General features: G+C 37.9%; 2 protein-coding genes across 5 annotated transcripts; one reads left to right on the forward strand and one right to left on the reverse strand.

Moving 5' to 3' along the window:
- Positions 1–264: 264 nt before the first annotated feature.
- On the forward strand, positions 265–10449 carry GALNT3 (polypeptide N-acetylgalactosaminyltransferase 3). 2 transcript variants are annotated; one of them, XM_010221177.2, is made up of 10 exons: positions 265–850; positions 1519–1691; positions 2874–3023; positions 3261–3495; positions 4273–4390; positions 4751–4951; positions 6052–6183; positions 6890–6991; positions 9632–9784; positions 10315–10449. In XM_010221177.2, the coding sequence occupies exons 1-10, from the start codon at positions 339–341 to the stop codon at positions 10435–10437; spliced, it is 1899 nt and encodes a 632-aa protein (XP_010219479.1). In that variant the 5' UTR covers positions 265–338; the 3' UTR covers positions 10438–10449. The 2 variants fall into 2 exon arrangements, with proteins under 2 accessions (XP_010219479.1, XP_088375582.1); XM_088519456.1 differs by lacking the exons at positions 9632–9784; positions 10315–10449 and adding an exon at positions 7691–7855.
- Positions 10450–26277: 15828 nt separating this feature from the next.
- CSRNP3 (cysteine and serine rich nuclear protein 3) lies at positions 26278–91213 on the reverse strand. Of its 3 annotated transcripts, none has more exons than XM_010221174.2 (6): positions 90900–91213; positions 79430–79600; positions 46151–46321; positions 33627–33886; positions 28361–28657; positions 26278–27344 (listed from the first exon to the last, which is right to left on the reverse strand). In XM_010221174.2, the coding sequence occupies exons 2-6, from the start codon at positions 79575–79577 to the stop codon at positions 26307–26309; spliced, it is 1914 nt and encodes a 637-aa protein (XP_010219476.1). In that variant the 5' UTR covers positions 79578–79600; positions 90900–91213; the 3' UTR covers positions 26278–26306. The 3 variants fall into 3 exon arrangements, with proteins under 3 accessions (XP_010219476.1, XP_088375605.1, XP_010219477.1); XM_088519479.1 differs by having other exon boundaries at positions 79430–79594; positions 90893–91213; XM_010221175.2 differs by lacking the exons at positions 79430–79600; positions 90900–91213 and adding an exon at positions 68250–68328.
- Positions 91214–108731: the final 17518 nt, after the last annotated feature.

Raw genomic sequence — 108731 nt, forward strand, 5'->3', positions numbered from 1 at the left:
AGTTTTTTAAATTTATTCCTGTCAGTATTCTTGCTTTCTATTATTTTCTATTTGAAGTGTTTTTTAAAAAATAGGGGATGTGTCCACATGTCTTGAATATCAGTTTGACCTAGATTTAAGTGATGAAGACATGATATTTGACCATTGGGACTTGCAAATCAATTCCTACACATTCACTTCTCTGGTTTTACATGGTTATATATGTATTAGATATCTAAATTAAAATTTCTTTATTTCAATTTACAGGTGTTAAAATTTCAAGAAATTCTGTGACCTAGTCAGTATTAAAGAACATCATTCACAGAAACTTCTTCCTGTGGTAAACTTCTAAAACTAGCATGGCTTTGAAAAAGATACGTAAACTCTTCAAGAAATTGTTTTTTCACTGGAAAATTTGGAAATTTAGCATTATTATTCTTGTCTTTATGATATTTTTGCTTTTATTACAAAGAGAAGTTGGCATTGAGGATTCTAAAGATGAAACAGGAGTTGAGCTGGTTGTGGGAAAGAAAAGTCACGTATTAGGTCTGATGTTAAATGCAATGAACAACATCAAGGGTGCAAAACCGAAAATGCAGATAAAAGCACCTGTAAGGCAAACTAAGGTTCCTGGAGAGAGGCGCTGCTTGCCAGGACATTATACAGCAGTGGAACTAAAACCCTTTCTGGATCGACCCCTTCAGGATCCTAATGCTCCTGGAGCTTCTGGTAAAGCATTTAAAACTGTCAATTTAAGTTCAGAAGAGCAGAAAGAAAAAGAGCGTGGAGAAGAAAAACACTGTTTTAATGCATTTGCGAGTGACAGAATTTCTCTGCACCGAGATCTTGGACCAGACACTCGACCTCCAGAGTATGTTGAAATCTGTATGTGCCAAGAGTTGAAAAATTTGTCCGAAATGCGAAGTGTGCAAAGTGATTGGATTCAGCATTAGGTGATAGTTGGAAAGGAGTCTTTTAACTATACATCATGATTGACTGATCCACAGTGCCAACGCCCAGAACATTTTAAAAGGCTTGCTTATTTCAAGGTTGTTGAATTCAAAGCTGCGATTTTTAAATAGCTTTTTTTGGCTTTACTTGTAAGCTAAATTTTCTCAGTGACTTTCTGAGTTTTAATTAAGTTTTAATTAAAATGAAAAATCTGATATTTTACATTTAAAAGATGATTTTTCCCTCTTTTAGTATTACATTCTAATAATTGTAATAAAAAATACTTGCATAATTTAATAACCAGGAGTTGTAAATTGGTGAGCAAATCAATGAAACATCTCTGCAGTGTTGTATATGGATACATTTGATATGAAATCTCTAGGACTTGGTGGGTGGGATTGTTTTTGTTTTTGAACAATCTCTATTAGCTTCAGAGCATTAGCTGTAAAGTTTGGCTAGAAATTGTAGAGGCTGAAACCACTTAATCTCCATTATTTAAACTTTGCATCAGAAAGAGAAGATTTTTGTAAGAACTTGAGTCAAAACTTTGTGTACGTTTTGTAACATCTGATACTTTTTAATCTGTAGATGTATTGAACAAAAGTTTAAGCGTTGCCCACCATTGCCAACTACAAGTATTATAATAGTTTTTCATAATGAAGCATGGTCCACTCTGCTCAGAACTGTTCACAGTGTGATGTATACAGCTCCTGCCATACTGCTGAAGGAGATTATTTTGGTGGATGATGCCAGTGTTGATGGTAAGGAAGAGTCTTTCTGTTTTGCTGTGGAACGTGGTGGGTTGTTGCTTAATGCATATTAAGTTTGTATACAGAACTCATTAAGCAAGAGTATCTTTTTTGTATCACTGAGATGTGTAATAGTATTAAAAGTGCTTTTTTTTTTTTCTTTTTCTATAAAATAAAAAATGCTCAGCCCCTCATCTGGTCTTTATAAGGTTGGTCAAATATGAAATTCTTAGTGCTTAACAGGGTTTTAACTCCCATTTCTGCTGATTTCAACTATAACCTTTTTTTTCTAAGTTTTATAGTGACACTTAAACTGCATAGCTGGTCGTGTGACAAGCAACACTCTTAGTGTGTGTTTAAAACTCATAGCAGTTTATGGAACCAAGTATCCAAGGGTAAATCCATCAGTGCCTGAAACAGTTTTTTAGGATTTTATCACAGTGATTACTTTTATGCAAAGAAATTTTCTTAATATGAAGGGAAACATATCTTTCCTAGAATGTGAAATTATTTAATATAAAAAATATCTTTAATACTCAACCTGATGGCCAAAAAATAATTGAATGGACACTGAGAGTGATCACAAATGAGAGTTCAGAAAACTTTATGAGCTTAACATCATCAGATTGGTACTGTACTCAACACTTATTTTAAAATCTGTTTTTAGTATATTGACACACAAATGTGATGTATGTTCAGTAGTATAATTAAAAACTAGGGGGCAGAAGGATGTAGAAGGATGTTTGGAGTGTTTGAATTCTGGAAATCTTAAAAAAAATGTGTGGTTTCTGAAACAAGTGAATATTACAGCCTTTGAAAACTATTCAGAATTTGTTGTCATTAAGAAAAAACAGTAGCAGGTGCTGCAGATAATTTGAGTAAGTAGATACACAATCTATTTGCCATGAACATGGGTTCTGAGTATTTTACTGTTGATGCTGCAAAACAGATGTACAAGCAAATGACCTTTGATTGAATATTTTTAGTACTCTGTCTCCCCCCAAATGAACAATAATCAGCCCCTAAAATAACATTTGGCTGTCAGGAATTGTTTATTGCTTTGATGTAGAGGTATTACCTTGTATTATTTAGAGTGAACTACTTTTTTTGCGCTATTGGTTTACTAAAGTGAAAGTGAAGGTTTAGGCAGTGGCATATATGTACTGAATATCCTAAAATTGATTTTCTTTTTAGAATACTTGCATGATAAACTAGAGGAATACATAAAACAATTTCAAATAGTTAAAATAGTCCGTCAGAAGGAGAGAAAAGGTCTAATCACTGCACGGTTGCTGGGAGCTTCAGTAGCAACAGCAGAGACCCTGACGTTTCTGGACGCTCACTGTAAGCCTAACTGTACCATGCTTGATTTATAATATTGTGGCTTTGATTTAATATTGCTAATATTTATGAATATTCATGTTGTGTAATCTTGCTGTTTTATATTATTTAACATATATTGGTATTGCTTTTTAAAGATATTGCATAGTTGCTTCCTGTGAACTTGTTAAACTAGTCTGTATGCTACTATACAGTGAAGTCAATGTTTAGTGTTTGTTGCAATTTTTTCTTTCTCCACAGGTGAATGCTTTTATGGATGGCTAGAGCCATTGTTGGCAAGAATAGCTGAGAATCCTGTTGCTGTTGTAAGCCCTGACATTGCTTCTATAGATCTCAATACATTTGAATTCAGTAAACCGTCTCCTTATGGATATAGCCATAACAGAGGAAATTTTGATTGGAGTTTGTCATTTGGATGGGAGTCTCTTCCTAAACATGAAAATAAGAAAAGAAAAGATGAAACTTATCCAATTAGGTAACAATTTGAAGACTAATTTAAATGCTTCAGGTTTTATGTCTTTGGTTATAAACAGCAATTTTTAAATGAAATAAGTATGATCAGAAGGCTTAATGTCTGAGGTTGTGTGTTTTTTTATTTGTTTGTGTTTGGTATAATATTTCCTTAAATAGTAGATAGTAAATTTTAATGTTTTCATTAAAATATACATAGCCTACTTAAGGCTATGCAATATTTCTTTTTGTATATACAGTAGAAAATGCATACATGTATGTATATACAGTAGAAAATATGAGAAATGAGCCTACAAAATAAGTTAATTTTGTTTGTTTTGTTTTTTCCTTGAGGAGGAGTGGATTGTAACTTGTTCTTTTGAAAGATGGTACCACAAATTCTGGTATTCCATCCATCATTCCTAAAATGATGACCATAAAAGTTCAGAACCCTGAAATACAGGACAGTTATGGTGGTGCATTCAGTGATGTTTGTATGCACTTTGGCCTTAGAGTGGTTATTGGTCTAGAAGATGCCGTTTCTCCTGATGCTGTCTATTTTCCAGCAGATTTGTCTAAATCTGTTTTTAATAAATTATGATAAAACTGTCAAGTGAGACTTGATATGGGCAGATTTAATTGTTTGAGATATTAAATGTACTAGGAAAATACATCAGTGCTGTAAAACACTATCAAGTTCATTGAAAGCTCCTAGACTAGTTACACCAGAGATTTTAAATCTATAGTTAGCATGCCTTAAGTGAAGTTTGAATCCTGAATTTTTTTTTCTTTTTCTTGGCAGAACACCTACTTTTGCTGGAGGTCTCTTTTCAATATCAAAAGACTATTTTGAACAGATTGGAAGCTATGATGAAGAAATGGAAATATGGGGAGGTGAAAATATAGAAATGTCTTTCAGAGTAAGTTTAGATACTTAATTAATTCACTGTGCTTCACTGTATAAGATATTTGAGGACAGATTATTAGACCTTGATTTCTCTGCTGAATCATCTATCTAGAATGTAGAAAATGGGAAATACATCACTAATCATCTATGAAGTAAACTCAATATTTCTTAGTGAAGTGATATTTCTATTTAGGTTTGATAGCGAAAATATGTAGGAAATTCACTTATGGCTTTCCTAATATATACGTGCTATTTATTTATTTATTTATTTATTTATTTATTTATTTATTTTGGTAAACAGTAACATTGCTGATTTCTTTCCATCTCTTTAATTCTAACTGCAGCACACTTATACAAAACATATTATTATTAGGTATGGCAATGTGGTGGACAGTTGGAGATCATGCCTTGCTCTGTTGTTGGCCATGTCTTTCGCAGCAAGAGTCCCCATACTTTCCCCAAAGGTACTCAAGTGATCACACGTAACCAAGTCCGCCTTGCAGAAGTCTGGATGGATGAATATAAAGAAATATTTTACCGAAGAAATACAGAGGCTGCAAAAATTGTGAAACAAGTAGGTGGTGGTGGTGGTATTAGAAATCAGGCTTGCTGCGTTCAAAGTTTTGGTGAGCAAAAGTTATTTATTGGCAAAGTATGTAAGAATTGTAGATATTTGAATGGAAAGGCAGGTAGAGTTCCTTTTGCTTTATGCTGTAGCCCCAAAGCACTTAAGTGATAGTCACCATGTCTTTGTTTTTTTATTGAGTTCTTCATACATTCTCTAAAAACTCAGATTCTTTATACTGAATGGATATTGGACCTATTAGAAGAATACTGAACATAGAAAAAGCAAATTTTTTTTTTTTTAGTAGGAAATGTACTGTCTTGTTTTTCTCAGTTTGCTTAGTATTTTTGTCTTAAAAGCAGCTTTCGTTGTTCTTCAACTGGAAAATTAAGCTTGGTCAGTGATATCAGTGCTACTTCTAGCTGATTAAAACCTTAAGCTAAATTCAGATTTAGGGGCAAGAGTTGGTTCGTTTGTTTATTTCTGTGTGTTCTGGAATGTAGGTGTTCTGCCAGCTGGAACCTCTACTTCAGCTTTTGGAGAAGCCAGTTTTTCTCCCTTCACGTGTTAAAGTTTTGAAAAAGTGGTATTGCTAACAGAATTAGCTTTCTCAAGAATGCTTAATAGCTAAAGATAACTGCATTTTGTTTGGGAGATTCTGCATTATGCTGGCTATTACGCGGGTTATTTTATTAATCCAATTCATTAATTCAGCCCATTGTTTTTAGTGAGATGATGTGCATTCATCTAGCTTTATAGTTCTGGTCAATATGATCTTCACTTGTATGTAGTTTCCACCTCTAACAGTGCTGTGTTAAATTCCTTTTGGGTCTGAGGATGCTTGTATTGCTTCCATGTGTCAAAGTACATTTCCTGCATATGCTTTGAAATGCTGCTTGCAGGAGGTTAGTGATGTTATGCTACAGAAAAGCAGCATTAATGGTAGTAGTTTAGTGTTAAAAAAAATCAACAAATGAAGCTTAAAATCTATTTTAAAATATTATGCAGAATATCAGAACAGAATGTTATAGATTTATTCCTACAACACTGGTATTAGTAATCTGAACACAGCCCTCTTACATCTATCTTTCCTGTCTTACCTTCATCAGAAGACATTTGGAGATATCTCAAAAAGACTTGATTTAAGGCAGCGTCTGCAATGTAAAAATTTTACATGGTATCTAAATAATGTTTATCCAGAAGCATATGTGCCAGACCTGAATCCTTTGCTCTTTGGATTTGTAAGTTGTTGTTTTTTTTTTTTTTTCCCTCATTCTACATATTTTCTATAGCATTTCAAAATTCTGAAAGTTTGCTAATCTTTTGTTCTACTTAGCCATCATTAGCATTGTTATAGTGTGCTCTGGACAAAGGATCTCTTCTGCATACCTTATGATTTAAATATTTTAACACTCTGTCAATTCTGATATGAATTTTAGCAAGCATGTGTCCTAACTAACAGCAACAACTCAGCCTGCTCAGATGAGCAATGTTCTGCCCATCACTAACAGTTAAATAACTAAACCGGCTGTGAGAGACTTTCTGAATCATCAGAGTAAATATATTTTTAAATAGTAAAAAGTTTGAGGAAATTTTTGCTCATGTTAATGAGGAAACCTGTGCTTTGACAGCTGTTTGCTACTCAGAACTAGATTCGTGGTGAGGAAAATTTGTGTTTGAAAAAATAAACTGTGTGCAGCTGTGTATACCATTGTATTTTCTCCCCAAATAACTTCTTGGTATTGCAGTCTTAAAAATAACAAAATATTAAATAACTATTTCTTAATTTCAGGTAAATGTGAATGTTTAGCGTAACTAAGAAAAAATGATTTAACAATTGCAATTATTTTCAAGCAAAAGTATTGTTTTATATATGTGAGACAATTTAAATCTCCTTGTGCATCTTGAGTTTTTATTTTCATTTTTGCTGATACTGTGTTTTCTCAGTTAAAAAATATAGGTAGTCATACCTGTCTGGATGTTGGTGAAAACAACCATGGTGGCAAACCCCTGATTATGTATTCTTGTCATGGGCTTGGAGGAAATCAGGTAAAAGATACCTGATTTTTATGATCTGTTCAGCTATAACCTAACTATGTTAAACCTTTACATTTATTTTAGAGAAACAGACTCATTTTTCTAGTGTATTTAACTTTTTTTTTTGTTAGAAGTTAATTCCTATGTATATTTTTTCAAGGAATCCTCTAGCATTATAAGTTAAACATACAAATTCACATTTTATACTTCTGCTGGTGGGATATTAGAAGCACAATGGGATAGCTGTATGGTAATAGCATGCAAGTGTATGTGTTTCCTAGAGGTTTTAAAAATTATTTTAAGTAATTTATGTCTTGAAATCTATATTCTTTCAAAAGTATGCTATAGGCACCTTTGGTATCCCTGCCTACACTATGTTATATTACGCCAGGAAACAACTAGTAATACTTAAGCTATGGAATTGCCAATCCAGACTTTTGAGAGCATAGTTTTATAGTTAAGCCTTAATTTTGGACTTGGATCAACAGAATATGATTACTCTGAGAGTAGCATATAGAACCAGTTGGACAAAAACTCTGCATGACAAAATATACAAAATCCTCTATGATGCAATTGCAGTTCTTCACTTGATCTCCCATTTCTGCTATGCATAACCTTCTCAACCTGCCCTTACTACTTTCTTGTAAGTGCTGTGTTCTTAATCCTTCTTTTCCTCATACTTCCTCCTATTGCTTCTTTCTCTGCCACCAGGACTCGCTTTGTCAAGGAAGATGTTGATGAGAATCCTGTCAGTGGGAGACCAAAAGGCCAGCCAGGCCTGAGCCACCTTCCCTATCACGATTGCAGCCTTGTAGTGTGAGGTCCAAATGGTCTACCCTGTACAAATGCAAATGGGCAGTATGAGTGAATTTGTCCAAGAAGAGCTCTCTGATGCATAGGTCTTGAAGGCAGCAAGTTAGAAAATGGTTGTAGAAGATACCGCTTTATGTAAAAATATTGTTCCTACAGGTCATCCAGTTAATGGTGTTCCGAAAAGTCGGATAAATTCTCCTGAAGTCAGTTGACGCTTTCCTAATTAATTTCTGGGGGAGCAGGAAAACGCTATGATTTAAAAAGCTACCCTGTTACATTGGTTTTTCTTAGTCTAGCATTTTTCTTTGGATTTTGTGGATGGAAATTATGTAAGGCTTTTCAGATTGTCACAGCTCCTGATGCAGGAGCACTGTCCTGAGATACTGTACTAATGTGTCTGTTCAATTCTTCTACTGCCATCTATTTCTAAGTTATCTTCCGATGTACTAAGACTGTTTTCAAATTTACTTTGGTTATTGCTATACAATAACAGTGTGAATGATTTTAAATGCCAGCCTTCAGAGAATTTCAATACAGGTTGTGCTGCCGGTGTACCAGACTGATTACTTAACTCTTTGCATAGTAATGTCTTGTTTTTAGATGTTTAATTTTCTTCAGCAGTATAGGCTGACATTTTCCCTCCTCCTTGTCTTCCCAGGCCATATTTGAGTTGGGAACCTAGACTTGAACCTTATACAGCACTCATCATTCTCCCCATTCATTCTTTGGAATGATATTCTAGAGCTGGAATTATATCCATCTCAGTGTCATCTTGATATCCAAACTAAGGTTCATTAAGCTAACTTGTAACTCTGTGTTTTCAGGGCTAATAGAGTTTTTGGAGATAAATAACTGCAGATTAAGTATTTAGAGTAAATTATTAGGACTAAGAACTAGGTGACTAAGCAGGTTGCTCCTTTCAGTAGCTGTTTCAGATAGTGATGCTGGGCACAGGAACTGAGAGTAAGATAACCTGTTCCTCAGTGCTAGCTGCGTTCATGCCGTGGCAAGGAGGAGAGGGACAGGTAGATGAAACCTGCTAGGAGCTACTTGAACCTGGATTAAAAGTCAAAGGAAGGATTTGGTGAAGAAAAGTGAGGTATGGACCCAGTGCATGGTATGACAGGAACTTGCTATTTAAAGGAGAAAAGGAAGAGACCAGGCTAGAGAATGGTAGGATGAGAGAGACAGAAGGACAGCTCTGTCTCTAACTGCTAGAATGCCTTTTTTTAGACCTCAGTTACAGCTTAGAATTCCTGAGTTTCCTGCTTTCAGGAAATAACAGTAGGACTCACTGGCAAAGCAGGTGCTTACGTTATACTTTTCTAATGCCCAAGTCGCACGGAGCGTGATGGCATCCTATTGTGAGCCTTAGTGTTTAGTTCAAGCAGTGAAAGTTGGCAAATGGGAATCAGTTTCGCCCCATTTGATAGATTTGGTTTCAGTTACTCTATTAAAAATCAAAATCCCTCAACAAAATTAAATAAGACTCTTAAAAAATTATACATGAATCCCCCGTACATACCTCCGCTCTTCCTTTTTGTATCATTTGTGTCATGATTCCTGGAGAAGCAAGGAACAATATCTTCCCTCAGAGTGCCTTTGCACCAAGAATTTTTACCTGTTTTACTTTAAAGTACTACTAGGCGAATATTGAAAAAATGCCTTTTTTTTTTTAAATAGTGTGCATGCCAAATATTAGAGAAATGATTCTTTGTTTTCAAATTGTTAAATAATAGGAGAAATCTATTTCTCTATGTATTGGAATTTCAAGGGATTAATTTAGTTTGATATTCTTGTTTGTATTTATTTACTAATCTTTTAAAAATATTTAAATAGTATTTTGAATATTCGGCACAACAAGAGATTCGCCATAACATTCAGAAGGAGCTCTGTCTGCATGCTGCCAGAGGCCCGGTGCAGCTCCGCGAATGTAGCTACAAAGGCCGGAATACCTTTGCTCTCAGAGAGGAGCAGTGGGAGCATCGAAAGGTAATTAGATGGTGCGAGGAATGGGCATCTTTGTTGGCAGTATTTTATATCGGTTGACTCTGGTTTCCAGTTAAAAAAAAAAAAAAAAAAAGCCAAAAAGGAAGTTCAGTTCTGGGAGGAGATGCAGGTACTTTCAATTTTTAAGGTTGCAAGGTTAAAACTTGATGTCACTATTGTAAATGTAACTGCAGTGATGGCCTTATTGTACTAATGTAGTCACTTGCAAAAAGCGATTGATATCCTGTAGTGGCTATCCGTGCAGTGTGTCTGGAAGTTGGACCAAATTTTTTATATCTTTTGAAGTATTTAATGTTTTTTCTTCCTATCAACACAGGTTCACACTTGTGTATGACTAGATTTCTTTTGCCAGCCCTCTTTTGCTCTATCTGTATGACGGAAATCTTCTTAATGATAGTAAGCTTGGAAAAACAAAAGGAAAAAAGAAGGGAAGGTAAATAGCATGCTCATTGGATGCTCTTTTTATTTTTGGGTGCTTATTTGCTGTTTTCTTCCTTTCTCACCCACTTTAGGATCAGTCGCTGTACAGTGCAGCACTACGCATGTGCCTTACAGGAAATGGACAGCATCCGAGTCTGACATCATGTAACCCATCAGACCCCTTCCAGAAGTGGATCTTTGGCCAAAACAATTAAAATTTGCTATTCATAGACTAGGAGGCATATTTTAAGATAACAGATGCATTCTAAGCTGTGACCATATATATATACTGCATTTTTAAGTGATGCAAAGTTTAAATGTAAAATGTTTAAATCATTTTTTATTCCCTTTATTTGAAGTTGGATATAAAATTTGTCATCAGAGATCCCTTCGTAGACTGTTATACCAAAGAATGTTTTGAGGCCTCAAGAATAAGAAAAATGTTTACAGCCTTTCTGTAATTCTGTGTTAACCACTGGTTTGTGGATGTCATAGTCCCCTCTGCGGGACCAAATATATATTGTTTTTCCACATTTGGTAGGGACTTGTGAGGAAGGCTAGCTTTTTTATGTAGTATTAGAAGAAATTCTTGTACACTGTCTGAAAACTAAGATATATATTTTATATATATATAAAAATGCTCAATTGCTTGCTTTGTTTTTTTTTTCAACATTTATTTTCATGGGTGAACCTTTTTCTCTTTTAAACTTCTCTCACTTGAAAATAAAAGAAGTATTTGACTTAACTGCTGAAACCAAATGGGCCACACAGTGCTCAGTTTCTATCAAGTCAGTACTTTTGCTGTGGAAGAGTTCCTTTTCCCTGAAATATATTATTTATGTGTAATTCTTTTAATAGATAATCTGCTTATCCTGATCTCTCCTTCTATTCAGCAAAAACTTCTTGTGTAGCTTTTCTTATAATTTCATGTATTTTGAATTTGATGACAAAGATAAATTGTAACAGATTTCCTGAACTGCTTAACATTAACCTATTTTTCAAGTATTTTGCTCATTGTTACTTTTAGCTTGCACATATCATACTAGCACCACTTTTCTTTTATGGTCTGTAGTGATTTGTGCAATGTTTACCTAAGGGGTTTCAAACTTTATTTGTACATAATTTTTCATGAAAACACTTACATCTTTTTCACTGTTGTTTTTCCTTTTCCAAAGGGCAGCTTTATCAGTCAAAGTGAAAGCCTTGACCTCCTAACTGTTCTTCTGGCTCTTTTATTGAAATATCTTACTCTTGCAGGTATTCAGAAGTATACTTTAACAGAGCATGTTATAAATACCCTTCCTTTGGTTACGGACTTTAAAAATATGTTTGTCTTCGGGTATTTTACTATGTACAGTTGTCAAATATCCTTCACCTGGTCTTTTATCACAACTGCTTAATGCGCCCATATCCTGACCTTTAATAACATCTCTCTTCAGCATAAGAAATGTCCTCATAAGGAACAGAGGTGCAGTGCTATTTAAAAATATCTGCTTCAGGGTATGTATGTGAGAGTAGACACATACAGTTATGTATGTGAGAGTAGACACATACAGTTTTAAGGTTAGTATGCTACTCTTAAAGCATATAAGAGCACACAAAAACTGCACTTTAATAAGGTAAGCTCCATTTCGTAATAAAATTCTATAGTTCGATTGGAGAAGAGATCTTCAAGACCTGCCTGGATGTGGCCCTGTGCCCCGTGCTCTGGGTGTCCCTGCCGGAGCAGGGGCTTGGACTAGATGATCTCTAGAGGTCCCTTCCAACCTCAACCGCTCTGAGTCTGTAAGACTTAACTGGGTGCTGTGAATTACAGAGATATAAATAAACCTCAAAGTTGCCTAGTTTGTGATATGGGGGGAATGTGACTGTGAAGACTGTGTGGCTAAAAGCTTAACACAAAGTAAGTGTAGTGTTGTTAGGGAGTCAGGGAGACATGTCAAAGGTAAAGGGCTCCTTGATTTGGCAACCTGTCAAAGGAATTGCATTGAGTATCTGTAGGATCTATTTAAATTACGCATTTTTCAAAATAGTAGTTTGTGAATGCCAGGAGTAAAGGCAAAGGGTTAGCTATATCCATTGTTAGTAATCAAACCTTCTGTTTCAGGTTTTATCACCTTTTAGTATTAGTATTTAGCACCAGTTAGTATTTTGTGCATGAATACATATGGGCTATTTTAGTTTATCAGCTATTCAGTATTGTAAACTTTATTTTTTAAATCTCTTTGTATTTAACTGGCTTTAAAAATCTCTCAACTGCATGCAACTTCTTTTTTTTTCCCTTGGCTTCTGAGTTGTAGTTAAAAGCACTATTACCAATGTAAATGTTTTATCAGCAAAAGCTCGGGTTTAACTAGATCTCTTTCAAGGTAAGATGTTTTTATATAGGATTAAGGGAATGATTCTCTAATATGTAAATTTAATCAAATATTCTTCATATGGAATAAATGTGACTTTAGTATTTCTGTGTTGAAAAATTTTAAACTGAAGGACAGGAAAATCTGCCTGAATTTGAGGAAAACCTGTGGGGGTAACAGAGCTCCTCCTTCTCTGGAGTTACTCAGACTCTGCCTGGACACAGTCCTGGGCAGGGTGCTGCAGGTGACCCTACTTGTGCAGGGAGGGGTTGGACTAGGTGATCTCCAGGGAGAGATGCCTTCTGACCCCAACTGTTCTGTGATTCTGTGAAATAGGAGACAACTAGGACATCTAAGAGCAGCCAGTCTTGCTTAATAATAAACTCTTTAACCATCTATATCTCAAGAAAAGTGTGTGTAAGTGCAGATCAAGCCTAGTTAGATCCAGCTAGTAGGGAAAATAGTATTTTCTTTAAGTACTGTACTTTAAGAGAAGGAAGATAAAGGAAGAAGTCTTTTTAAGGTGAAGGCAGAATGGTCTGTATAATCAAATATAAAGTTAGGACTTAAAATTAGGTGTTAAGGGCTAATTTCAAATTTGATTTGTAACCTGATGAACTATAGTCTCTGGTTTGTAGTAACTATCTCATTAAAGATCAATGGTAATTTACCTTTAGGATTTGTTTGATGGATTCATAATAGTTTAAAAGCAAAATATGGGCAGGAGCCTGTCTTTGGCTAACTTCACCGTACCTGACTAGTGGCAAGGTTGGCTCCTGAAAAAAAGCAAGGCCAAATCCTTTCAGTAGGTGTAAGGTGACAAGGTAGCAAGAGCATAAGCAAGCACCAGCAAACATTTGCTAGGATTATTAATTTAAGCCAAATCTGTTTTCTGACTTGACAATCATGTTTTTGATTAGAAAAAGTTAAATCCTATCTTGGCTCTGTTAAGCTGGGGAGAATATCCCAGGAAGTAAAAGCAATAGGGCTTCAAGTAAGCTGTTACAAGGTGGACTGAGGTTGCTGGATAAAGTTATTTAATGACATCTGTGAAACTCAAATTCTGTATTGGGGGGACTCAAGCAAGATCCTGTGCCCTAAGATCTTTCAGTTAATAGCTGCAATATGGGATACAAAGTGTTCTTATTGCTTTTGCAGATCAGTATGGGAAGGGCAGCAAATGCTCTTGGCAAACCAGAGATGCACTTGAGGAAAAATGCATGTCGATGGGAAAATCGTTGAGCAAGCACGAACAGAGGATGAATACATAGATAGCAGCTGTGCTGTGTTGGTCCCCAGTTATGAGATGAAAACCAAGAGTGTTCAAGAACCAGTTCTAGAAGACAAGGTATTTAAAATAAGCGTGTAAAAAAAATTCAGTGAACATAGGTCATGTTATACAGCAAATGCATTGCATTATTTTTAATACTGTTGAAGTATATTTTCATGCACTATGTTTTTCTTAAAAATTTGACAGACTGGAGGTTATATATCTGAACAACATATATAATGCTCATTAGCCTTTCTTCTTTTTCGAGATAACATTCAAAACTTGGATAGAATTTAAATTCCAAGGTGACAAGGGTTCTGTTGCACTTGGAGATAGGAATTGCGCCATGAACTGGAGTTCAGTGCTGTGGAGAACCGTTTCTCTCTCTCTTTTTTTTAATCTATCTAAGTGTTATTCTAGGACCATATTGCGCAGGTGCAGCAAGTGCTTGTGCTTGTCCTCCTGTTGCCTAGTTTTAATATTCTGTTGTGAGTTCAAGTTGTGGGAGGGGAAAGTTTATTCTGTAATCTCTAAATGCCTTTAAGATTTTCCTTTTTTTTCCTTTCTGACATAAGACTGGTCAATAGGCCAAAACTTACAAAATGCTTTTTTGATTACTCTGAAACACTCTAATCTTTCCTTTATTTCCTATCTGTTCCTTAAGATATGAACAGATATTTCAGTCTGCCTTTCTGCAGCACTTACTTCAACAGCAGTCAAGTCTGTTACTTAGACTTCTGCTACCTGCCAGAGGTTTACAGCACAAAAGAGCTGGGGATTATTGTTCAGCTGAAAAATATTAACAATACCATGCTCTTGGGCAAAATAAAAGAAGGAAACACATGTAAAAACAGTGAAAGATATTAAGTAACTTGCTCTGTTCTGTGCAAAGATCTCAAAGTTCTTTGCCTATTTGGGGTATCGCTTCCAATTAAAAACTTTATATATATAGGACAGTATTCGATAATCAAGATGAGAACAGAGAAAATGATTGGAGGTTTAGAAAAGATGAATTATGAGGAAGGACTGAAAATGTTTATTTTTTTTAGCCCTCTCTCTGTTAAATGGTATGAATCCTAAGATTGTGACTAGTAGCAGCAGAGAGAAAGGGAACAGTGTTCTTCATCCACAGTGCAAATGTTGGGCTTAAGCTTTCCTTACCATAATTTACAAAACTACAAATGTACTGCTGAATGCTCAGGATACTTAAACATAGGAACTGATGTCTAGAAAGACGTGGACTTAAAACTTGGACTTAGAGACTTAAAGAGAAAGTTAGAAACGTGTATCTAAATGGGATATATGATCTTTGATAACATAGTTCAAAGCCACAGGAAAGGTTTTCAGTGACTAGCCTTTTAAAATTTTTCTTTAAAATGTAACAGAGCAGTAAAAAAAAAAGTGAGAGGTTCAAGTACTAGTCACTGTGCATCTTTTCCGTGCTTTTCTAGCATTACTCTTTAGTCTTTCCTTAGGAATAAGTTTCCTTGCAGGTTTTTCTTAGAAGGCAGAAGCAGATGTGCTGCTTGGCATAACTTGCTCTTCCAGCATGACTCTCTTGAGTAACACAGTATGTTCTGCATTGCAGTGCGGGCTTTTATCTACTTGATTTGCTGCGTGCATTTTTTTAAATATATTGAGTTGCTACAGCTGAGAAACAGGAGGAACTGCAAGAACTTATGCTCACTTCTGCCTTTAAAAAATAGTCTTCCACATTTTGTGAATTAGCCTTTTGCAGTATTATGCCTCTGATGAAGAATGTACTCCACTGGAAACAGTTGGAAATCTGGGGTCAGTAACTGGATTGTCAGAACCACCACCAGGCATTGAGCTCTTAGCACTCCCTTAGTGGGCCCTAAAAGAATTTCCTTGGAAAAAAAATCCAAGAAAGGAGTATGTAACCTTTTCTTCTTTTCTGTACTTTAACCTGTTCTCTTAGTTCTTCATGTAGGAAACCTTGTTTATAAAAGGTTTCGTCTAAAGCTTCTTTTGTCTCCATGGCGCAGTGACATTTCAGGTTGTAGTTTAATTTTGTAGTATTTAGGGGAAAAAAACACTTATTTTTATTAAAATATATAAATATTAAATTTTCAAATTATGCTCTGTTTTTAAGGTGTTTTTAAAGGTGTATTTTTAAAAGTAAATCTCCAATAGTTGATTCTGTCCCTTTTAATCCAATTGTTAGCTCGATTTTCTGTTTTTAAAAGAAGCCAGGATTAAGTATATAAATAAAATGACAAGAGATGATGGGTCGTATTAGCCATCTTCTAGGTTAGTTATAGAGGCAATCCCAACTGGGGGCAAAACACACACTTCCTTATATAATTATTATACAATATTTCATTATATTACACGTAAATGATAGGCATTAAAATAGCTGTTGCGGTTCATTTTTGAAAACTTACTGTACTTTCTCTCTGGTGTGTTTTTTTTATGTGATGTTGCACTAGAGGGACTGAGTGCACGGTTGATAGTGTCTCAGCAATGGAATTGCAGGAAGGATGATCTACTCGAGTGAATATGTGATTTGTAAAACTTGGTAGTGCTGCAGCTCTAGACAAATTTCCATCTGGATTCAGGCAGTATGAGTGAGGCCTGAAGTCAATGGCAGTAAGTGCTGAGGTATCTGTGGAAGATGGAGAAACATTTCCAGCTAGTAAATAACCAAAGTTGAAGTAACACAATAACTTGCTCACTGGGCATGAACAGTCTGTGCGCTGTGCAAAAGGTCAGTAAGAAAGCTGCAGAAGAAAGGCTGGTTCTGTCTCACAGGTGCTAACTCCTGAATAAGGAAAAGAAGTCCATTTTCTGGCTCACTCAGAGCTCCAGAAAACAGACCTTCAGCTGGAATGGAGAATTAATAGAGCCTGAAGGGCACGCGCAAACTGTTGGGAGGCAGTGACCAAAGCAGGATGGCTACTCAGGGACTGAGTGGATCTGGGAAAGTGACCTGTCAGAAACTTCAGCGAGAAAGAATAGCTACAAACAATTACATAGTTTTGGTCACGTTGGTATAGTTGCTTCTAAATGTCATTCGGTAGAATAGCATTTATTTCTATGGAGTATCTGGCACCTAAATAAAAGCCTTTGCTTTAGCTTTAACCCTTGCTTTCATAGTAGTTACCAAGACAATATAAAATTAGCCATTTATCAGGTGTTAGCAGTCAGCAGCAACACAGCATGCTTATCCAAAACCTGAAACTGTTCTTTAGGAGCAGGATACATTCCCTGAAAGTGTGGGGTTCTCTAGCCAGACTGCTACTCCAAGAGCTCTTTTAAAAGAATCTGCCTGACATTTTTCCGGGGAGGAAAAAAAGGGAGTCAGGGGAAGAGAGCGAGCTCAGGGTGATCACGGCTACTGCCTTCTGGACGGGTAGCAGGCGGCGAGGAGCTGGAGGCTGCCAGTTACTGACTCGCTGAGGTCTGCGCTCAGCGTGTTCTGGGCTTGCAGCGGGTTTGGTGGCTCTGGAGCAAAGAGCTGCATCCGGGGGTGGCTGCCTCTGCCAGGCCCAAGCAGCAGAACCTGAAGCCTTGTAGAGGCCAAGAGGGATGAGAGCAGCCTGTGCCATTGCTGTGAATAATATCCAGTGTGCAGGTCCAAAAATAATAATAATAAAAACCCAACAACTTAGAAGACTTACCATTAGCTACACTTTCTGTATGGTGTTTTCCAATACTAAGTGTAAGTGGGAGAGCTCTCCTGGAAATGCCCATTTGCCATTACCCACAGCTAGTTAAACAGAAATGTGGAAATAGAAAGGGTTTCAGCTGTCTGCCTACCTATCACGTGCTGTATATATATATAAAATGAAAAAAAAGTGTGAACAAAAACTACACAAGCTAAAGTCCATTTCTGTGTCAGAAACCAAGAATTGTTTGTTGTATAATTCAAAACTCTCCTGAGTAAGAATAAAACAGAGAAATTATTTCTTTCAGAGAGTATCAGCATATTTAAACAGCTTAACAATTTAGAGGGTTTTACCATGATCAATTGACTGTTTCCCTCATTCTACGCTCCCCTTTCTGTATTATTTACCCTACTTTCAAAAATCCTTTTTTAATCAGTGAATAGAAAACAAACAATATCCCTGAAATATGTATTAAATATATGTATCTTTGTTCCTTTAGCAGTTATCCTCATTTATCCTGCAAACCATCAAAACTGTAAGATTTTAAGTTACAAAAAATCAATTGAAGGTTTTTTTTTTTTTTAGTATGCTCAATTACACTTCTAAGACACAACTAAAATATCTTCAAGAGCCTCCCATTATTAACAACACATTTTAAATGATGATGGTAATATTCATATGAAGTGCACCCTTGACAGGTGCAGCTTCTGTTTTACTCCTTTAAAGCACTTGTAGTAATGGTGCTATGGCCTCCTAAGAGGGAAAGCAGTAATGCTATTACAGGGGTGCATGCACGTATATGCACAGTAACGTACTACGTAAAAACCCTGCATCGCTCAGATGCCTACGTGGACTAGGGACACGTACCAGAGCGCTGGCAGCAGCGCTACCCTCCATCTTGCTGCGCTCGCGTCCTCGTTCATGAAAAACAGCAGAGCCTGCGGCGCGGGCAGCCCCAGAGCCGGGGCGCTGGAGGCTCCGCCCGCGTCCCCGCTAGTAACTGCGCGCGGAGCCTTGGGCAGCAGTGACTGCAGCCCGCCTGGCACCAGCACGAGCGGGCGGAACGGGAGCACTGCTCGGTAATCACTGCAGAGCTGCACCTTGCTGCTGAGCCGTCCTCTCGCTGAACTGGCATCCTGCTCAGACGTCCTTCTCTTGAACATTGCTTTATTTAAAAAAAAAGACTTAATTCTTGGTAAGACATATGTCTTACTAAATGCTGCCGCACAGTTGATCACACACAGTTCATGGCAATTCAAACACAGTGTGACAAGATCTGCTCCTGTAGCTCTTCTTCTGTAACGCCTAATACACTGAATCTCTGAATGGTACCTTAGAGCCTTCAAGATTTTTTTTACTCTAGAGAACAACACCTGCTCTTTATCAATTAATTATAAATATCTTTATGAATTATAAATACAAATAAGTTAGCCATATATAATTTGTCATCAATGACGACACCATGGCTTAAAAGTATTGTCATGATAAAGGAATGTTAATTAGCAAATTTAAAAATAATGAAGCAACAGAATGGTTTATATGCCTTTGTAGTTGTTGAAATAATGCATAAAAATACTAAAAACCGCCCAGCAGAGGGGGCTATTGCTTTTTTTTTTTTTTTCCAACAACTGTTTTTTTAAAAAACCTTTCTTTCATCAATCAGTAAGCATGCTAACTTGCTACGACGCATGCGGAAGAATCACACAGTTTATTCCATTGGCCAAAGAATGGACAATAGTGTTCCTTAAAGCATAAAGAGTTACACCAAAAAAGAGCATTTATATATTGTTAAATATTTATATACTGGTTAATAAACAAAAACTCTTTCTTACATTATGGGGCTAGGAGAAACAAACAGCAGAATTTCACAGTGCATCTTTCAAAGCTGCACAGTGAACCCGGGGGGTGGGATGTGTAGTCCTGCTCCCTTCTGCTACAAGGGAGAAATGTCTAGATGGTGTCACAGAAATAAGATGCACAGTTGATGTAACGTAGAAACCTGTTTTACTTCATTGCAAACAAATGGACAATTATATATTGTACAATATACAATAAAAATACAGCCGATACAAGTGCCACTAATTACCAAAGAAAACCTAATTTTAAGACTTAAAAATGCTCATTTTTTTAATATATACATTGCAGTAATAAGCCACAATAAATACATCAACTTCCATATCAGTCATAATAAATACTAAAAATATAAATACAGAAGAATACAGTTAATTTGAATAAATTATTACAACATAAGGTCTAGGTTATGTTCTGTTGAATATTATTGTAGCTTATATTACCCTTTGGCATCTTTGATGTTACAACTTAGTTTTTGTTTTTTGTTTTTTTTTTTTTAAAAAAAAGCAAATCTGTAATTCAGGAACCTGTAGAATTACTTTCATATTCAGATTTTTTAAGATGCGCTTTGTTTCCCTTCCCTTCTTCAAACAGTATTAAAGCAGTAGTCGAATTAAAAATGTTGCTTTTCTGTTGAGACTGCCACAATTTTAGCATGTAAGATTATCTTTAATGTAAAAATGTTAATTAGTTTACATTATAGTTCTCAAAAATTGCTTGTTGGAAGTAATGTACAAATTTTAAACATATGGCTGCAATTATACCACAATTTTACCAGTTCCCATTTGAATGGATTTTATACCTGAAAGACCAGCAATTTAAATGCTTCTTAAGTCATGCTGAGGTGTATTATTTACTACTTGCCAACAAAAATTTCAAAAGCAATTTTATATTATTATGGGGAGATATATCTGTATATGGATAGATATACAGAAATGCATCTTTTGAAAGACAGCTGGAAGAGAGAGAGAGAGAGAGAGAGAGAGAGAGACTGTAAATTTGAAAGACTTTGTATTTGTTAAAACAATGAAATCACTTAAAATGAAAAAGGTGACTTTTTTTTTCTTTTTTTACAAAACTGCAGTCTATTGGTTGTAGATGAAATCAAATCAAAATAACAAAATACCGTGATGTTTTTATGCTGACAAGTATTAACTAGCACATCTGTACTGAGAGATGTATTTTTCAAAATGTTATTACAGCAGAATGCCCTTTAACTAAGCTCAGTTTTACCGTGACACTATCACAGGCTGAGGCTGTTTGTTAGGAACAGATGTCTAGCACTTATTTTACATCAAACATCTTTCAAACAGGTTTCACAAACTTTACTCGGGACATATTTCCATAGACGTGGCCGCCATCAGTCAATTAAAAGCGGAGGGGGGCAGTGGTTAGTTAAACATTGTTTATGTGGGCATTGTCCTCTGAGAACTGACGTGGTGGTATTTTGTGTGTGATGGTTTGCAAAAAGCCACTGCCTTTTCTCTGTCTTGTTTTAAGCACCCCCAGCTGCTGCATACCACCACAAGAACAGCTGTGCTCAGGCTGCAGAGCAGAAACTCACAGGTGGGCAGCTGTTTTTTTTTTTTTTTTTTACAGTAATGCCCCAGTACCTTCACCCATACACCCAAGCAAAACTGCATGCCTAAAAAAGATTAAAATGGAGAAACCTAGCAGAATTACCTGCCATAAGGTACTAACTCTCATTTGAAAAGCACAAGCGAAGCTACTAATAAGGGAGGAGGACATATAGTTCTTCTTTGCTGCTAGTCTCTTGTAATCACAGTAGTTGGTTATATTAGAACATGCCCAGGAGCCAAGGTAACTAAAATGGTATTTATCAATCACGCCTCTGCAGCTGATATCGGCAAAGCAGGACATGGATGTGGTGTTTCTGGAGTTTGTGTGTTTTTTATTTATTTTTTTTTAAACCTGCCCCCCAATGTTCTTGAATAATGTTTAGCTGCATCCAAACATTATATAAAAATGGTATTTCCTGTTTGCACTGAGTTGATGAGTATGTTTTAAAAATGCATAAATTGGCATGTTCTAACATGGCCTAGCTTGTAGTGAACATATGTCCATCTTTGCGCTACACATGTCTTCCTTTTTTAAGATTATTATTTTCTTATATTTTCTCCTCTAGGAAAAAAAAAAAAGTGCGCTGGCCATGGCAGATGGCCAGGGAACAGGGCTGGTGCCTGCCCAGTGTGGTGGGCTAGGCAAAATATGTGTAGTCTTGTTGCTCAGATGGTAAGCAATCTATAGGTAAATGTTATATACACAGCACAGCTCTTATTTTAATTTTCCCATTGTTATGGTGAACTTTATTATTAATTTTTTGCTCATTAAGTTAGGCCACAGAAAGAAGAGCTTGCTTTTGCTGTGTTGCTTTGCTGTGGTAAAATTTCTGTTCACTTCTGAGCAGCACTCCTGGGCTGGACAGAAAACAGCACTGAAATTTAGTAACAATAACCAAAAAAAAAATGATGTGAGTGATCTACTGGTGGTACTATAGACTTTGTATCTATGTATTTATGTAACCAAGGACCTTACAAACAGAGCATAGAGAATGCGAGTGGCAAAGCTGAAATCAGCACAGGTCTCCTCTTTCCTAGCCCAGTTCACTATTACAAAAATGTCATAAACTTCTGAAATATTGAAACATATTCTGTTTTGTATACAAATGTATGTATACAATCATAATCAAAGTAACTGGGTTTAGTGAGGATACAATCTCAACTGATTTGGGGTGCTACATGACCAGTTTGTCAGGGCATTTACTGAAACGTAACATGCAGGTAAGATGAGAAACGGGCTGTATCGCTGTTATCAATGCAGTGAGAAACACCACTGTAAACACTCAGTGCAATTTCTGTAGAACTTGTGCAAAATGCAGGCTAATGGTTTTAGCTGACTCAGAACACGTAAACAGATTAGTGAGGGCTGCACCATACTTAAAGCACGTGAAGACGGTTACTAAGAAAAATCAGATGGCCTTCAAAGACATGACAGATGTCAACTCAAAGTCTAATTCATGATCAGCAACTTGTGTAAATGCAAAATAATAAAACGTTTTCATCTGAATGGCATAAAGATAGCTGATCAGAAATGTTCTTTAACTGCTGGTCTCTAAAAGTATTTCTTTTCATTTTTTTTAATGGATCTTCTAGACATGAATTACCGCTCTCAGGAAACTCTTGCAATCACTAAAATTGCTTTTTTTAATCAGGAAAGTTCCAGTTTCACCCCTAACATTAGTTATAATATAATAATAATATAGTTAAAACTATAAAGCTATATAATCATTAACAATGTGTTTCCCAAGAGAGTCAAGTTCACATTATGGGGGGAAAGGCAGTCAGCTTTATGTGCGGCTTCAGTGATCTTTAGTGTGGAAATTCTATTTTATTCTTACAGAGAAATGCTTTTCTTATTACTGATTTTTTTTTTTCAACTAAGGTAATCATAAATTATCTGCTAGTTTATTATCTGACAAATTAAGCTATTATTAGTAGCTAAACATCTTGGGAAGTAAAGCTGACACAGGTTTCCAGTAAACATTTCAACAAATGATGTGCCAGATATATACAAAAGCACACCCGGCTGTATAGTTATCATTTAATAGCATAACTCAGCACACAGAATAAGCCTATCCATTATGAAAAGAGTGGTTATCATCAACAATAATGATTAAAAACTTGGGAGATAGGACACATAATATTATTATATATAATCACAGATAACAAAACTAGAAAAATTCTCTGTCCCATGCTATATTAAGCCTGCCTTTCCTTCAGTGGTATTTCTTCCCTCAAAGCAAAACCTGGAAGTCTAACCAAGGGGTAGAAGTCCCAACTCTCACATGGTGTCTATAGCTTGCACTCAGTTTCACAGCCCACAGTGCTGGGAACCCACCTCTGGTTAGGCCTATCATAATATTTTTTCACTCTTGTCTACCTATAAATGCTATAAGAAGCCTTAGTATACAGGAGCTGTTATATGGAGCTGTTTGAGGAATGGATTTAGCCTATATTAACAGATGATGGGGTTCTTGTTTTCCTCAGTACACGAAGGCTTGTTAATATTATTAGTCTAACTATGAGGAAATCTGTCAATTACAAAGATATTACTTTTTAAGTTGTTCCAAGAATTAAACAAGATTTGTTTTCTTTGCATTCTGAAATCATATCTAGAGCACAAAGTATCAGCTCCAATGAAGAAGAACAAAATGAGGGTATTGCTATCTACACCATGGCCTAGTAATGAAGAATATGTTCTCAATCTTTACTAGGCCTATTTTGTTTTCCAGTTCCTGGGAACTAGCTTATTTAAGCAAGGGAAAATACGTAGCAAAACCTCTTTATGTTGCCTTAACCCTGGGTCTGAAGCCTCCCCCAGTGGAAATATTAAATAACCTCCATCTCAGGATTTTAAAGTTAGTGCCACCATCTTAAAGCTAGCTGACATGTACTTTTTAAACTTATTTGTGTACATTAAAGATACTTTTCCTGTGAAAGCATGGGGACTAAGAAGATTTTTTTTTTAATTGCTCAATAAGGGGCTGACTGGTGAATCATAAAACTATTTCATTTAACTTTCCCCTAAGTGTAATACCCTGGTGAAGTGAGCATGATCATCTTGCCGTGGCCAACACAAACTCAGGTTAAAAGCTGCTCCTGCAGCACAGCTCCTCTTCCAGCTCAAGTAGTGTGTTGTGCTTTGTGCATTTGCTGCTGGTGTTGAGTGAGACCTCCAGCTTTAAGCGTTACCACTAATGCCAAATGCCTAGAGGGACTTGCTGTATCTGCCTTGAACAGAGGAATACTGTTCTCATTCCTACCCGCAGAGCATTCGCTGGTACATTCCTGACGTACTTCTCTCTAAAAGTGGTATCGAGGTGGGGCAGGCATTTACCTGGCTCTTCTTCTTTACAGAAAAGAGACCAAAGCAGAGCTCAAGGAGCTGCAGAGCAGAGGCTTAACACAGCCACACTTTACCCAAGAGATTAAATACGTTGCAACGTGGATCCAGGCCCTACAGAGCCTGGACTTTTTAATGCCGTTCTTATCGAACATGTAGGTTTTAGTGTGGAAACAAAAACAAAACAAACAAAAATGCCCACATTTCTAGTTAGTGCTTGGGGTAAAAATATTTTGTCAAATTATGTAAGTAAAAATTGAATACCACTGTGCACAGATTTCATACAAAAAAAAATAATGTCACCTTATTTTTTAAAAAAGAATTTTAAAACTCCGGCAATCTCTTCTGCTGGAGTATTGTACATGATTTGGTTATAAAGAGCTTCTAACCAGAAGAGTCACTGTTACAAGCTAGAATTTACACTGTGTTTACATGCATACTGCTAACCATCAAGATTTGCAAAGATAACAGTTAAGATGGATCCTTAATTCAACAAATAAGACATGTATACATTTCAAACTACTGGATGAATAATAAATAATATTTCAGTATTAGAAGAACAAAAATATCAAAATAGATTTGAAATTAAAATAAGGTAGTGCAGAATTACCAGTGTATAGAAAAACAAGCTCCCTTATCTCCTTCGCTAGAAGAAAGCAATTTTAGTTAATAAAGCAGTTTAGTTAGAGGTTGAGACATAGTGGGTACTCAAATTCCCTCTTCATTTTAAAATAAATGGAATACAAGGTAATACATATCCATACGATGCACTTGATAATTTGCTTGCAAACTGTCACATATACAAAATTTCTAAATTTCTGCATATTTCTCTTTGAATATTGGCTCTGCAGATCTGGAATATGATTAGAAGTCCAAAATAAAGGCAGTCTCATATTTTACAAAAACTGGTAGATATTTAGGAAAAGTTAGATATTTTCACACTGTTTTCCATTCTCCATTTAAACTGTGATCAGCAAGACTTTATAAATTGATTGCTGAAATGCTCATAAGTTGGTTAGGGAAAACTTACAGGTTTTGCTACAAGAAAGTTGATGATGCTGGTGTGTCACATACACCTCAGAGTCTGGAGCTACGGCATTTCTCAAAAATAATTCACAGTTCCCATATTTAATAAAGAAGTACTGCAAAATGGCACTAAAGTGCATAAATATCTGACTGTTTTGTTGGGCTGAAAGGTGCTGTGGAAGCGTAAACCACTGCTTTGCCACTATATACAAGATCATTTTTTCTTTGGGGAAGGAGAGGTTAGTTTGCAAATGCCACTGATTCTAATTTTAATGGCAGATTGTCTACTTTCACCTTTCTAGAAAATGTGAATGCCCCCTTTCTGACTCTTCAGTTTGTCCAAAAACAGTAAAAAGAGAAAATAGTACACTCTAAAAATACATTTCAAGATAACTTACAAGGCATGGTGTTAAAAAAAAACCCCCAAAACAGTACATGGTACTTAGATGAAAAGTGGACATGCTCTTTGTTATTAAATATGGATCTTCTGTTCAAATGAACATGCTGTTCATTTTTATCCAAACATGAATACTAAACTACCATAAATTAAATACATACAGTACAGAACAATTAAAACCGTTTTTTTATACAGTAATTACTTTTACATTAAAACTCACCATCTTTCCAGATATGTTGAAAATTAGGACTCTAAATGTGATTATTTCAAAGTACCTTTTTTTTTTTTTTTTTAAGCAGTCTTGCACAGGCCCGACAATCAGAAAACGTGAAGCTTTGATCTGCACAGCTGGGCAGGTTTCACATACTTGGATAGGTAGGCTACTTTGAAATTTGCTTTTTACTTACACTTTCTCTAAAATCAAAAGCCTGTTTGTTTTAGTCTTTCTTTACATGAACTGTTTGTGTGCAATGCCACTGCCAGTGCATCTCCAAAAACACAAGTGTCTGCAATGTAGACCGTAGTCTAAGTGTTGTCTACCTCCTAAAAAAAAAAAAAAAAATGTAAGATTCTAGGAAATCCAACTTGAGTGCATTTAGTAAAGGAATCCAGTCCTAGGATAATTTTAATATTAAACAGGTACTGTTTCTACCACTGGTGACTTGATGCACTCTTCGTGCAGTCTGCTCTTTTCTGGAAGGTTTAGGGAGGTCTCAGCAGGGTGCTCTGGTAAATGACTGTCGCCACTCAGAGCTGAAACAAATCCATCTTGGGAGGGACCTTTCAAGTATGAGTGAAATTCCACTGGAGGGTGGCCTGGTCTGTGTTCAGCGTATAAAGTGTTACATGGAGCGCTGTTATCTGCTTCCGCCGATGAGCAGCAAACAATCACTGAGGGGTTTGCAGAAGGGTAATGAGGGCTGCTAAAAGTTTCCTCTGATTGCCGCCTGTAGTCAACAAACTGTTCTGAAGTCATGTTGTAAGGCACCAGGGAGAGACTACCATTCTTGACAGCTTCTCTTTCCGAGTACGTCTCGCCAATCTGGTTACTAGTGCCTGCAACATGGCTCTCTATTTGGTAATACAGATTTGGAGAGTTACTGTAGTATGAGGCATTTTTCGAGGGGTTTTCATGCACAGCAGTACCATCAGAGTAGCAAAGGACAGAAGGAAGAGGCACCATGTCAGCATGGGAGCCCATAGTTTCCAAAAAATCATCCACTTTTTCTTCCTCCTCCTCGTCCTCTTCCTCCTCCTCCTCATCGTCATCTGATTCACTAGGGGCTAAACTCTGTGTGCTAGAATCTGTAACTCCACTACAAAAGCTACTCCCATCTTCTTCTTCCTCATCTTCCCCTGGGCAGTCCAAGTCCTCGGCTGGCTGAGAATGCAGAACTGCAGCCTGCGGTTCCGCTTCGATCTCAAAATTCTCTGCAATTGAATATTCAGCTGGATGGGGTCCTGCATTCATTGAACTGGTGTGTGCGCTTATGTCGCTGTGGCAGCCGTTGAGTGCAGGAACTTGCTGCTCTCTGTTTTTCTCCAGTTCAAGTTTCATTATTGTGTGCAAAAAGTGAGTCCGTACACGGATAGGATTAAATTCAATTCTACCTGCTGTATTGCTACACCCTTCCTTAGTGCAACCACATGGAAAAGACATACGATCCACCTTTTAGAAAAAGAGAGCACAGATTAGTAAACATATCAAACCTGGTGTTATGACAGAACCTAGACAGCCTAGAGAAACAAAGCAGTGAAGAAGGATTCACCTGAAAAGTACTTGTGAGAATAATCCAAAAGTAACAATAATTCAGGCAGTTAACCTGGACTTCAGCACTACAGAAAGAACTGGTAAGGCCTAGATTTACAGTGCAGCGGAACAGGAAAGATATTTCAGTTTCATAGCTGTGGGCATTACACAGTGGAACAAAGAATACACAGTTTTCTACTTAGGGATCTGCTACTGGTACACTAAACGTCTTCACACCCTGGCAAAATCACTAACAGAGAAAAAAGTTATCTAGTTTGGTGAAAGTAGTGGAAATCAGAAACCTAATGAAACACGACTCATGTATAAAAAGCTTTATGAAGTTTCCAATAGGGGGGACACCTGGCCACAGAAGACAGTAATGGAAACTTGAATGGCTCTTAAAAGATATTTCAGTCAATTGCAGATGCAATGTTGTAAGCCAGCAGACTGCAGGCAGAACTTATATACCTAATAATACTCATCTCAAATATCTAAAAATGTGAGTGATTCTACAAATTGGGTACTTCAATCAGATAGCTTAAGGTCTGTAATTCATGTTTGAACACTATGTGAACTGTCTGCAGACTAAAAGCTAATATCCCTGGTAGCATCTGCAAGCTACTGCCTCTTCTGTTTTCTCTATTTGAATGTATAGCTGAAGGCCAGGGAAGACCATGAGGAGCAGCATATTTGTATGTGCAGGTAAATGTGTGTCTGAACCACTTGTAGCATAAATATTGGCTTTAAGGAGATCACTTGCACTGCACACAATATCCTCTTAAACCTCAGCCTTGAAAATCTAGTTCAAGATCCACAAGCATTGTCATGTTCTTTAATGATTTTCCATATATTTTTACTTACGACTTTAACATCAAGAAAATGTGCGCGCACACACACATTGGTAGTTAAATAATGATAACAATCCAGATATTTACCTGACATTTTATGCCTGCCAGACTGCAAGTGCAGGTTTCTGGATCACAGAACACACGGCAGTCACAGCCACAATCCTCTCTGGATAAGCGGATGGCCCGCAGCTCATGCTTCTCTTCCACATCGATCTTCTTCACCCCAGAAGCTCGTAGCAAAGCCCTTCGCTTTTTGGTTGGCAGGGGCTGTAGGAAGAAGTACTCATCTACTTCAGTGTTGTCTAGATCAATATCATCATCAGAAATGTCATCCAATGTCAGTGTATTCGCTTCTTCAGATTCCACTGTACCATTCTTTGTCATCTATAATACAGAACAATTAACATGTGCAGACTGTACTTGCAAATGTGTCTTATAAGTAAATATATATAATGAATTAGAAATGTAGAAAGCCATATGTAAAAGAATCGCTCATCATGCCTTGCTCTCATCTCCCCAGCCATCAGTAAGTTCTATAATATAATCATAGATGGGGGTGAAAGGGCAATTCATTTAATTAAATTTGCATTTTTAGCTTCAGGTTTGTCATAAAACTAAATTTCTTCTAAATCCAATTTTGTAATGCTTTTTATATCCTTTATCCTATGTTGTAGTTTGGGAGATCTCATGCCTTTATAATACTTCTGCATAAGATGATTTTCTGAGCCCTTCATTGATTTTAGTTCCTGTTTCTGGGCACTTGGTAATTCTTAATTATCTATCTTGAGATAAGTAGTTGTCCTGCCAACACTGTTTCAGTTTAGGCTACATCAGAGATTTCTAAAATAGCATATTTATCTACTGTTCTCTATGCATGTAGCCTGACAACTGATTTGTTATGTGTATAGTTGAGGTGAAAAAAGCAACATTTCCACTGAAGTTTTGAGGCAGATGCCTGTATCTGCTTATTATTTCTGAACCTCTCGATCATTTAATTTTACCTACTTTCTACCTCTTTAGCTTCATATTTATTTGCAATGGATTTCATACTGCTGATACATATAGAGCTTTTGGAGTTCTTCATAATCCCCCAAGGTCCTGAAAAATATCCTAAATATCTTTGCACCATCGTGTATTTTAGTACTTCACTATTCCTAATTGTTAATGAATAAACTAAGAAAGGAACATGGTGTTAGCCTGTTGTAGGGGGCCATCTTGAGAAAAGCTTTTCCCTGCCTGTTCCCTAACAAGATGAATTTTTGACCCTCTGTACATACGAGTTCCCTAGCACTACTGAGTTCCCCAGCCTTTCTCCAATACATAATTTTCCTCTCAAATCTTTGCGGTTTTGTTTCCAAATTGAATGCCCACGAGCATCGAGCACAAGTTTGAGGCGCAGAGGGCTTTCAAGGCAAGGGGAATGCAGCAGCTGCTCGGCTTGCAGAGGCAGGTACCAGTGCCGAGCAGACCTGGCGTGCTGCTTCGGCCCCTCCTGCGTCTCGACAGCACAGAGAGCAGCAGGGAGCGACACCAGCGAGGTGCTGAAGGCTGTTTGCAGCCAACAGACCCCACGGAAGAAATCAGGGTAACATGAGAGATTAGGCGGCCATTTGCCTTTCAGAGAGCTTCAGCTCGTACTGAGTCCTTTGCTGGATTACTCTGCACTTTTATTTGTCAACAAAGAAAAAGTCTATAAACCCATTATTTGGAAAGGAACACTACTTTTTTTTTTTTTTTTTTTTTAATATAACTCCATTTTATAGTCTCCTGCATTTTTTTCTCTCAATTTTGTCACCCAGAAAACAAATTCTGATTTCTCTTTAGAAGTACCACTCTGAAAAAAAATGGCATGTCTTTGGGAGGCGTCTTGGGGCTCAGAGTTTTGGGGTTAATCACTAAGAGATTTATTATCCAGAGTGGGAAATTTGAACATGGATTTTTCCACTCTTGTACAAAGCACAGGGACAAGTTGGTCTCAACTATTTCAACAGTTTTCTACATTGGAAACGAAAATAAAATACAGAGTTTTAGTTTCTGCAGTTTTCGCTGGTAAAATAGAACTAATTTTCTGTTTACCTCAGTTCAGTTCTGCCTGTTAGAACTACTGGCTTCTGTTTGTACTACAGAGCTCATGGCCATGTACAGCCTTGAGTTAAACATTTGTGCATGCTCCCAGACAGCACTGGAAAGATGAAATTTGAACTCTCGCTTCTAATAGAAAACTAATTTGACAATTACTGACAGGCCCGTGATAGACTTGAATGAAGGACGTTCGCTGATATATGTCTAATGCAAATAGTGTTCTGCTACTTTATTTTCTTGGATGCACCTTCATATGCACCACCATAATCACGACACATTTCTTCAACATTCTTACACTTCTTCAACAGCTTTTTACCTGGCCTATAAAAGATCATGAAACAGCACAGAGATTTTCAAAGGAGCTATTCAAGGAGTATACCATTCCCTGCCATGTTCTCATGCACATTCCCTAATGTCTTATGGAGACAAAAGACAAGAAAATGGATAGAATCTTTAAAAGCACATCTTTTTTGCAAAAAGAGGAAAAAGATGCCTAGAATAATTCTGTTCAGAGGCAAACCCAGATCATTTTCCATTTTGCATTTGCCCTGTGTTCAGAATGAGAACAATCTGTGCTGTTTTATCTATCAGTCCACAGATCCATGAGTCTTACCATCATTAGGGTCATGATAATTATGTTAATGTATCTTCATTTGAGGCAAGATTATGAGTAAGCAGTAAGGAACATTCCAGCTAATTGCTTGCTCATGAGGGCTTGCTCATAATGTTTCCTCAGATTGCAACGTATTAGAGCCTACCCTGCTCCCTTCCTCTTGACAAGTTTGGCTTTTATGCCCACATTACCATTAAAATATTCACACTCAGCTGCTAATAGCGTGTGAGCCATCACCAGCAGTGTTTACACCAAAGTGCTTCTGCTAACTTGAAGAAAATTTTGAAGTCTCTGATATCAATTAAGAAAAATTTCCTACTTGGTTCTCTTTTAGCATTAAAAAGTGAAATAATAAACAGTATCTAACAGTCTCAATTCTCTATATTACTGTATATCTTCCACTTTTTTTTTTCCTCTACGAGAGATCATGCTGCATACCTGGATATCAATCTAGGAAAATAAAGATTAAAAAAAGAAAAAAAAAAGAAAAAAAAACACTTTTTTCTCTTCTTTTGCACGTGCCTTTTCAAACAGCAAAAACCCTTTCTGAAGAAACTGCTATGCTAGTACTAGTTTTTAATTTTCTTCATTTGTTCTTTGCAGATATACAGTAATCTGGGGAAAATCCTGATTGGTACATTTTAAATAAAGATCATAATCACTGACATTATCAACTTAAAACTCCACAGCTTTCCTTGTTATGTTTGCTTAGAAACCTGACAAATTGCAAACCAGCTCTTCTATGCCTGTAACCGGAAATCACCAAGGCTCAATTGTCTTAAGCAAATAAAACAACTTCAGTGCTTTACCGTAATTTTCCAGTACAAATCAAGAGCTCCCAGATAGGGAGCATAGTTCTTATGTCTATATAGGCTCTAGAGTAAAAAGAAATATTTTACTCTACACTTAGAGCTTTAACACAAATTAGATCTTTTAAGACACTCGCAGGATTCTCAAGACCTATCCATGATTTCTTCACATCTGAATTTCAAACTTTGGAGTCCATTTACTAATCTCAGAAAGGTTAGTAAGCTACTCCTGTATCAGCTGCTGAGGATCGATGAAGAAAGAATCTTGGCAGTCCTGAATTAAATATAGGTTCAAGGTTTCTCTATTGGGAAATGGAATCAATTAAGACACAGAGAGGCAAGCAAATCAGGCTTTCATTATTTACTCAGTACTTATGAAGAGATTTTGTAGAAGCAAAAATTCAGAGTAGAGATTAGCATCTGCTTAAGTATTCATGGTGCATCGAAAGATACGACAGAGTAGGTGGAAGAATGCATGTTTGGAAGAGAAGCTGCAACTAAAGCCTCTGTCTTTAAAAAGAGTGGGCTGGGGTGAAATAGTTGAAAGATCCACCACAGGCAGGAGGCGAGTTACGACACAGGCAGAGACAAACTCTATATTCAGTACAGATGAAAGCTAAGAGACTTCATCCAGTCTTCAGCGGTAAATAGGACTCGTGATTTTTCTTGATCACCTTTCTCTCAATAAAACGGAAACATGAAATATTTGCATGCCTTACTATTCTTTACTTACTCCACTGGAGATTCCTCCCTCTCAGTTTCATCCCCTATATCTGTATTTTTGGGGAATATAAGAGCTGAGCCCTGGGAGTCTGCCCAGGGATCTGTGCCGTGAGTGGTTACACTGGCCCAACTGAATCCACGCATGGTGCTCGGGAGATCCTGTAGCGCAAGACATTTAGAGCTAACACTCTCCCGGTTCAGTTGGTAAGTAAATAATCCTCAAGCCTTTCGCTCCCAAGCTGTACAAATATCCGTCTTCAATTTCCACTTGTCCTGAGTGATTTTTATGTTTGATTTTATTATGCCAGTTCAATTTTTATAAACTATTTAAAAATCTATTTAACTATCCAAACAAAAAACAATTAGGAGACAGAAAGAAGTAATTTCAATAATAAGAGCCATATGCACTTCTTCAGTTTGGATACAGATCTGTGGGCGAAATGCTAAAAGGTATTTCTCAAACTGGGTTTATTTTGCCAGTCTACTTTGGGCAACCACAGTGATGTCTGAAAGAGAAATACAGGATCACAAAAGGGCTGTGTAGCAAAACGGTCTGGCTACAATTCAAAAGTTTTTTTTTTTTTTTTTTAAATGACAGGATTCACCTGAAAAAAAAAATATATATATATATATATGGGAGACAAGCAATTATACAGGAAATATTTCACTCCCAAAAACTTCAACTGGTGAAGTTTTGTCACCAGTTTGAAAAAGACACAAAAGACACTTAGACAAATGATCTCCTCTATTCTGCTCTCCTCAAATACACAGTTTATTTTTTCCATTCTGCTGTATTTAAAAAGCCAGCTTCAAACTTACAGTGTGGATTTGTATCACCTGCTATCTCTGGTTATGACCAACTGAACTGATACAGGTAGTCAATCACCCTATTGTGAAATATTAAACATGCAGGTAATAACATGATATATGATCATATAAATTGGTATATTAATAACTATCATAGCTTTCTTTTTGTCATATTTGCTAAATATTTATTCAATAAAATAAAAAAGAAACAAAATCTGTATTTCTCTTGAAAGCAGAACTGATTGCAAGGAAGGGATTTTGTTCAAGAGGTACAAATTGGGTCCATATGACCTTAATACTGAAAACAAGGAAGTTTTACCTTTAATTTTAGGGAATTAAACTTTTCCTCCCTTAGATGCTCTCTTAACATTTCTCGGTGAAGCCTCTCCTGCTCCATGGCAAACTCTCCAAGCGTGTACTGGCGCATGCTGTTGTGCCGAGTGGACATTCCCAATGTGCTGCCCCCTTGGCTGGGAACACTGGTGAAACCTTGGCGCCTTGTGAAGTAGTACACAGTAACACAGTTAAAATGCACATTTTTTGTTCTCTTCCGCTTCTCTCTCTTCAGGATTGAAGAAGCTAGAACAGAAGCAGAATACATTTATGATAACCTGAAGTCATATAAGCAAATATTTCACAAAAGAGTGTGAGGGTATGGGAGACTGTCAGCTGAGGAGTTTCATTTGCCTTAACAATACTGATCATATTAGGGGAGTGCACTCCAAATGACTGGAAATGTGTGTAGCATAGGCAAGCCTAGAAGCTATTACAAACTAATACTCCTGTGAAATTCTTGGTAAAGACAGTGGGCTTCCCACAGAATCACAGAATGGTTGAGGTTGGAAGAGTTCTCTAGCGATCATCTAGTCCAACCCCCCTGCTCCAGCAGGGACACCCAAAGCACAGGGCACAGGGCCGCATGCAGGCGGGTTTGGAAGATCTGCAGAGAAGGAGACTCCACAACCTCTCTGGGCAGCCTGTTCCAGGACTCTGTCACCCTCACAGGAAAGTTGTTCTTCCTCACGTGGAGATGGAACTTCTGTGTTTTAATTTATACCCACTATTCCTTGTCCTGTCACTGGCCATCACCAAGAAGAGTTTGGCCTCACCCTCCCTATGTTCTCCTTTCAGGTACTTATACATCAGATCTCCTCCCGGTCTTCTCTTCTCCAGACTAAACAGGCCCAGCTCGCTTAGTCTATCCTCATAAGATAGATGCTCCAGTCCCTTAATCATCTTTGTCAGTCTATGCTGGACCCTCTCTAGAAGCTCCATGTCCCCTCTTGTGCTGGGGAGCCCAGAACTGCACACAGTACTCCAGGTGTGGCGTCACCAGAGCTGAGTAAAGGGGAAGGATCACCTCCCTCGACCTGCTGGCAACACTCCTCTTGATGCGGGCCAGGATCCCATTGGCCTTCTTGGCCACAAGGACACACTGCTGACAGCTCTTAAATAACATATTACCGTTTCACTAAGGCAGCAAATAAAGCCTACCAAAAGCAACTTCTTTTAATATCTCAAATCCACAATGATGCTACCTGTGACCACAGTCAGGAGAGCAACAGACCTGAGTTCATCACACAGGTATATCCTCCATTATTTCCAGGCACATGGAGGACAAGAAGGCACTCAAGAGTAGTCAGCAAGGATTCACCAAGGGGAAATCATGCTTGACTAACCTGACAGCCTTCTATGATGGAATGACCAGCTGGATAGATGAGGGCAGAGCAGTGGATGTCATCTATCTCAACTTCACCAAGGCTTTTGACACTGTCCCTCACAACATCCTCCTGGGCAAGCTCCGGAAGTGTGGGATAGATGAGTGGACAGTGAGGTGGATTAGGAACTGGCTGGATGGCAGAGCTCAGAGGGTGGTGATCAGCAGTGCAGAGTCTAGTTGGAGGCCTGTAGCTAGCGGTGTCCCCCAGGGGTCAGTCCTCGGTCCAGTCCTGTTCAAAGACCTGGATGAAGGCACAGAGTGCTCCCTCAGCAAGTTTGCTGATGACACGAAACTGGGAGGAGCAGCCGATACCCCAGAGGGCTGCGCTGCCATCCAGAGGGACCTGGACAGACTGGACAACTGGGCAGTGAAAAACCTCATGCAATTCAACAAGGCCAAGTGCAAGGTCCTGCACCTGGGGAGGAATAACCCCAGACACCAGTACAGGCTGGGGACCGACCTTCTGGAGAGCAGCTCTGCGGAGAAAGACCTGGGTGTCATGGTGGATGACAAGTTGACCATGAGGCAGCACTGTGCTCTTGTGGCCAAGAAGGCCAGTGGGATCCTGAGGTGGGTTAAGAAGCGCGTCTCCAGCAGGTCGAGGTGATCCTGCCCCTCTACTCAGCCCTGGTGAGGCCACATCTGGAGTATTGTGCCCAGTTCTGGGCTCCACAGTACAAGAGGGATGTGGATCTACTGGAGAGAGTCCAGCCACAGGGATGATCAGAGGCCTGGAACATCTGCCTTATGAGGAAAGACTGAGAGCGCTGAACCTGTTCAGCCTGGAGAAGAGAAGGCTGAGAGGGGATCTAATCAGTGTCTATAAGTACCTCAAGGGAGGCAGTGAGGAGGATGGTGCTGGCCTCCTTTCAGTGGTGGCCACCAACAGAACTAGAGGAAACGGCTGGAAACTGAAGCATCAAAAGTTCCACAGGAACTTAAAGAAAAATTTCTTGACAGTGAGAGTGACAGAGCCTTGGAACTGGCTGCCCAGAGAGGTTGTGGAGTCTCCTTCTCCGGAGGTATTTAAAACCCGCTTGGACGCAGTCCTGTGCCACGTGCTCTAGGCGACCCTGCGTGTGCAGGGGGGTTGGACTAGATGATCTCTAGAGGTCCCTTCCAACCTTAAGCATTCTATAATTCTATGATTATTATTCTCTCAGTAAGGTTACAGTTGCAGAGATCTACAGCTAGATCCTCACAGCACAAGAGGAAGACTGCTACTTTATATTTTAAAACATGAGCAATTAGTGTTAGAAAAACTAAAGAGGTAGAATGTTTAGTGTTTCAGACTCAGAAATTCATATCATCATTATCATGGAATGATAGTATATGAGTAACGCTGAGTAAAAATCAGAACAACTTCCTCTGCTTTATCCTGAAACAAAACTTCAGGATAATACTAGGATTCTGTAATTGCAAGAAAACCCCAGCACAATCAACTCAGCACTATGCAACTGGAATGAAGGGCAAGAGTTGAAATGCATTATAGATCATACATTCATTTATTAAAGCTGTAGTTCCTAGTCAAGCAAATCATATGCTCATCTATGTAAGTAAATAAGCATATAAACATGCAGGAGCCTCAGATTACATGCAACTATTTTTTTTCATGAAAGACATCCTATCTCTTGGTTCCACTTCCGTGTCACCCAAGAGCTCATTAAAGGGAAGAGCTACAGTTCCATGAATAATTCTGCAGTCCTTTCTTATATGTTACTGCTAGGAAATAATCAGAATTTGCTCATATTTATGAGAATGTTACTTTCAAGAACAGAGCAGGCAGGAGCTGCAAAAGATTATAAGATTTTATTTGGTTACCCTGAAACACAGATAAGAGATGCTCAAGCCTGCCTTGTTTTTAAAGACACAATCAGTTTGCCATCCGTGAGGGGACAGGAGAATTGCAACCATCTCCATAAGAAGGGCCAAGCAAAGCAGCAAGGCAGAAGCCATCCAGCTGCCCAGCCAGCACTGCCAAGGCACTCTGCTCTGTACTTTCTAAACCTCTGAGCAGAGCACTGCTTTACAGTGATCTTTCTTTCAAAAAAGTAGATATTCAATAGAAATGTCAGACATTTTTCAACACGAGTGACAACGCTCATTATAACCCATTAACCCATTGGCTTTTTACTTCAAGCCAATCAAAATTCAAATTCTCAGAGCAGAAAGGAATTCTCAGAACACAGCAAAAAGGATGACAGAGCAAAAGGATAAACAGGACATATATTTTCTGATATATTAGAAAGCATGAACATAAAGCCAGAAAAAAAGAAATCGCTGACATTAATCCACCAGTGGCTCATTTTGGAGTGATGCACACAGACCAATAATTGGCTTGGATGTCGTTTCGGAGTCAGTTTCAAATGGTTTTGAAGGGAAGGAAGAGCTTGTAACCTAGAAACTTACGTCAAGTGAGCACAATTAGCAGACTGCCTTGCTTGGCCAGCCTCAGAAGATGTTTCCCTGCCATCTGCCTGGGCAACAAGTGGCATCAGTGAGTGCCACTATCAGCTGCGCAAAAGAGCGATGCTGCCTCGTTCCAGCATCTGCTGCCTACGTACTGTCAATAGGAACTGGAAGGTGATTTTTGAAACCTCCAGTCTTAAGTCTACAGATTTGAGGTAGAGATGACAACAGTGGGAATATAAATATTTACTATCATCTACAACTGTCCTATGAATCGCACATGATGTCACACAGATTAAGGCTTGACTCAGTTAAGCCCAGCCTGCAGTCAAGTAGATATTAGAAGATGAAATGTGAAATGATTAAGAACTAACAGACAAACATCACTATGGTTGTTTCAAGAGGTGTTGAATTAAAGATATAGTAGGGAATCATCTCCTCTGTTCAGCCACTAAGTCATATCTTTTATTACCATCATTTATATTAAAATGTTTGTAATTTTAAATAAAATTTTATCCATTTAAATGCAAAGCATGATTTTTATCATCCACCGACAAACATTAATGGCATTCAATAAGGTTTATGAATCCTTTTCCTTACAGAAAGATTAAGTTCCTTTGATATTTTTTTAAAGTTCTGTAAAGTACTTAATAGGTACTGAATTATTTTTCAAAGACACTCTAACAACAAAAAATTAAAGAATTGCAGAAAGTATCAATTTAAAAAGAAATACCACCCCCCCCCCCAAAAAAAAAAGCTTTAAATAAAATAGCTTCCATGGCTGCTATTCTTTTCTCATGTGGACTATAGTGTTGCATAGCTCACTGCTGTTTTGACATTTAATGGGAGATGGGCAAATATAGCAGTTTTAATCAGGCAACTCATTCTGGCTAATGTCCATTGCACAAAACATTTATCTTTGCTCAAATTCTCTGACCAAAATCATCATGAGGAAATATTTTCTGGCTTTGGAAAGCCACTCGTATCAAGATGACAAGACAACAATGAAGAAGAAAAATGGGAACCATTTAAGTCTTGTGAAGTCCAAAAGTAAAAGAGCTTTTTGTTCATCAGCAAAGATGAAGCCTAGTGTCATAATTACACAGAATAAAATACCAAGTCCTGCTAAGTTTCTTTCAAATAATGGTTCTCATCACCATATTCATACTGAAGGGTTTTTTAAAAGTTTTATTTAAACATTTTTTGTACTTACCTTGCAGATTATGAATGAAATTTATTTTCATTTTGTGTCTCATCGGGGAACTAAAGGGTACTAGACCTTAGAATTCCATTGTTAACTCATTTTGCACAGGTTATGCAAAGCTGCGGCAGCAGTGGGGACTGGCAGGGCCGCCAGCCTGTGCGCAGGGCAGGGCGGCTGGAAGAGGAGCCGCTCGCAGCACAGGACAGGGCTTGTCTCTGAGAGGGGACAGCGAGAAGGGCAGCGGCTCTGAGGGCTCCAACCTCTGCGGCCACGGCCAGCTCCCACAGCTGGTGCTCAGCTCTGCGGCCAGCTCTGGAGCCCCTCCCTTATTCACTTCAATCTATATTTGAAAATTTCTGAGACTACTTCTGTAAAAGCATGAAATATAATAAATAATTAATAATAGATAAATAAGGTGGTTTTGTTTTCTGCTTTTAGAACTACTATCTGTAAATAAGCATTGACTTGACACAAAAATAAAGATGCAATAAAAAAATTCCAACCCTTTTCCACATTTGAAAAATTCAGGTTAACATATTTATTATATCTTGGTAAAAGACTTCAATCTGGGACCCACTCTCTAGTCACAAAGAAAAGTAATTTTCCAAAAGGAAAAAATCAATATTACATACATATCAGTTCAGCCTAGTAGTCCCATAATAGCTTTGAAAAACATCCAAGTCTCATTCCTATCTGGATACATTGGTAACTGATGAAATAGTTAAGCAACAGAAATAACAAACTGGCAGAGCGAAACGGTGTCTTCCTCAGCAGCTCTCAGTGCCAACCAGTCCCGCACGCTGCACTCGCGCTGCACCAGCCTCCCAACAGCCTCGTGTTGGGCTCTGTGCCTTGCAGGTGGCACTGAAAACAGGGCAGAGATTTGACTCCTGTTCATGGAGCTGCCAATGTAATGTCCAGAGCTCCACACAGGGGAAGGGATCCCACTACAGCTGTATCACCGTCTACAAAATGCAAAGCAAGCTTCCTAATTTTATAAAATCCTGATAGCAACAACATGTTAAATCCATGCTGTTTCTCAAATCATTTCTACTGAGAAAACTGCTAGTTCTTTGATTACTAAACATAAACAATCTAAGCTCTGGCCAAACTCCAAAACATAAGCACTTTCTTCTGCTGTCTCAGCTATTCTCCTGATGTCAAAGACACATTAAAATAAATGTGAACCATATGGCTCCCCAGCAGATTACTAGAACTCTTACATCAGTGAGGGCAAAGCAATTCATTGCTGCAATCACAGAAATACCTTACCCACACGAACATTTCAAAAGGCTGGAGAAAACTGCAGGAAGCAGCCTTTTTGATTAAAACTCTGTCTCTGGCAAGAAGGAAGGGCTGCTTTTCTTAAGCTCTGCTATCCTCTTGGTCTGCCTTTTACATACCATATGGAGCAGTATGGTGAGGAGGATTAACACCATTCTGCACCTGCTCCATGACTTTCCCACACAGTATTTAATCAAATCTAACAATATATAACAGTCAAGCCTAATACATCATGGTAATCCAGGTCAGAGCATTGCTTACAAAAGCCAGCTTGCTTTGCAGTCTTCCTAGAAAGCAAAAAGTGGGGAAAAGAGCATGATTTAGAAATATCTTCTATCTTTGTCCTAGTCTCCCCCACAAGATAAATTTCTACTAATCTACATACACTAAATCTACACATTTAAATGACTTAAATATCAAATATTTCTCTTATATGTCTAGAAAAGCACATTACAAGGCAATACAATAGCACACTACATCTCCTCCCCAAAATGCACATGCATTCGAGGGCATAAAGGTAACTTCTGAAAGAACTTTTAACATGAAAGTCTTTAAGGGAACTGTGCACGCAAGAAAAAGTAAACTGAGGAATAGCAGTCAGCAGGACAGGGCCTACGCTGTAGAACACCCCTACTCTGACGGTGTTCACTGCTCCATCCTTCTGGCAGTTTCCTCTCCAGTAAAAACATAGCTAAACTCACCTCACAGAACTGGCTCAACAGGAATGCTTGCCTAAAGATAGATAAATCTATCTCATATTTGGAAAGGTTTTTGAGAAGTAACCCTCACAGAGGAGTCTGATGTGAATGGCAGAGTTGTATGTTTAATTTAAATTTAATCTAAAGTTTAATTAAACATTCTGTCAGAATTTCGTTTAAAATTTTACAGAAATGTCGAATTCTTTGAGTACAAGCCAAAAGCCGAAAATTTACTGCTAAAATCTCCATGAAAGCTGCAAGTTTCCTTCCTCATCATGCTGAGCACACCAGAACACTTTTCTGTGACATTCTTTGTCATAATAGTCCAGTTTCTCTGTTCTGCAAATACAATAAGTCTGCAGAGAGAAGTGCAGACAGTTAACAGCTCTCTGCCTCCCCATTTACTCTAAATACTCCAACTGCCAGCTGCTGTTTCTTGGATGATTATTTCTGACCCTGGCTCCAGTTTGTGACAGTGTGAGGAGGAAGGCTGTCACCACGTATCCTTGCAGGAACACCCATGCATAGCAATCGTACGCACTGAACTCTCCTAAGGCACTATGGTCTACTCTCTCTCTCATCTTATGGGTGATTCTTGCAATTATCTGTCTGATACAACTACCCATTTAACTGTGGCATCTCTACATTTCCAAACACATTTTGCCTATCATAAACATTCTCAGTGCAGAATTTTTGTTTACGAGCAAAAATGTTTATGTTATTTTGTTTTGTTTCAGACCCCCCAAAAATCATTTAAGGCAAAGTCTGCTCCTCTGCTTGTATCAGGTATGAAGTGCACTAACTTGCAAGAAAGACATTCTCAAAACCAAAGAAATAAAATTAGTCACACAAACTGCACAAACCGATCTAAAAATCGGTGGGAACCTGCCTCCTCATCTCCCTTTCTCTTTTTACCTTTCTTCTTCTTCCCTTCCCCCCCTTTTTTTTTTAAACTCCCTCTGCAATAGTCATTGCTTCCAATGAAAGACAGCAGGCAAGATTCTTGCATGCCACATCCTGCCCAAGCATTTTGTATAAGCAGTTCAGCTAAAGCATTGTACCACACTTCACTGAATTTCTTTGCACTTCTTGTTCACCGCCCAGATGAATGAACTTCTTTTAAAAAGACAAAAAAAAATAAAAAAAATAAAAACGAGAATCTCTCAACCTGTTTGCATTTCATAAGGCGCATCAATAAATATCAGTAACAAAGGTATTGCTCATTAACAAGGAAATTCTAAGCCTGGTTGCAGGCAATATAAAATAATTGCAAGTCATTATAACAAAAAGCCTATATGTAGTTGCAGCCTTTAAGGTTTTTTTTTCCTATAATAAACCAGCATCATGGTGTCTCACTCATTTAGATTTCTACCATTAGTCAGTAATTAAACACAGCTTAATCTTAAGGCTCACGTTATGATTTATGCTATTGACCTCACACCAAGTAAAATTTGTGTTTTGCATAAAGAAAATGTAAGAGAAACTAGACTATCTGCATGATTTCAAAGGATTGGGTACAATTCTTCAAAATTCTAAGTGATCACAGACAATTTGTTAGCGATTATAGAATACTTAAAGAACTAATTTCAAGGTCATAAGGGAAGAAATGCAAAGGGAGTATATTTGTAGTTTTGAATCCCTCTGGTACTTTTTAGGATAAATGAAAACTCTGGAGAGAATATTTATAGAAACTGAATGGTTTTCTCATAACCCTCATAATAACTCATAATGAAGGTGTGTGACCATCCTTTGATAGGAGAATTTAAAACGTGCAGATGCATACGGCTATCCAACCAAGAGAAAGCAACATTTATTTATTTTTCGGTTATAAACCTTGTAATAGTTATCTATGCTTTATAGCAACTTTGTATTTTATATAAATATATATTGGACTAACTCTAAATCAACTGAAACTTATGAAGCAGAAAGTAGCAACAACTTTATTTAGCCATGCACTTTTCCTGATGCACACTGTAATTTAATTTCAGGACTCAGAAAAAGACATATGCAACTTGGACTAGGATATTTTTCTTATTGTTATCTTGATTTGTTTAAATAGATACACTCTTAGAGAAATTAGGCAGTTATCACTGTGTAGTAACCATAATGGATAGCACTTAGGGACATACTATTCATGTCATTTTTACGGCCGCACTGCAGGGATCATTGTTCAGATTAAAGCCACTTTCTCATTCTGCCCCACTTGTGTGATCCAACGCAGCCATACACTAGCTTAGTTAAAATAAACTTAACGGCAAATAGAACAGGATGGTTGAAGCATTCTTGGTTATCTGACCCAACAGGTAGTGTTTCAAGGGTTACCAAAATATCTACTGCATCACTACTCTAACAGATTTGTATATACTGTACGCTTGCTGGTGCACTGCAGGAGTGCCAGCTGCAGCTTCTGCACTGGCTATTTTCAGTCTGTTTACTGTCCTGAAGGAGATTCACAGAACTCCGCCTTTCCATACGTTCTTAAAAGTACTCATTTAAATATTCTGGATAGGAAAGTTTCTATCTTTTTTAGTAGTTAAATGTGCCTAAAGAATGAACAATATGTATTTTAAGGTACATTGCTATCTGTTTTATTATTATTTATTATTATTATTATTACATACTGTACCTGCACTCCATTTTTAAACAACTATCACATGTGGAAGAGCTTTAATGCAGCAGCTCTGTCTACCTGCGTATTCATGTAGCAAGTGAACTCAGTACACTGGATTGTACTCCTAAACATACACACTTTTTTTTTGAAATGCATTAATGTACATTCAGAGTGCCTAGATGGGAGTGCTCTCCCCACTGAGGGTGACGGAGTGCTATGAATCAAATTTACTTCAAAAAAGGGAGAAGCATGTTTGCAGCAGGCACTCTTCCTGGCACTAGGCAAATCCTTCCTGCCTCAGCAATATATATATATATATATTGCTAAATATATATAAATATAAATATATATAAATATATAAATATATATATATTTTTACTACACAGGCTGTATGATGTGCATTAAAGGCAGCATTTTACTAAAGAGTGAAAAGAAACTTATCCTATATGCAAAGCACATGTCACAATATACATACAAGATTATGAGAAGTAATATTTCCATGTAGTAATGAACATTTTTTCCTAGGAGGCAGCATTTATCAAGCTGATAATCTTTCAGCATTTGTCAATTATCTAAAAATTAACCATATTTAATTGGCAAAATTAAAAAAAAAGGAAGTTTATATTACTCTTTACATTTGCCTTAAATGGGAAAGTAATTAGAATCTTTTCTAAAACATGAGTAGTTTTAATTCCATACAACTATTAACTTTCATTAGCATACATCACCATCATCAAGACCTACCTTTCTAGTATAGAGTTGCTCTTAGCAGATCTGTCTATGGCTAGCTGGAAACTAGTGATCTCAATTTTTCTAACATTACTCAACTGGTAGGTATCGACTGCATAAACAGATGAATAACTATCACGCTTTAACATTAAGAAAGAATAAAAAGTTTCAAAAGCTCACTTGCACAACCTTAACCATATTAACAAAATATGGTTAACAAAATATTTCTTATCAGGAGTAACATGGCATAAATTAGTGTGTCCGGTAAAGTTAGTAAATAATGATGCAGATTGGAAAAGAATTTGGATGCAAGATGCAAATAACTAAGTGGGTATAAAACTATCTTTTCATTTTGTACTCCAACTGAGAATCAACATTCCCTATTTTACCTTTACCACATTACCTTTATCAAGCTCTTCCAAACACCTTGCATGCAGTAATAGCAAAGCAGGGCAATAGATTCAAAGATGCCACTTTCAGTTATACAGTAGTTTCCAAAAGTCATTTTGCTGGAGACACTTATACTTGCCTATTCAAATATATACCAAGGTCACTCATACAATTCCTTCCTTCCCAAATCACCTTCATATAAAACTGTAAATATCCTGCACTGACTTTTTGAATTTAGGCCACTGTACCTCTATTAAAGACAGTATTTTATTAAAAAGCATCAAAGCAATATAAACAATTCACTCCTCACATTTCCATATTGCCAGCTGATATACATGTTTATAGGCTATTTGCATATATATTTAATATATAAATCGTTAGACACATAGATACATATTTATTACTCTGCTCAAAAATACCTGTTATATGAATCATAGTACTCTGAAATGCTGTAGTTTCACTTTGCCCTTAAAGATTTCAGAAGCTAAACTATTACATTTCGGGTGTTAACTACAATCAAAGCTTATTGTTATGTACACGTATTATAACTTTCAAGTTTTGCCTCTGAATCATTAGCCGTCTTTGTATTATCTGTGTATTCACAATAAAACTGCTGTCTTCTGTGTAGGTGACAATGACTGATAACAAAGAACTGCTTTCTAACTATGGGGAATAACCATGTAAAACCCTAAAGAGATGCAAAAGTTAAAAGGTCAGCATAGAGATAATATTGTCACCAAGCCATCACTTAATACTATTGATGAAATTTCTTAGGTCACTCATTCCTTTGAGTCATTTCTATAAAATAAGGTTGCCTACTAATAGCATATCTTAAAAGTAAGACATCTCATCAAGATTGTTACACAGAAACATATTTGCAAGGTGATGCCACTGTAATCCTTTTCACAGGTGACTTCCACACTAGATCAAAGATGATTTGGACCTTCGTGTCAGGCTTGAACAACACAGCCGTATTTGGCAGACAAATCAGTTATGATATTTTCGCACTATATACAACAAGCTTGACTTACAGGCACAACCTAAACCATGCTTACAAGAATCACCTGCATAACCACCTACAAAAAATATCATAAACACCAATAATCAGCCTCAAATTCATTCTTGATAGCTGCCTACGTAATCTACCTAGCTTTGCCAACTTAAAAGAAAACACTTACCCTTACAAAAACAATTGCTGAATACAGTGATACCCACGTGAACACGAAAAATTGAAACGACTGCAATGACCAGTAGCTCTGCCCAATATACAACTTCCCTCTATTCCTAAATAAAAGAAACTTTATTACTTGCTTTGGAGAAAAACTCTCACCAATACTGTACTGTAGATAGTTGACAGCTGCACTGTGCTTATCCAGGAAAAATAAATAAGCTTACCTAAAACACTTTACTAGAAAACCTGCCTGAAGTATCTTCAGTGTGACAACTCTGAAGGTTAACTACAAAATTGTTAACAATTTTCAGATTTACAAAGAGTTTTACTTTAAGAGCATCAAGGCAAAAGGTTACTAATCCACGAGGTCACTTTGAACAACTCTCTGAAAGTAAATGTTATTATCTGTAGGCTATACAGATAATCTTAATAACATTATCTGTATACTTACAGATATCTGTATTATCTGTTAACAACACTCACCTCCTTGTAATGTACCAGGTGATCAGTGATGAAAAGTAGTGTATAGGAGTTCATTTTTTCATCATCACATTTATCTAGCCATAAACTCTAGTTTATTTTGAAGAACAGAATGAATTATTTGGGTACACAACCTACAGTACTTACGGGTAAAATGATTAGAAGTGGATGGATTGACACTATCACCACTGTCAGCACTTTCACTGCTTGATACTTCATCATCTGATTCCCGCACGGATGAACAAGGTGAGGAGCCATCAACTTCTTCAAACTTCCTCTTTAGAATTCCACTCATAGCTGCAATGCTGTCACATGCACCTGTAAAAGGAACAGAAGCAATGAAGCATTGAAGCATCCAAAGGCAAAGTAGCAAGCAGTCTCCAAAGGCATTTTTATTTAGTTGCCACTTACAGTCTTGAACAACCATCCAGCATGAAATTAGATATAATGTATCAGGAGACAATGAAACCATAGAAAAAGAGAAAAGCCTTTGCAGGTCAAACTCTAACTTTCTATCCATGAAGATGTTCTTTTGCCAGAATGCTATGTATCAGATTGCTTTTTGAGTGGTGTTTTTGTCATTTTGAAGCTACTTTTTTAATGGAAGTAAAAACATTTTACCTGAAATACAGACCCTTCAGGCCAGAGAGAACTATAACAGCAACAGCCTGATCTTTCAAGATGCTTGGAGTCCCTGGTTGCATCAACACCAGCCCTTATCTGCATTAAACTGTGAGACAGCAAATGAGGAAAGAAATTGGAGTTTCTCCTCAGAGCCCCTTACATTCTCACACAGACATAAATATCTGAGGCCATCAGTTGAGGAAAGCATATTCACTATTAGAGATTTAAAAGGCAAGAAATTATACTGAACATTCCAGTTCCCAGTGCCAAGTAAACATGCTCCAAATAGTGTTCATGTCACCCCCATAAGACACTATAGGAAAGTATTATCTGATAATTCCTGTATTACAGACAGATAATACGCAATGAATTCACAAAGTCTAAATATCATGCCTGGAATTCATAAATTCTCCATTCCAGTCAAAGACACTAATTGTTGGGCAATGCATCTCTCTCTTTTTTTTTTTTTTTTGTTAACTGCAGAGAAAATGCCACCCGAACACTCCCCTCACCATACTAAGAAATAAGAAGACTAACATGGCTAAATGAGAAGCCTTGAATTTGAGCAGATTAGAGAGGTAAGTATTCAAGTAGACATTTGGAAGCATGGGTAGCACTCTACCATGAACTGTGCAGCATTTAGGAGAAAGTGTACTTTTAACTACCTGAGAGAGATCAAGGACACTCAGAGCTTGCTCAGCAGACAAACCTGTCACAATCTCAAGCTTCTTTTCACAGCACTGCAGAGACAGTGCAGATGTTTATCCAGGCAAAAAGTTTATCCAGGATTGATGAAATGCCAGATTTACCTGGTAGGTAACCTGTTAACATACATCTAGCACCCTAGAGTGCTACACCTTAGCACTACAGATTTACCACAGACTACTGTCAAATCTCATTGAAGGAAGAAAGAGAAATCTACATTCCTCATTGGAATAGATTTTTTAAAACCTCTATTGTTGACCTGAGGACTGATTAACTCCAGGCCAGCACTGCACTCTGCTTCAACCAGGAGGTTGGATTAGATGATTCCAGGGGGACCTTCCAGCCATTTCTATGATTATAGGTTTAAAAAAAAAAAAAAAAATCAAGAAACTAATGCATATCAGGCTGACTATTAAAGGAGAAAAGACAGAGAGAGAGGCTGAACTAGAGGCCATACTGTTTAACATTTAGCAAATTTCTTCACAGTTTTGACCAGATCAACTAGCGCTCCACTCAGCGTCATAAGGTGTAGCAGGTGCCAAATCCAGGAAGCATTTGAATGAGGATGCCCTGTTCTTAGTAGAGGGGGACAGCTCAGTTGTGTGAACAAGAACCCCGTCCCTCTCAGAAACCAGAGAACTGTCTTTGTTCTGCAACTGTTTATATTTTTTCTTTCATCTTCATTGTCCTGTAAGTGCAGCATTTCACAGTGGGCCATCATATGTCTGTGCTGAACCTCAGATTTGGTCTAGTATTCAGTGGTTTCAATGGCTGCTTTGTATGCCTTATATCCTTTCAACCTCTACCAATTTCCTTCATAAAACAAAAACAAAAAACCCTCTATGAGAGTTCTGATGCACAACCAACTTTTAGCCTGACATGAAACTGGAGTAGGACAAAGGCGTGCATATGAACCAGAGCTAGGAAAAAAATACTGAAGGGCTCACCAGGTTACGGACAGGCTACAAGACTAATTAAAATGATAATTCAGTAATTAGTGCTTGTGCCTAATGTGGACTGGTTGGCCACCCTTACGGATTTGCATTTGGGAGAGCACAGCCAGTGGGGCCACATGTGTGTTCTACCACTTTTTTCGGCACAGTGGAGACTATGCTTCTACACCAGATCCCATTCAGACTCTCCAGTTCTGCAAGGAAACGAACAAATGGGAGGGAGTTCAGCACAGGGACAACAAGTTGGTCAGGGGCTGAAGCGTGGGGCAGGTAAAGAGAGGCTGGAAGAGGGGTGTTTGTTCAGCCTAGACCAGAGAAGGCCAGGAGGGATCTTCATGCTGTGCACAAATACCTTGTAGAAGGCACAGATCTTGGAAGGCCACACTAATTGCATGGGAGGCAGCAGGGAAAAGATGGACAATGGGAAATTCACAGACTTTGGTGTTGTGAAACCAACTGTGTTGAGCTCTGCCTATAGAAGTTCTAGGAGTTACACTGCAAATTAGCACTGCTTTACCCCAGCGCAACACAAAGTTCATAATCATTATTTGTCCTGCTTTGCTGACAAAGCTTTCTATACTGCCTGTCAGCAGCTACACGCAGCAGGAGGGAAGTAGGAGGAACCTTCACTTGGCTCTGAAAGCCACAGCCAGGAACTATAGGCATATAATGCAATATCTGTCCACCTCATGCCTGTCCACCTCACAGCTGCTTTTCTGAACACTGACCTCTTCTCCCTTCAACAACAGGGAATTGAATTCAATTTATTCATCTGCTGGCCGGCTTAAGATCAATCTGGCTCTCTTAACACCATTAATTAGGTTCAATCTGTCATATAATTAAAATATAATTATGATTACAATTTGAAACTTGCCTATAAGCAAATATACATCTAAAAATGTCTGATTTAACTGAGAAAGCATTAACAATTGGAGTTAAAGAGTGTGAGTGTCACAGCATTACTTGTAGCTTGTATGCTTTCTTTCAAACATTTCCAGCCACTAAGACTTTATGTGAAGAGGAAGCGAGGTGTAAGCAGCAGCAATGAAAGAAACTGCCATGGAGACAGTCAAAAGAAACAGCTACAATAACTGTGATGGCTAAATACAGGCTAAAAGTCAAGTCAAGGATAAAGATATAAATTACTACTGCCTCTGGCAGGAATCAATTATGCTGACTATTTTGACCTCTAAAGATGTTCTTCTGGAAAGGACAACATAAAGAGTTTCCTCTTCTATTCCTTCACTTTTCATCCACTTGCTCTCTTACTTTCTTCTCACCTTTCATACAACCCTTCATACAAGTTTAAACACGGCAAAAAATAGTTAAAACGTTAAGACATAAATAACAAAAGTATTTGGGCAGTGATTCACCTATAACACACAAATGTGGCTAGATATGATTATGGCCTTTCCACTGCAAAACTTTCGTTCTCTTTTTCTCTGATCACTTCTAAGAACAAATGGAGGGAAGATGTTTTACCTGTGCTAAAAAACAAAATAGTGAAAGAAATTCTTGTAATTTGGCTGAAAAGCACTCTTGCTTTAAAGAACTCTGCAGAAAAGACATGATAATTAGCAGAGCTATTTTATAGATGTCGAAGATGCATCTGAACACAAAAAACTCCAAAATTAATGAGCCTTTGAGGCTCATTTGAGGATTTGAAAGCAGCACAATGAGAGAGATGTAACAGCAGAGAGAGGAAGGATTAAAAGGGGCTGAAGGGTTAAGCAAATTTTAGAGAAAAAACCCTTTCCCACAGAATTTGGAAGTATCAAGTACCAAAAGTGCTGAGTTTCAAGTTTTCTTTGCGTTTAAGTTATAAAAATGAACTAGCAAACCCATGTAGTGTTGTGATTACTGAAGGCTAGTTATAATGCACATGAGAAATAAAGCGGGTATTAAGAAACAGGTACCTTGAAGCTGAGCATCCTGCAGAAGGTATTCATCCCTTCTCTGCATTTGAACACGTAGCTAAGGATATGCTTGGTTTGCTTTGAACAAGCTATCACAAACAGCAGAAGATCAGCTACATATCCAGCTTATTAGCAGAATTAATTTGTCAAGGCAATGATGTGCCATTACAGTTTGCAGTACCCTTCTGAAATATGTTGCTACCTTCAGAAGGCATCTCCAAAGTTTATGTATGTATTCTTGGGTATATTATAACAAATATAAAGGGTCATATGATTGCAAAAATTCTATTATTTGTCAAATCTTCATTGCGGCTTACCATTACAAAGGACTTTTCTAAAGTAGCTTTTCCTTTTACATATACTGATAAAACTTAAATATATATACATGTTTAATATAGAGATTAAATATGTCTCAAAAGATATAATTAAAAGAATTTATAGCACAGGTAGCAGGAAAAATCCTCTTAGCTTACTGTACACCTCATCCTGAGATATTCGAGCACTGCTTCAGCACAGCCCGCAGCCATTTGCCTTTCCAGCCTGCTGCAGCTTCTTACACAACAGGCAGGCTCAGCACATTCTGCGATGGAGGCTGCGTTTCAACTTTCCTCTCCTAGCTCAGCATTCAAAACCCAGCTTGGCAGATGACTCTGCCCAACCCAGGGTCTCTGTCTTGAAGAGGCCAATGTCACACCCATCTCAGAAAAGGCAGAGCAGCAGGAATACCACCTACGATGCCCTTGCAAGTCCTTACCCAGACTTGGAGCTCCTGCCACACCTCCACGTTCCTGAGAGTAAGAAAAAAATTTAAATTGTTGTAGAGCTCTTCATGCTGCAGATGCTTCTAATGTTCTTCCAATTCCAGGAACAAGTCATTCAAAATAGATGAGTGTGCTTTGGTTCACTGCATCTTGTAAGGAAGGGGTTTTAGTCTGTTGGGATTTTTTTTTTCAACCGACTTCAAACATAGGAAGACTTTTTTATTCACAATAACGCCCAAAATTTCTCTTAACAACTTGTACAAGTGTATTATAGAACTGGGCTAATATGGACTCAAAGGACTGCATGTTTTTAAGACAGCAAAGAAATATTAGGTGCAGTTATTAGTATTAATTTGGTGACATATCGTTATCTCTGGTAGCTCTAAGCTTACCTGAAGAGGTGATTCTATGGTCTTTTTCTACTGAAAAAAAATGAAAGAAAGACTCGCAACAAATTACTGACTTTATATAAAGCAACTACTGATAAGACACCCCTGCCAATGACACACATGCACCTTCTCTTTTAAGAAGAGCACAAGATGAAAATCTGCTACTCAATTATTGGCTACAAACTACAAGTAGAATCTAATTTCAAGTTTACAAAAAATATTCTGTGAACCAAACAGAGCTTGATTCATTACAGATCTGCCTCTTGTGGTTGGATCCCCTAAGGCACAGTAAGGGGTCTGCTTCAGGGATGCTTTTTCCCTCAGTGACCCAGGACATTTAAAGCCTTCTTGTATGTGGTTACTCACACTGCAACCTTTTCTTCGTTTTTCTGGGGTTCAAAGTAATGGCCTGTTTTCTATCTCACCACATACTTACATGTCACTTGAAGTGATCTACTATTTCTCTTTCAATATCAGCTGAAATGTAGTAATGGTTTCAAGGACAATACAATAGGGATATGTGACAATATAACAGGTATAGGTAATCTTCATTAACCTAAGAGAACAGAAAAAGAGATCAGCTGCCCTAAAATTTCAAATTCCTCAATCTAGTGACCACAGCATTGCAGGCAAAATTGGACCATCTCTGTGAGGAGACTACACATGCATAACCAATAAAATGAACCCTTCCTGTATAAGCCTGTGTTCTTCTCAGTAATCTCAATAAAACAAATATCCTCAGAAAGGTAGGACTTTTAAAATAAATATTCAATTACAGACATTCTTTCTCAATATGACTTCACATTTTTGAGCAACAAAAATTATGCATATACGCCTAACCGCAATATTTCATTTGGTCTTAAAAGAACATGCAGGAAGGGGGTATGGTGTCATCATAATGTGTAAAGCAATAGAAAAAAAATGAGATTAGCCCAAAATAATTGTGTTAAGCTGACTCGCTTTTTTTGTAGTAGTAGTAATATAAAAGAAAATGTCAAGTTCATGGATCCAGTGACTTGGCATCATAACCATGTCTAAAAATCTCTAAGTACACTTTATCATTCATAGCTGAAAACCCTTCCATAAGGCTGACAGAAGAACTGCAGTTCTAGTAATAAGGACGTACCCATCCAATTCCCGAGACACTCTTGTCACTGAGACAGTGATGAATAGAAACTAAGCAGCTACTCCGCTGCCACAGCACTGCCTGACTTGTAAGCACCTACCTTGTGACCATTCAACAACATCTCAGCTAGAGGACTCTACTGGGACAAAATTAATTATCTGCCCTATGCTCCCCTGAAAGCCTTCTAGGTATGTCACTTACACATTTAACCCTAGCTGGCTTTGGATTTTTAAATGATATTTTCCTTTATGAAATCACAGATTATTTTGTCTTTTCAAAGGCAGATGGTACAGAAAAGCTAATGTTCTTTGATTTCCACTTTTTCATTTTTATTTTCAAAAGACGCTTGTTTGAAAAAGTAAGTGGGTTTGTAGGAGGACATAACAGTAAACAATTGAGTAAACTTAACGTGAAAAGCCATTAGAAGTTCAACACTAGCTGTGGGACCAGAGGAGAGCAAAACAATGGAAACACTCTGAGTATTTTAATACCCACAAGAATCATGGGGCTTCCCTGCCCCCAACATAATAAAATACTTTAAGCCAGAGCGTTAATCTGAAAGAAGACTGCTAAAATGTCATACTTCCTGTTGCAAACAAGCAGCAATGCTGTTTGTTATACAGCATGTATTTTACACTAAAAACAATAAATACATTTTGTGGATTTCAACTTCTTCTGCTTTCCTTTTTCACTCCCATAGAAGCAACATTTGCTATCGATTGCCGCTTCATAAGAAGTGCACCTGAAAACATCTGTAACAAATCTTACTGTGTCTTTATTTTTGCTATCTTAAAAGACTTCATTCCTTCTAATAAAAAATGAATCCTGAATGCCTGAGAAATCTAACATCAGACTCAGATGTCTATTCAAAGGAACAGTCAGTTCCTAACATCACTGCCAAATCAGCACGCTGGCCCTTACAGCAGGCCTCGTGGCGGGGGATGCCAGCACAGGGCACCCAGGCAGACAGGTCTGAGCAGCAGCCTCCCCACTCCAGCGAGGGCCCTCCTGTGGGGACCAAGCCAAGGGGCCACGTTGCTCCCCAGCCCTGGGGGCTGCAGCACTTCCCATGGCTTGAAGTGCATGGGACTTTCAGTGCAGCAGTGTGCAGATCCGCCCAGCTAGTTCTGAATAATTGGCCAGATGGGGCACTCGCAGGACACTGCACATAGCTACAGCAGCATGGAGCTCGACACACACCTATTTACCCTGACTCACATCACAGAAGACAAAACTGATTTATAGACATACATGAAATTGATTTACCAGTTGAAAATGCATATATAACAACCTCAAATTGCTCCCTCTATCCTTAAAGCGGCAGCATGCTAACAAAAACTACAATTATCATGGAGGCTTATTTCCTCTGCCATCTTATCCTATTTAACAGTAGCGTTTGATTAAATTTCTACATCAAAATCCAAGAACACAAACACAAGATGATGATGCTAAAGCTGGTAAGTGCTCTAGTTCCTGCTCAGATCCCTCAGAAAGACTCCAGCAAGGGCCAGGCTCTACACCATGCACTCTGTATTGCTTATTTCACACTAGTCAATAAGGATAAACACGCAAATCCCCATTACTTGTGAAAGAAAAGGATCTAGCCTGTAACTAAGTGAGGAAATCATAAATATTTTCATAGAATATTTAGCTTGAAGTATTAACTGAAAGGCATCTATACATCAAGAAGCCTAAATATAAGCAATCTGATGTATTTAAATATTATCTTTAAGAAAAATCTTTGCTTTTAATTTTAGCATTTAAATAAAAACCTGAAAAACTCAAGAAACTTATTTTTCTTTTTTTCAAAACTTCCCTTTCAGATAACCTAAAACTTCAATACTAAGTGAAACCTTCATCACATTATGTTGGTACATATTTCTTCACCACTTCGCATTTTCCCTTATTCATTAGTGAAAAACAGGTATGAAGTGATAGAGAACTAAAGAAGAGGGTCTAGAAATACAAAATTTTGAGAGGAGTAATAAGAATAAACAAAGGGCAATTCACTGAAGAGAATTACACTTAAATTCAGAATAGGAAAATAATCAGAGAGGGTTTTGTTTGGTTTTTTGTTTGTTTGCAACTACCATTCTTCACCAGTTTCACTAGAATACTCTAATCCTATTTATGAAGGAATAGGGAAATCAAAGCCAAAGATTATTTTAATCTTTCCAGATGCGTAACATCTTTTAGATACATTCAAACCCTTTTATAGGATAAGAAAAAAAAATACAAAAGGGAAAAGAAGCAACAATGATCAAAAGTCACAGTAGAACTTAAGTAGAAACAACCTTTTAAAGGGCTGAGGGTGTTTGGTGATACTTTGATGAGAGAAAGGCACATTACTAAGCCAATTTGGCTTCATAGCTGCTTCAGAACAGAGATCAAGATAGATACAGACTAAGCAACACTGCAATTTATCTTTCAAAAAGCTTTGCCAATCTTGCCATGGATTATACCTGCCTCACCTCAGCACGATTTTCTCATCTGTTTTTCAAGGAGGAAAACACTAAACTTCAGGTTTCTATTGCGTGAAGCCTTTTCTAAGGACAAGGAAGAGTTGCAGACATAGCAGAATCCTTTGTTGCAAAGGCAGGGAAAACATTTAAACTTCAGAATGAATTTCCAAACACTCTGCCTTGTGTACTCTAAACCATGACATCTCTCTTCAGTTACTATTAAACTTCATTATACAACAATGTATCTGCCCAAATTAGTTTTAAATAAAAGTATTTTTTTCTTTTCAATCAACAAGTCAGACCAAATATCTAAGACAGAAAGCATTGAACATAAACATTACTCATGCTCAAAGCAGGATGATACAAGGCAGATTTATACATCTCTGATCTTGAAGTAGATCAGGAATAATACAATTAACACTGAATTTCAGCGATGAAAGAGGTCTTGTCCAGTCTCTTTCTTCACAATGTCTTACCTATGCAAAAGTATTTTGTTCTATTTATGATGTTTAAAGGAGTTCAACATCCAGCAGCCAAATAGCAGCAAAATGTTTTAATGGATTATAAATTAATGGAAGTATTAATGGAATCTAGATGAGAAACAAAATATATTTCAGTATTACCAGCACTTGGCAGCAAAATGTTTACACCTATTTGCTTCAGAAATTCTTAGATCTTTTTTTAAATGTAAAACACAAAGTATCTGAAATTTATGGAGGTATCTTCCACAAAAAAGCCTAGTTCTTGTTCCTCTTTGCACACATGGAAAAGACAGGTTTATTTTAATGTTATGAATCCAATTTAACAGTGGGGATGCTGTTCTATAGCAATGTTCCAATTGTTATTTCAGTCAGAAATGTTAATTTATGTCATGCACCTACTGTAAGCACTTAATGGCCTCATAAATCTTATATCATATCTGTTTTACATGAATATGGAAATTGTATGACTATATACTGCTTTTCCCCCCACCCTTTTGGTCTTCTAAAATAGTTTAGAACATACTCAGTCAGCTCAACCTGTCTGGCGGTAAACATTGCAGATAACATGGCTGAGTTTTTTTTTTTTTTTTAACCTGTATTCTTCTTTGTATCTATTCCCAAAAACACATGGAAGTCTAATTTCAAAGAAACACTTGCAAGAACTTTTTCAGAGAGATTTTTAGAGAAATTATTGTTTAATACAATGATTGCAGAGCTTGGGCTTTAGTAGTACATTACATTAAAAAAAGAATTTCTGACTAAAGCCAGCCTACAAAATAAGACGGATCAAATACCCGCAAATACTTTGCGACTAGCATTCTTGTTTTGAAGAGCAGCCAACAAAGAGCCGTTCCTCACCCTTCCCCGCAGGGAAGCTGAGATCTCGGCAAGCGCCCTCTTCGAGTCGCAATGAACCCGACTTTCCTCTGCAGCGCCGGGCAGTACCAGACCCTGCGCGGGGCACAGGGAAGGGCCGGGCCGCGCTCCCCGCGGCCAGGGCCGCCGCGCTGCCCCCTGCTGCCCGCGGGCCGCCGCTGCAGGCCGCCCAGGGTCGCGCCGGGCCCAGGCCGGAACAGGGGCCTAGGGGCCGTTGGGACACGGGGCCCCGCAGCGGCCGCCGCGTCGCGCGCCCCCGCCCGGGGTAGCCAGGTCGGGCCGCCCTTCCTTCTTATTTTTCTGTTTTTCATTGAAGAGAGCAGCGCGCCCCGCTGAGGAAGGCGCCGCCTGTGTCCCGGGGCCAGGGAGGGCGAGCATCACGGCCAGACACAGCCGGCGGGCGGGGAGGGAGGCGGCCGCCGCTCGGCCCTCCGCGCCTCCCGGCAGCAGCAGCCCCAGCGCTGGGCCCGCTCGCCTCGCGTTGTGCAGAGGCTCGCCCTGCTCAGACCGGCTCGCACGCAGATCTGGACAGCACGCAAAGAAAAATGGTTTTTAACTAGTCAGGCTGTTATTTTTAAAATGCAAGGCTCAGCTGAAATTAGACCAAGTTCACATAAAAATAACAACACTTTTTTTTCTTCCCTGCCCCCTCCCCACTCTGTAGTCAACGATCTAACGTGACTATTGCTGAAATACTCCCCCTCGAAAGAAAAAAACAAAAAAATTCCATTTCTTGCATGCATAGTCTGTATACAGACTTACAATTATGGAAGTGGTACTGAAATATTAAAAAAGTCACTATCCATAGGAGATTTATGGGTAAAAAGTTTTTAAAAGGTTAATTCAAATGTTCAAGACTTCCATCCGTGATGGAGATATTAAATGTTTACTCTGTAAAAATATAGGCCAGTAATATCTTTGGGATCGGTTCTCAAAAAAAGAAAAAAAAATATGCACACTTAACTGTAAGACTTAATAACACAAATAAATACTTGATTGAAAAATCAAAAATGAAGATTTTGCATTGATACTAGCGTTAAAAAATGTAGAGCATTACAATGTATTATTCTTGTGTGCATACAGTTTTACTAAAAATAAAACTACTAACACTACTGAAGAAAAACAGCGTGAAAAAATGTAGGTGCAATCCTCAATATATATTACAATGATTTTTTTTTTAAAGACCACAGACACTACAAATTTCCTATCAAAAAGAATTAATCTTGAATATATAGCACAAAAAAGATTGTTATTAAATATTTTATGATATTGGTAAATGATCCATCTAGCATAAATTTAATTTTACTTGCTATCCAGTTTTTCATGCATAATTGAAGTTTGGATTGCAGAGGAATAACAGTAAAAACATTTGTAAAATGAATCTGACCACAAACCTTGCACAATTTATTTAGCCTGGTAACATACTGATGTGCATTCTTCCAATCCCACCTTACTGAATGCACCAAAATGATTTAATTAAAAATAAGGAAATACCAAAAACATGCTTATACTTAAAATATTGAAGTGTGTAAATAATCTATAAAACAACTGACCTGTTCAAACTGCTGTTTTTCCAATCCATGCACTGTTTTTATTAATTAGGAACCAACACAGATTGATCGTCATTTTATAACATTTGACACATTCACTGTCTTCCTAGTTGCTGCAGAATCTTCTTAAATTTCCCAGCACCGTGTTTTATTGCTGGTACCATATGCTTTATTGTTCAGCGACAAGAGCTTCACTCGGCACAAAGACTCATTACCTACTGCTTGCTGAGCAGCTTCAGTCTCTCTGAGGCTGCCTGTGTGATCACATGGGAGTTTTGTCTGAGAAAGCCAGGCATGCCACTGATTTCACTGTCTATGGATATTTTTATCAGCTGAGGTCTACTATGAGGAAGGAATAATAAATTCTGAAGCTTCTTGAGCTCATTAAGGAGGCAGAAATAACGGAAATCCCTCTCAACTGTTTTTCCCTTCCCATTGTAAAAAGGTTCATGTAGAAATTCAGGAGAGTTAAAAAGTAATTTTTTCATGAGGGGAGTGGCAAAAATCTCGCATTGTCTGCATTGCTCCACACAGAGCACACGCTGAAATTAATATTCTAAAGAGGTAATATTTCCCCAACATGCTAAGTCTGCCAGCATCTATCCTTTATGAGAGAAGGTAGAGCTTCTGAATGAAAAATTATTCCTAAGAAGCAGCCCCTTGATTCAAAATAATCTCATCAGTCAAGGGCATTATCCTGTAATCTTTGGTCATAAAATTAATCTTACGGATTTCAGTGAGACTATTCAGGTGAATTAGAATTGGTCATTTGAGTAAGAATTATCCCCAATCTAAATGATAAACTGTACAGTACAACCAAGTCTGATCTCTTTTTGACAATAGTCTATTTTATTTGCACAAATCAAATTCAGATAATGTTTTATACTAGTTAAAAATTAATATTTAAATAGCAGCATATGTTGGAGTAAATGAAAAACTACATTCAGAATTCTGAAAGCTCTTACATTCATTTCAGAGTATTTGGAGATACCCTAACTTCTACTTCAGAGAGAATTCATGGAATAGTCTATTTAACATTCTCATGTCAAGCTAGAGATAACTGAATGTCTCTTTGCTACCCTGAAAACTGGTACCTAACAGGTAATTAACTGTAATATTAAGATTGCAAAGATGCACAATGAAATAGTGAAATCTCTCTGGAATGATTCATAGCATTCTGAAAATATAATTTGGCAAAAAGTAGTAGTTTACTCATTAAAATTCCACAAATGAAATACATACTACTCATTCTTTTTAACATCTCTCTCATTAGAATCACTGACAGCTTGTTGCTCTTTGTTGGCTTTATTTTGGCTCTATGGAATTCAGGGCAAGTTGCACCACTGATTTGCATGGAAGAAGGACCAAGTATGATAAACACTAACATTCATGTACCTTGCTGTGTCGTCATGCAAATTAATGACAAAACTTTCGATTTCTTTGTTGTTCCCAGCCTCTTGTTTATCACATCTTAAGGTTTTATTAGAACAGTTGATAAGCAATCTCTATGATTAAATGGAATAATTAAGATAGTAAAAGATTTGAATAATCCACTAAACTTAATCCACTGATGATCTTCCTTTAAAATTCAACATTTGTTTTCTCAATACAACAACAAAAAGATCACGATCGGGAATGTATTCATTTTAAAGTGCCACCATTTTTATCTACTCCAAGCCACGGTCTCAGCACCTCTTAAACAGGAAACACTGCCGCATATACATTAACGAGCAGCGCCGAGAGCAGCCGGGATGGGTTGCTAGCAAACAGCTGCTTTAGCTACAGCTCTGCATATTTTTTCCCCTGGCAATAGCACTGGTGACGTCACGAGGCCAGTGTGGAAAGACATAAACAAAAGGCAGGCGGGCAGCTTTGCTGCAGTAGCACGGGGAGGGAGGGGGAGGGGAGCAGCATACCAAATGTTTGACAGATGGAAAGAACCAAAATTGATCAGGAAAAGAGAACTATTGTCACATTTCCCTGGTGTCACTATGAAGGCTTTTTTTAAATCTGAAAAGGAGGCTCGTGCAGAGCGTATTCAGGAATATGACACAGTCAGACTGGTGAGCAGGCAAGTGTTTTTTTGCAGGGAGACACAACAGCAAGCAACCTTAATGCTGTACAATGGAAAAGCCTCAATCAGCTGTTCAGGGCTGGAAAAAAAGCTCCAGTCTTCCACAGGGGAATTTAGGGTTTCCCAATTGCAATTTGACATTTTTGAAAGCTAAGCATATTCCATTCCATAGGCTCTTCTTGCAGGTATATTAAACAGGAGGAAGGCTTTATGAAAACTATGTGGGCAATGTCTGCCCAACTGGAAAGTATGGTTTTACCTCCATGAGAGTTAAAGATCACCCAAGAATTCACAGCAGCAAGAAGCCATGTGCATGTTAGCACCCTTGCCACTCCAGTGTACGAGCAGCTCCAAATGAGCTCATACTTTCATACCCTTTTCATATTGATGCATCTAATATTCCTCCCCCAGGAATTTTCCTGTCACAGAACAGGCTATGCAGGGGAGTCCAAAATCACCTCTCCAGTGGGAAAATAACATGTACTTGCTTGGCAGTCCCTTCTACCCAGACAGTCTCCCATGGGAGCCAAGAGCAAGCAAGGACTCATTCCTCTAACACAAGGCTTTCTGTGAATCTGAATGCAAACAGAATTGAGAACCTGCTGGTAAATTGTAAATAAGGGCAAACTGTCAGTAAATAAGGGCACACAATACTGTGTCTGCTTTACAGGAAAAGACAATTCATAGGAACATCCTTGTGTCTCTCCATTTCACAGAAGCTATAGCAAAAAGGGATTATTAAGCCTGTCTGGACCTGAATCATCTCCTTTGTTATAAAGGTGTTCATTATAGACACACCGAGTAACATCATCTTTGTTCTACTCCATATGAATTTAAATATGCCTTTTTATTTTATTATTTTTTACATAGATTACATGCATCAAAATTTTGCATGGAATTCAGAAAACAGCCATATGTCACATACCATAATGCAGGCTGACTCTGAGATTTGAACTTCAGATCATGTCCATCTTATAACCTCTAATGTCTTTTTGGATATTTAGTCTGGCCTGTCATTCAGGATCTTCTCTTGAAGTTGAATGGTTCAGATATGAATCAAAGTTGTTGTCACAATTGCATTCAAAGCCTTGTTATTCTTAAGGGCCAGATCCTGGACCCCTCAGTAAAAGGCAAGAGTACCAGTTCCTCCAAGGGCACCAGAAATGCCAGTTTCCACTGTGCTGTATAAAAGACAGTGTAGCTCAAACTCGCTATGCAGTCTGAGATCAGAATCCTAGGATTTATGAAATGAGCCCACTGGACCTGCTCTGCACTACAACTCTAAGCAGTAGCCTGGTTAGACGGCTACAGCTTGTATTGTGAGCTACAGCAGCAGTGACTTGGTTTTCAGGCTTGAAAGTACATAGCTTATGATCACTTCTTTGTGAGATCTATAAGCCTTGCCCATGCAGCAGCCTCTGGTTTGAGCCCAGGAGGAGGCAGAGCTGCAGATTTCCCAAGGAAATTTGTCAGTCCAGAAGTGGCTCTACAGAGCTAAAACCCACATCCTGCACTCTATGAGCAAAAGCAGTATAGCACTAATTAAAGCTCTCCGTCTGAAGTTACTGCCAACACCATTGTGGTAAAATAATCTCACACACAAATTCACAGAATCACAGAATGGTTAAGGCTGGAAGGGACCTCTAGAGATCATCTAGTCCAAGCCCCCTGCTCCAGCAGGGACATCTAGAGCACGTGGCACAGGGTGGCATCCAAGTGGGTTTGGAAGATCTCCAGAGAAGGAGACTCCACAGCCTCTCTGGGCAGCCTGTTCCAGGGCTCTGTCACCCTCACAGGAAAGAAGTTCCTCCTCATACAGAGATTAAACTTTCTATGTTTCAACATACACCCATTACCCCTTGTATTGTCACCAGCCACCACAGAGAAGAGCCTGGTGCCATCCTCCCTACAATCACCTCTCAGGTATTCATACATATTTATCAGATCTCCTCTCAGTCTTTAGCACATCAGCTCCTGAAAACAACCTTTCTTACAATTATATGTTCTTGCTACATTTTACAGTAGCTGAACTTCACTAAAATAAAACAAAATCGTAATGCGCTTTCTCACCAGGGTGAGATCTCAAGAAAGTGCACTTCCTTTCAGAAAGTAACTGAATATACTTGAATAGTACTATATATTAGAAAAGCTCCTGGATTCAAACAAAAATACTCTGTAGTGAACATGTAGGCTTCCTCTTTCATTTGACAACCTTCCTCAAAACTGCTGGTTAGCTACCAAAACCCAAGAACAGACTAACACTCTGAGAGAAGTGGCAAAAGAATCTCTTAACTGCTGTTACATTAGGTGTTGTGAATTACCAAATTATCAGTTTTGCACGTTTAGCTGTAATGCTCGATACAGCCATGGTTGGCCTTATACAAGGTCCAGAACACCAGCACAACACACAGTTTCTCAAGAGTCTGCTCTATTTTGAAGAGTAAATGTCTTGGGGGAGGGGGGGGGGGAAGGGAGGGAGGGAGATTACTTAAGCAGAAGCCATATACTTAAAAAATACAGAGTGCCTATGTTGTCTTCCCTCTATTTCATTAACCAACTTTGCTCTACCTAGTTTCCACGACAGCTCAGACATCACAACATGAACCGTACCGGGTAGTAATTCAGAACTACACAGAGGAATTCCTAATGTGGTTAGAAATTGCAAGATATAAACAGTAGAAACATACAGGCAGCATTCAGTTATTAATTAACAGACATACTCCCTTTTCTACTGCTTGGTTACTAAGCAGCTTTTCTCTAAGTATTATTTTTCACCTTAAAACTTGCATTTGATTGTTGAGCAGAAAACTCAAAAATAAAATTATACAGAGATCTTTGAAGCAAACATTATAACTTTTATTTTTCTTATATTTTTCTTTCTCTTTCCCTCCAACTATTTGTGCTTAGGGTCTAGCTTTCCAGAAGTATAAAGGATAAGTGCAGTTGTCACATGCCTTAAGCAGTACAAGGATCAACATTTCTGGAACATGCTGAAATCTGCAAATTCTTTGGTAGAAGTGGTCATCAAGAGTTTGTTTTTATCTCAGAACTCTATCCGAATGCACTGAGACTGAATGAAGATATATTCAGACTATTTTTAAAGCCCAGAAATCCTTCGAGATTTTGGCATTTCATATATCTTCAACAATTCTTAAAAATAAATTGCTTTCCACCTACCAGCTACAGACATTCCAGTTAGTTTTCCTCGTAGTATTAAAGTAGCTATGTTCACCTTGCAGACAGAAGTACAAATCCAAGGGTTGAGTATGTCAGGTTAGTCTTCAAATATCATGTTTTCAGCATTTTAGGTTGTATTCATGCATTTTGAACGGAGATGAGTTCCTATTTTATCATTATTCCACATCTCTTCCAGGGCACAGTTACAAACCATCAAACTTCTGTGAAGGATTAAATGCAAATATTTTGAATAAGGCTCACCAATTATGGCATAGAAAAAACTCAGACTGTTTGTAGGAAGTTGCATCACTTGGCGCTTTCCTATGTTACAGGAAAGAAGTGATTATTTATTTGGTATGATTTTGGGAATCCTGATAATGAATGTATCGGTAAATAGCCAACCAAATTTATCCCTTTGGCCTGACATCTTGATGTACTGTGGATAGTCCTGTGTCTGTCAAAACGTTTTCCCTTTTAGCAACATGAAGACCCTGGTTATTTCTGCCCGAAAAAGATGGAGATAATACTAGCCTTGTCAAACAACTAGAAGAAGCTTAGTCAACTTGCTTGTTTCAAGCATCCAGGTTACAGAAAAGGTGTCATCTGACAGCACCAGCTGTCACTTACTGTTAGCAGTCTTCTACCACTTCCATAACTATTCTCATTCTGCAGTAACTCCACTGTCAGTAATGACTACATAAGTCACCAAGACCAAGGATAGTAGATGCAGAATTCAAGAACTAAAAATGTTTGCCAAGGTCAACTGTTCTACTATTCTAGAGCAATGACATTTTAAGTGCCCTGGATATCTTGGATAGAGACACAGTAGTGACCTCTTAAATGCTGAAGACATATTTCTTGCCATTTACAATGGCAGTAAGTTCACAGCCATGGATTGTGTACCCTGCAGTTTTCTTATTATCTCTAATACTTAAAAGGATTCCTGAAAAATTGCCATATTTAGTTTTTCACATACTTTACCATAGCCTACTGGTATTTACTAGGTGCTGATCTCACTATTATTTTGCTGAAGCTGCAAATACTTAAAAATTCATAACCATGAACAGAGAGCACTGATAACTGATAGCACTTTCAGGACATTTGGTGTGCAAAGCAATGATACAGGTGGTTTGCGGAGGAAAGTATGACAGTAAAAAAGTTATCAAGCAAAGAGATACACGAGCTAGCGAAAGTAACAATCTTTGAAGTAGCATTAGTTATACATGAAAACACAATAATACTTGAGATGGGAAACACGAAGAATATAGATGTTTTTCTTCTCCCAGAGGAGTCCAACTGAAGAGATGATGTGTAGAAGGAATCTTTAAGACTTAAGTGTAGTGAAGATTGTGAGGAATAGACTGTTATTTAGATGCAGTGGTTAAGTTGCAGGCAGGATACAGAAATAGTCTTGAATACCCAAGAAATAAATAACAAAGGTTAAACAATTAGCTTAAACAATTTAGTTTGGTTTGGAAACCTTCAGATTAACACATTAAATATAAAAGATCTTCAGCTAACTATCTTGCAGGAGATACTCAAGACAAATTACTCAATGAAAAATGAAATCCATAAAGAATACACCTACCAGTCATTACCACAGACATTGTAACATCATAACGTGTGTGTGTGTGTGTGTGTGTGCGCGCGCGTGTGAGATTAGTCAGAAATAAAATAGAGATGGAAAGGTAAAGCTGGAGGGCTGGGAGAGAAGCAAAGTATCTTTTGTAAAATAGAGTGGCAATTAGAGAAACAGAAGAACCAAGAGCAGGACAAAGCACAGGCAACACAACATATCAAAGGGTGGACTATGGTAAACTGTCCAGTTTAGACAGTTCAGAAGATGAGGCTGGAAGGTTTACTTTGATGTGTAGGTAATATTTATCTAATGTGTGCAGTCCGAAAACATGGCATATGGATCGTAAATAACTGAATGAATGTGTAAAGTAACTGTGTGAGAAAATCAGAAGTAACAGTGATTGCCAACCCGCACTAAGAATACAATTCTACCCACTTCCTCTTTCCAAAACATACTTGCAACCAAATCCTCCTGCAAAGTTAGAGACAAAAATCACAAAATGCAGTATGCTCTCACCAAAAAGTCTGAGATAGTTAAGGCATCCCGTAGCTTCATAAAATCACAGAGCTACTGGTGAAAGCATAAAAAAAATGACCACAAACCACTGTGAACAGGGATAAAAACCCTAAGTACTAAACAGGCCCAGAGCCTAAGTTAAATCTGATCTGAACCAAAACTGCAGTAATAATTCCTGCCTATCCACAAATCTGGCAATTCATTTGATATAAACAAGGTACCAGGTGACTTCACTAGTGTAGGAGCACTGCAACCATCAAACCAATGGTCTTCTTCCAAAGCCTAGGCCTCTTCAGAAGCCAAGAAAAAAATTCAAAGGCAATGCGTACATTAAATATCAAATGGATTGTAAGGGAATTTTTACTAGACAGTGAGTGGGTAATCAATGAAAACCCTGAAATTTAACCTGATAAGAGAAACATTGCAAAGGAGTTATTAATAGCAGCAGATTTGTTTTCATTGTACAGTTACTAATACCTTATATTTCAAAACTCTCTTCGTATTATAAAACACAGAACCTATCTAACAATTAGCATTGGCCTGGCAGCAAAGACTGGAGTCAATTTCCAAAAACGGTTAAAGCCCTGAAAGCCATTTTCAATGTAGAATTCTGATTTCAGGCAGATTAACTACTTTGGATATAGCTTGTCCATATGTAAAAAGTCTAACAAAAATCTTACTGTTACTTATCTCACAATTTTGCTCTTAGGGAATTAAGAGTATATAGCACGTTTCAAGACCCCCAGAAAGCTGACTGAACAAGTCAAAATAGTTAACAGGAACAAAATAGATAAAGAATTATTTTGCACTACTGTTATTAAAAAAAAGAAAAAAGAAAAAAAGAAAAAAGGCAGGGGGGAGAAAAAAAGAGCAAGTGACAGGAGCAAATGTGAAAGTTTACCCTTTACATGAACTTCACAATTTTACTTACATTTTGGTAATAGGAATAGAGGGAAATATATTTTTTCTTCTGATAAAAGGTGATATCCTACCAACTGAAGTTACAGAAAAATCCTTCAGATAAGAAATATCTAAAACATTATTTGAGTACACACAAGTTTAAAAGCCATTTCTTTTTCTTCTCTAAGATAATCCCTACTAATTGCTCCAGCCATGGAAATACATTCTGTGGGAAAGGGTAATGAGAGCTACTTGTCAAGTTGGTCATGTCATTTCTTCACTGCACAATCCAAACAGGATAACCCGACCCATTCCCAGCATGCTGAGCAGCAGCCTTCAGAAGGGACCAGGCATAAGCCCTCCCGACCTTTCCTGCTAGTTTCTTCTGACCTTCCTGACCTCATTAGACTGCTAGGTAGGGAAGCCTAAGTAAAGGAAATAAAGGAGCTGTTGGGCACTCTTGATGGATTAGAAAAAGCAAGAATGTGTCTACAGCTTACTAAACTGGACTGCTGAATGCTTTTCAAACAGACAAAGTGACAAAAGGGATGATGATGAAAATGAGGCAGGGAGGAATAGATTGCTAAAATATTTAAGCACAAATAATGTGCATTTTTGAAACCACTCATCTTTCAGCATTTATTCATTAGCTCTAATTTGGTTGCATTTTTAGGGTCTTATTTGAGTGCAGATACTAAAAAAACAATAGTCCTCACAGCTTTTTTTTGTTGAGTATAGCAATAACTAAAGCACCTTCCTGAAAGAGGGCCCTAATCTCTCCTGGTCAGACTTGGTTAATGAATTCCTTAGATACGCAAAGCAAGAGAAGACAACAGCCTTGCATACAGCTCTCCCAAGTTCCCAGTTCAACCACTACATCATATTATGAACAAAATCTCTATCCTCACAGATGAAAGAGCAGAAAGAGAGAGAGAGAGAGGAGAGAAGAGAAAGTGCTTTTTCTTTAAAAAATATTCACACCTTCTGCAGTGGGTTTACTGAGGTTTTTAAAACTGGTTCCCATTTGAAATAGACAGCTTATGCATTTTTATAGCCAATTTTAATAGTTACTTTAATAATTTTAAACTAGAGACATATTCAGAAGATGTAATAGTAGATGATCAGGGAATCTGTGTTTATGGCTTACTGTGCTAAGGATGTCCACATGACATGGACATTGTTATGGAAAAACAGTACTATACTGGGACTCACTCATTTATAAAAAGTCGTGTTGAATGTCTACATTCACAGACATTGACAAACTTGCTAACCCAGAGTCCATATAGCCCATTCAAAATAAGAGTTATGCACATTCATACTTTCCAATTTCAGCAATACATGCAATATTTTAAAATAGCTAATTATACGAATGTTCAAAGATACATTCTATGATGTCATTTGGGGAAAATGATAAAAAAGAAATATGTTCAAAGCTGTTATACAGTGATACTAGAAAGTGTTACAGTTGTTTTTCCCTATATCTGAGCAAAGCTTAAATTACGGATACAATACCTAAGAGAAGCTGCTATCATCATTTTTGCTATGTATCAAATATTTTAAATTATTTTGTGAAGTTATTAAAACACTATACTGATTATGCATACTTCATTCTGCATCTCACTACTTGAAATGTGTTGGGTAAGTCTTACTGGTTGAATAAATCATATCAATTCCTTCCAGTCTTTGATTCGGTGAACCTTCTAAACAAACAAATGAACAACCCATCACATCATAAAAATTAAAACACAGGCCTTCAAAGTACCTCTTCAGACATCTTTGTGTTTCCTTTTCCCAAATGCTAAACAGTTTATATCCTTGCAAGCAAGTAAAGACAAATGTAAATATATAACAGTTTATTTACAAGCACAGGAAACAACCTAGAAACACTTTTTTCTATACAAATCCAAACACATTGCAAGTTGCTGATGTAAACTGATCTTCCAATAGTTTTTACTGTGAATTGTAAAAATTATAATCTTAAAGTTACAGCTGGAAATTGGAACGTTTTCACCAGTATAATTCTAAAATTGTTAATAAAAATCCCTGCAATTCAAAATTTAACAGGATGCCTTGCACCAACAGGTCATAAAAAATTGAAATTGGGGCTATAATTGTATGGATATAAGCACACAAATAACTGCCACTGTACTACTGACCCTGTGATCTCAAAGAACACCAGTTTCTCTCAGGAGATTTTTAGACCTCTGAAATCATGTTTTCAGTCTGTAGACATTTTTTTTTTTTTTTTTTAAAAGACAGATTAAGGAAGAGAGATTCACATCTCATTACTGTCAAAATGATACCAAGGAACATGTAGAATTTATGTCAAAGCATTAGTGATGCCTTATGCACATGCATAGGTCAAACAATTTGTTTGCAATGAGACCAATAACATACGAGGAAAAAATTTCTGAAGACAACTGGTAAGTTACTTCACCAAATTATGTAATATAAAAACAACTATAATAATTACTTCTATAAGATGAAATATTTTGTAGGGAGCAGATGTGACTTTTTAGTTTAGGTAAAAAATATAATCACTGCTACACCAGTTTGGTTTCCAGTATGCTGCAGTACTTTTGTTCAGACACAACTGGAAGTCTGAAAACCTAGAAGGCATCTTTCACAGAACATGACATAAGTTTGTAACAGCAAGGACAATTAAACATTAATCTTGTTTACCAAGGCAGGTGGCAGACTTGCCATCTGTTGAAGTCCTTAAAGCAAGGTTTGATATTTTTCTAAAAGACATTCTTGAAAAAGACATTTGGTCCATACTGCAAACTTGTGGAAATGGTTATATAGGGCTATGGGAGAAGAAAACAGTAGCACAAGGTAGGGAGAGTTTTGGCTTCAGAGTTACAGAAACTGGCTCACATCACTTTCCACTCTGGCCCATAACATGTGTGGTCCTGCATCAAAGTAACTTTATAATTTTGTGATTCTGTATTTCAACTCAACTTGTGGAGGAACAGAAAGAATACTCATTTCAACACTTCTGAATGCAGAATCTGGTTTCTGTGATTTGACTCATTATTTTTCACCTTCTTCTGTGGCACTGAAAACTGATCACAGCTGGAAACCTAGCCTAGAATACCTTCATGTCTAGAAGTGTACAGAGACACTTCAAAGGTAGCTGGAAGGTATTTCATACTGATAGCTGGTTTAAAATGATGTGGTTGGCAAGAGGTTAGGTCCAGAGTCTAGATAGACTTCTGGCAATTTTTGTGTCCTCCTTCAGCCTAGGGCATGTTCTGTTAGATACGATACTCTGGGCATACTACACATCTCAACTCCTCTGCCTTTACTATAATCTCAAAGGTCAGTGATGTGATGGCTGATAAATACTATTCTCTACTGAAATCCCACTTAAGATTTTCTCAGGATGAAAATAACTTGAGAAAACCATGATTTTGATCATGATACAGCAAGTTTAGGTGATAGTTACAGCCTGTAATATAAAGGCAGACCAGATCAACTCATGAAGCACCTAGAACTGGCCATTTTACACAAAGTAATTATTATTTCTTGCTGATATTGCCTCTGCTGGGTAGGCAAGACGCACATGCAAGTCAAATTTTCTAGGGCAAAAAACAAGGTGACAAAAAATGCTGTAATTTTTGAAGTATGTAAACAAAAATGGGTCAGTAGCCCCAGAGTGATTCAGCAGTTGATCTAGTAACACATGCTGGCTCACAAGGCAGCTAGGGAACACATGTTCGCGCCCCCTCAAAAATCTGTATTCTAGCTTTTCTCTGTCTTTAAACCCTCTGAAATCCCCCTTAGCACTACAAAGTACATTAAACAATTCAAAGTAGAATGACATTTTACCTAAATACCAAAAAAAAGAAAAAAGATCACATTTAAATTCTTTTTATGAGAACCAGTTTTCATAAAACCTTCTGAAAATCTAGATCTGGCTCATCTGTAAAACAGTTTCAGACAAATCAGAACAGTTTATGACTTCCTTAGACACATGCTCTAGCCAAACATTTATCTTCTTGTTGATTTTGTTGTGTAGAATATATATATACATCTAAAATCCCAAGTAAAGCTCATGCATGACATTTCAAATGTCATACACCACTCTCTCTTCTGACTGCTTATTTCTTCAACAATATCTGAAGTTTGAGTAACTTTATTCATACCAGCCTATTACCTCAAAATGTTAGCCAAATAGATTTGCATGAATTGGCCTTCCACTACAAGTCATTAACCAAGCCAGAATTTCTGTTAACTTTAAATAGCAGTGCAATATGGGAATGATATCTCTGCTTCAAGATTTGTGTCAATTTCACACTAATCACTCAAAACTAAAAATTGGGTAAAAACATCAGAAGATGAAAAACAGTAGTAGAAATAGATGCGTCTCATTAAAAAAATACAGAAAGTTTATCACTTTTTGGTAAAATGTAGGTCACTGTTTCCATAGCAACCACTGCTGAACTATGGCTCTACAGATGACCATTGCCTATAGCTGCTTTCTTTGATAATAGGTGATGGCAAGTACAGCTGTTCCTCAGTTAAAATATGAAAGAGATTTACCTTCAAACATAGCTTCTGCTTTAATATTTTCCAAATCCCCTAATATCCTTGAACAGATAAACGAAAGCATAAAAGATATTTTAAGTACTAAAAATCTACCACTTGCCTGCATCCCAAGCCTGAAGTCTCAGAAACAGTCAACTCTAAGAAATTGTGAACAAGCAAAATACTTAGATAGCAATCCACTAAACATGACTAACAAAAAGCTCAAAGAAACCACCATTCATACTGCCTTAAACTATCTTTGATAAGCACCGTCAGTTCCATGATGACATATTCAGTACACCCATTGCAAGTGGGAGTTCATGGGTTGGCATATAATCTTGCACACAAACACACAGTGAAACCCAATAATACAAAAAGCCTGGGATCATGGGTACCAACAGCTAATGCCTCATTTGGGAGCTAATAGAAGAATCTAGAGTCAACCTAATGGTGAAAACCGCTTTTTCACCACCATTACCCTGGGGCATGTAATTTGAAAATACATTCATTAAGACATACAATTCTTCACATTACAAAAATACCCTAACAACCATGATAGTGTACCAGAAAAGAGCAGGACATGTCAGTGTCCTTGAAAACTGTTGACTGGTTTTCATCTTTCCAGAGTCATTTTATTAGGAGAACCAGCTACTAATCAACTACCCAGCTATTTGTTAAAAGGTATTTTGAAAATTCTGAATTAAAAGCTTTGAGGTCTGGACTTGATATATCCAAATGCCTTAATGCAGTTAGTGCTACAAATACATCATGCTATGGTAGAATCAGTGCTCATATACACAATCAAAATCACATGAAAGACTTCACAAGTTCAGTGAACAGAAGAATGACGATTAGTAGTGATGATCAGCACTAAGGAGAATATTTCTGATTTAAAAAACAAAGAACTCGAACCAAACAAAAAAAAGCAGGCTCAGAATCTACCACAATTATTAGCTTTCCATGTTTTCCTAAGATTAACTGAGTAAAATCTTGGCACCACCAACTTCAGGAGTTTAGTTTACAAAAGACAAGACACTTAAGATGCCATTTCCAGAAGTTCAAATCGCTGACTCAAAGAACATGGCCTTGAAAGACAGTACTGCTAAAGCCAAACTGGGTCAGAAGTTGTTTTCTGATGTTCCACTAGGCTTCATAAGAGAGAAATATTCATATTCTGCATTTTTAATACCTCTATTCAAAAGAAAGTGCATTTGCGAGAAAGGCAAAATCTTTCCCAAATTTCTATGAAGCAAATACAGCTCTTACAGCAAGAGAAACAAATGGCAAGGTAGAGCTGTATAACTTGCATACTATGAATCTTAATGTAGAATTTTACTTTACCTATTTCTGCTGGAAAATGTTCCAAAATGACAACTAAAAATCAGGAATTAACTCAGGAAGGACCGCCTATATCCCTACTTTCCTAGCCTAGGGAATGCATTCCTTAAACTTACATAGTCAGTGTCTGGCAGAACTGAGGATAGAAGTCACAACTCTGGTCCCCTGTGTTCATTCATCGCATTGTTATACCTTAGATAAAGTATATCGCCAAAGCTTTTTTTTTAAAAAAAAAATTTCCTATTGCTTTCGTTCATGTCTTCATTTTGGTATCTGTGTAACCTTGTCACCACACTTACGCAACACAGGCAGAAGAATACACCTCCTTAATTTACTACAGCACTGCCACTTTAAATAGTAAGGTCCTCAAGGACACAGATAGGATCACCTTGTTTGTTTAAAATGCTAGAAGCCAGTAATGGTGAATATTTACACATTACAACTTTATTGCATCATCTTGTATTCAGTAGACAATACTAAAATAACGAGCAGATAATAAGAAGGTAACTCTCTCCTATAGTGACATGTTCTTATTGTAGCACTACATAATTCTACACAAATAAAATACCTACTCCTACTTAAAGGAAGACTTATTTCAAGGAAGACCAACCACAAAAAAAAAAAAACCAAAAAAAAAAAAAAACCACACTCAGACAGCAGAAAACAGGGAAGGGAAAACAGTCCATCACGTACATTGCACGTGGCTTTTATGAAGTCAGCAAAATCCACGAATTATGAGACTGTGTAAAGATCTTAAAAGATCTGCCCAACAAACCTACCTTCCAATACAAAGAATACAATGATCAAAACTACACTTTTAGAACTTAGTTTCTCAAGTATTTAACTAAACAACACAAATACATTCAAAGCTCTCTAAATATATATTTAAACAATTTCCCCCTCCACTGCCTAATTTCCTTTAGCATCACAATATAGCAGTATAACCATACTCTACTTTCCACCAAGGGTATATTCCTGAAGGAGTACAATGGTTAGCAACTCAGCTGACAGCAAAGCAGGGTCGTAAGAAATACCCACAGCTTAAATACACAGGGACAGCATGCCTGATATGGAGAATGTAGAAACAGGATTATGAGGACTGTCAATGGCCAACCCCATCTCCACCCACTATCTAATTCAAATCAATTCCAAGATAACTCAGCACTTCATCTATGAAACGAAACATCAACAAATGCGCTTCAGCACGAGCATTGTAGCTGCCTCTTTCTGTCTTGTTCTCAGACACCCACCACTTACCAATATCAATAAAGGGAACGACAGATAAAAAAACCAGGGGAGTGATTCTTGCTGGCAGAGCATGGTATTAAACGGCAGCCAGTGGAATTCCAAAATAACAAATGGAAAGCAACAGATATGTGAAATGTTAATGCATATCTCTATTATTTGAGAATACAATATTTTCTTTACAAGAGTGAAGCACATTTTGTTAATATGTTTGTGATTTATGGCCAAGGGTCTTTTTCCATGTTGCCCTTAATGAAAGAAATGCTCTCTTTGAATTTACAGATTGCTAGATGTAAAGAACACAATCATCTTAGCTTTTCTCAAAGTTTCACTTTTATCAAAATGCCTACAAGAAATCTTACTACTAATGCAGATTTCCTTACTGAGAAATAGAAGACATTTAATGCAAAAATTTAAAAAATAACTATTGGGACATGGCATATGTATATATTGTTTTCCCACTTTCTAAATCATAGTATGGCACTTCTAGGAGTTTTTCTCTCCTAGTGGTAAACTGACTGCTTGTGAGAGCAAAGAACAACAGGGCCGTGTTCAGGAAGGAGAAAACACTGTCAGTGGCTCATATATTGATATACAGTGAAAATAATTATAAAGCTTAGAATAATTAATCATTGATTAAAAGCACCAATTCTAACTTGGCTTTAAGTTTTCATGGCAGTAGAACAGGAATAGCTTAAGCACCTTTAAAGACTGGTACTAAAAAACTGTAAAACAGCCTAAAATGCAGAATATATACTAAACATACACAGCAAGAAAGGTAACACTAGATAGGAAAAAAGGATATTGTAAGTCTTTCTCAAGTTTCATTTGCTTCATAAGAGCACATAAAGATTATCCAAAGGAAGCTGCTGAAAGGCCACCAAGATCCTTGATAGGAATGAAAGCTACTGTTAGGCTACAGCAGTCTTGAGAAAAAAAAAAAGTACAGAGAAAAATTTTCAGAGAAACATGAAGATATTAGAAGTTAAAAAATGATAAAAGAAAATCCATTTTCCTTCTTCAAAATCTATGATTTTCTCACAGGAGCAACTGTGATGATATCATACCACCCACAGCTTTCACTGTCTGTCCAGGTACTCATCCTGCACCCAAAATGTTATCCAAACACTGTCACAGTGTTTCTTCATGTCTGAAGAGGGACAGCTACTTTTAGCACCCAAGCCATTTAAGCACGTACCTTTAAAAGCAAGTTTTAAAATTTTAATGTTATTTTCTATTGGAGGAAGTCTTCACTAAAAGAAAACCCATCTACTTTTCTATTTTTGCATTGTCTCCAGAAAAGGCTGCTGGAAAAAAATAGCTAAAGGTTAGCTCAATTAGCTTACAGTTAGTTGAAAAACAAGATTTTATGTAAGGTTTATAAAGACTGTGGATTAAGTTACTGTCTCTTTATCAATAAAATCAGAGCCATTATGATTTTATGTTGTTTAAATTGTATATACATGTCCACAGAAAAGAAGCTACACATGCCATTCATTTAAGTTATTTCCAAGAACTATTAAATTCATACAACTCATTACAATTCATATTATTTTGCATATTGTAATTGCACCTGAAATGCATCTGCTATGTCAAATTCCCAAATTACGGCTTAAATTTGATCTGGTATACTTCAATTGCTAATCTACTTTCTATTTCGCACCACAAATCAAGGACAAAAATGTAACCATAATATTTAATTTTTAGCAAAATTCTCAGACAAGGGCAGTTCAGAAAAATCTCATTTCATACATCATGCTGCCCTCATTCTGATCTATGGATTTCATATCTGCCTGCAAACAATGGTTCCAGATCTGCACTCAGTACAATAGGGACTAATACTCATAAATATATCTCTAGCACAAGGGGCTTTCCTCTAGCTAATAAATAAGGACCAAAACCACAAGTATTGCAGAATTCCAAACAACATTTTCCAGTAAATTTCTGATACAACTAGATATTTTGAAATATGCTACATACACATGAATGTAATGAAAGAAGATGAGTCACTTTGACTAAGAATTTGTAAACTGCTGGAGCATTAAATTCTTTTGATCTTCATAAGCTGGCTCATTCCCATTTTGTTCATTAGCTCTCCCTCTTTTCCCAGTTACAAGCCAGCTAATCTGTAGCCCTTGCTGTAAAATGACATATTTATCAAGTGAAATCTGTTACCACCACTTTCTTGCTTATACTAACAAAAAAAAAAAAAAAAAAAAAAAAAAAAAAAAAAAAGCAAAAGAGCTGGTGCTCTCTGCTCTGCACTCTGCCATCTCAGTCTGATCACTCTCTCTGTTCTCTTATAACCCAGCAATTTATTTCCTTAGACTTCTCCTTTCTGTAGACTCTCACCTGATGAAATTTCACTGTTAGTTCCCAACTATCACTTTGCTGATGAATTGCAAAATTGCCAGGCAATCTTGGAAAATAGCCTGCTGCATTGCTTAGGCCTGTGTCTTGTTAAGCCAGAATGTTATTCAGCAACTTTAATAAGACCATTTTCTCATGTGTACTATCTGGGAAAAAAAAAAAACAGTATATGTGGAGTCCATCACAAACAGGAATTCGTATTTAAACAGCATCTTGGCTGTGCTCACTCTATTCCTTTGATGGAAAAAATACTATATGGTATAAAAAAACACTACTTAGGTAAAAGTATGTAATGATAAAAAACCATTATACTTTGAATACCATTATTACTCTTAACGAATCAAAAATCATGGTTACTATAGAAACTAGAAAAGCTGAGAAAATCAGTCATGACATAAAAATGGGATAAAGGAAAATGTTTCCTGGTACAGGTTTTCATACTAGAAATGCTTCAGTGATTTTAACTACAGAATCGACCAGGTCTCTGACTCCTACATAGTCTATAAAAAAAAAATAATAATAATAATAATAATAAAGACGACGTAATAAGCTACATCCCTCTGCTCCAACCAAGGAGGCCCAGCTCCATGTCAAACACTGTTTCAGGCTCCTCCCATGCCACACACAGAAGTAAAATTCTGTTCTTGGCTAACAAGGGCTACAGCAGCTTCTCAATCTCCATCTCCTAGATAAGAGAGACAGGCTGCACAGAAGAATTCTTCTAATCTTTTACTTGGCAGTAACTACCCAACAGGAGGAGCTTACTCCAGCCATTTGCCCTTAAGCAGAAACCATCCTACCGAAAAGGAAATAACCATAATACACAAAAAAAATACTATAGCTTCTCACTCTCCTCTTCAGCTCTATGCTATTCTGTTACAAATTTTACATGTAAATGAGTATTTCCAAATATACATCTTTATTAGATTTACTGTACATTTACATATACCCACAAACACACATATAAATTTATATTTAAAGGATATTCATATCCCGTGTACATCACCAAGGAAATATAATCTAAATATAATACCACTGTAATCATTTAATTGATTTGAGTATGCCCAAAATTTAATTTCGAAAAAATATGCTACCACTACAGAAGAAATATACACACTAATGTAAAATGCTCAGCATTAATAATTAACAGCAGTCTTAATCTAAGTGCAACTTATGATATACTGCTATAATATTACTATCACAAAGAATTACTACGTAATGACAGGGATTACTAGAGCTCATGGCATAATAATGTTTTTTAGGTTGCTGTTACGTGTTTCTGCCATCCCTTGGAGAAGAAATGAATCGGTATAGGTATCAATAAGAGAGGAATTCATATTAATTGATTTAGATTTTTCTGAAGAGCAACGTGGCCCTGTGCACACAGCAGGAGCCTCAAGTTCAAGGAACATGTGTACAGAATAACCACACTATGGCACAAAGTGGACCGAGGAGAAAAGAATTAGACGGTGATCTCAGATAAGGTTAAATGCATCTTACAGATTTTAAAAGCCTGCTACTGTGCATATAGCCTATGCTAGGGAAGATACACTTGTCTCCAGTAGAGTTTTTAGAGGCATGTTTTGCCTTGTATTCAAATATTGATCTCCCACATAAAATCTCTATTTTCTGAATATTTTACTGACTTCCTTTAGTACATCTAGAGATCACAGCCTGTTAATGGATTTTAATATCTGGGTTTTGTAGAAGCTAACGACTAACTGATAATGATAGAGAACTGGGTTCTTAAAATGAGAATCTGAGATCATCTACTTCTAGTATTTGTCTGAGAAGAAAGGGGTTCTGGTACAAAATACAGTCATATGTCAGAACCTGTGAGAAGGAAAAACAAAACAGAACAACCTGTTCCAAGTAAAAATTTTTTGCAGTAACCACTCAACCCATTTTCCTGAGAAAACAGTATATTTATACAACAGATGAGTACTAGCAAAATCAGAGAAATTAAACTGTTTTAGTATCATATCTTTATAAAGCAATTGCAAAATTCTCCTTAGAGTCACAAAGAGAAGAGTAGTCAGAAGTTCTTGAGCTAGTTTACATGAACTACTGCGTTTTCCTGGATTATAAACCTGATTCTCCATCACCTTATGTAAACACAACTCTAAGAGGTAGATGTGCCTTCTATTCTGACAGTGTGCTGAATTGTGCAACTATGGAAAGCCATGCTGCTTAGATTCAATCTCTCTGTTCTCTCATCTTCACAAAAACACAAAATTGATTTATTTGCTTTGTGAATTATAAAATCTACTGTTATAGCAGTCAGGGTTTTAGGGGTTCTGTGGGTGTGTTGTTTTTTTTTTTCCTCTCCTCCACAAAAACCTTACAAAGTAGGTCCTCAGAACTGCATTAATTACTGCCATTGCTTACAGAAACATGAGCAAATAAGTTGCAGCTTTGTCAGGAATGAAACAATGAAATGAAAATACACACACACACACAAAAAAAAACACACATAAAAAGGTAAAACAAATGAAAGCAAGCAAAATAAATGCATCTGCATTATGCCCTAAAGTCTATTCACTAGGCTGAAGCACTGGCAAGCTGCCAAGTGGAACAAATTCCAGATTCTGAAAACCCCATTGCAAAACCAAGGAGTTCAAGTTTATGAGCCAACAACAAAGGCCTCAAATGCAATCAGAACAGCGTAATGAGTTGGGGGAGGGAGGTGAGAAGGAGTCCTTGCATCTACCTTCATCTCAAACAATTCCCAATCTCTGTTCTTCTCACTAGCATTTTAAGCTCTGGAAGAAAACTTGGATTTTCAAAACCTCTCAGCACTAGCTCCTCTCTGCTCCTGGAGAGGTCAGGCACAAATCAAAGGAGCACATAGGGTGCATACGCTTGGCAGGGAAAGGGAACAGTCAGCTACCAGAGCTGGCAGATGCTTGAGCTAGCAAATTGATGAAGCAAAACAAGGCTACCCGCAGACCTTTTTCTTTCTATTTTCAGGTAAGCAACTACACTAACCATACTTCCAGTAATGATTCCCGAATTACCCTAGCCTAGCTTTGTAAGATAAGCAATTAAAAAGAGTGATATTCTTTTAGCAGGTGCATATTTGCAGGTACATATTCTCAGGCACATAGAATTCTCAGAAGTAGTTCAGGTCACTTATTGTTATGATTTTCTGCAGATTTAAGGCTTTAGGTAATTTAATAAATTACAAAAGTTCCATAACCAGAAAAGTCAACCTGCAAGTTAAGAAAACATGCTGTAAATTAACTATTTATGTTCAGCTGGGTCTTGAGTGGCAACAAGGAAAAAATTTTTGCTTTCTTTCTGCATCTCATATAGCCATCAACTGCAGACCTAATACTCCAGTGAGGAAGAATTACACCAAGTTTACTCCTGTGAGGAGTGAAAAAAAAGGACAGAGGGCTATGTGGTTGCACTGGCTCAGGAAGTATGGTGGATAACCATAGGGATTAGCTATTCTAAAACAGCAGATAGCGCTGAATATTCTCAATTCTGAACTGCCAGCGACAAAAAAAAGCACTGGACTTCAAGCCAAGTTGCTGCTGATAACCCCTCCTCAACCAAATCACCACCCAAAAGAGAAAATGCTCTCAAACTTGAAACATTTTAATCTCTCTAGATGTAAACGAATTAATAAGAAAGTGAAGTTACTTCTGAATCTCACTTTGACAACTACGAGTTTTCACATAAAGAATTATTAGAAAAAAAAAGTTGCTTTTTCCTAAACAGGAACACTGAAATGTAACAAAACCAGAAGAAAGCTTCAACACAAATACAGATAATTTACACTGCATTTCTTTCTTTCTTAGGTCATGTAAAATAGAGGATCATGCTTACACACCACTTAAGTACTTACGGATAAAATGATTAGAAGCTGATGGATGAACATTATTTCCACTGTCAGCACTTTCACTGCTAGAAATGTCATCATCTGATTCCCACACACAGGAACAGGATGAAGAGCCATCAACTTCTTCAAACTTCCTCTTTAAAATTCCACTCATAGCTGCAATGCTGTCACATGCACCTGTAACAGAAACAAGCAATCAAGCACGGAAACGTCTGCTGGCTATCCATGGAGGAAACAAAGATCTTCAAATTCATTTATCTCAGAGAAGTTGATATATCAGTCAGATCCTACTAAATGACTACTTCCCAAGAGTTTTAAACAACTTGACTAGAAAGGAATAATAATAATAAAAAAATACATAAATCCATATATTCATCATCTCACTGACTTTTTCACAGGCTGTCTTTAAATGAGAGAGAGAGAGAGAGAGAGAAACAAACAAAAAAAACCACATTAATCTCAAACTTAAAAAGGATAAATATCTGGTATTTATGTCCATTTATGTCCAGTAAAGTCAGTCATATTTAACATTCCTTGTTCCTCTGATCTTATTAGCTTCATTTATAAAGTAACTAAGCAGAAAAAGGTCAAAATAATTTTAGAGAAATTCCTTGATCACTTTAACGCATCTGACGGGCTAAAATATTTCTATTTTTTTTTTTAATTAAAAATACCCTAACTTTTTAATTGTCACATCCATTATTGATTAAATCCTACTAAAGATCAGAAATTAATACTATGATTTTAATTTAAAAGCCACAAATATTTATTTTCTAACTATGCTAATCAAAAGTTGTTGTAAATACCTGAAAACAACAGCTATTTGATTCTTTTAAATATACAGTGGCAGAATCTTGGCTCCTGAGCGTCACTTGCTTTCAGCTTGTGGAAGCTGCCAATTCAATTTATTTTGTAACAAAGTGGATTTCCTCCAGTAAGTTTTATTATGCTTTTAAGGGTGTGTGCAATTTAGAGAATAGATTTCAGGATAGTTGTGGGATCAAAATAATGTTAAAAACAGATGCTGCATTAAATGACTTTCAGGACTGCACTTGTTTGAATGCAGAGCACACTAAAAAATAAATATCAGATATATTTGGTTTTAATGCTGTCAATCACAGACAGCTTTAAGTGCATCTGCCTGTCGCAATCACTATTTTGCTTATTAGTGAGCGTTGATCTAGCTATTTATGAAAAATAGGTTTTCCTGCAAGGGGTATCTTCAGGCTAAATACATAACATGCTTAGCTTAAAGACTTTGCCCTCTTTCCAAAAGTGAGTTATTGCAGACAGCAAAGAAATCATTATATTCTGATACGGAGTACAAGAAAAAGAATATATTGCATCATTTTGAAATAAGATCTCCAAGCAACTTCGGAATATACCAAATTGTTAAGCTTCAACCATTAATAAAAATTTACAGGAGAAAAAAACAAACAACAAAAAAAAAACAAACCAAAAAAACCCCAACAAAACACACACACACACACACACAAAGAAAAAAGGGGGGGGGGAAGGAGAGGGCAGAAAATCTCAAACGAGAGGTTTAGAAGCAGTTCCTCAGAACTGCCCCCATGTCCTCGGTGTACCTTTTGCCAACCACCTTTTCCATTGCTTCCTGCAGTGCTTACAGCCCTGAGTTTGTGGAATCACAATTATTTCCATGGCAACAGCCTTCAATATCAAAACCAAAGGATTACAGCTTGACTGTAGAAGAGGGTAAAGAAGCAGCTGGAGTGTGAGAAAGAAAATGCTTATATTCAAACATCTCAACGAATCAGGAAAGTGAGAAAAGGGCTGAGAAAGGGTTTACTGTACAAGTGCAACCTACATCAAATCCATGTCCAAGCACGTTCAAATTCTAGCTACAGGAATCTTAAAGTTCCAAGTCCAAATAGCCCCTTTCAAAACTAAATTCTAAGTCAAACCTCATAGCTATAATCATCACTAGTGCACAGACTACCAGAAAGCAAAAACTAATTGCATAGCCTGATATCATTCCCCCCAAAAAGCCCTTTTGTCAGACATTCTCTTCTGAAAACAGACCACACAGTGACTACACGACTAACGTGCATCTTGCATGTCAGTAAGGCTCTTAGAGCTAGCGACAGAAACAATTACTTTTCACAAAGGATTTTAATTTTCCTTGCATACAAGGTAGCTTGTGTTTGCATCAAGTGTCATGACCTGGCAGCAGCTGGGAGGTGGTATTAAGACAATGTTCGTTTCCTTATGAACCATAACAAGTGGTTCCTAGAATCCTTGGGAGTGACATACAGGTTAGCTCCATACCCAGCTACCTGAGGAAGACAAACCAGGAGATACTGAAGCATCGGAGAAGTTGAGTAGTACTATGAGTCCCAAAGAAGGCATAACTTAAAATGTGCATTTTTGAAGTCATTGTTATCTATTTTTTGTCCCATATCATTTTACGAGTACAAATGTTGTTTGACCAAGCAGTCCCATGAATACCTAGATGTTGCCATTATCTGATCTGTTGATCCAGTCAGTCTGGTATCAAATTTCCCCAGGAGATGGTGGAAAGGAAAAATATTTCCATGACTCAGAAGCTCAGATATCACACCAATAGACTGACAAGTATCCAAAACCATCTGCACACATCACACATCAGCAGCGGATTCCTCTAGAACATCTGCATTAACAGCTGCCACTCCATAAGCCAATATTCTTCAGAAAGAAGCACATCAGCACAGAACTAAGCGAGGAATGTACTACCTGATACATTTAACCCATGTGCTGCTTACACAGACATTGTGGTGTCTCCAAGTGAGATCCATACCTCTAGGAACTCAGAAACAAGCACAGTGACATACCACCTGATATTGCTAACCAGGAAGATATTTTGCACCCTTTCTGATGAGGTGAAGTGGAAGGTGCCCAATAATCAACAGGAAAAAGCAGCAGTCAAAAGTCAAAAAGCAATGAAACCCCAAAGCCAGTGACATAAATCAAGGAACCTACCTTTCACGGAAACTAACTAGTCAATTCTAACTGAATGGCCATTCCTTTTCCTGTACTACAGCTACACTTGAATGGGTAATTTCAGGTTTCAGGGAAGCAAACCAAAACAATTACAGTCACAAAATGACATGGATGCTATCTGATCTTAACCAAAAGCTACAGGTTTCACAGGCAGGACACAAAGCAGTTACAAAAGTCATACCTTCATTTAAATGGACAGAAAGTAAGCCTGTATAGAGGAATCAAACAGCATTACATGACTAAGAAAAACAGATGCACTGAATAGACTAACAACTGAAATAAAGAAGTGGTAGTGCAATAAGATTAGACTCCTAGTAAGACAGCAATCAGCTCCAGCCTCCAGAGAGAAACACTGAGACAAACAGCTACAGATCAGCTACACCAAATTTCCAGGTGAAAAGGGGAGAAAATTGGGTAGAAGAGTTGAATTAAAAATAGACTTTTTTGCAGAATTATTAAATAGATATCTAGCAGCTAAGCTGTTTCTTGAAATGCATCAGCATCCTGCTGACTGACATAACTGAACAAGGAGTTGGCACTAGAAGCATTGCTGTTTGTTGATGCATCCTTCCCCCAAGTGCTCACACAGCCATGTGATGCATCTTCCTTGGCCATGCCTCTCACCATGCTAACATGACACTAAACCACAGAAAAGCAAAAGAAAACTGAGAAGAGGGAAAAACATTAAAGTAAGCAAATGCAACCACATACATGCATCTACAGCTTTACAGATCAACATCAATCGCCTGACCAGATTCCTAAAGGAAATGGCAATTTGCCATGGCAGAAGCATATGACGGAAGCCTACTGGGAGAAGAATGAGTTTTTCTTAAGTCCCTTGCTCATTTATCTTCCTTTTTTCCTCCCCCGCCCTCCCCCCCTTTTTTTTTCTTCCCTCCTTAATCTTCCTCCACCCTGAAGAAGCTACTCCTACAAAGTGATCATTTAACAGGTTCTCTAGTTGCAGGTATACTGACTGGCAAAACACTCCAAAGCTCCATGGCAACAGGCTTGCCTTGCTACAGTGCCAGCTAATTGGCAGGCACTAGACATTTGAAAACTTCAGAGACAGCATGTTATTACTAAAGGAGGGGAAAAAAAAATCTCTTGTAAATAGGGTGGAGGATATTTAAAATAGCCACAATACTACCTGAAATATACAGTGTAAATCAATACACAAGCGTGGCTAGACTGATTTTCTTCTATGCTGCAAAGACTGGAAATTTTAGAACACCATGGTAACAATCTAATTACAGCAGTGTTTTGGAAAGGTGTTTCGAAATACCAGAGAATGGCCAAAAAGGGCTGTTACAATTACTGAGTACAAAAGAATGGTGAGAGTGCTTTATCTGTGGTCCTAAAAGCAGCTCCCTGTCCACTATGATGCTACCTGCAAAAAGATGGGAGAGAGAAACCCAAAGATACACAAAACAAGTAATTTCTTCTATTTTGGACTTCAGCTATTGCTTTGAAAAGTGATAAAAGGGTGCTACAGACAGTAAGAAAACAGAGAAAGAGCGGCAACATTGTAGGGAAATGAAAACATTTTTACACAATAACAAAGACATAGTCAAAGGACATTTGCATCCTACCCTTAATAACAGATTGTTTTGCCAAACACAGTGCTATTGTACACAACTCAAAAAGCATCATACAGAAAACTGAACAGGTACAGAATAGGCATGAAAACATAAACAGCAAGTATGTACCACATAAAATAACCATAAAACAGAAGACATATGAAATAATAAAAAAGGTCTCCGCCTGAGTTAACACATCCTCATGTTTTAGGCAAAAGCCTCAGGGTAAGAATCAATTGACTAAAAGGCTCAGGAAAAGCAAGAAGTCCCAGGTACACACAGGCATTTAGGAAAAAAAAAAAAAAAAAAGTCCAACAAATGACCTCTTCCATTCACCGATCAAATCTTATTTTGCATCAATTCCTTCTTGCAAGTAGATTACATATGATAATAAAGAATACCTGGATAAAAAATCACATCTGAAAATAAAGGCATTAAATGTTGACCTATGAATCACTTGTAGAGCATTTTGCCCTAAAATATATCAGCTGGAAAGCATGGAAAAATGTAGACAAAGGCCATAGCAGCAATATAAATTTGCATCTACAGATAAACACGCCTATGCAAACAACAAATTGAACAGAAGAAGGCAGAAAACAGATGTTGGAAATAAAACATTACTGAGAAATACTCATCACCAACAACTCCCACCTACTGGCCAGTCAGCATGCACTCCGACTTGCTAAGGGAGACTTGGCAAATAATTTCACAGCTAAATCATGAATACTGATGCTCACAAGCAGAGATGTTCAAATTGTCGTGATGAATATTCTTTTTGAATTTAGGTCCTTTTTTCTTTAACTTATGAACTAAACTTGATTACTTTAAAAAATTTCCTTATCTAATCACTTGATGAACAAATGCCAGTAACAGAGATGGCCATGAACTGTTTACTAATTGAAGTGTTTGCTTGGTCATACATACTCCACTTAATCATTTTGCTCTTTGCGCAACTGACAGTTATAAATGGGAAAAAAGTAGGGTCAAAAACAAAGTGACAACTTCACTCACGAAGAATATCATTTGCTTGTGAAAATGACTATTCATGTAAAGCACTGCATTAATGCAGACAAAAATCCATTTGCATGCATGCTTGCAAACACCGAACAACAGAGGTACAAGAACATGAATCAAACAGCTGTTCAGAATTCAAATTAATGTTTGCAATACATGTTTTGCTGTAGCTGGCAGCTCTAATCACAAGCAGCAGTTGCCAGAGGTAAGATCTGACAGATTCACCAGTACAATCTGTAAAAACTAGCAGTAGAGCAAGCTAATTCCACAGAGACAACGTTCTCTGTAGGTCTAAGGAATACCACCAGCTGATCCCTGCAAAGTTAGATGAAACCTTTACTTTGCAGTGAAGTCTTACGGCTAAAAGCCCTGGTACAGTGATTCTCAGTGATGGCTGCTGTACAGGTGCACAACTTCAGGTAAGTCTTTCTGACCTTCTTTTATGATTTCTAAAGAACTAGATTATGCCGAGAACTCTGCGCTTTCCCTGTACCTCTCCCCCTGCCGTACCAGCTATTCATTTTATTCCTTTTTCCAGCTAAAAATATTTTCTCTTTTGCATTATTTTGAAAAATCCTATATATACACACACACACACCCTAAACTTGTGCTTATCACAGGGTTCCAGTTAGACTAGGAAGACGCTCTCCTTGTTTACATCAGTCTAGCTAAACCTATAGCACTAAGTAAATCCTGCAGAATAAGGCTGTGCAATTCAACCTGGGAATTTGTTCTGACATTACAAGCCAAATCCTGCCAAGTCTGCTCTTTGCAGGGTTTCTATACCATAACTTTTGAGCATTCCCGATTTCACACGAGTAGCAATTCACTAATCTTCTAGATTGCCTACATACTCTAACATGCGTCAAGTGGCTCAACCAGCAATGGATTCATAATGCTGAGGAGATGCTGGCACATGCTCAGCTCCTATACGCAGGATGGATACAGCCAGGGTAGATTTGGCTTGTTCAGTTCTTCAGGAACCTCTCGTAGGGACCTATCATTCTCCACAGTTGTCTGGGGCATTACAAAATAGTACCAGTGGTGCAAACATTCTCACCTCCATCATGCAAATATAACCAACCCCCCATATACACCAGCAGTAGACAGACAGACAGAAAAAGGTCTTTCTCAGCATGACCTCAACAAGTGCAAAGGCAGATGAGTAAGATGTGGATAACCAGAAATCCAGGGGCTTGGCATTCAGGTCTCCAGCAATATGGTGCCAAGGCAGTGGCACAGAAGGCAGACTCGCGGCAACCAGCAAGGGACTGGGCTGTTGGCTTGTCCCCTTAAGCAAAGCTTTAAAATTTGACCAACAAAAAATTTCAGCATAAATTTTTGTAGAAGTAACCAGCTTTTCTGTTTTTACAAGAAAGGATACAGTGCACGGTACTTATCTCCACCATAGAAGCATCTGAATCCATGAAGAAATTTCTCAAGTTATTTGGTGCATTCTCTGAAAACGTTGGTGCTTTTTTAAACATGTTCCAGAAAGTTGCTTGTAGCAGACCTCTGGCCAGCAGTCATCACAGCTGCTTGTAACACCAAAGCACAAGAGACAGAGCAAGACACTGCCAATGCTACCTGCCTTCTCCTACGGAAGCACAGCCTTTGAGAAAAGCGAAAGCTAGCACAAAAATGAGGAAAGACCTGCTCTGTCTGCCGCATCCTTTTGTAGCACTTTGCTACAAAAGCAAAGGCTATTGTTTCAAGGACCAACAGCCCTCATCTTGGTCAGCAACCCCTTTGCAACTGGAAAGAGATTGAGACTAGAAGTAGTGTTTGCTGTATAGTTTTAGCACAGCTGCTTTGCATTATGCTGCTTCCATATCTTCATGCAGGAAGAAAAACAGAGCCCAGGTCTAATCGAGACTGTCAATACCATAGGTAGCACTGTTATGGCCAATAGTTATATGGAACATGGTAGAAATCAGCTAAAAACAGGAGATGAGAAACAAGATGAATGGATATTTCTTTTTATTTGGAATGACAAATGTGTCAAAATAATCTATCTTCACACACATCATCTGATATCAGCTGTTTAGCATAGAACTATTAACTCCTCTTTTCTGCAGGCCCGAGCAAATAATGCAGAAAGTTGCTGGAAAGGCCAAGCTTGGCAGAAAACTGTAGCTCATCTACCTACAATCAACTCATAAAAAAGAGACTATTCTAGTTTGCTCTTTCCCTATGCTATTATGACTATCCTCCACAAGCCAAAAAATAGTGATAGGCAATGGGACACAAAATTTCTCATTACTCTTTTCAGCAGAGAACTTCTGTTTCTATACCCAGAGATCAAAGGATCTATGTCAAATCAGTACAATTTCACTACAGATGCAAAAATCACTGTTGTTACTTTGAATAACACCTCACACCTTTCTCTTCCCCAAATAATATTCAGATATATTTATTATCTGCATGGAATCTTAAATTGTAATCCTACATATTGTATTTCTAGAGTTAAATTGTTGTGCACTATAGGAAACTCTCTTTAAAATTCAAGTGATTCAGGTTTGGTTATCTCAGTACAAAGCAAATTATTCTCATCATTAAAGCCTGCTATGATCAATTTATATTGTCCTCATAAAAAAGTTTTTACAAACTATACTATAACTAAACAAACTAAACTATACATCTGCCTTAATAGTATGTTAATACTCTCTTATAGAATGAAAGATATCACTTTCTCTTACTCATTTCAACTAATCAAACCTAAGTATTCAATTTTTATTTTATATAACCTTTGGTATTTCTGTTGTCAGATAAAAATGGATTTTAGTACTATTTTTTACCAATCTGTATAAAAATAACCTACCGATACATTACAGAACAGAATAAAATGCCTCATTCGACCCTGGAGAAAATAAAAGAGCATCTATGCTTTATGGTAAAAGCAAAGCACATATGCTAAAAAAAATCAGCCCAAGGTGCAGCATTCAGCAAGCATCTATGACCGGTCCTGTTTGCTTGGCATAGTCAGGAAGCCTTCCAATAGAAACCAAGGAGAGGTCAAAGGAGAGCAGAACACTGCTGTTTTCCTATACACTGAATACAAGGTGTGTTTTTGTATATATGGAATTTCAGCTTAAAAAAACAGAAGAAGTTGTAGTATATGGAGTATGTAAATCCATTAACAATATATTTCTCAAAAGAATGAATAATGACGAATTTCATGTAAAAAAAATACTGTGCTTTCCTAATAGCAAATAAAGCAAATTAATTCTTTAGCAGACATCACTTCCTAGTAATGGTGACAGGTATCATTTAAAACAGGGTTTTCAGTAACTTGGGTTTCAGCTTTTACATTAGGTAATTTAATATTCCTGACCTGTTTGTATGATATTTTAGCCGTCTACGCAAGAAACTGATAAGGAAGAACATAATTAAAACATTTTATTTTATCAAACAATTAGCTTACACTGAGGGCTTAGATACAGAAGACAGCTTTAAGCATTTTCATATTTAAGCTCCTACCTGGACTTCACTGGGAGTAAACCTGGAACCCCAAATATTACATTTCATGCACACATACACTCTCGGGAACTTTCTATTATTCCAACTTTCTGCCTGCTTTCCAACCTTTTGGCTATTGCTACCTCCCACACACATACTCCCTTCTCAGTAAGGTCTGCAATCAAGGCTTTTTTTTTTTTTAAAAAAAAAAAAAACAGAAATCAACAGCCAGTTAGTGCAGTCAGCAGCTGAGAGGGAACCTTGGATAGAAAATGCAAATCTGTAGCTCAGGTAGTATACCTGAGTCATTAGGGAACTATAAAGCTAGTGTCAACATACAGTTTTATTCAGTATCTTTCATGTTGTCATTATTAAGGAGTAGATATTTTTAGCCACCAAAAGCCAAATCCAACTGCAGTAGCAGTGTTTCCACGGAGACAGAATAATTTAAATACATGTGGAACTAAAATCTCAGTTTTCATCCATTCTCTGTTACTGGAGCTGCCTTAAGTCAAATTTCTCATTTCACATGATGGGGGCAGGGGGGGTTGACCGTTGAGTGATTGGAATACATCAGTTTGTATTCCAACATTTTTGATTGTTTCAGATACATACTCATTCCCTACAAATAACAACAAAAAAAAAGGAACTAATTCTTTAAGTCAGTAATATTTATCAATGTTTACATTTCAGTATAATACGTTGATATGGAAATATCTTGTCAATCTCTTGAAAAAGGTTTAAATCATTTTTTTTGTAACTCTTAAGATTTTTTGATTGCTTAGCAAATTTATATTAGGCTCTATCTATGAACAGAAAACTGGGGGAAGAGGACACCACTCTGTTTGCAGCTGGTAACATATAAATAATTGGACAGAAGACAGCTTTTTTTATAACCTCTTTAGTGGTCACAGAGTTTTATCGACCTTTTCCTTTTTTTTAATAGCAATCAAGACTAAGAATTTTGAATCTGCCTAAAGTGAATTCACTCTCAATGAATACAGCAAAAATGATACATACATTTACTGTTTTCAATCTATTAAAATTAACTTCCAATTGCTTAGTAGAATCTAGCTCTATAAACATATTACATGACTACATAATCTCTAACCAGGCAGAGGGCTTATACAGCACTGAAATAAAGGAAAAGTGTAGAAATGGACTGTGGCAATTAAGTAATCCCATCATTGCATTTTAGTGCAAGATAAAAAGGAACTTTCACAATAGAAGTATATAATGGTAGCTTGAGCACCTTCAATACCTCCTTTAAAATAATTGAAATCTGAAATACACCAAAAAAGGTAAACTAAGCCATCAGTAACATGAATCCATGTAACTGACCATTTGACAAAAAAGAGCCAAAAAAAGCTATAAAGAGGCAACAGTTTTTACCACCAGTCATTTATTTCAAAAAAGACTTCTGCTTCAAACCAGCAGAATAGGGTCCCATGATATGACAATTATTCACTACACAAATAACATGCTGAAATACGCTATAATAGAGAGTTCAGAGATTGAAATCCTTTTTTCAAAAACCTTTTTTCAAAAAGCAATTCCTTCAGTGAGAACAGGACTTCATTCTCCAGTCATATATCCTCATGTAGGCTAATGTGGCTACCTAAATATTCCTCTCCCCTGTATCAAGTTGCTTGATACTTGTCATTCCAGATACTTGTCTAAGAACTAAAATCTACCGAGAACATGCAAACTTGGAAGCATAAGCTTCATACAAATGATTTCAACAGTTTAATAAGTCTGGTATGTAGTTGCTGTAGGTACTACAGGACTTCTCTACATTTATGCATATAATTATACGCAACATCTTTAATGGCAATTTTATGATTGAATTATAAACTACATTCAAATCAACCCAAAAAGTAAACTAAAATCCACAAAAAAAAACAAACAAAACAAAAAAAATCACCTCTTAAACCTGTGAGTTGTTTTGAGGATCTATTCCCACTGTATATCCAATATTGCAAATACAACACACAAAATTTTAGAAGCATTCAATTTGCAAATCCTTTCTGCAACTAGGCTCAAGGAACACAATTTTAGATACACCTGCCTGGTTTTACAGCTGATACAACTGTACTATTCAACAGATTAAAAAAAAAAAAACACACACACAAAAGACCTGCTTTCCTATGGCTTACTGAGCAACTTCAACATCAGTGAGATAGAATGCTTATACTGTCACAGGAGAAAGTTCTCACAATCAAGCACACCTATGATTTTACTGTATATGTATGTCAACTAGTTGAAATCGCCTGGAGAGGTGGAATAATAAACTGAGAAGCTGTTTCCAAGTCATGAATGAGACACACACAGCAAAATGCTTTCACATGCATTTTTATAGCCAAGAAATATTGTGGCAAGGACCAAGAACAGCTATTCAGAAAATCATTTTTCTCCCTTACCTGTAGACTGGCTTTCTGTGTTTCAGCTCTGTCAGTGCAGACTGAAAGGTTTACTCCTCCTTTCTCCATCCATCAGGCAACAGTCATCCAATAACTGAAGTCATCCTGGCATCCTCTGGAACATGCTCTCTTTATTTCCCAGTCCCCGCCCCCACCTACATACTAGCAAAAAAAGGAAAACAGCAAGGGGAAGAAAACAGACCTAAATAAATAAATAAAACGCATATCTGAAAAGCAGCTTTGATGAGCTACTCAGTAATCAGTAAGGTTACACTGCACTGGAAGGTAATGACAAGATTTAGACACAGGAAAAAAAGAAATCTCTCTATTAATAACCAGCAGCTCCGCTACTGAATAGCAAATGTTCCCTTCAATGCCAGTTTCCAAGAGAAGGAAAAAAAAAAAAAAAGAAAAAAAAAAAAAGAAAAATGAAAAGACATACACACATCAACAAAGCAGCTGTACAAGCACATTTAGTGCCTATACACATTCTTTGAGGCTGACTCAGCTATCCATATTTTCAGTGAATAGTGCTGCTGTGTATTTAAGAAATTTAATGATTATCAAAATAACAATGGAGATTTTATACAAAACCAGGATCTGAAATATCAATGTAAGTTAGGGTTATCCAGAGATTGACGACAGTGATTTTCTACTGCCATTCAAATGCAAATTAATACCAATGTAAGGAGTAAAGATAATGGTCACACACTGAGATTTACAGCATGACAAGCTCAAAGGTCAAAATGAAAAGGAAGGTAAGAATTTGGATCATATGTGGCTTTGATTTCTATCAAATTGCAACTGTATTTCATTCTTTTTAACTTACACATTCTCTAAGATTAGCTAAATGCATTTTCTTTTATTAAAGCATATTAGTATTTCTGTTTTTGAGCTACCTGAAAGTACTAGACATTTACCTTTTTAAGTTCTACCTATATAATCAGTGCTAGTGTTCATTACTCATTTATAATATAAAACCTGTGCCAAAATCCAATTTTTGTGAACCTTGTCCTCACAAAACTTTCAACCTAATTGAGAATTCATCAAATGCAAAGGAAGATGAGGAGGGAAAAAAAAAAAAAAAGAGAAGAAAACAATAACAATCTGTTGGTGTGCCTCAATTATGCTAAGACTATACGAAACTCCTTAAACCTTCATTAAAAATGTCCTTTCAAGTTGACTTTCAAAAGAAGCCAGATTTTTCTGTATATCCGTATCAATCAAGTATTAACTCAGCTGAAGACAACAGCATTACACTGATTTTATGATAGTTTAACTAATAAACAAACAAATAAATCTAGAATGAGCCTTTAGTCTTACAAAAGTCAGAGTTGACCACCACTTCAAAGCATTTGTACTCCAGAATTTCCATTTGAAAGGAAAACGTTACCTAGCAGAGGCTGACAAATACATTTCTGCTTAGAAATTTCAATCTTTGTCTATGACTCTCTAATAAAATTAATAGAGAATTCATTCAAATAACAGCATGTATCCTCCTTGCTGAAATATTGATTTTTAGCCCCAGTGAGGCCATATAAATTAGCATACTTCCACCATAAAATGATGGAAATAAAAGCTGCCAGACTTATAACGAACTGTCAGTGGATCACATGCACAACATCCAGATTCTGTCTGAACAAGAAAATTAAGTGCCTTTTTATTCAAATTACCTCAGTTTAACATAAAGCCTTAAACACCATTAGGTGTTTTAAAAAAACTCAGAAAAATCTTTTCATGCAGAACTAATTTCAGGAATACTGAAGTAAGTGTGAACAGAAACTTTGCTCGTATGATTGACTGGATGGAAGATACGTGTTAGCTTTTAGATATATCTTTTTAATCTGTAGGAAACGGTTTATACTAACCAGTAACCTATGTACATTTTCAGAAGCTGAGTACCATGGCTTCACCTCTCAACCAGTCTGACTGCTGAGGGAGACAGAAGGAAGTAGAGTGCAACGGTGTTCCATCCCTGAGGTAATATTAGAATAATTAATCACAGAGCAGTGGGCAGTACACACACACAGTAGAAAGTCACAAAGTCTTGCAAAAAAAATATGTAAAGAGACAGTTACTAAAAAAAAAGTCAACATTAGTCCCAGAGAGAAGCAATTCTACCTTACAGGTAAACAATGCTTCTAAAATAAATAGTCCCACTCCAAAAAACGATTAAGACTGATGTTTCCTGCAAAAATGATTATTAAGTAGGCTGATGTTTCCTCCACACTTTGTAAAAACTGCATAAACAAATCTCACCAAGAGACTAGTGTTTATGTGATGTTTTGAAGAAACTACCAAGTGGAAGTTACAAATTTTGAATATTGTCCAGTCAGTTCTTATGAAATTTGCACTGCTATGTACATCAGAAAATTAACTCAAGTCATATGAATTGATAAATGTTATTTTAATGTATGAAATGTGATTCTGCTAGCATGTAAGGACCTTGTGTGCATCTCCCCCCTGTCCTGGAGGTTTGGGTGCCTGGACTTCAGAACAACTTAAGGACAGTACAGCTCATGGCCTTTATGGCTTATCCTCTTTCAATCTAGAAGAAGTACCAGCAAGGGCCTGGCCCTCCTTTGCCAGAAACCTGCTTTTATGTGAAGCTTCTTGCCGTTGGCCCCTACCTGGCCAATGTTGCAGCCATACCCATACCTGGAACAAACCCCCTCAGCTCAAGATCCTGACCACACGCTCAGTTTCTTGGTTTGACTCCAGACCTGCTTCGCCACCAAAGCCCTGACCTGAAGGGCAGCCACAGCCCTCTTGGCCTGCCTGGCTTGGCTACTGAGGCACTGTGCCCTGGCCAGGCTCAGGCTCTACCTGTCTTCTTGATTCCTGACTCGCCTTGCAGCTCCTTGGTGCTGTGTATGAGCCAAACCATCAGTTTTCATAGCTAACATTTGCAAAGTCCTTCCAACGCTGAAGTTCTATTACTGGACTAATTAATTACATACACGCAGAGATCGGGAAAGAGAAATTGTGTCCTTTTTGAACACAGGTTTGTACCTACTTCCTCCTGTGACTCAAGAGATCAGTAGATGTCCTTTTAGCCATTTGACTGTTGCATCTTTCTTTGAACTTTTAGTGCTACTTTCTCCTCTTTACTTCTACTTCCTACAATATGCATTTAAAAATTATTTTCTAGAAAAATTTTGCTAAACAAAAAGATGGCTTCAGCAGGAAGCACATTCCTGAGACTACTTTTTCACTTCTCTTTTCCGTGATTAAGTCTGTGCTGAAATATGTGCCTGTATTTTCTCTGACTCTACAAAGAGTGAGACTGCTTTTTATAATCCCTTTTTAGAGCTGCGCTAACTGCACTATGTTGCAGTATCAGCTCCTTACTGGGGAAAAGAAAAAAAAAGAAGAAAAAAAACCAACATCACCACCACACACACCTGAAGAACATCTATATAAATTAAACCCTAGTATCCTGTGCTTTGCCATACAATGGTCCTGATTCAGTAAATTGAAAGAATATAAGTTGAACTCAGAACCTGTTAGGCTGTCAGTGTCCTTTGGCTGAAGCTATACAGACAGCTATGCTGTGAGGGCTGTAGGCAGCTCCCTACTTAGCTTGGTTCAGTATGAAACATTCCTGAATCCTGTTTCAGGTTTCACTTGCAACTTACAGTTCTTTGTGTTGAGGCTTATCATTCGAGATTTCTACTTCTTATTGTAAGCTAATGATAAGCTACAGCTGACACTAACTTGCTCAGAGCCACAGAGACTGACTGGTGATAAGCAAATGACACTCCCATAAGTTATTTATGATGATACTTAAACTGTACACACTTACGCACTCAGGGGTCCTGGAAGAAAAAATAAACAAAACATGTTTATCTTAATGTCTTAGATGACCCCGATTTGTGAAAGTAAACTGACACATTATAGTAAGAAATTTGGAGCTCAAACGATCTCTTGTATTTTGTAACATAACCATGATCCTTCCCAGAATACCTTCTTTCAGGCTCTTTTTTTGATAGAGCTTTGTTCCACTCCCCTCATTCAGTAGGTTCTGTAAGTAGCCACTTTTTCTTTCACTTATACTTATCTATTTTAAAAGTTATCAAATAAAATAGAACTTCTGTTTTGAGCTTGTGATGTTTCTTTTTCCCCTTTTCTTTTCCTCTCCCCCTCCTTTATTCCTTCCCACATCTCATCCATAGCATTCATAGTGTTTTAATGCACCCACCAGTCTCCTTTCTAACACCAAGAATAACTTATTTATCTAGAGACACAGGTGTTTAACATTTAAAGTTAGGTCAGTACAGAAAAATGTCTGCAGTATTGTTTGATATCAAAGTGACTCCCTGCTAAGAGGCTCTTTTGCAGAACAGAGCTCTGCATCCATTTTTCTGTTGTTGGCCTTCACTATATATTTGTGGGGGTGGGGAGGGAAGTACCCCTACACCTATAGGCATAGAATTAAAAGTCTAAAGTGACCAGGAACCAGTCTAGAAGAAGAAAGGCCTTCATTGCATTGAGTCAAGAGTTTTATCAATGACTAGCACTGTTTGTGAAGGGAAAGCGTTCAACTTCTTACAAGTCTTTGTTTCCAATACAAAAAAAATAGCTATATAAAGATCTGCTCTTTTATACAACCAGCTAATCAAATAGTGACCAGTGGGAGAAAGACACCATCATCCATCTGAGAAAGATCACAAAGATCTAAGAGGCTGTGGGAGAAAAAGATGGGAGGAAGAATAAGTGATATTTCCTCTTATTTATGGACTGGGATTATTCACTGCTGAACTTGCATTATTACTGTATGAAACCATGTTCAATGTCCTGGGACATACCAGGAAAAATACTGGCTCCCGACGACTCTGAATTTGAGCTTCTGAATTCTGACATCTAGCTACTTTGAATTCAAAATGGGTTGCCAGCTTCCCTTCCTCTTTGAGAAATAAAATAATCTTTGGAAGAAAAGCAGCTACTGTGATCTGTAGGAAGTACTTCTGTAGCTCCCAGGGACTTCTGAATCTAGGCAGACACCTATGAAAAGGTACCTGAAGGAAAACAGGGACTGATCATAGTGACTCAGCATCAACATTATATGTATTTCACAGCCACCACCAAAGCCACGAGCCACAACTCAGAATCCAGTGGTATTAAGAAATGTGTCAACAGGGTCCCAAGTAGAATGAGCACTACTAGAAGAAGGAAGTAAGGAACAAACTAGTTATGACTTTATGGTGTACACTCAGGGCTGCTGTCAAAAAAAAAAAAAAAAAAAAAAAAAAAAAAAGCTACTTGCTTGGTCAGAACTGACCCACTAATGTTCCATTATGACATCCGCACCAAGCTTGCTCATATTCCTTTACTTTGAATGCTGCTGTCATCACAGAGAAGGTGCTTACAATTTATAGCAAAGCAAATGAAAACTAGAGGTTTCTTTATCACAAAAGACAGATGCCCTTATATTCCAGCCTTAAAAATCTCTTGATGGGTGTAGGATGACAAAAGTCAGAAGTTTAACCATCAGAAGCTATTCAATAGGGCAAGACAGTGTTTCCCTATGTCTCTGAACACACCAGAACTCTAAAGTCAGAGGTATGAATATATTAAAAACGCAGAGGTCATAGATGTATTTTGTCCTCATAAATGTATACTGACTTGATTGTCCCACTGACTGGATTTAATGGAGCCTAAAGGAGTGGCTGTTGGGGTTAAGTTGGATAACTACAGACAGTGGAAACGCATCATCCCACAGCTTGTCTAATGTGTGTCACAAGAGTAGAACAGGATAACTTTCCCAAAGCATTCATCCATATTTACTGCTTAACAGTAAACCTAACTGTGTTTGTTTACCCACCTGAAACCAAGTTATAAAGCACATGAGGATGCTAACAAGCAGCAACAGTGGTCAGTAGATCTGACACTTGATGAAAATTTTATTTTAGGCAGAAAAAAAAAGGGGGGGGGCAAAAAACCCCAACTATTCTAAGTTGGCAAAAAAGCTGTTGTTGTGCAGATAAAAGGATACCAAAAGCAGAAAATTTTACTTCCTTCCCCAGTTTTAAAAGATAGAGTGCCACAGCACCTCTGTTATTTTAAGTAATATACCGTTATACAGAAAAAGTGTCACAACTGGAGACGTAAAGAAGCAGAGTAGATGATCTCTTTATGCTTTAATAAAAATAAAATGACAAAAACCCACAAAAGCAAAAACATTCTTACTTCTCTTATATGTGTATATACATATACACACACACACCCCTATATGTGCACACATCAGAAACCTCCATAAAACTGTCAGAAGGAAACAAATCTGATGAAAAATAAGCAGCATATTCAGGCCATTTAATTTTCATCTCTTTAAAATGCAAGTTACATAAAATTTAACTTCCTCAGACTCCTGCCCACCTCCTTACCAACCTCCATTTATATTCCTTCAATCAGCTTAAGAGTGCAGTCATCTGCCTCCAGAGAAATCAAAAGCAGTATAATAAATGACAAAAGATTAGGAGAGAAAAAGTAAGAGAAGAACTTCTCTGTCAGAGTACACATGGATTTCAATCAATTCATCTCCAGCAATCACAACTCAGCTTTCTAGCATAACAATTACCTCCATCTCCAATTACTCACACACCAATAACTAAGATAAACTCCTTCCAAAATCAAAAATGCACTTCTTATGATAAATAAGAGGAAATGAGACTGAAATATAAGACTTTGAAAACACACTTCTTTGGTACTGTAGCCTAGACTTCATGACTGAAAGACAATTAAGCAAACCTAAACTAATCTTGCTTTTCTAGCTATAAGAAGAAAAAAAAGGAAGAGAAAAATTTTGTTTTCAGCCTCATGAGGTCTAGGAGCACAACATTTATTAAAAAGATCACCCCTTGTGCACAAACCAATGGTAAAGGGATATCTGACACCTAGTTCAAAAAGTATCCCTTTTTAAAGCTACTACAGGTTGCTTATGAGTCTTAGTCACAACAGCTGAATAATTGAAAGACTAATAATTAGATTTATTTTTCTCTCAGCTTATTTAGCAGGTTAGAGGAACCTCTTCTTTTACTTATATTCCTTCTTTCTCTACTAATAGACTGTCTTGATGAAACCTTTAAGCTGACTTTCAATCACCCAATATTTGAACCAGCTGGCAATTAGGCATAAAGATGCCAGAAAAAAAAAAAAAAAAAAAAAAAAACAACCTTGCACATGTCCTAGGCCCATCTAAATTCTTCATTCTTGCACAAATATTTACTTTAATAAATACCATCAAAGACCACTTGTAGTTGGGAAGCCTACGTTTTTATTTTCATCTGTTTTCTGACCATAAGAGATTCTTATCAATGCAAGACCTATGAGTCTTAAATACCTACGTTTTTGTCATCAGATTAAATTTCCTATTTAAAACCAAAAAATGTTTTACATAGAACACATATCATAAATAATTCCCACAGGCATTGCTACTAAACCTGCATTTAGATAAAACAACTGAAATTTGATTTTGGGTATCAAATATAGACATGTGTGTGTTTGTACAGATACATATCTGTTCCTGGAAGCTAATTAAATATTCCAAAAGCATACATCATATAAAAATTCTTCCTTTTTTGACAATCTTTAGTGGTGCTTTCAAAGTTCACTACAGGTAGTACTATCATATAAGAAAAATCTCCCAAATGTAAGCCCACAAATCTGAATATTCTGTGCTTAACTAGAAAAAGCTGAACACAGTTAACTAATAAATTGAGATATACTTGGCTGTTGCAGAACTTCAGCCACATCAAAGGAAGAAAAGAGGATTCTGCAAACGATCCACTTGCACCTTCTTAAAGAGATTTGCAAATGATTTCTAGAAGAGTAAGTACAGCTTGAAGGGAACAGCCCAGGGTCCGAAGCCCTATTTCCCAAAACATTGTATAAAATACAGAAGAAATCTTGCGAGCAAGAAAGCAAGCTCAGTTATTCCTTTGCCTAGATGATGTAATCATTAGCTTTTAGATTGTTCTTCCTCTACTTCCAAGATTGCATTTTTTCACTTTTCTTCCACGAAGCATTTAGTACCTTGTAAATTATGGCACATTCCTGGAAGACACAGATCTGAACACTATCAGACTGAGGAAAGAAATGTAACCAAATCTCTCACTTTCCTTGTAATAGCTCTCAACTTAAAAAAAAAAAAAAAAAAAAAAAAAAAAAGAAAAAAAAAACAACCACAAAGTGCCAAACATTTGTAAGGGAAAATTCTATTACATTAAGAGTCTACCCATAGAATAGGGATCAGTGCTCTGGATTCCCAGTATATGCAACTGCCCATACTCCAAAGAAAGTCGGAAATTTAGACACTGCATTGTGCTAACCTGTCCATTTTAGTAAGTGTGAAGCATCCCCAGTCAAAACATAGCAAATCGTCTTAGATGAGGATTATTGTTTCTATGCTAATCCAACTACATAATCTCTGGACTCGATCAATCTGACAATATGGAACAGAAAATTCCCTACCAGCCCTAGATTTTACAATGTAAATGCTTCTTCATTAACCGAGTAGGGCTAAATTAGTCTTTAAGCTTATCCTGCTAGGAACAGGCACCTACCTTCTAGAAGTGATGCCCAAGGTGCATGACTCAAACAAGTACTTTTATTACAGACCACAGTGAGGAACACTCATGGAAGAATGGGATGCTATGCTAAGAACATAGCAATACATTACTTTGTAAACTGCAGCTGAAGAGACCCATCAAATTCATTTCCTAGATGCTTTTTTAGTCACCTCCAGCATATCACTGAGGCTGCAAAAAATGCCTCTCAGAATAATGAATTTCAAAGAAATCACACCAAAAAAAAAAAAAAAGAGGCAATGAAAAGCAGCACAGAAGAAAGCACTGGCATTGACTGAGGAAAGGTAAAGCATTTGCCACTAAGCAAAAAGATCTCTTTCCAGATAAATCAACATTGGAAGGGAAATGCTCAAAGAATCCCAAAGTTGTAATTAAAAACAAAAAACAACATTTCTTATACACAGATTGCTAAATCTTAGTTAAGAACAATTAAGGCAGTGACAAAACCTGCTCTATTTTCCATCAGTATGGATCAGTAGTAACTTTGGTGAAGGTGATGAGCAAATGAGGATGGCGAATGACTTTATCAGTGAGATAAGTTCAAAGAATCAAATACAATGAAAAGCCACACCAACTCCCTTATACTAGGAGCTTGTTATACACATTTACATTCACCATGACAGCGTAAGGGAGAGGGGTGAGTTACACCTCTGGCACTAGTCTACCTAATCCTTACTTGTCTTATCAGCCAGTATCCTACTTTATCAGCCTCCTGTACACAAGCTAAATCAAAATTTGACATGAAATCTGGATAGATACATGGCTGCATCCTATAGTGAAAGATGTAGTGCACAAACCTCATTATACAATGTAACAAAGCAGAGACCAGGAGACCAAGAAATACTCCTGTCTCTGACAATCAGATAGTAGAGTATCTGGAAGTTAAGTGGTAAGGATAAGCAAAGATGACATCAATAATAGTGTTTTCCCTATTGCTGTAGCTGTAAAAGAGAACCTAAGTGCCAGCCATCGAGTAATCACATCATTATTTACACTACATACTGAAATTACAATAACATGGTAAGCATGAGTTTAAAATTTATATTTGTCATCAAGCTAATATCTTTTATCTATTAGCACAAGTACTAACAACTTCCTTACTTAAGTACAACACATTAGAGTTAAGGAAGGCCCCACCTATAAATAGATCAGGCACAAGCATTGTATGAAAATGTGCATTTAATCACCCACTGAGGGGCAGGGATTGAAACCTAACAGGAGAGTTCTATATGATGCGGAAGATGAGCATGTCAGTGACCTACCTTTCAAATATTTGTATTCATCAAGTGAATGTCAGTTTATACTTGAACCTACTAAACGCATAGTTCTCACTGAATAACTTCACATAAAAGACAAAAAAGTACTTTTGCAACAAGTTAAAAGGCTAAATATATTCTTACTACCTTTTGCAGAATTAAAAAGACACTTCCTCTAATCATATCACCAAAATCACATTAAAGCTAGTTTAAATATTCTGAATTTAAATATGTTGGAAATAAAAACAGCCTAGTGCTGACATGCATGTAACTCAAGCATTAGAAGATATTCTAATAAAGAGCAACAGATTTCATTCTAATGACAAAATATGACAAGAGAGTAAGATCATTTTCTAAATAAAATGTATCAATTTTAGCTATATTCAGTATTTCACTTCCACTTTGACAACTATGGATCTGATTTTTACAACCATTCCAAAAAACAATAGTATTGATAAAGAAGTAAATGTATTGGTGCTACAGATAATGTCTCGTTATGAAAACTATGATTTTCACTCTCATCTTAATGGAATTTTTAGCTATATCCAAGATCGGAAGCAGTATCATGTACTGTGTTTTATCAGTTTATCAAACCATCAGAATCAACATTTTGTCATCATAAGTCCTTATTAGAAAGGTTCTAACCTTGATGATCAAACCATGAAGAACACAAACAACCCAACCGTTTCTAAATAAAATACATAGAATTCATGTCTTTTAATTAGCTTTTATTCTTAAAATTTGAGCTATGCAAATATTCTGAAAGCAAAAGCATCCTTTTTTTAAATCCCTATTCACAAGGAGATAACGTTTTTTGCACTCCTAAGCAAGAACATCATCTTGGTGTGATCATGCACTGACACCTAGCGAATGCTTTCAGTTAAGAAACACCGTTGTTTATCTTATAATTGCCTATGCAGAATAGATGTTATCAATTAATAGTATATTCATGCTTACAAGAAGTTTCACCTATTTGGATTTCTCATGGACTATGTTCCCCTCATTCTAACTGGAGACACATTAGGGTTTCTTACATACAAGCATGAAAGAATTTTGAATGCAACAGTGCATATGCATACATAGAGTACAAAGTACCCAAATCTCATCTTTACAAATAAGTTGTTACGCCTTTTTGTTTTTCATCCATGATGAAACCATAGTGACTACAGCAGAGTATGTCACTGAAACCAACCCAATAAACAAGTTCTCATAGACCAGACGTATTTTTGCAAATCCTCATCTCTGTGCAGGAGGTCTTTTGGCTCTCCACACAGAAATTGTTTTGTTTCCATTACGCAGCAGATGGTGATAGAGATGATCTGAAAAGCCCTTCAACGTGAACAACACATGCTGAAGAAACAATAGAGATCGCAATTGAAGAATTTATAGCTGAGAACAATCTGGCGTCAGTGATTGTGTCACTACATTGTTCCTTATTTTAATGTGTCCCTAAAGAAACTAGTTGTTTGACCCATTCATCCACTGTTACATGGAATCACCAGCCCCTCATCTTATCCATATGCAATGGAAGAGATCTGAGACCGCAACCCACAAGTCTTCCTTTTATTATCCAAGTACACTTAAGGGACTCCTTCTCCTGACCATGAGGGCGTTTCTCAAGCATGAAGTCTGAGCTAGCAACCAACTCTTGAATTCTTACCAGGGGAGCACCAGAAAAATCATTCTATTAAAAACTGCAATGCTTAGTACTACAAGCAATGCTATAAATTGGTTTTGTTGGCATGGTTGAAGGAGGAGGGGTGTGCAGTAAACTACCAGATGCTATCAGGCTTTGCAAACCCATGCTCAAAATTCTGATTTTTCCACTCAGGTTTTCTTGAATTCCAAAAACAGGGATACACAAAAACCCTACAGAGCATTCTGAATGACACATTATGGGTGGCTATACACTCTTATTCAACAAACTCCTATGTGAGAGAATCCAGGGATTGCATGTATGGGTACAAGGGTGAGGCTTAGTCTCTCCCTTTTGTGTACTTCTCTTCTTGCTTTGACACAAGCTGCCACATGTGAAGATGGCCATGGTAGAGGAAAAACAAACAAAACTTTCACACATGAGTGTTTGGATGAAACTATCTCCTCTTACACTGTGAGAAGAATTAGAAGTGGTAACATTTCTGTCAAACAAATTAATATTTACATGTAATCTTATAGACAGAACACAGAAGAGTAATAAAAAATACACACCACGGATCACCACTTTCTTCTGTTATACAGAAAATTTATACCTCTCCAAACCATACACAGCATTCTGCTTTGCAGTGCTAAAGTCCTTGTTGCCATGGCAACTGCAAAAAAAGTCAGTCATGACATCGCAAGGCTATAACAGAAACACGTCTGCTGGGAAATTACGAGTACCCCAGTTTTCATACCAGAAACACTTCAGTGTTCTCAACCTCAGCAAACCACTTACTCAAATCTTCCCTCAAACCCTCCTTCCACAAACAGTAAATTTTCATTAGGAAGTGTTCATACATATGTTTTTACTGCAGACTAAAGCAAGAAAAAAATGTTAAAAAACACATTAAATACAAGGAAATACCAACTTGAATAGCTGCCTTTTCCAGACCTACTCGGTACAACAACACATGTACTAGTTAAAGACTCATATTGCTCAGTCTGTCTATACATAGGCCAATAAACCTTTCAGGGGGAAGGGGGACAGGGGAAAAAGGAACTTGATGAAAAGTACACCCAAAAAAAAGAACATCACATGGGTAAAACTACATTAAGAAATAGATTTATAATGTGCTCATTTAAAATAGTATATTAAGCTTAGAGATACTAAGACCAAATGGCACATATAAGTGTTCTCACCAGGTAATAAAATTTAAAATTTGTTTACTAAAATAGAAAGTCAAACCTTTTGAGAAGGCTCTTACCACTTCAAAGTAAAGTGAAAATCAGTGACTAATCTAGACTCATGCAATTCACCCTTGAATATAAAGGGCTGCAAAGGTGTGAATGATTAAAAAAAAAATCCACTTAACACAGAATTCATGACACTATGAAACATACGCTTTACAATATCCTACTATAACCTTCTGGATGTAAAATGCTTTGATAACATTGCAAGTACTATACATAAAGGCTGATAAAATTGTTGGAGCTCTAGGCCATAAGCTGATTTTTAATACAGCAATAATATTGGGAAGATCCATGGAGAAGGCGATTTCTAACTGCTGCAGAACAGTATTGGCAAAAATTGTTTCTTTATGCATAAGTAGTTATAATATAAGTACATCTCTCTTTTAACATCGTAACTATTTAAATATTCTACCAGGAGAAACTATTTAAAAAAAAATACTTCGCAAATTAAGTGGAAGGTTGATCTTCAGGCAGCTTCATGTTTTAAGATGGTTCTGCAAAACTTAATTAGGCCAATTAGCCAAACTACTATTTTTTTAAAAAACCTAACAACACTTGCTTATCAGAGAGCACAGTATACAGAGTACAGTACTACTGAAAATAGTTAGCTTTGATTAGCTTTTCATTTCATTCCCCGAGCAGATTATTGGAAAAATAATTTATGGCAACTACCTAAAACTTAATGGCACCTGCCTCCATTTTGACCCAGTCTATGGACCTTCCACAGAACTGCCCAGCTCTCCTGGAGTGCTTGGGCAGACAATCAGAACAGAATGCAGTCAGAGCATGGGAAGTCATTTCCCAAGGAGACGGTTCCCACTGGAGAACTGCAACATGATCTTTTCACTCAAAGCCATAAAGTTAACAGGATGATTGTGACCAAGGGAGGATGATATCTGCATATTTATTAATATTTTGCAAGAATTGCAAATATTTTTAATTGGACTCAAGAAGCCAAGCAATTTGCAACAGAGTTAAACAGTTAAGCATGCAGTATTTTTCCAAGTAAAATGTTATATTATTCATTTGACGTGTTTTGGTAATTAGCAAAAGGCAAATAATTTCTTTCCCTCAGAGATGACTAGTGAGGAAGATGATCTTTTACTTAAAGCTGCAGCTATTGAGTGAATCTTTATTTCAGTAGCAAGGACACTGCATTTCTCAAATTCCTATGAACATTAGGCAGATGTCTTTGCCACTGTCAGGCACATACAACTCTGCTTTTCTCTGACCCATTGTTTCTCTAAATTAGTCACTACCCACCATCTGTAGGGGATTCTCCAATCCTAGTTATTAAAAAAAAAAAAGAAGAAAACAAGGCAGAGCATAGCTCCATTCACTCCACTCTCCACTTTGAGCAAACAGATCAATGGATGAAATCCGTGCTGTTGATTACAGCCTAACATCTGTCTGTGGTTAAGGAGAGCTGCCACTTCTATGACGGAGCTGTCTGGCAGTGTCACAAGCACCAAATTAGCCTGTGTGCTGTCCTATATCTTCTTTATGAAGGTTTTTGTTTTGAAATTACAATTTACAATTGTAATTGTGTAATTGAGTGTAATAGCTGACACATATTAAACAACTGTAGCATATTGTAATTGTGCTGTTACATCAGTCATTCCCTCCCAAATCCCAACCACTACTGGAGATTTCATGAAATAAATCTAGAGTACAATACAGTAAGAAACAAAAAACTAATAAAAAGAAGAAAAACTTAATTTGGCATATCCTCAAGTTTAATGATTGCACTTCAAAAATCAGGAATACCAATTCACCAATATGAATGACAGAATACAGAAAATTTAACTTGAACCACCCTGTGTATTTTAGGTCTACCCGCTTAACCCAAACACTCTCCTTCAAAATAGCTTGTCTTTCTTGTCTAGACCAGAAGATGTTTCAAGTAAACAAAAGTACCTACAACTTTTTTGTTGCTCCAAAATTTGCTGTACTAAACAGTTTCTGAAGAGCTCCTTAAATAGAAATCTCTGTAGGTAAAATAATAATAATAACGATTTTTAAATAAATATGTCTGTGCTCGCACAACCTAGCATCAGCACGTACTTTCTCCAGAGACACTATCAGAACAGACAGCAATTGCACAGCATATTTCCCCTATTCCCTGGTACCTCGGCAGCCAGCAGCGGTTATGCAGGATGGTAGCAGCATCTGCGCAGTGAGGCCGGCGGCCGCGGGACTGCCGACCCTGCCCCGGCCGGGAGCTGCGGGCGCCTGGGGCCGGGGAGTCCCGAGGCGCGGCCTCGCCCGCCAGCTTCGCGCACCATGACGCTAGATGCGCAACACAAATGCGGAGCCTCCGCGCGGCACCTACCCAGCGCACCACCTGGAGCGTCCAGTCCTACAGCACCGGTTAAAATAATGCAAAAACGGGAAGGACACCTACACCCGCGCTGCTACCGCGAAGACCTAGACAAGGCGCCTCCCTGGCGTTCAGCCGGCTGATGCCGAGCGGCTCCGCAGCCTGCGGAAGCGGCTGCCATCTCGGCCGGTGTCCCACTCGCACCTGCCGTTGGGCTCGCGCCCCCCCAGCCCCCCCCCGCGCACCTGCCGTTGCGCTCGCGCCGCCCCCCCCCCCCCCCCCGCGCACCTGCCGTTGGGCTCGCGCCCCCCCCCCGCGCACCTGCCGTTGGGCTCGCGCCGCCCCCCCCGCGCACCTGCCGTTGGGCTCGCGCCGCCCCCCCCCGCGCACCTGCCGTTGGGCTCGCGCCGCCCCCCCCGCGCACCTGCCGTTGGGCTCGCGCCGCCCCCCCCCCCCGCACCTGCCGTTGGGCTCGCGCCCCCCCCCCCCGCACCTGCCGTTGGGCTCGCACCGCCCCCCCCCCCGCACCTGCCGTTGGGCTCGCGCCGCCCCCCCCGCACCTGCCGTTGGGCTCGCGCCGCCCCCCCCCGCGCACCTGCCGTTGGGCTCGCGCCGCCCCCCCCGCGCACCTGCCGTTGGGCTCGCGCCGCCCCCCCCGCACCTGCCGTTGGGCTCGCACCGCCCCCCGCACCTGCCGTTGGGCTCGCGCCGCCCCCCCCCCCCCGCGCACCTGCCGTTGGGCTCGCGCCGCCCCCCCCGCGCACCTGCCGTTGGGCTCGCGCCGCCCCGCCCCCCGCACCTGCCGTTGGGCTCGCGCCGCCCCCCCCGCGCACCTGCCGTTGGGCTCGCGCCGCCCCCCCCCCGCGCACCTGCCGTTGGGCTCGCGCCGCCCCAGCGCTCCCTCCCCCCCCGCGCACCTGCCGTTGGGCTCGCGCCGCCCCCCCCCCGCACCTGCCGTTGGGCTCGCGCCGCCCCCGCCCCCGGCACGTGCTGTTGGGCTCGCGCCCCGCTCCGGAAAAGCGGCGGCCCTGGACACCGCTGCCGGCCTTTACCTGCGCCGGGTGGCTGGAGACGCCGAGGGGCCTGAGGCGGCGGGGCGCCGAGGGCTCGGAACGCGCTGCCGCTACCTGCCCGCCCGCGAGGCGGCTCCCTGCGGCAGCCCCATGCCGAACGCCGCGGCTCGTCGCCGCGGAGCCGGCGAGGCAGGGGGCGGTGCTGCGGCAGAGCCGCTCGTTGCGCCGCGGCGTAAGGAAGAGCGGCGAGAGAGGCGCGGCCGGGGCTGCGCGGCGGCTCCTCTGACGTCCCTCAACGCCGCCTCGCGCAGCCGGCCCGACCTAGATCGGCGCAGCGGGCGGGCCCGACACACAGCGCCCTTCGCAGCCTGCCCTAATCAGCTGGGCAAAATCTGCGCGTGCCCGTGCGTGATGGATGCAGCTGTAAATGACTAGTTTGTAGTGCGCAGTTATGTGTCCTTACTAAATCCGCAGCTAATAGAATAAAAAAGGGGGAAGGTACCAATAAAAGAGGGGGGGAAAAAAATCCTCGTCCGTTTTATTTTTTATTATTGTTATTATTTGTTCTGTTAAGTATAAATCAACTCAAGAAGCATAGGGGTTATTTTTGAACAGTCTAATTCATACAAACCTCTCCAGTTACCTGCATTTAATGACTCTCTGCGTCCACAAAACCAAACAGCCATAAATGCTGTACCGACATTGTGCAGAATTGCAGATTCTCCATTCTCCTCTCTCTCTTTTTTTTTTTTTTTCCGAGGGGTGGGGGGAACGATGGAAGTCCTAATTGCAGTAATACTGCCATCCCAAACCTGGACCAAGTGATCTCAACGGGCCATTAGAGGTTGCGCGCTCTGCAGAGGTGAAGGAAGCCGCCCCTACTGCCCCCTTCTGGGCAGAGGGCATTTGGGAGCTTTTGTCCTGGTGCAGAGTCCACATCCAAAGCTAAAATTTATACACCCGATATATGATTTGGAATGTCTGGTTATTCTGCCTAATAGTTCATAGAGCCACATGTCTGCACAAATCCAGGGCGGGGTCACAAGGCATGGTATCCTTCCTCATGTAGATGACATACGGTGTAACGTACATGAAGTGATTATTTGGGACTGTGCCCATTCTTCTGGCTTTTCATTTTCATGTATTCAAGGAGTTATTGGGCACTTAGACAAAACTTCTCTTTTGAGACAGCGCTCAAATCTTATTGTTGCCTAAAAATCTGTCTCTTCTACTGTCTCAAATGATTTTTTTTCAGAACCAGTAGCATTTTAGAGTATCACAGACCACTTTGCAATGTAAAGTGTAAATGAACAGTTTCTTTAATGCTTTGAGAAGATAATCATAGTCATAAAGTAGTTTTTTGACAATTTCTTTGTCAAATATACAGAAAATGCTTTGTATCATGGAGTTTAGAAGCCTAGCTCAAGAAGAAGCAAGAAATACTTCGATATAATGGATTTTTCGACATATTTTCAAGCATCTCATAATAGATTCTGTCAAGTGGGGCTAGGTAATGTGCATAACAAGACTGACACATGGTAAAATTGATTCATTTAAGTCTCTCCCCTGGCAGCGTTTCTTCAATATGGAGCCTCTGAATTTGTAAGCATCTAACAGAATACAGAAAAATAAAATACAGGTTAAATTTACCTAACTTTCTCCATGACCTTTTTGTTGTTTTTATATTAGGAATCTCATAGCGCTTCAGTAAATGTGTATTTCACATCCCTGTTCTGTTTGAAAAATTTTCCTCAGCTCCCGTGCGAGGA

This window comes from Tinamus guttatus, unplaced genomic scaffold, assembly GCF_059628265.1.
Source record: "Tinamus guttatus ecotype Peru unplaced genomic scaffold, ASM5962826v1 Tinamus_guttatus_pri_ptg000060l, whole genome shotgun sequence".
Taxonomy (NCBI): Eukaryota; Metazoa; Chordata; class Aves; order Tinamiformes; family Tinamidae; genus Tinamus; species Tinamus guttatus.

What these genes read in the sequence shown, in the direction of transcription:
- GALNT3 (XM_010221177.2), top strand. Translation starts at nt 339, where the DNA reads ATGGCTTTGAAAAAGATACGTAAACTCTTCAAGAAATTGTTTTTTCAC. An exon ending in CCAGACACTCGACCTCCAGA is followed by an intron (nt 851 to 1,518) that starts GTATGTTGAAAT and finishes TTTAATCTGTAG; the next exon opens with ATGTATTGAACAAAAGTTTA. An exon ending in GACGTTTCTGGACGCTCACT is followed by an intron (nt 3,024 to 3,260) that starts GTAAGCCTAACT and finishes CTTTCTCCACAG; the next exon opens with GTGAATGCTTTTATGGATGG.
- CSRNP3 (XM_088519479.1), bottom strand. Translation starts at nt 90,968, where the DNA reads ATGGAGAAAGGAGGAGTAAACCTTTCAGTCTGCACTGACAGAGCTGAA. An exon ending in AGCCAGTCTACAGGTAAGGG is followed by an intron (nt 79,595 to 90,892) that starts AGAAAAATGATT and finishes TTACAGGTGCAT; the next exon opens with GTGACAGCATTGCAGCTATG. An exon ending in AGCTTCTAATCATTTTATCC is followed by an intron (nt 46,322 to 79,429) that starts GTAAGTACTTAA and finishes TTCCTTTTACAG; the next exon opens with GTGCATGTGACAGCATTGCA.